Here is a 144,179-nt window from a genome sequence, read left to right on the forward strand (position 1 = left end):
CATCGTTTCCATCATCCATCAGATTGAGAGATTCAATCAAACATTCTTCCGCAAATCCACTTTAATCCATCATTTGATCAAGCTGAGAGTGATACACATCCAGCAGCTTGATTCCGCCATATCTATCCTTTTCTTTTCTTTTCTTTATTTATCTTAGTTTATTCTTCACAGCATTCGTATCTCATTCATCTTTCATTTGTTTCAGGTTTTACAATCGATTTCAGACCATATCGACCAACCGGTCATATCTTTGGTTGATTCGATTTGAACCTCCAAAAACCATTTGGGTGACCCAGCTTCCAGCCTACAACAGTCATATCCCGAAAAAATTAATTCGGGAATATCAGCAGCCTTTCCGCAACTGCTGTGCAACCCATCATTCCATCAGTTCTCCATTCGGAGTTCATATCCAATCCTTACCGGTAGAATGGTATTAGAGCCACTCTTCCGGTATTCTCTATTTCATCTCATCTTCCATTTCTTCATAAACACTTCTTCTTCTATCCATCTTGAATCCGAGTCTCTCATTACCATCCATTAATAAAGAAAAATGAGATCTACGAATTAAAAAAAAAAAGAATTTCAAGTTTGATTTATGGATTGGTGGTGGAAGAGAAAGCCTGCTGGCTGAGGAGAAATCCAGCCTTTGAGGTGGTTAGAACGGATTTCAAACCAAATCTCTTATCTTTCTCTCTTGATAAATTCTCTTGTGTTTGCTTGGAAATTGCGCATTGGGATTGCTTGATTTGTTCTCGTAGAATATTGAAAAGAGAATTTGAGTGACCACTTAAATTTGAGAGAAACACGTGTGTGGGTGAGATCATACACTTGAGAGAGTGAGAAATTTCTTTTGTCTACTAATCTTTTGTGTTTAAGAAATTTTCAGAAAAACCATGAGTAGTGAAGAAGAAAGAAGCCAACCGGGAAATTCTTTTGCTGATTTATCTAACTTGCAGATGAGAGCTTTGAATGATTCCATGACTAACCTTATGAATACAGGTCTAGAACAGATCCACCGGAGGCTTGATGAGATTCGAGCCGGCCAACGGCCGCGCGTTCGAACCGGAACAAGGAGTGATCGCTCAAGGAGGTCCAATCGGTCCGATGATGAGACTCAAGAGGGTGATGACAGATCCATCAACTGACCTAGGAGAGGTCAAAGAAACCGTGATCAAGGTGATGTTAATCCTTTTGCTAGAAGTGGATGAGCTGATGATAGCTTAGGAGGTTTGAAACTAAAACTTCCAACTTTTGATGGCAAAAATGATCCAGATGCTTTCCTTGAATGGGAAAGGAAAATTTAGCTTGTCTTTGATTGTTAAAAATTTTCTGATTTTAAGAAAGTGAGGTTGGCCGCAGCTGAATTTACTGGCTATGCTATTTATTGGTATGATCAAGTTATGACCCACAGGAGGAGAACATGATAACGTCTGATAGAAACATGGGACGAGCTTACCATGGTGTTGACGAGACGGTTCGTACCTGACCATTATCACCGAGATCTACACCAAAAGCTCAGACGCCTTCTCCAAGAAACCAAAACCATGGAGGACTATTACCAAGAGATGGAGATTTTGATGATCAAGGCGGACGTAGACAAGCCATTAGACGCTACTATGGCCAGAGTTCTTACAGGCCTTAACCAGGGCATTCAGGATCGAATGGAGCTTCAGGAGTATGGAACTGTTGAGCAGATGTTACACAAGGCCATTCTGATCGAACAGCAATTTAAAAGAAAAGGCTTCTCTAAGTCGGCCTTTGCTCCTAAACCGGCCTATGCTCCTAAACCAGCCTATGCTCCTTAGCCAAGCTACCAATACAAAGGTAAGTCCTCGTCCACAACAAACACTACTTTTAAAACTGATGTTCCTACTCGGGTTGACAAAGGAGAAACAGTCAAGACTCCTAGCCGTGCAAGAAACATCAGATGTTTTAAGTGTCAAGGTCTAGGACACGATGCCAACAAATGTCCAAACCAAAGGGTGATGATTCTCATGGCGAATGGGGAGGTTGAGTCCGAGGAAGAGCAAGAGGACAAGGAGGATCTTGGTCTGATCTTTGATAAGGAAGAGGAGTCATTTGATTACCCACATCACAGACTCCTACTTGTTGCTAGGAAGGCTTTCAACGATCCCATCTTCGATGAGACGGACGACAACACGGTCGATGACTTTAGTCCGACCTTTGATGAGGAGGACAGCCTCGACTACCCAGCTCGTGGTTCACTACTTGTCACCAGGATATCCTTGAGTGTTCAACCCAAAACCAATGAAAAAGAACAAAGGGAGAATCTCTTTCATTCTCGTTGCTTAGTTTCTGAAAAAGTTTGTTCTTTGATCATTCATGGTGGGAGTTGTACTAATGTTGCTAGTGATACTCTTGTCAAGAAACTTGGACTTGTTACCCGACCTCTCTCTCGTCCTTTCAGGTTGGAATGTTTAAGCGAGGCTGGTGAGCAGTACTTAAAGGAGCAAGTCACGGTCCCCCTTACCCTTGGCCGCTATGTGGACGAGATCGTTTGCAATGTCCTTCCCATGGATGCTTCCACATTCTTTTGGGGCAACCATGGTAGTTTGATAAGATATCCGTGCATGATAGTTTCACAAACCGACACTCCTTTGATCATACTGGAAAGAAGATCACGCTGGTACCTTTGAGACCTTTGGGAGGTTCATCAAGATCACATCTAACTTAAGAAGAACCGAGACCAAGAATCTAAACCGGACGAACCTGAGTCATCTCACCGAAACTCCAACTTCTTTATCAAGCAAAGTCAGGTCAAGAAATCTCTTTACTCTCAAAAGCCATTTCTTTTACTTGTGTACAAAGAATCTCTTAGGGCTTCTTCTTCTGACCTTGCACCGAAGATTCCGAGTTATTTGCTAGATGTTTTGCAGGATTTTTTGGATGTTTTTCCAGATGAGAATCCCAAGGGATTGCCACCAGTAAGAGGCATTAAACAGCAGATCGATTTCGTCCCGGGTGTGTCTCTACCGAACTGACCAGCATACCGCACCAATCCGGTGGAAACAAAGGAACTTCAAAGGCAGATTGGAGAACTTCCTGAGAAGGGCTACATCAGGGAGAGCCTTAGTCCTTGTGCCGTGCCCGTCCTCTTTGTGCCCCAAAAGGATGGCTCTTGGCGCATGTGAGTGGACTATCGTGTCATCAATAACATCACGGTAAAGTATATGCATCCAATCCCTAGGCTTGATAACATGCTAGATGAGTTGCATGGTTCCTTAGTTTATGAATGGAAAACGACATTCATAAACAAAGCTTGGATGAAAGAAGGTGATGAATGGAAAACGACATTTAAAACAAAGCTTGGATTGTATGAATGGCTTGTCATGCCATTTGGTCTTACTAATGCACCTAGGACTTTCATGCATTTGATGAATCATATTTTGAGATCTTTCATTGGTCATTTTGTTGTTTTCTACTTTGATGACATTCTTATCTACAACAAGAACTTATATGATCATAAGATTCAATTGAAATCTGTTCTTGAAGTTCTTAGGAAAGAAAGACTCTTCGCAAATCTTGGAAAATGCCCTTTTGGAACAGATCACGTGGTGTTCTTAGGTTGTTGTAGGTGCTGATGGACTTAGAGTGGACGAGGAGAAGATCAAAGCCGTCCGGGACTGGCCTAGTCCAACGAGCGTGTGCGAGGTGAGGAGCTTTCATGGCCTTGCGGGTTTTTATAGACGTTTCGTCCAAAACTTCAGTACCATCGAAGCCCCATTGACTGAAGTGATCAAGAAGAATGTCTGATTCAAATGGGAACAAGCTCAAGAAGAGGCATTTCAGATTCTTAAAGGGAAGTTGACTCAAGCTCCTTTACTTGTTCTTCCTAATTTCTCTAAGACTTTTGAGATCGAATGTGATGCCTCGGGTGTTGGTATTGGTGCTGTTTTGATGCAGGATAGGAAACCCATTGCTTACTTCAGTGGAAAGCTTAGTGGAGCCACGCTCAACTATCCCACTTACGACCAGGAGTTGTATGCTTTGGTGAGGGCTCTTCAAACGTGGCAGCACTATCTTTAGCCGAAGGAGCTTATTATTCACACGGATCACCAATCTTTGAAACACCTTAAGGGCCAACAGAAGTTGAACAAAAGACACGCACGTTGGGTCGAGTTCATTGAGACCTTTCCATATGTCATCAAGTACAAACAAGGTAAAGAAAACATGGTGGCTGATGCCTTGTCACGAAGGTATGTTCTTCTTTCAGCCCTTGAAACCAAATTGCTCGGCTTTGAATTCATCAAGGATTTGTATGCAACTGATCAGGACTTTAAAGATATTTTCAGAAAAAGTTCCAAAGTGGCTTACGAAAAGTATTATCAAACGTCTGGATTTCTATTCTTTGATAACCGTTTGTGTGTGCCCCAATATTCTTTGAGGGAGTTGTTTCTCAGGGAAGCTCATGGCGGAGGTCTTTTGAGACACTTTGGAGTTACGAAAACATACAAGGCAGTTTATGATCACTTCTACTGGCCGAGTTTGATGAAAGACGTAAAGAGGATCTGTGCCCGATGTGTGACTTGCAAGAAATCTAAGACTAAGGCATCAAATCACGGTTTGTACTCAGCTCTACCCATTCCCTATCATCCTTGGGTAGACATTTCTATGGATTTTGTCCTTGGGTTTCCTAGATCAAAGGCTGGACGAGATTCCATCTTTGTGGTTGTTGATAGATTTTCGAAAATTGCTCATTTTATTCCATGTCATAAGACTGATGATGTTGTGCAAGTTGCTGAATTACTCTTTAAAGAAGTTGTTAGGTTGCACGGAATGACTAAGACCATTGTTTCTGATCGTGATCCAAAGTTCCTTAGCTATTTCTGGAAAACTTTGTGGTCTAAGTTAGGAATGAGATCGATGTTCACTACAACTTGTCACCCACAGACCGATTGTAACACCCCCAAACCGTTCTAGGCATAGGTCAAACCACCGGCCAACAATCAAACAAGAACATGACCGACGGCCAGACCGTCTACCGAGGTTCGGGAGCGCTACATGACGGGTTAACGGGCAATTCAGCAAAAGTCACAAAAAGTGCAATTTCTAACTAGGCCACTCCGCCCACTAACACGTCCCATCAGACCAAAGCCTAAGGCTTCTCAACCCGTACCCCAATCTGACGTTGTGTTAGCTCGGACAAGCTAATATCAGAAACAACAAGGCATTTGCACAAAACATTCGGTTTATTTATCTTATATAATATCTGGTTTACAACACACAAAATATTATACAAGTAGTGGCATGCCAAGTGAGAAATAGTAAATACTTATAGTCTGAAAGCGTCTTAAGCAAAAAGATGCAAATCTACACCAGCCAGCCTAGCCTCCCGCGACCTCTACAAGCTCGCTACTGGTCACCTGAAACAACAACGAGTGAGGAGTGAGTAATCTAGCATTACTCAGTGAGTTACAATCCCCAACTAACAAATACAACCCCTCGCTATCCCACCCCAAACAAACTAAAGTGAGAGGTTCACCTAATAACACAATTCAATAACATAAGTAATATCAGAAATACGCAGCGGTAAACGATAGCAAGTTAACTAGCATTATGCTAATTACTAGCTCATCACCAAACTCAAACTCGACTTAAACCAGGGTTTAACAACCAAAAACACGATATAATATATATAATAAACTCGGGCCCTGGTGACTTTAGGTTCCTCCTTCACTATCGGCAATATCCTATCTTCCTACCACAAAGGCCAGAAGAAGGAAATTTCAACCGACCGCGGCCCACTGTCCTTCGGGTAACCGCGCGACAGCCCACAGTCTTTCGGGTCACTGCCACATTACACCGTCGTGTAATCACTCAGCCATAGGCCATGACCCCATCTATCTGAGTCTTCCCGATCCAGCGAATAAGGGGTTTTCTTGAGCCCGCCGGGTACGAGGTCTGAAGGAACACTAACTCACGGGTTACACAAATGTTGTCGGCCAATATATGATTAATACTAAACCCGGTAAAAATAACACAAGGTTCCTAGTATTAATATCTACACAATCAACACATTCCATCTCAAAATGCCTAGCATTGTGGGTTACACAAATGTTATATGGCCAATATATGACTAATACTAAACCCAGTAAAATAACATAAGGTTCCTAGTATTAATTGCAAATTAACACAATCAATCATATTCCAGAATCTAGCATAAAGACTAATTCCAGAATATCTAACTATCCACAACTTAGCGATATCATCTAAGCATTTCGCATTCGCTAACTAACCAATCAACCTAACCATTAGCATGCTACTACGGTTCTCAAGCAATAACAAGCATGCCATCAACTCAATCAACATAACCTCAATTATTAACTAGTCAAACCGTTACTCAGTCAGACCCGGCCTCCTGCCATGATCCAACTTCCAAGTAATGGGATCCTGCATGAAAACAACTCAGCAATCAATTGATTATAACTCACTGTTTTTGGTTGACCGTGGCCTTGACCTCAAAACCGACTTCTCCGATCTGAATCCTTTCTCGACCTTCTCGAGTAGACCCACGTCCAGACTGATCTTGAACTGGTCTCCACTATATCTGATGTCCCTGCACTTGAACAGAACCTTCTCCATGTGCTGACACAAAATCGGCAGAGTAACTGTTTTCGAAAACTGCCTAAATCGCTCGAAAACTATCGAAACTCGATCTTTCTTTCTTTGCTTTCTTTATTACCTTTTGAACTGATTTTCAAGTGTTCTGAATGTGCTCAAATGAGAGGGGGGTCGTGGGATATTTATAGGAAACAGCAACCAGTCAGGAACAAGCCGTGTGGCAGCCCGTGTGTCGCTTCGCATGGCTCTGGGCGCATGCGCGGCGGCACCTCGTGCTCCACATGGCTAGCTGCATGTCTCAGTCTCATGCAGGATGACACCACGCCCTCTACCTGTCTGGATGCATGGACTGGCTCCATGCAAGGAGACACCACGTCCTCCACATGTCTGGAGGAATGGCCTGGTTGCATGCATCGCAACACCTCGTGCTTGGCCGATCCACCTCGTGCTCCACATGTCCACTTGCATGTACAGGTTGCATGTACTGCAGCACCTCATGCTTCCCTTGACACACACAATGCCAGGAGCTTGCCACCACGTCCTGAACACACACTCATCAAGACACCTCGAGCTTCTCGGTCCATTCGACAGATTTCGGCCTTTCCGGTGAATTTTCGTCCCGCGATCAATACCAAATATTTTTCTACGCCAGTTCTGATACTCTGAATATTTTTAATAAACCCCACTTTGACTCTGATCTTAAGGGAAAATATTTTACGAGCTTCCGGCTTCTTCGAAAAATTCCGGTCTTCCTGTTGTGCTTCCAAAAGTTTCATGCTTCAAACGTCCTTTGGATCATTCTACTACATTGTCTAACCATTATCTAGTGGCATACTTGCCTCATGGTTCAGACAAGATCAATCTGATCGTCCGCGACTCGACCACTAAAAAGATACTCGACCATTCAAAATTTTTTTTAAGGGTTTCTACATCCCCCCCCCCCCCCCTTAACAGAATTCGTCCTCAAATTCTAAGGGTCTGAGGGGCCTCCTTCTTCCATCACAACATCCTCTCGGAAGAACTCTGGGTGATCGATTTTAAACCTCGCTTCATCCTCCCAAGTAACATGAATCATGTTTTGTCTTCCCCAGAACACTTGTACTTGAGAAATCTTACGGTTCTTCAGCTTCCGAATACACCGTTCTCGTAATCGGATTGATCCTTCCGGATTTATAAGGTTTGTCCTCAACTCCTCTAGTCTCTCGGGTTCAACAGCACTTGGATCCTGTATATGTTTCCGAAGCATGGAAACATGAAATACAGGATGTAGACGCATACCCTCTGGCAGATCCAAACGGTAAGCTACCTCACCAAATTTCCCGATGATCTTGTACGAACAAATGAACTTGACCGCAAGTTTCCCAACCTTAGCGAATCTGTCCTTCCCTTTTTGTGCAGTAACCTTCAAATAGACCAAATCTCCTATCTCGAAAGTTACCTCTCTTCTTGACTGGTCTGCGTACTTCTTCTGACGGTCCTGAACCTTCTTCATGTTTGTCTGAATCGTCTCCAGCTTAATCATGGTCTCCTGAACAATAGGTGACCCAAACATTCTCCTTTTGCCCACTTCCGTCCAACACATAGGTGTTTTGTATGGCCTTCCGTATAACACTTCATAAGGAGACATCCCTATGCTCGAATGATGACTGTTGTTATATGAGAACTCGACTAACGGTAGATGCTTCTCCCAATTTCCTGCCCAATCGAGAATACACATCCGCAACATGTCCTCGATGGTCCGAATGGTCCTCTCCGTTTGGCCATCTGTTTCTGGATGGAACGCCGTGCTACTGTACAGTTTTTTCCCCAAGGCTTTTTGTAGTGCTTCCCAAAATGATGCCGTGAACCTAGGGTCGTGATCTGAGACGATGTCTGAGGGTACTCCATGTAACTTCACGATTTGGTCGATGTACAGCTCGGCCAACACTTCAACTTTATCAGTGTCCCGCATAGGCAGCAAGTGTGTAACCTTGGTCAATCTATCCACAATCACCCATATCGAGTTGTTCGATCTACCAGGAGCAGCGGGTAATCCAGTGATGAAATCCATGGATATTGAGTCCCATTTCCATTGAGGTATCTGAAGACTCTGCAACAATCTTCCTGGAACTTGATGCTCGACCTTGACTTGTTGACAAGTTGCACACTGCGCGACCCATTGCGCTACCGATCTCTTCATGCCCGGCCAATGATAGTATCTTCTCACGTCTCGTAACATCTTCGAACTTCCAGGATGGATACTAAGTAAAGAATGATGTGCAATCCTTAGTATCTTATCTTTCAGCCCTTGTCCGTTAGGAACCGTGATCCTCCCATTAATTAGCAAGGTTCCATCCTCCGCCAAGTAGTATCCAACACTATTTGGCCCGCCTTGTCCTCTGAGTTCCTCAGCGATCTTCAGTAGCTTCTCATCCTTCAGTTGTTCTTCTCGAATTCTCTGAATCAAGCTGGCCTGGTTCACCGCTTGAAGTCCCAATGGCTCACTTGTTTGCCCTTCCAAAACGACCAACTTCACTTGTTTCAACTCTTGGTTCAACAGCTCCACTTCGTTCTCTGAATCTGCGTCCAACTTTCTTCGACTTAAGGCGTCCGCAACAACATTCGCTTTACCAGGATGGTAGGGAATCCTTATATCGTAGTCTGCCACAAATTCCATCCACCTACGCTGGTGCAGGTTGAGATCTGGCTGAGTGAAGAGGTATTTAAGACTTTGATGGTCCGTGTATACCTCCACTTCTTCTCCATACAAGTACGATCTCCAAATTCGCAAAGCGAACACCATGGCCGCTAACTCCAAGTCATGTGTACTGTAGTTATCGTCATGCTTGTCGTGAAGCATATGCAATGACTCACCCATCTTGCATATGAACAGAACCAAACCCAACTTGTGAAGCATCCGTGTAAACCGTGTAAGGTTTACCTTGCTCGGGCAAAGCTAACACAGGTGTGGTTGTGAGAGCTTCCTTCAACATCTTGAAAGCATTCTCGGTTTCTTCGACCCATAAGAAAGGAACTTCTTTATCGCTAAGTTTAGTTAAAGGCTTTGCAATATAGGAGAGTCTTTAACAAACTTCCGATAATAGACCGCAAGTGCGAGAAAACTCCTTACTTCCGTCACAGTGGTTGGTCGAGGCCATTCCCGTATGGCTTGGACCTTTTCTGGATCAGCAGCCACGCCCTCTCCTGATACTATGTGACCCAGAAATTCTATATCTCTTTTCTAAAATGAGCACTTGCTGAACTTGGCAAATAGCTTATGATTCCGTAACCTCTCCATAGCCAGTCTCAGATGCTCTTTGTGCTCCTCCTTACTTCTCGAGTACACCAGGGTGTCATCAATGAAAATGATCACGAACTTGTCGAGGTAGTCGTGAAACACTTCATTCATCAAACACATGAAAGCCGCAGGTGCGTTTGTGAGACCAAAGGGCATAACTATAAACCCGTACTGCCCATACCTCGTCCGAAACGCCGTCTTCATGATGTCTGACTTGGCAATAGGAATTTAGTGATACCCTGATGCCAAATTAATGTTCGAAAACCAACTAGCTCCCTTTAGTTGGTCTAAAAACTCGTCTATCCTCGGAAGAGGATACTTATCTTTTATCGTGATGTTGTTGATACCACGATAATCGATACACAACCTCATGCTTCTGTCCTCCTTCTTCACAAATTGCACAGGGGCTCCCCAAGGTGAAGAGCTCGATCGGATGAATCCCTTTTCCAAAAGATACTCCAATTGCTTTTTTAGCTCAACCAACTCCGCAGGTGCCATCCGATATGGTGCCTTAGCTATAGGTTTTGCTTCAGGCTCCAAAGTAATGGTAAAGGGACTACTCCGAGGTGGAGGTAATTCCTTTAGTGGTGCAAAGATATCCTCAAACTCTTGGACCACTTCTATGTCTTCGACCTTAACTTCATCATTAGTGGCTCCTCCACTAACCGATAAAGTTACCAAATACACTTCCCCATCTTGAAACAAATCTTGTACTCTCATTGCTCCTACCAAAGACACGGTCATACTAGGACTGATTCCATAGTATACCATCTCTGGTCGTTTACCTCTGCCAAACAACAACCTTCCCTTTCCACAGTCGATCTGAACTCTGTAGCTCGATAACCAATCCATTCCAAGGATTACTTTGTACCCTTTCAAAGGCACGACTAACAGATCTGCCACAAATTCTTTCTCTTGAATGACCAATGGAACATTCTTGATACACTGATCTGCTTGAAGGGTTCGGTCTGTGGGGATCAAGACGGCCACGTTTATCCTGTCAACCACAAAACAATCCCAAAACCGGGCAGCTACTTCAAGGGTCACAAAACTAAGTGTTACCCTCGAGTCGAACAATACATGTGTGGGTTTACCAGCAACATGTATGGTTCCTGCCACAGTAACTCAATCAACAATATCTCATTCACAAAAACTAATCAAAATTCACGCAACCATCAATCATCATCCAAAATTTCTAAACGCGCAACCTAGCGATCAAGCAATCTACACCTAACCAGCATAAAAACTAGATTCCAGCAACTAAATTTCATTCAGTAAAAAGAGGAGGTTAAGCACCCAATACCTGTGATGGGACCGCTTGACGGTCCTGCATTGTCTGGGTTTTCTACACCTAAGGCATAAACCCTACCTCCTAGGTTTTTCTTCTTTGGTGCTGGCTCAATTGCTGGACGGCTAGGAGGAGTTCAGATCGCGAGAGGGGTCGAAGGGATTGGCTTGTTTGGACATGACGATGCATAATGGCTCTTCCGTTGGGGTCAAAAACGGTTACGACAAAGTTAACGTCCAAATCCCCGAAGAAGAAAAACGTAGAAAACTTCTTCGACAAATACTTTTTCGAAATAGATTCTCCTTTACGAAAACCTTTGCGGAAGAAACGCGAATCATCGGACAAGAGCTCGAGAAGGATCGTTTCGCAGCGACCAAACACGTGCTCCGCTCGGTCCCTACGTAGCGACCGAGTTCGAGCCAAAGCACAGTCGCTACGTAGCGACCGAACGCCCATTTCGCGTAGCGACCGAGCTCGAACCAAAGTTCGGTCGCTACGTAGCGACCGAGCTCGAACCAAAGTTCGGTCGCTACGTAGCAACCGAGCTCGAACCAAAGTTCGGTCGCTAAGCTCTTCCGAAACGTCGATACGACATCAGTCCATGCATTCTCATCTACACTTCGATGCTATCTCCCGAATACCGTAGCGAACCCATCTCACATTCACCGCCATTTCTAAGTTATCAATCAAACTTTACCATAAAAACCGCGGAAAGTTCATTCTTTATCGAAAGAAGCCGTAATAAACGCTTCGAGTCGAAAGACGGCCCAAAGGGACCTAAGACATGACTCGAGGCCCAACTTACGATTTCTTAACCAACAGCCCGTAAACCGCATGTCGGTTTACGCTTGGTTCGCTAGGGAAGATAAATGTCAAGTTTCCGCAGATAAATACAAAATTTTAAAGATAATTACGAAGATCAGACAAAATGGAATATCTCCATTTTTATGCTATGGCGGCTTAAGGGCAGAAGAGGAAAAGCGTAAACCGACCTTGGAGCCAGTATATAAGGGGTCCTAGGCGAGAGGCATGGGAGAGAGATTTTTTGAGAGAAAACTTAGCACTTAGAGCAATTTGGCAACTTTCCGTTTTTTGTTATTTTGAGGTGCGACTCAATTAGGTTTAGCCGTCTTAGGGTTGCTAGAACTAGGAATCTCGCCGACAGCTCTCGAGCCCAGGCTTATACCTTGTTGTAAACGCTCATACGCAAATTCGGAATACGACTTCTCTTTGCTCTCTTCTTAAGATTTTTATACTTTATCGTTGTCATTATCGTGTTCTGATTTGCTTGGCGTGTGGTATTAGCAGATATCAGAATACGACTTCTCTTTGACCTTCGGGTCAAAACCCTAGCGAGAAGTCTCCCGTCGAAAGGGGAAACTCCGAAAGCCCTCCGCCTCCCGCGAAGGCTTCAGAGGACAGCGGAGTCGAGCAAGTCGACCTGGATCCTAGCGATGTCTCCAACAATACTGATGAGGACGCCGACAGACATCCAAGAAGGACCAGAAGCCGATTCACTCGGGAAAGCTCTCCGTTCGACAAACCAATGACAGAAGAGGAGGAAATCCTCTATTGGAACGAACAGGAAGAGCTGGCTGAAAAACAAACCAAGCTCACTCGCAGTAAACGCCGACAAGCGCGGAAACCTGCTGACGAGACGTCGGATATACGCGATCTTCGCGACTATTTCACCAAGACTGCGGCAGAAGTAAGTGTAACGACCGTGATCCAATGTGGGAAAGCCCATTTGTTTTTATTAATTAAAACCCAAAACCCTTCTTTTTATTTTGTCCAACATTGGAAGTTTAGAAAACCTACCTCCCTTCCCTTCTCTTTATTCTCTTCAAGTCAAAGTATTTCTTTGTGTGTGACGAGTTGTTGTTGAATTATTCGACGACCAGTCACTAGTGAATTTTCCGGTGGGATTTCCAGGTGAGCTTCCGGCGAGATTTTTGGGCGAGCTTTCGGCGGGATTTCTGGACGAGCTTCCGGCGGATTTTTCTAGTAATTTTGTCACCTCCTTACTTCTAGTTACAGAAATCTATTTTAGAAAGGTTGTTATTTTAGGAAAGTTTCTACTTTAGGAAAGTTTCTATTTTAGGAAAGTTTCCATTTTACGAAAGGTTCCATTTTAGGAAAAGTTCCATTTTAGGAAACTTTATTTTTGGAGAATCTGAGCCTAAGTCGTTGATTGTCGTGTTGTAGTTGACCTCAGTTGACCGCATCTTCCGTTGTTTATTCCGTTGTCGTGTTGTAGTTGACCTCAGTGGCTAAGGTGAGGGTCTATTCCGTAAATCCCGTACCAGTGTAGAATTCTCTCTATCATAGTTTAGATTTTGAATCATGATCCATCTGTTTGAATTGAGTCTGTTTGAGTCTTGATTGTTAGTTAGTTCATTCATTGTAAACTGGAACTTGGGGTCTAGAGGATTCAACCGTTGATTTGATTGTGTGATGTTAAGATATGTGATATATATATGTATGTATACATAGTTATGAGTAGGGACTATGTGAGTGGGCGGGGGTCCAGAGATGTCTGGACTAGCGACGCAGCTTTGGTGGCTGGGGGCTCAGAGACGTCTGGGCTAGCGACGCAGATTGTGTGGGGCGTGGGTGCAGAGACGTTTTCATTCGACGCAGCTTTGGAGGGCGGGGGTACAGAGACAGACTGTACTAGCGACGCAGCGTATGTATATATATATCCGTATGAGGAGATGCGGGGTGTATGGACTAGCTATATGCTATCATCGCATTCTTTGTGTTGTGTGATGCTTTATACATCTTGTTTGTTCATGTTAGAGCTAAACTTCCATAGTGGGAGTTCTATTTACTTAAGTCAGTGGTTTGCGTGTTTAGCATCCCATACCTCACGGAGTAACTCCCCTGTTGCTCACCCCTCTTTCTTCCCCTCATCCCTACCGTAAGTAACACGCCGTTCTCCATATAGGAGGTGACGGGTTTTATAGTAAGAGCCGTAAACTCTCAAATCCATCACGCTACGAGCGCGGCCCCCGAGATCGACAGACTGCTGGAAGGGGCTCGGAAGACCCCTTTCACCGCTCGCATCTCAGATACGAGGGTATCTGATCCAGGAAAAATCAAAGTACCGAAGTACGATGGTACGACCAATCCGAGAGCGCACCTTCAGGCTTTCCACATCACGATGGGAAGAGCGAGGCTGAAGGATGGCGAGAGAGACGCCGGCCACTGCCGCCTGTTCGTCGAGAATCTAGAAGGACCAGCCCTCGAATGGTTTGCGCGCCTTAAACGAAACTCTATCGGGAGTTTCCGACAGCTCGCATCGGAATTTCTCAAGCAATACTCTATGTTCATAGATAGAGAAACTTCCGATGTCGATCTCTGGAGTCTGTCCCAGATGGAAGAGGAACCCCTCCGCGAGTTCATCAGCCGGTTCAAGTTGGTGATGTCCAGGGTCAGCGGGATAAGCGACAAGGTGGCCGTCGACGCGCTCAGAAAGGCGCTCTGGTACAAGTCGAAATTCAGAAAATGGATATCCCTCGAAAAACCGCGGACGATCCAAGACGCCCTCCACAAGGCGACGGACTGCATCATGATCGAGTAAGAAACAAAAATCTTGTTGCGGAAGCATAAGTCGGCGAGATCGTCCTCGAAAGATGTAGACCCGAAAACAAGGAAGAAGAACCCTCGTAACAACAAGTATGTCCATCACGAGGGGGAAGAACTCCAAGGAGCGCATAATTACGCGATCGGCTCAGACCAGGGCCGAACCACGGGTAATACGTGGACTCGCAACCAAGGATATGATGAAAACACCTTCTGCGAGTTCCACCAATCCCGAGGACACTCCACGACTAACTGCAAGGTCTTGGGACCGAGGCTGGCCGCGAAGCTACTAGCTGGAGAACTCTCGGAAGTGACCAGCGTGAAAGATCTCATCCTCGAAACCGATCGCCCCGAAGCCGGAAATAAATCTTCCCGCGGAGATATCTCCCCAAAGAAACCAATCTGGAGATAAACGCGGCAGGAGGCCAGACGACAAAGGGAACGATAACAATCGTCGTAGAGTCAACATGATCATCGGAGGATCGCAATTCTGCAACGATACGGTCTCCACCATCAAGGCTTACCAGCGGAAGGCGGAGTCGAGCGCAAACTGGCCTGCGTGGTCTCCTACCAAAGATGATCAGAACTGCTCAATCACCTTCACAAAGGAGGAAGCCAGCGGGATTGATCAGCCTCACTGCGATCCGCTCGTCATAGACCTCGTCATACGAGATTTGGAAGCATGGTCAGTGTAATCTTCCGTGACACTCTCAATCGGATGAGCATCGAACTCGGAGAAGTAACTCCAACTCCGAAACCGCTCACAAACTTTTCTGGCGAAGTATCGATGACCCTCGGATCAATTCAGCTACCTGTCATGGCCAAGGAGGTCACAAAAATCGTAGAGTTCTTGGTAGTCGATCATCCTGCCATCTACAACGTGATCATGGGAACCCCGTGGCTCAACGCTATGCAAGCCATCCCATCGACGTACCACCTAGGCGTCAAATTCCCGACCCCAAACGGAGTCGCAGCTATCTGGGGATGTCAGAAACAGTCGCGACTGTGCTTCCTTGCAGAACACAAGTTTAGACAGATGACAACATCTGCAACGGCAAATCGCAAATGCACGAAGATCGATAAATCTTCGACCAACAACGTTTCGAGAAAAGACGATTTCACATCGTCTGCCGACGCAGACGCTTCGGGTGTCGAAACTCAACATGAGGCCGAAGCCGACACTACAATTCAAGAACACTGACCCTGCCACGATCATCTCGATCAAGGCGGTCAGCACGGCGACAACCGCCGAGTAAAAACACTCGCGGCATAAAACAGAACTACAAGATGGCTTGATCCTCGAAAGGGGTACGTAGGCAGCTCGTCGAAGGACGAGTTCAGCTATCCCCCTCTCCAAAAAGGGGGGGGGGGAGTGGGTGCTTATACTCGTATACTCCCACATAGGAAAATATGTGTTATTGTAATAGAATTCTATCAAGATTTCGAATTTTTTTTACGAAATATGCGTCGCTCTTTTAAAGACGAAATCGCAAAACAATCTCACTTCAGCAATATACGTATAATCTTCGAAATAACTGCGAGACGTCGCCAAGTTAAAAATCGAGATGATACAAACAAATTATCCGAACGCGACCACTACAAATCTCACACTCCGTTCGTTGATTGGCCCTGACGAACACATCAGCCGTCTTAAACAAACGCAACCTGATCACTTTTTTGATCTTCAAACGTCCAACACAAGGACGAAAACGCGCTACAAAAAAAATCCGAAATTTTGGTCTAGCACTTCCAGTTGGCTTAAAAATTGTATCTGGAAAGATGCTCGATTCGTACCATACAAGTCGTATAAGCGGAGAACCTATCGCGGACTTTAAATCGGTACGAATCAGGTAGAATCGCAACTGGAAAACCGATAGCCAGCTAGTCACCGCACAAACCTTAAAACCGAGAGTAAACCTAGGTCTTGCCCTAAACCCACCTCATTGGTCTCAAACATCTCTAAGACATGATATCTAAACGATACGAGATTCCTAAAACATGTCTCTTCGTTCATATCTCAACGTTCCCGAAAAATCGTAAATAATTTTTACGAAAACTCACGTCTCAAACGAACTAACAGAATGAACGTATCAACGAAGATAAATTTTCACTTCAAACCTACTCTAAACAAAGTAACCCTGTTGGGGTCGAAAACGGTTACAACGAAGTAAACGTCCAAATCCCCGAAGAAGAAAAACATAGGAAACTTCTTCGACAAATACTTTTTCGAAATAGATTCTTCTTTACGAAAACCTTTACGGAAGAGACTCGAATCATCCGACAAGAACTCGAGAAGGATCGCTACGTAGCGACCAAACGCCCATTACGCTCGGTCGCTACGTAGCGACCGAGCTCGAACCAAAGTTTGGTCGCTACGTAGCGACCGAGCTCTTCCGAAACGACGATACGACATCAGTCCATGCATTCTCGTCTACCCTTCGATGCTATCTCCCGAATACCGTAGCGAACCCATCTCACGTTCTCCGCCATTTCTAAGTTATCAATCAAACTTTACCGTAAAAACCGTGGAAAGTTCATTCTTTATCAAAAGAAGCTGTAATAAACGCTTCGAGTCGAAAGACGGCCCAAAGGGACCTAAGACACGACTCGAGGCCCAACTTACGATTTCTTAACTAACCACCCGTAAACCGCATGTCGGTTTACGGTTGGTTCGCAAGGGAAGATAAATGTCAAGTTTCCGCGGATAAATACGAAATTTTGAAGATAATTATGAAGATCGGAAAAAATGGAATATCTCCAATTTTATGCTATGGCGGCTTAAGGGCAGAAGAGGAAAGGCGCAAAACCGTCCTTGGAGCCATTATATAAGGGGCCCTAGGTGAGAGGCATATTTCTGTTTTTGTTATTCGAGCTGCGACTCAGCTAGGTTTTTGCCGTCTTAGGGTTTTAGAACTAGGAATCTCGCCGACAGCTCTCGTAGCCCAGGCTCTTACCTTGTTGTAACGCTCAAACGCGAATTCGGAATAAGATCTACTTTGCTCTCTTTTCGATTTCTTATACTTTATCGTTGTCATTATTGTGTTCTGATTGCTTGCCGTGGGGTATTAGCAGATATCCGGGACCTCTGGGAAATTAGGGTTTTCCTAGTTTCCTTATTTAAACGGAAATCGACAGTGCGAATTTTGGTTCCCACAGTTTGGCGCTAGAGGGAGGGGGGGGGGGTACGGATCAATCTAACCCGCAAAAACCACTCAACGATCAGGAACGATATGCAAGACTCAACGTGCGCGAACGTCATCTCATTCAAGGGGGAGCAATGGTCGATCGAGCCAAACCTCGAAACGATCTCCTTGTTATCGAACTGACGATCCGAGATATAGACGTCGCAAGGGTGCTAATCAACACCAGAAGTTCGGCCGACATCATCTTCAAAGATACTCTCGAGAAAATGGGCATCGATCAATTCGAAATCGTGAAATACCCTAGCCCACTGCTGGGACTTTCGGGAGAAACGACCATGGCCTACGGATCGATTAATCTCGCAGTCAAAGCCGGAACCGTAACAAGAGTCACAGAGTTTCTAGTTGTTGACCGTCCTGCATCTTACAACGTTATCATGGGAACGCCATGGTTGAACGCCATGCGTGCCATCCCATCCACGTACCATCTTTGCCTCAAGTTTCCAACCCCTAACGGAATCGAGGTAATATGGGGAAACCCAAGAGTATCACAGGTGTGTTACGCCGCAGAACAAAAACGAAAAAGACCAGACCTCGAGACCGTACCTAGAAAAACAGAGAAAAAGGTCTCCGACCAAGGTTCGCGAAGTCAAGATTCGGCTGAACTCTACTGGCAGTCTCGTAACATCGAGGCCCTAGAGGAAAAACGCGAACCAACTTGCGAGCCTGTGGTCACGGTCTGTCTCGACGAAGCATCTCTGGAATGATGCGTCGAATTCGGAGCCAATATCCGCGAGCCTTTGAGGACAGAGCTCGTAACCTGTCTAAAAAAGAACCTCAATACTTTCACATGGGCCGCAGAATATATGCCGGGGATTGACATTGACATAATGTGTCACGAGTTAAATATCGATCCAACTTTCAAGCCCGTCAAACAAAAAAGGCGGAAGCTAGGACCTGAACGAGCTTCCGCGGTCAACGACGAGGTCGAAAAATTGCTTAAAGTCGGGTCAATAACAGAAGTGAGGTATCCAGACTGGCTCGCCAACCCCGTAGTAGTCAAAAAGAAAAATGGAAAATGGCGAGTTTGCGTGGATTTTACCGACCTAAACAAGGCCTGTCCAAAAGATAGTTTCCCCCTGCCACACATCGATCGATTGGTAGAAGCAACGGCAGGAAACGAACTTCTGTCTTTCATGGACACCTTCTCAGGTTACAACCAGATTATGATGAACCCAGACGATCGCGAAAAAACAGCGTTCATTACCGATCGCGGAACCTATAGCTACAGGGTAATGCCCTTCGGCCTCAAAAACGCTGGCGCAACTTACCAACGACTCGTGAACCGTATGTTCTCTCAACAACTCGGTAAAACGATGGAAGTTTATATCGACGACATGCTCGTCAAATCCCTCCAATCAAAGGATCACGTATCACATCTCGAGGAATGTTTCGCCCAGTTAAATTCGAATAACATGAAGTTCAACCCGACAAAATGCAGATTCGCCGTGGGATCAGGGGAATTCCTCGGCTACCTAGTCACATTCCGTGGCATCGAGGCTAATCCATAACAAATCAACGCACTGATCGAGATGGCTTCGCCGAAGAATAATCGGGAAGTCCAGAGGTTGACCGGTAGAATCGCGGCACTTAACCGTTTTATTTCGCGATCGACAGACAAGTGCCTGCCTTTCTACGATGTCTTACGGGGAAATAAAAAACTCGAATGGGCGGAAGAATGGGGTATTTGGCTTCCCCCCCAGTTCTCGCAAAACCAGTGGAGGGGGAACCTTTGTTCTTGTACATCGCTGTATCAGCAACAGCTGTGAGCGGCGTGCTAATCAGGGAAGAACGCGGAGAACAGAAACCTATTTTCTATATCAGCAAAACCTTGCTGGATGCCGAATCTAGATACCCGCTGATGGAAAAATTAGCATGCGTGGTCGTAACATTGGCCCGAAAACTAAGACCATATTTCCAATCCCACACGATCGTCGTCCTCACGAGTTTTCCCCTACAAACGATCCTGCATAGCCCGAGTCAATCGGGCCGATTAGCCAAATGGACGGTAGAACTTAGCGAATAAGATATCGAGTACCGACCAAGAACAAGCGCAAAGTCACAAGTGCTTGCGGACTTCTTGGTCGAATTACCGACAGAGACCATAACCAACGAGGAACCAAATTCCACTTGGCTCCTTTGCGTCGATGGATCCTCGTCCAAGCAGGGATCAGGCATCAGAATTCGCCTCACATCTCCAACAAACGAGATCTTAGAGCAATCGTTTAGGCTGGAATTCCACGCCTCAAACAACGAAGCCGAATACGAAGCACTCGTCGCAGGACTGCGTTTGGCTCACGGCTTGAAGATACGAAACATCCACGCTTACTGCGATTCCCAGTTAGTGGCAAGTCAGTACAGCGGAGAGTATAAAGCCAGGGACGAACGGATGGATGCGTACCTTAAACTGGTCCGAAAACTAGCTCAAAAGTTTGACTGTTTTGCCCTCACGCGAATTCCCCCGTTCCGAAAACATCCAGGCCTTAGCATCAAGTTCTGATCTAGGACTCAAAAGGGTAATTCCGGTCGAGTTCATCGAACACCCGAGCATCGGACCGCCAATCGTTGTCAACCTCATAGAAGGTCAAGACGACGAAGAAGAAGAAGTTGCAATACAACCGCAATCGGAGCAATCTGATTACGGCTGTGATACCCTGTGGCTGCAGAAGATTCAAGACTACATTATCGACGGACGCCTGCCCAACGAGAAATGGGCAGCCCGGAAATTCCGAACACAGGCCGCGCGCTACGTAACAGTAGACGGGAAAATTTACAAATGGAGATTCTCCGGACCACTCATGACGTGCCTGGAAGGGGAAGAAGCAAAAAAAGTGATGGAAGAAGTACATTCCGGGTCTGTGGCAATCATTCCGGCGGAAGATCACTGGTAGTGAAAATCAAATGCCATGGATACTACTGGCCAACGATGATCGGAGATTGCGAGAAGTTCGCATGAAAATGCGAAAAATGCCAGAGGCATGCTCCAACCATCCGACAACCAGCCGAAGTCCTCTCCTCCATCACATCGCCCTATCCTTTAATGCGCTGGGCCATGGACATCGTCGGTCCCCTTCATAATTCAAAGCAAAAGCGTTTCCTTATAGTCCTCACCGATTTCTTTTCAAAATGGGTAGAGGCAGATTCGTACGCAAGTATAAAAGATGTCCAAGTCGAAAGTTTCGTATGGAAAAACATCACCTGCAGGCATGGAGTTCCTTACGAAATTGTAACCGATAATGGATCTCAATTTATCTCCACCTGGTTCGAGGCGTTCTGCGAAAAATGGAAGATACGGCTTAACAAATCGACGCCCAGATATCCGCAGTGTAACGGACAAGCTGAAACGATTAATAAAACCATTCTCGACGGACTGAAGAAACGCTTAGAGGCCAAAAAAGGCAGGTGGGCCGACGAACTCGAGGGAGTCCTCTGGTCCCACCGTACTACCCTGAGACGAGCAACAGGAGAAGCCCCTTTCGACCTGGTGTACGGAACGGAATGCATGATTCCCGCAGAAGTAGAGTTCCCCAGTGTTCGGATAAGATTGCTTCCCGAACGAGAGGAGCTCAACAACGCAATGCTCCTCAACGACCTCGATCTCATTGACGAGCGCCGGGATCGAGCGCTCATCCGGATCCAAAATTACCAACACGCAGCCGCGAAGTACTACAATTCCAAAACACCGCTGAACGAAACGCGGGAAAACTCGGAGAAAACTGGGAAGGACTCTATAAAATCGAAAAAATCGTCCGACCAGGCTCCTACGAAATTGCCAACATGCAAGGCATAAAAATTCCAAGGACCTGGAACGCGATGCATCTCAAAAAATACTATCACTGACCAACTCGCAATCACCGAACTACGAGACGGCTTGATCTCCATAAGGAGTACGTAGGCAGTTTGTCAAAAGGAAAATTCAGCTGTCCCCCCCTCATCAAAAAAAAGGGGGGGGGGGAGTTGATAAGTATACTCTCAAACTCGAAAACATCCGACCACGCCTTCGATGTTTCCGACATATTTCGACCAAGCAAAATCACCTTTGATCCGCAAAACATTTTCGAATTTCGAAAATAAATCGGCCGTTAGGAAGAAGGAGCCATTGGCATCGCGAGACGTCGCGAGAGATGCTTCAAGGATTACTTCTTCCGAACGACGAACACGGACACTCCGTAAAAAAATAATTAACATTTTCACATATATCTCGCGCAAAAACTCTAAACAACGGCATTCGCCGCCAAGTTCGATGCTGGTCACATCGAACTCTCGAACGTCCTAAACAGACATAGCCATCTTACAATGATGACTCTCGTACATCCGACACAAGGATAATAGCGCTATAAAAGAAACAAAAAATTTGGTTTAGCACTTCCGGTTGGCTTAATAATTGTCTCCGGAGAGATGCTCGATTCGTATCTAACAAGTCATATAAGCCGAGAACCTATCGCGTACTTTAAATCGGTGCGAATCAGGTTATAATCGCGACAGATAAATCGATAGCCGGCTAGTCACCGCACAAAATCTTAAACCGAAAGTAAACCTAGGTCTTGCCCTAAACCCAGCGCACTGGTCTCTAACATCTCAAGGCATGATATCCAAAAGATACGAGATCCCAAAACCATGCCTCTATGTTTATGTTCGACATCTTCAGATATCCCGCGAAGTCGATGCCTCTCGGAAAAACTCCCGAAACAGATCTCGAACAAAACATTTCACATCGAAAAAGGATATGAGACGACAACTCATCACCCTTCTTCCACACCATACGTAAGCTTATGAAAAACGCAACTCGACCATCTTGTCATAAAAGCCGCAGAGCGGCGGGGATTCAAAGCCACACAAGGCCAGTCCCGAAACACGAAATAAGGCCATTTAAGGCCGAAATATCAAAACATAAAAAAAAATCTCCCGCAAGAGATCTAACCAAAGTCATCCTCAGAGCTCATACTCCCTCTTCACCCGTCACTTCATCTAAACCTGGAGCCGCGTCACCCCCGAGTACCGGATCCTTCCCCCCAGGGCCTTCTGAACACATCGGAAGGAGGCACGCCGATTTCAGATCAGCTAGGATGAGATCGAAATCTCCATCCACGACTGCCAAATCTCCCTTGCAGCCGGACAGTCGGGCCTCTTCGGCCTCTAAGGTCGGAGGGGTCTCGCTTCGGAACAACTGAACGACGGCCATCCCGCCCTCGATCGTCGCCAAAGCTAAATCCCTGTTCCGAATGCACTCGAGAGAGCCCAGAAAGGCGGAGATCTTCGCCAAACGAGCTTGGAACTCAGAACTAAGAGCGTCTTGGCCTCCTGGATCCCGCGGCTCACTAATCCTGCATCATTCTCAATCTGACGCAGAAGACGACGGACCTCCGAAGATTTGGCCTTCCTGGCCTTCTTCTCCTTGAGCAACGAACTCGCCGTCTTCCCGAGGTCCCTCTCGAGCTCCCCTATCGCGATCTCAAGTTTCAACACTTTCACGGAGTGAGAACCCTTGACGGCCGTCAGCATGGCCTCGGTTTCGGACCATCTACCCTGAAGTTCCAACAACTCCCCAGCAAGACGACTGGTCTCGGAACTGCACTCGCTGATCATCCCATCGATCAACGCCACGAACTGTGAAACGAAAAGAAAGTTAGAGATTCTTTATCTTTTGGAAAAAATACAACGATCAAGAAAGTGAATGAGCGACAAACCTTTCCGCGAAGCCCCAACGCTATGCTCGAGCCTCTTTGCTGCGAAGATTTCCCGTCATCGCCCTTGGTAAACTTCCTCTTCCGGCCCTTAGGCTGAGTAACCGGAGCAACACTAGGAGCGTGCAGCGCTAGAACGATCTCCTTCCTGGCAGGAGGAGGCGGCATAGAGTCAGCGGCCCTCCCCTTATCTTCAACGAGAATCGGAGTCGTGGACGATCCAGCAGGTAAAGCCGAAGCATCCGGAAAAGCCAAGCCTGCGAGAGTTCCCGTATCTCGCGGAGTTGCGCCCTCGGTCCCATGACCCGGAGCAACGGCCAGTGCCGGAGAGGACGGTAACTCGGCACCAGCTCGCACCTTTTCTTACTCGGCTTGGCGACGAACTAATTTTTCTCGAAAGGAGAGATGATCAGCAACACAAGCCGGCGCTTCGATTAGAGAAATCGGAATCGGCGCCGGAGACGTAGCCTCGCCCATCTCCACATCAGAACTTCGCTTGTCACCATGGGAAGAAGATATGTTAAAAATAAGGGATTTGGAGCTAGAGAGTTTTGAAGGCTTGGAGAAGGAAAGGTGTGAAGCAAATGAATGACAAGAGCTCACTTCTTATAGAAATGGGGACTAAGAATTTTATATTTCTTAAATAAAAGTTTTCTCGAGAATTCTCTTCCGCGGGATTTGAAGTAAACTTCGTTCAATACGCCTAACTTCGCCAAAATCGTTAAACCGCCCGCAAGAGTCTCGACTCTAACGAGCTGGGGGGCTAACTGTTGGGGTCGAAAACGGTTACAACGAAGTTAACGTTCAAATCCCCGAAGAAGAAAAATGTAGGAAACTTCTTCGACAAATACTTTTTCGAAATAGATTCTTCTTTACGAAAACCTTTACGGAAGAGACTCGAATAATCGGACAAGAACTCGAGAAGGATAGCTACGTAGCGACCAAACTCCCATTACGCTCGGTCGCTGTAGCAACCGAGCTCGAACCAAAGTACGTAGCGACCGAGCTCTTCCGAAACGTCGATACGACATCAGTCCATGCATTCTCGTCTACCCTTCGATGCTATCTCCAGAATACCGTAGCGAACCCATCTCACGTTCTCCGCCATTTCTAAGTTATCAATCAAACTTTACCGTAAAAACCGCGAAAAGTTCATTCTTTATCAAAAGAAGCCGTAATAAACGCTTCGAGTCGAAAGACGGCCCAAAGGGACCTAAGACACGACTCGAGGCCCAACTTACGATTTCTTAACCAACCACCCGTAAACCGCATGTCGGTTTACGCTTGTTCCGCAAGGGAAGATAAATGTCAAGTTTTCGCGGATAAATACGAAATTTTGAGGATAATTACGAAGATCGAAAAAAATGGAATATCTTCATTTTTATGCTATGGCGTCTTAAGGGCAGAAGAGGAAAGGCGTAAACTGACCTTGGAGCCAGTATATAAGGGGCCCTAGGCGAAAGGCATATGGGAGACTTTTTTCTGAGAAAACTTAGCACTTAGAGCAATTAGGCATATTTCTGTTTTTGTTATTCGAGCTGCGACTCAACTAGGTTATTGCCGTCTTAGGGTTTTAAAACTAGGAATCTCGCCGACAGCTCTCGTAGCCCAGGCTCTTACCTTGTTGTAACGCTCAAACGCGAATTCGGAATAAGATCTACTTTTCTCTCTTTTCGATTTCTTATACTTTATCGTTGTCATTATTGTGTTCTGATTGCTTGGCGTGTGGTATTAGCAGATATCCGGGACCTCTGGGAAATTAGGGTTTTCCTAGTTTCCTTATTTAAACGGAAATCGACAGTGCGAATTTCGGTTCCCACAAACCCAAACAGACATCCATTATATAAACCGCATAGCGGTAGGGGTTCAAGGCCACCAACGGCCAGTCCCGATAAAAGAGGCCAAAAAAGGCCCGTACAAAGTTCGAAGGCCACACTCGGCCAGACATATATGAACAAAGGCCATACTCGGCCGTTAAATACTAGATAAAGGGAAAAACTCCTTCCCGTCAAAACGCTCACAGGTCAAAGCTAAAACTCCCGGACAAGGAAGCTCCGAATGCATCCGCGGGAAAGTTAACTTCCTCATCGTCACCGGCAAAATCAGTCGTAGTTTCTACGGTATCAGGGGAAACCGGGATGGGATCCCAGAATCCCTGGATCTTCCCGTCGATCGGAGGAATGGTCACCTCAGCGTGAGCATGATCCTTCATGCCACCCTTCATTAACTCCATCTCCCTCTCGAAAACAGAGCCGCGACACTCACGGAAGTCGCCCAGCGAGTTGAAAGCAACCTTAAGATTCCCGTACTCAGCCTGGAATTGAGAAGCGCTAATCTTCATCACCTCGAAATTTCCCTCTTGCCTTTCTGTTCCGCCCTGCGAACAGCCCTGGCATGATCACGAGCGAGTTGAGCGTCTCGCGCTAACATCTCGTCTCGCATGCGAGCAAGATCCTTTTCCGCCTTCTCTGCTTTAAAGCGATAGATCATGGCCTCTCTATGGCTCGCCTCAATGGCCGATCCAAGCAAGTTCAAACCCTGTAAAACCGATTGACACGTTATAAGCAAAAAATAATAATAACGATCGTTAGAATTCTTAAAATTTATACCCTGTTAATGATGCGAGATCCTTCCACAACAACTTTTGGCCTCCCTGACTCACTCGTTGCCTGAGGAGCATCAAAGCCCGACGGAAGACCAGCGAAGAAATCATCGAAGTCCGGAATAGGGACCTCGCTCGAACCACTTCCATCGCCAAAAGGAAAGTTCGGATCCAATCCTGGAAGCATGCAATCGTCCACCGAAAACTCCAGGTCACCGAGATCAATATCTTTCCCCTTCGAAGAATTTGGCCCCGTCACAATAGTGGGAGCGGCGTTGGGACCGGCGTTGGGACCTTGGTCTTCAGGTTCGGATTCACTCCTTGTTTCCCTGCCCAAAGCAGGACCAGGATGCACAAACATCAACGCCTTACGAACTCTCTTCGGCGTAAAAGAAGTCCAGAAAAAAGGACCATTCCTGAGCAGATCCCTCATCGCAATAATGTCCTCAGGAAATGGAGCAAGAGGGTTGATAAAGGGACGATCGTTCGGCAACCTTCGAAACAGTGGGATACAACTCTCCTCAACGGACGCTGCGTCTACACGAACGAAGAAGAAAAACTTCCTCCACGAGTTAAAGTTAGAAGTGAACCCCTTTACCACTGACATGAAGTTCCGAGGAACTAGCCTGTACGTGTCCGTGTCCCGGATGATCAGTAATCGAAGAAGCGCTTCAAAATGATCAACGGTGAGAGAGAGACCATGCTCGTAGCTCAGGACCAGGATCCCTATGAGGTGCTAGATGCTAAGAGGATTCATTTGGATTATCGCCACCCCGAAACGACCCAACACACGGACGATGATCTCGGGGATCGGGAACCACAAACGGCAACGTGCTACGAATGCCTCGTAACAAGTAAAGAAGCCCTCCGGGGGACTACGAAGTTAGGCGCACTCTCCTTGACGAGGAACCCTGAATTCCACCGCGTCCGAAATATGGTAGAACGACCGCATGACCTCGAGGAATTCACTAGTTCTCCTACTCGGCGCACCTGCCTCCACCGGGCGATGGTTCATGACCGGGAACGATTTTTCTTTGGGAGGCGTGATCGAACCGTAACACGCCACCCACCATGCCTCGTTCTCGGCTGGGTCTACCAAATGAGGAACGCATTCTATCTTCAGCACTCGAAGCTCTTCAGAAACATTCGCGGGCAAAGACCCTTTCTTCGAACTCCTCTTCTTACTCGACATCTCGTGTTTTTTTTTCTTTTTCTTTAAAATCAAGAAGGAAATGACAGAGAGAAAGAAAAAGAAGTTTTCAAGAAAAACCTCTCTATGAGAATGAGTAAGTGTGAAGATTATGAAGAAGTTACCTCCCTTCTTATAGGCATGAGAAATTACTATTTACTTGCGGATTTTTGGACACGAACTTCGCCCAAATACACCAATCTCGTTCAAACTCGCCATACCACGCATTGGGACCTCGCTAGAAATCCACGTTCCCAACGAGCTGGGGGACTAACTGTTGGGGTCAAAAATGGTTACGACGAAGTTAACGTCCAAATCCCCGAAGAAGAAAACGTAGAAAACTTCTTCGACGAATACTTTTTTGAAATAGATTCTTCTTTACGAAAAGCTTTGCGGAAGAAACGCGAATCATCGGACAAGAGCTCGAGAAGGATCGTTACGCAGCGACCAAACACGTGCTCCGCTTGGTCGCTACGTAGCGACCGAGTTTGAGCCAAAGCTCAGTCGCTACGTAGCGACCGAACGCCCATTCCGCTCGGTCGCTACGTAGCGACCGAGCACAAGCCGGAGCTCGGTCACCACGTAGCGACCGAGCTCGAGCCGGAGCTCGGTCGCTACGTAGCGACCGAGCTCTTCCGAAACGTCGATACGACATCAGTCTACCCTTCGATGCTATCTCCCGAATACCGTAGCGAACCCGTCTCACATTCCCCGCTATTTCTAAGTTATCAGTCAAACTTTACCGTAAATACCGCGGAAAGTTCATTCTTTATCGAAAGAAGCCGTAATAAACGCTTCGAGTCGAAAGACGGCCCAAAGGGACCTAAGACATGACTCAAGGCCCAACTTACGATTTCTTAACCAACAGCCCGTAAACCGCATGTCGGTTTACGCTTGGTTCGCAAGGGAAGATAAATGTCAAGTTTCCGCGGATAAATACAAAATTTTGAAGATAATTACGAAGATCGGACAAAATGGAATATCTCCATTTTTATGCTATGGCGGCTTAAGGGCAGAAGAGGAAAAGCGTAAACCGACCTTGGAGCCAGTATATAAGGGGTCCTAGGCGAGAGACATGGGAGAGAGATTTTTTGAGAGAAAACTTAGCACTTAGAGTAATTAGGCAACTTTTCGTTTTTTGTTATTTCGAGTTGTGTCTCAATTAGGTTTAGCCGTCTTAGGGTTGCTAGAACTAGGAGTCTCGCCGAATGCTCTCGAGCCCAGGCTTATACCTTGTTGTAAATGCTCATATGCAAATTCGGAAGACTTCTCTTTGCTCTCTTCTTACGATTATTATACTTTATCGTTGTCATTATCGTGTTCTGATTTGCTTAGGGTGTGGTATTAGCAGATATCCGGGACCTCTGGGAAATTAGGGTTTTCTTAGTTTCCTTATTTAAACGGAAATCGACAGTGCGAATTTCAGTTCCCACACCTTCCTTCAACAGAAGAAACAAGTACCATCTTCCATCCTCAGCGATGAATAACCCTGCTGGTTACTCTGCTGGTTATTGCGCTGATTTTTGGGACAAAACCTCGAAATACGTCCTGGCTGATCACATGTGTAACATACCCCAGTCTTACAACCATTGTTGGCTCGGCCTCCAAATCCTCGACGTTTTCCTTTGTGAGATCTTGGACCCTTGTTGAAATTTGGCCTTTCTACTTCGCTAAATTTGGTGAGTCCACCAGAATGTGATATAGTCTTCCTTTCAGCCTCCAATACAGTCTCAACATTAACAGCTTTTTCCACCAACTCCGATAAGCTGCTAAAGCTGCTTCCAGCTAAACGACTTCCAAGCTCCGGCTTCAATCCGTACATAAAGTTACGGATCATAGTTGCTTCATCTTTGCGCCCATCAAGGACATGTCATCTCAACCTTGTGAACTCCGACTCATTACTCCTTACCGCCCTATCTCCTTGAACAAGGTTCATAAACTGACGCTCCAATCGATGCTTCGCTTTTGGAGGAAAGTATTTCCTCTCAAACTCTCCCTTGAACGACGATTCCCATGATGTGATGGTATATCCACGCTGCCTCTCTATGCTGTCCCACCAGCCCGTTGCGTCTCCTTCCAGATAGTACACAGCGATCTTCTTCTGATACTCCTCCGGACACTCCATGGCTTCAAAATTCTTCTCCATCATAGTAATCCACTTGTCGGCTTCAATAGGATCGGATCCTCTTTTGAACTTATAGGTTCCAATGTTCTTCATGGTAGATAATAGCTTGGACACTTCAGGGGGTTGAGTACGCCTGCCTTGGTAACCAAGTGCCTCGGTCATCACGTCATGTAAAAGCTTCAGGGTGTTTTCCGCTCCTTAATCTTGTGGTCCTTCAGTGGCACAGTTCTGATCTGGCTTTCAGTTTGATTGAGCGGATTGATCATGTTGATGTCTCCGGTCCCAATTATGACTTAGGCCAATACTCGCCAAACTTTCTTCCCACATGAAAAGATCTTGTTCTCTGCAGAGCGGTCCTATCGTGTCCAAACATCTCACTGATGCCATTTACATCCTCCAGATCTGATCTATAACCCAATCCTCCGCCTATCCAATCCATACCCTCTCCCCATATCCGACCTCATCCATCATCACCTATCCCGCGATTAGCCATCTGCACACAATCAAAAGGGTAAGTCCTATTCCTATTAAACCTATTACGGGAAGCGGCTAGTTGCCTAAACATCTTTTTGCGACTCCTTTGACTCGATAAAATCGTTAAAAAGCACTTGTGTCACGCATGGACGAAACCATGCTCTGATACCACCTCTGTAACACCCCCAAACCGTTCTAGGCATAGGTCAAACCACCGGCCAACAATCAAACAAGAACATGACCGACGGCAAGACCATTTACCGACGTTCTAGAGCGCTACATGACGGGTTAACGGGAAATTCAGCCAAAGTCACAAAAAGTGCAATTTGTAACTAGCCCACTAACACGTCCCATCAGACCAAAGCCTAAGGCTTCTCAACCCATACCCCAATCTGACGTTGTGTTAGCTCGGACAAGCTAATATCAGAAACAACAATGCATTTGCACAAAACATTCGCTTTATTTATCTTATATAATATCTGGTTTACAACACACAAAATATTGTACAAGTAGTGGCATGCCAAGCGAGAAATAGTACATACTTATAGTCTGAAAGTGTCTTAAGCAAAAAGATGCAAATCTACACCAGCCAGCCTAGCCTCCCGCGACCTCCACAAGGTCGCTACTGGTCACCTGAAACAACAACGAGTGAGGAGTGAGTAATCTAGCATTACTCAGTGAGTTACAATCCCCAACTAACAAATACAACCCTTCGCTATCCCACCCAAAACAAACTAAAGCGAGAGGTTCACCTAATAACACAATTCAATAACATAAGCAATACCAGAAATACGCAGCGGTAAACGATAGCAAGTTAACTAGCATTATGATAATTGCTAGCTCATCACCAAACTCAAACTCGACTTAAACTAGGGTTTAATAACCCAAAACACGATATAATATATATAACAAACTCGGGCCCTGGTGATGTTAGGTTCCTCCTTCACTATCGGTAATATCCTATCTTCCTACCACAAAGGCCAGAAGAAGGAACTTTCAACCGACCGTGGCCCACTGTCCTTCGGGTCACTGCCACATTACACCGTCGTGTAATCACTCAGCCATAGGCGATGACCCCGTCTATCTGAGTCTTCCCGATCCAGCGAATAAGTGGTTTCCTTGAGCCCGTCGGGTACGAGGTCTGCAGGACCACTAACTCACCCCAATATGCCTAGCATTCTGGGTTACACAAATGTTGTCGGCCAATATATGATTAATACTAAACCCGTTAAATAACACAAGGTTCCTAGTATTAATTTCCACACAATCAACACATTCCATCTCAAAATGCCTAGCATTGTGGGTTACACAAATGCTATATGGCCAATATTTGACTAATACTAAACCCGGTAAAATAACACAAGGTTCCTAGTATTAATAGCAAATTAACACAATCAATCATATTCCAGAATCTAGCATAAAGACTAATTCCAGAATACCTAACAATCCACAACTTAGCGATATCATCTAAGCATTTCGCATTCACTAACTAACCAATCAACCTAACCATTAGCATGCTACTACGGTTCTCAAGCAGTAACAAGCATGCCATCAACTCAATCAACATAACCTCAATTATTAACTAGTCAAACCGTTACTCAGTTAGACCCGGCCTCCTGCCATGATCCAACTTCCAAGTAATGGGATCCTGCATGAAAACAACTCAGCAATCAATTGATTATAACTCACTGTTTTTGGTTGACTGTGGCCTTGACCCCAAAACTGACTTCTCCGATCCGAACCCTTTCTCGACCTTCTCGAGTAGACCCACCTCCAGACTCATCTTGAACTGGTCTCCACTATATTTGATCTCCCTTCACTTGAACAGAACCTTCTCCAGGTGCTGACACAAAATCGGCAGAGTAACTGTTCTCGAAAACTGCCTAAATCGCTCGAAAACTATCGAAACTCGATCTTTCTTTCTTTGCTTTCTTTCTCACCTTTTGAACTGACTTTCAAGTGTTCTGAATGTGTTCAAATTAGAGGGGGTCATGGGCTATTTATAGGAAACAACAACCAATCAGGAACAAGCCGTGTGGCAGCCCGTGTGTCACTTCGCATGGCTCCGGGCGCATGCGCGGCGGCACCTTGTGCTCCACATGGCTAGCTGCATGTCTCAGTCTCATGCAGTATGACACCACACCCTCTACCTGTCTGGATTCATGGCCTGGATCCATGCAAGGAGACACCACGTCCTCTACATGTATGGCCGTATGGCCTGGTTGCATCCATCGCAACACCTCGTGCTTGGCCGATCCACCTCGTGCTCCACATGTCTACTTGCATGTACAGGTTGCATGTACTTCAGCACCTCATGCTTCCCTTGACACACACAATGCCAGGAGCTTGCCACCACGTTCTGAACACACACTCATCAAGACACCTCGAGCTTCTCGGTCCATTCGACCGATTTCGTCCTTTCCGGTGAATTTTCGTCCCGCGATCAATCCCACATATTTTTCTACGCCAGTTCTGAATATTTTTAATAAACTCCACTTGGACTCTGATCTTAAGGGAAAATATTTCCCGAGCTTCCGGCTTCTTCAAAAAATTCCATAATACCAAAATTTAGGGGTTTTCGCCCAATTTCCGGTCTTCCTGTTGTGCTTCCAAAAGTTTCATGCTTCAAACGTCCTTTGGATCAATCTACTACATTTTATAACCATTGACTAGTGGCATACTTGCCTCATGGTTCAGACAAGATCAATCTGATCGTTCGCGACTCGACCACCAAAAAGATACTCGACCATTCTTTTTTTTTTTTTTAAGGGTTTCTACACCGATGGTTAAACTGAAGTGGTGAATCGAAATTTGTCCGCATTTCTTAGGCCATTGGTTAGAAAGAACCTTAGACTTTGGGAAGAATGCTTGCCTCATGTTGAGTTTGCTTATAACCATGTTATGCATTCTGCTACTAAGTTCTCACCATTTGAGGTTGTTTATGGTTTCAATCCCTTATCTCCACTTGATCTTTTGCCTTTGCCTATGAGTGAAAGAGTTAGTACATATGGCAAGAGGAAGGCGGCCACTATCAAGAAGCTACATGAGCAAGTTCGTGCCAATATTGAAGCCAAAACCGAGGGTTACATAAGATAAGCAAACAAAAAAAGAAACGAGGTTGTTTTCAAGGAGGGTGATCTTGTTTGGGTTCACTTAAGAAAGGAACGATTCCCAGAAGAAAGAATGTCCAAACTCATGCCTCGGGTTGATGGTCCATTTCAGATCCTTAGGAAGATCAATGACAATGCTTATCAGCTTGATTGGCAAGGTAAGTATGACATTTCCTCAAGCTTTAATGTTTATGATCTTCTCCTTTTCTTGTAGATGATCCGGATTTGTGGACAAATCCTTTTGAAGAGGGAGGGAATGATGTGCCTTAGTCCGTGGATCAGTCGGTGGAATCACACCAGCATGAAGATCAGGACGTCCCGAACATTTCAACCGAGGTTCACTTGTTCGACCGTGTTGGCCAGACTGACCGAGCCATGTACCAGATCGACCCGCGTGCGTCCGGAATGGAACTTCAGCTGGAACCATGACCAGGCGACCGAATTGACCGTACCGGAGCTCATTTTTCGCGATAAACTCGACAAGCTAAAACTGATGGTCAAGCCAGAATCACTTAGGACGAGCCAATTCCGATTCAGACCACAGCTTCTCTCTCTTGGCCCGTTTGGCTCATACCGCATGCACCGGCGACCGTTCTGATGATCTTGCTTCCTTGTTCGATCCAATGTTGGACTTCTCTTTTGGATATTTCTCAAAGGCAAGGATCCTTAAGCTTTCTGAAGACTTGGGCCATGCTGGAACACAACTTGTCTGATCAGAACGTCCTGCGGCCCTTACTGATTGTCTCGCGGCCCTTGCTGATCTTCCCGTGCACGTACTGATCCTTACCGCATTGGACACAGTCAATTCGGATGAACCTGGATAGTAGCCGAACAGTCATCTTGACTAGTCTTCTCCATTTTATGTGCCTTGACCAGATATAGTCAAATTTATCTTTCTTGTGTCTTGTTTTCCAACAATTCTCATTATTGTATTTGACTACAAAACTCTATAAGTATGTAACTTCTTCCTTATGAAATAACAATCGAATTTCTTATTCTTATTTGAGTTTATACTCTTTGTTCTTTAATTAGAACACTTCTCGTTTTCTTGGTGTGGTTAGCTCCAAGTTGACACCTCTTTCTCGTTGGACTTGTGCGTCATATCAAGCAACGGATCCAGTTTGCTCCTTTAATGGACCGGTGCGTCATATCCGGCAACAAAGTAGTTCGGGAATATCAGCAGCCCTTCCGCAACTGTTGTGCGACCCATCATTCCATCAGTTCTCCACTCGGAGTTTATATCCAATCCTTAACGGTAGAGTGATCCGTTCCTAGGGTCCTTCACCATCCATGTCAGAGATTTGTCCTTGGCAGGCGTCGAGGGAGGGACGAGCAAGGTCGGCGAAGCGCCTCTGTCCCCGCTAGCCGAAGGGACCACGCTTCCCGTCCGTGGGGCAGGGATGGTGGATGCGGATGGAGACTTTGACGCGGTCCTTGCGGGCCTAAATTCCGAGTGCGTTCTTCCATCTTGTTCTGGTGAGCCGGAGGGTCAGGATCCCATAGCCGAGGATGCCGGAGGAAGCGTGGCTCTGAACCCAAGAGAGGTGATTGGCGAAGGTGAGGCTCTGCGTGCGAAGGATGATTGAGTTTGCAGTCTCGAGTGAGACCTTTGTTTTTATGTTTTTGTACCGGCCAAGTGTGGCCGTGTTTTTATCTTGGGACTGGCCGCTTGTGGCTTTGAATCCCCGTGGCTTCTGCGACTTTTAAATTAAACTTTGTTTTTGTGTTTTTAGGACCTTATCGAGTATTTATATGGGTGGAGGGAAGTCTACGAGTTGTCATCTCGTAGGCTAACTCTGGGTGAACTGCTATATTCGTGATCTGTTTCGAGAGTTTTCCGTAGTGTGAAAACTTGCGAAATTTCTGAAGATGCACGAATATTAGCCAAGAGAAAATTTTTGGAATTTCGTATCAAGGTGTTTGATACTATGCCTAGAGATGTTAGAGACCAGTGTGCTGGGTTTGGGGTAAGATCTACGTCTAATCACGGCTTTAGGGGTGCGATGACTACTTCGACTTACGTTTCCCGAAAAGTCCCGCTTTAAAGTCCACAAAATGTTCTCGGCTTACGGGACTTGTATGGTAGGAATCGAGCATCTCTTAGAGAAAAAAATTTAAATCTCCCGAAAGTGCTGACCAAAATTTCAGATTTTTTATATAGCGCTATTACCCTTGTTTCGGGTGTACGAGAGCTATCTCTATGAGATGGCTTAGTCTGTTTAGGACGTTGAGAATTTGTTGTGATCAGCAACAAACTTATCGATATTACCGTTTTAGATTCTTCGCGAAGGATACATGTTAAGAAGGAGTGTGTGTTTTATAGTCATGGATGGACTGATTTAAAGCGAGTGTTCCCTTTCAGAAAGGTTTTGACGAAAAAGAATCCTTTGGGCGTTAGCGACGTCTCAATTTTCCGAAGGTCGAATTTTTATGTCGTTTTTTCAAGTGATGGAGTGTTCTGATGACATTCGGATTTTGGGATGTTTTCGGCTGCGTTAAAAAGAAGTTTCAAAAATATCGAGTCTGGGATCGGATTTTTCTTTTTGGGAGTATACGAGTATACGTATACGTACCTACTCCCCCCCCCCTTTTTAATGAGGGGGGACAGCTGATCTCGTCGTATGACGAATTGCCTACGTACCCTCTTCGGGGATCAAGCTGTCTCGTAGTTCGGTGCGAAATGTTGCTTAGTTGTAGCTATTCTTGAGGTTCATAGCATTCCAAGTTCTTAGAATTTTGACGTCATGGATATTTGCGATTTCGTACGCGCTTGGTCTGGCTACTTTTATGATTTTGTAAGGTCCTTCCCAGTTGGTTCCGAGTTTTCCTGCATTCCGCTTGGCGGTGTTTTGGAAAACTTTTCGTAAGCTAAGTCGCCTTCTTTGAATTTGCAGCTGCGTACGTTAGTGTTGTAGTACTTTGCAGCCGCCTATTGATAGTTTTGAATTCGTATAAGGGCCTGGTCCCATCGTTCGTTGATAAGATCGAGCTCATCCAGCAACATTAGATTGTTTGAATCTTCTCGTTCTGGGAGTAATCTTCTGCGTACTCCAGGAAATTCGACATCCGCTGGGATCATACATTCGCTTCCGTAAACGAGAGTGAACGGAGTTTCTCCAGTTTTGTGTCTCAGAGTTGTGCGATGTGACCATAAGACTCCTTCGAGTTCTTCGGCCCATCTACCCTTTTTGGCGTCCAACCGTTTCCTAAGCCCATCGAGGATGGTTTTGTCAATTGTTTCGGCTTGGCCGTTGCATTGTGGGTATCTAGGAGTCGATTTGGTCAGTCGTATCTTCCACTTTTCGCAGAAGGCCTCAAATCTGGTTGATATAAATTGGGATCCTTTGTCCGTTACGATTTCGTATGGGACACTGTGTCTGCAGACGATGTTTCTCCACATGAAGCTTTCGACTTGGGCGTCTTTGATGCTTGCGTAGGAGTCAGATTCGACCCATTTTGAGAAGAAATCCGTCAAAGCTAACAAGAACCGTTTTTGCTTTGACCTGTGCATGGGTCCGACTATGTCCATCGACCATCGCATGAAAGGATATGATGTCGAGATTGACGAGAGAACCTCTATCGGCTGATGGATAGTAGGAGCATGCCTCTGACATTTTTCGCATTTTCGCGCAAAGTTCTCGCAATCATTGATCATCGTTGGCCAATAGTGTTTGTGGCGTTTGATTTTGACTGCAAGGGATCTTCCGCCAGAATGGTTTCCGCATGATCCAGAGTGGACTTCTTCCATTATCCTTCGTGCTTTCTCTCCTTCTACGCAGGTTATGAGTGGCCCGGAAAATCTCCACTTGTAGAGTTCTCCGTCGAGCAACACGTATCGCACGGATGTGGTCTTAATCTTTCGGGCTGCCCATTTATCTGTTGGGAGTTTCCTGTCGGCGATGTACGCGAGGATTGTTTTTGTCCAAGGTTTGTTGAATCCATACTCGGACTGCTCTGGATCCTTCGTTGCATGGACATCGACTTCGTCGGGATCACCGTCGGGTGAATCGATTAAGTTTATAATGACAGGCGGCCCGATGCTAGGATGCTCTATGAACTCTACAGGAATTACCCTGCTCAGACCTGGATCTGAATTAGACGCCAAGGCGGTTAGGGCGTCGGCCAGTGCGTATTCGGCCCGAGGAATTCGGGTGAGAGCGAAATGATCGAAACTTTTAGCAAAGTTTTGAATAAGTTTTAAGTAGGCATCCATTCTCTCGTCCCTTTCTTCGTATTCCCCGATTTATTTGCTTTCCACAAGTTGGGAATCGCAATAAGAGTGAATGTTGCGTATCTTTAGGCCGTGAGCCAATCGTAAGCCTGTGATTAGGGCTTCGTACTCGACTTTATTGTTTGAGGCGTGGAATACTAGTCGGAATGATTGTTCCAGCACTTCCCCAATTGGCGACGTGAGTTTGATCCCGATTCCAGAGCCCTATTTGGATGAGGATCCATCGACGTGGAGGGTCCAGGTCGAATCGGGTTCATAGTTTGTCGTGTACCCTGTAGGGAGTTCTACTAAGAAATCGGCGAGTACTTTTGATTTTACGCAAGCTTTTGCTCGGCACTCGATGTCGTATTCGCTCAGCTCGATTGCCCATTTTGCTAACCTACCGGATTGATTGGGGCTATTCAGGATCGTCTGCAGTGGGAATGATGTGAGCACTACGACTGTATGGGACTAGAAATACGGCCTCAGCTTTCATGCTGACATTACGACCGCAAGCGCCAGTTTTTCAAGCATCGGATAACCTGTTTATGCGTCGAGCAAAGTTTTGCTTACGTAAAAGATGGGCCTTTTCTCGTTGTGTTCTTCTCGGATGAGGACGCCGCTTACAGCCGTGACTAATACTGCGATGTACAGGAACAGTGGTTCCCCTTCTACGGGGTTTGCAAGCACCGGGGGAGTGGCCAAGTAGTGTTTCAGCTTTTGGAAAGCTTTTTCGCACTCTTCGGTCCACTCGAATTGCTTATTCCCTTTCAAGGTGTCGGAGAAAGGCAAACACTTATTCGTTGACCGCGAGATAAAGCGGTTGAGCGCTGCGACTCCCCCGGTTAATATCTGTACCTCTCGCTTCGTTCTCGGTAATGCCATTTTGATTAGCGCGGTGATCTGTTTAGGGTTGGCCTCGATTCTTCGGATGGTAACGAGATACCCCAGGAATTCTCTCGACGTTACTGCAAACCGACACTTAGCGAGGTTAAGTTTCATATTGTGCATGTTTAGCCTTTCGAAGCATTCTTGGAGGTGAGTGATATCATCCTGCTCTTCGAGGGATTTCACGAGCATGTCATCAATGTACACCTCCATTTTTTTTCCGAGTTGTTCGGAGAACATACGGTTGACGAGTCGTTGATAAGTTGCGCCAGCATTCTTAAGCCCAAACGGCATAACCCTGTAGCAGTAAGTGTCACGGTCAGTAATGAATGCGGTTTTCTCTTGATCGTTAGGGTTCATCATGATTTGATTATACTCGGAGAATGTGTCCATGAAGGATAAGAGTTTGTTCCCTGCCGTTCCTTCGACTAATTAATTGATGTGCGGCAGTGGGAAGCTATCCTTTTGGACATGCCTTATTGAGATCGGTGAAATCGACGTACACTCACTACTTTCCGTTTTTCTTTTTCACAACGACCGGGTTAGCGAGCCAGTCGGGATACCTCACCTCTGTTTTGGATCCGACTTTGAGGAGTTTTTCGACCTCATTGTTCACCGCACATGCGCGTTTGGGGCCCAACTTTCGTCTCTTTTGTTTGACAGGTTTGAAAGTCGGGTCTACGTTCAGCTCGTGACATGTGACCTTGATGTCAATCCCCGGCATATCCTCTGCGGCCCATGCGAACGTGTGCAAGTTCTTTTTTAGATACTCACTTAGGTTCGCGCCGATTTCCACGCAGCAATCTGGGAATGTTTCGTCTAAGCATACCGAGATTATGGGCTTGCAGGTCCGCTCGCGTTTCGCTTCCAAAGCTTCAGCCACTCGTGAGTGGCAAAAGATTTCAGTTTTATCTTGTTGTAGGGCGTTGTCAACGACATACGATTTCTTTTTCTTTTGAGGCGGAAACTCGGCCAATGGGTTTTTTCGTTTCAATTCTGCAGGGAAGCAGACTCGTGAGATTCTCCGATCTCCCCAGTTGGTCTCGGTCCCGCGAGGGGTTGGGAATTTGAGACACATGTGGTATGTTGACGGGATTGCTTGCATGGAATTCAGCCATGGAGTTCCTACGATCGCGTTATACGATGTGGGTCGATCGATGACCCAAAACTCCACGATTTTCGTCATGCTGTCGGCCTTAACCAAGAGGTTGATTGTGCCGAGAGTCATGGTAGCTTCCCCCGAGAGTCCTACTATTGGATTTGGATCTTCCGCAATTTCGGATGGATTGATTTTCATTCTTTCGAGGGTGTTTTTGAAGATGATATCAGCCGAGCTTCCGGTGTCGACCAATATCCTTGCGACATCGATATTCTGGATTGTCAGCTCGACGATAAGGAGATCGTAGAGAGGTTTGATCGGATCGATCGTTGCTCTTTCCTTGAAGGAGATGACATTGCTACCCGTTTGATTAGGCATATCGTGCCTCAGTCGTTCGGTGATTTTTGAGTTCGAGAATCCGATCCCCCCTCCTTCCAGAGCCAATTTGTGGGAATCGAAATTCGCACTGTCGATTTTTCGTAAAATAACGAAAGTTAGGAAAACCTTAATTCTGCAGAGGTCCCGGATTATCTGTGAAATCACACGAAGAACAAAAGAGAAAAAGATAACAGAATATTGAAAGTAAGTTGCACAGTGGCGTATTTTTGATTGATAAAAGAACAAGGTTACAGTATTTCCGAGAGACAAGACGGACAGAGTTTCGCTAGCCAAGTTAATCGCAGAACAAGACTGAAAAGAATCTAAGGTAAAATCTAGCCGCCTAAAGTCTAAGTTTTCCTAAGCTAGCCGAGTTTCTCTCTAGGTCTCTCGTCTCCCCTTTGCTTCTGGCTTTAGCTCCCTTTATATATGCCTTCTAAGTCGGTTTCTGCTTCCCTTTTTGGCCCCTGGGTCGAGTTTATCGCTTCGCGGATATATTCCTTTTCTTTTCGATCTCCGTCTTTATCTTGGAAACTTGATATTTATCTTCCTATTTCGTGGCATTTATCTTCTTCTGCAAGTAAAGATAGACCGTCATAGCATCGTTGGGCTCGATTTCGTTACGAAGTCGTAAGTGGGCCCTTAGTCGTGTTCTAGGCCTCTTTGGGCCGTTTTCCGACTAAAGCGTTTTTACGATTTCTTCGAAAGAACGTTTCTTGATGCGACGTTGATTTGCCGAGAAAGTTCACACTTTTTCTATTGTTTGACGAGTGTGGTGTTAAGTTATCCGTCGTCGCTTATACGAGAGCTATGAACTTTATTCAAGAAAACGAGTCCTCATGGTTCTTATTGTAAAGCTCAATGGTAACTCCGATCGATACGAAACGAGGGATTGATCCGCCAAGGCTCGGTGAAAGGCATGAGGTCTAGTCTACGACAATAGGAGTTGGTCCAACTCGCCAAATGGATGAGTTGGACGGTGTGATCGGTCCAACTCGCCAAATGGATGACTTGGATGGCGTGATCGGTCCAACTCGCCCATTTGGCGAGTTGGAGTGCTCGTCCGATTCCGAGATCCATTTCTCTCGATTCTTTTCGCTTCGAGAACTTTTGTCGAGAGTATGTTGAGAAAGCCTTCGTACAGACAAGCAACTTTTAGACGTTGATTTCGAGGTAACCGTTTTTGACCCCAACAAATACCGGTCTAAAGAGGAACCGGGTCACGGTCGTTACAATAACCTTATGAGGTTATTGAACCCGGGCATCAATCAATAGCAGACATAAAACACTTGATGACACAAACAAACAAACGATAAAAGTATCAAACCAAGTTGGCTAGAGCATTATATCACAACAAGAAGAAGACACGAACAGATACTATTAACTAATGTTTACCGAAGCTCAAACAATCAAAATTTGTAAAAAAAGAAAATGTAACTTTTTCAGGGAAACAAAGTTTCTGCAATAATCAGAACAAAGCAAACAAATTGAAAAAGATTTAAAAGACGTAAAGAGTTTTCCAGATTTCGAACTAGACTATTTTATATATTTTTGATAAAAATTGTATTATGAATCATTTTATCTAGAGAGGCTTGTAAAGCTTCGAAGTTTAGCTACTAGTCCAGATTCCCACAAAGCATGCAATATCTCTTGACCCATCTGAAAGCGATGCATGGTTAATACAAGAGCATGAGCAACTCCCGCAATGATAAACAAACCGCCCAACTCATGAATAGTATATAGTGAATAGTGAAGCGGCTAGATACTCGTCATCAACATCAGCGTCGGAATGTGAACTCATTGAGTCCAGTTTTTGAAACCATCTTCTCTCCATGTTTTTCAATGTTCCTAATGACCTTAGTTTAACAGTTTTTGAAACCATTTAGGAACCAAAGCTGAACCTTTTTGGAACATCTAGAATTCAAAGATAAATTAGTAAAGAGTAAACCAATAAGGACAAAAAAGTAGAGTTTTGACAAGAGTCACATACAAATCCAAAGCCATTTGTAGTAGCATCTCTAGCTACCATTGCAAAAATATCCGGATACTGTACGAGGAGAATATTAAGATACGGTATTTCTTCGACAACATAACTTAGAGTCCCGTCCCGCAGAGATTGAGCATAGGCCTCAACCATATATATGGATTTGTGCTTTACATTTTTTATGATTGGAGGGCCGAAACCCGCATGGGGTATGGGGATCTAATTGTATGCAAGAAATGGTCGTGGTTGATGTCAAGTTGGCGTTGTAACTTGAAGTCAATATCAACACAACAGAAACCCAAATTATAACTAAAAATCTTGACGAGAATCGTTGTCAGCTTCTCTCCTGGCAAAAATGTGCCTTGTTAGAGTAAAAATAAAAAAGAAGAACATTAAAATAAACACACACACATATTGAATCCTAGATCCGGTAATCAGATTTAGCGATCTCAAGACAAACAGTGAGTGATATCTAAGGACTAAAAGGTTTCGTTTATTGAAGTGTTTAAGCTAGAAATGTCGAAAAGGAAAAGATACAAAAGAAATGAACTCATCGTCAAAATGACTAACTCGTCGTCCGTAACATTTTCTATGTGTTCTTTTCTCTCTTTTTCTCCGAGATTTTCTTGTGTTCTTCTTTCTTCTTCTTTCTCCTTTTTATACGCCTTCTTTCCTTTTATCACGTCCACTTCATCATTATGGCTTTCTGACATCAAACAGTACTTCGGTAGGGTTGTTTACAGCTACGTTCCTCGCCGTAATAGGATGTAATCACTCTTCTCTCCCAACACTCATTTGTGTGTGTCAGTCAGCTCTGACGAGCAGGTAACCAGACCGATCCTTGGCGGGTTTTTCTGGGCTCTCTTCCTTTTTTCTGTTTTAAATGGACCGAGTCGACTATTGGGCCTTGGTCAAGGCCCATATCCAACAATAGTCCACCCCCGAGTCCGTCGAGTTTTTGAGTTCAAGGGAGTGTAGTGAAGATTTGCGGGGATAGTTGACTCGGTGTCTGTGCTGGAACGCTTTTTGTGGCATGATTTGATTGGATATCCTCGTGTTTCGTGAAACAACGTCAGTGAAGCGTCGCGTCCTTTTGAATGATGATGCTTTCTACTGCTATAAATTCTCAGCGCTGGCTCTATAGACCAAGTAATTTTTTCTTTGTCTTGAGTTCTTCTTTTATTTGTTATCTCTCCCTTTGTTATCTTTTGGACATGAGTTTTGCGTCTTTAGTAATGAGAATCAAATCCAGTCTTTCACTGAGTCCATTGATGATAACATTTTGATCATACATCGAGAGATCCCTCGCCACGACGGGTCTGGTTTTCTTCGCCGGAGCGTTCAGACGACTCCGGTGTCTGAGCGAAGTTCTGGTAAGGCTTTAGTTTCTCATATTGTTGATGAAGACATTGTCGAACTTGACGATGAAGATGGTTACGATGATTACACAGAGAATCCTCCAGGAGGGGGTGACCGTTTGACCAGGCTTCCCTAGATTTTAATGGAATCGGCTCTTGAAGGGATTGCCAGGGTTTGTTGTTTTCCACCGGAACTGGTAATGCGTATTCCGACTGCCGATGAGAGGCCGTGGACTCCTCCTCCTGGATGGATATGTTTGTATGAATCATTCTTTACTCACTCCCGTCTTTGGTTTCTTTTCCCGCTCTTACTGACGTTGTATGCCGATGCTAGAGATATTGCTTTGATCTAGTTCACTCCGGCTGCTATGAGGTCGGTGTCGATATCGACCCTAGCTTCTTTGAGGAGTTGGCGAACATCAGCAAGAATCCGAGGACTTTTCATACTTTTTATATAAACATCAAGTCACAAACAAGGCGCACCAGTGGTTTCAACGTTATTTCTTTGTTTGGATCGACATTTCTTCTGTTGCCGACCCTGGTGCTGCTTTGAGGAGCACGTGGAATCCTTCGCCAAGTAAGTTTTTCGTTCTTTCCATATGTCGATTATGCGTTCCGCTGGAGGTATTGATTGCATGCTTTGGGGTTCTTTCAGATCGCCATCCTATCTTGTTACCTCCTCCGGGGAATGTTTCTGCTGGTGTGGAGAAGATATAGAGATTGGTCGTGCAGCAATGGTCTCAATAGAGATTCCCCGTATAACGGCTGGTGAGTATATCTTCGTGTTTTTTACAGTATTTATGGAATTTCCTGATTGCGGTTTTTTATGTTCGTCTTTTTAGTCGATTGGGGAGGTGGCGCTGATAGTCGCGGACGCTCGAGTCACCGGGCGGAATTTCAATACCCCCAATCGAATTCTCCTTCTCCGATGCCATCTCGGAGTGACGCGGCGTGCACTCCCTCAGATCGGGTCGGGGAGTTCATCGGGAGATCCCTTCGTACGCTGATCTTCCTGATAGTGTGGCGGTTGGTTCTTCTCATGGAGGAAACAGGGGCGTTGCCAAGTCCAGCCCCTCGAATTGTGATGTGGAGTCGGAAAGGGTGGTTGGTAGGTAAAGTGGTTTAAGCCCGACTACTCCCTTGGGAGGGGAGTCGGCTTGTGATGGTAATTCTCTTCCTCCAACTGTACCGTCGGTGGACCGACCTTCGTTTATGGCGGATGCTATTCATTCTTCATCGGGTCGGGGAGGTTATCGAGGTTCAGATTCTTTGAAACGTCATCTCGATGATGTTATCCCCGAGGAGGCTGCTGGTAAGAAGCCGCGAAAGGATCCATATGATCGGGTATTTCGTTACAATGGTGATACTCCTTTTGTCAACGACGAGCGTACCTGTGCCGAGTATTATTGCGGTGCGATGAATCCTTTTTTCGATATTATGCGGACGATCTGGTTCATGCTCAGGAATTCAAGGACATGGCTCGCGCTTATGCCCAAGTTTTCATTTTTTCTTCTACTATCTTTTTGCCTAGTTGAGTTTTTTTTTTGGGTGGTTGACTTATATTTCCCTCTTGATTAGTCGAAGGCCCACTTGGTTTGTCTCATCTATCTTTACGAGAAAGATTTGAATAAGGCCAGGGCCAAGTTGGAAACCATGTTTTCTGAGAAACAAACCAGGGATGATAAGATAAAGGAGCTCGAGGTGGTTGCTAAGGAGTTTGCTTCTGCTGTTGAGACTGCGACTGCCAGGGCAGAATCTCTTCAGGCCAATCTTTTCGCATCGATCAGTCGGGAGGCTATCTTGCGGGCTCAGGTAGGCGATCAGCAGAATAGCCTTGGTGCAAGGATTACTTATCTTGAGCGAAGTCGTGACGATTACGTGGCGCAGGAGGTGGCAAGGGCTGTTCGAGCGGCGATTGCGAAATATCGGGGGTGAGAGGGTGAAGGAGTACTTGGCTGATCAAAAGCGGGTCAAGAAGCTTGTTTTCATCGAGAACCAGATGACCGCGATCATTCAACAAAGAAAGACCTTGACCACGTTAACTAGTACGCTCACAAAAAAATGGATTGGTGGCTGCTTTTTATTTGTGTTAAAGATGAATTTCTCTAACTTATTATGTCTAACTTAGTTGGGGTATCTTTTTAGAATTTGTCTCGATATTTATTCCATATAGCCAATAGAAATTGAACCTTGTTGTAAAACTAGAGAATAGAATCTATGTTTTTGTATTATTCATAAACATAAGGAGCCATTTATATATAGGGAATTACACCGTCATAGAATAATGGAAATATTAAAGAAAGGAAATACAAATATGTAAAGAGTATAAATCATAATCTAATAAGGAAAAGGCAAGATGCCGATTCTCTCTCTCTCTCTCTCCTCACGGTCGACTCTCTCTCTCTCTCTAGCATTGGGCCGGTTATGTACCGGGCCGGTTATGGACATCTACAATATGATTTATAACACTCCCCCTTAGGTGCCATAACCATACAGAGATTGTAATACGCTTTAGATGTTGCCTCATTAAAACCTTACCAGGAAAACCCAGTGGGACAAAACCATGGTGAAGGAAAAAGAGTACAACACGTATTACTCCCCCTGTTCTGAACAACTCGCGGCTGGCCTCATGAACAGCCAAGATCTCCGAATGGTTTGAAGATGTGGCCGCGATCATCTGCTTCATGGAACGCCATGATATGGCCGTTCCACCATGTGTGAAAACATAACCTGTCTGTGATCGAGCATTGTGTGGATCCGAAAGATAACCTGCATCAGCAAAATCAACTAAACCTTCTTTGTTTTGGTTAGTATAGAATAAACCCAAGTCTTTCGTTCCTTGCAGGTAGCGAAGAACATGTTTAATCCCGTTCCAATGCCTTTGGGTTGGACAAGAGCATCTAGACAATACATTCACGGAAAAACATATATCTGGTCGTGTGACTAGCCAGATACATCAAAGCTCCTATGGCACTGAGATATGGCACTTCGGGACCAAGGACATCTTTATCGTCCATCTTAGGACGGAACGGATCATTGTCCAGGCCAAGGGAACGGATCAGTTTCCAGGCCGAGGGACCTCACGACCATGGGGCTAGATAATGGGTGAGACTCGGCCATGTTGAATCTCTTGAGTACTTTTCTGTATATGCCATTTGATGCACAAGGATTCCATCTCTTATGTACTCAAGCTGTAATCCCAAACAAAACATTGTTTTTTTTTTAAGATCTTTCATCTCAAATTCATTCTTAAGATATTCAACTGTTTGGGAAATCTCTCCAGAGGTTCCTAGCATATTTAAATCATCAACATACACTGCTATAATCACAAAGCCCTGGCTGAATTTCATTATAAAGATACAAGGGCAGATCGGATCATTCTTGTTTCCTTCTCTCTCTAGGTACTCACTTAACCTATATACCACATTCGGCCTGATTGTTTCAATCCATAAAGTGACTTATTCAACTTTATACAGTGTTGTTCTCGAGTACTCGATTTGTTTTTCAACTCTATACCCTCTGGTACTTTCATATAAATCTCATTATCCAGTGGCTCATATAAGTATGGAGTTACAACATCCATTAACCGCAAGTCTAATTTTTCTCTTATTGCCAGACTTATCAGGAATCTAAAAGTAGTAGCATCCACCACAGGGGAGTATATCTCCTCATAATCGATTCATGGTCTCTGTGAGAATCCTTGTGCAACAAGCCGTGCTTTATATCTCACGACCTTGCCATGTTCATTTCTTTTCCTCACAAAGACCCCCTTATAGCCGACTGGTTTAACATCATATGGTGTGGACTATTGGTCCAAAGACATCTCTCTTCTTTAGAGAGTTTAACTCCACGTTTATAGCTTCTTTCCATTTGATCCAATCTGATAGTTGAGTGCACTCATAAATAGACGTGGGTTCATGATCCTCATTCAAATCCATAAGTTCAAGTGATACCTTGTATGCAAATATATCATCAATGTCGAAATTCTTTTTGTTCCACTGTATCCCAGACAAGACATAGTTTATTGAGATCTCATTATTATCAGGACCTTCAGTACCTTGAATCTTGGCGTCCCAAGAATCGGTATTAGATACATCAGGGCCGGCCGCATCTAAGCATTCATGATCGGCCGCGATCGCTATTAGGGTTTTGGGATCGGTCGCAGCTAAGTCCCGGGATATAGGAACGGCCGCGGTCGTGTCTAGGGTTTTAACAACCTCGATTTCATTATCTGCACCTTTCTTAGTTTTCCGAGGGTTCTTATCTTTGGAACCTATTGATCTACCACGTTTTAAACGTTGTCTAGACTCTGTAGCAACTTGATTGTGTCCCTCTTGAACATCAATTCTTATTGGTGCATTAGCAGCTGGTATATATGACTTAGTCACTCTTTTCGGGTCAGCAAAGGAATCTGGCAATTGATTAGCTAGCTTTTGTAAATGTATAATCTTTTGGACTTCTAAATCACATTCATGAGTCTGAGGATCTTGCCAAGATAAGGATGTTTGATTCCATGTAATCTTTTTTTACCAGCTTATTGCTATCTCCCCCTAATGTTGGATGTTCGGATTCGTCAAAGTGACAATCCGCATACCTGGCCTTAAATAAATCACATGTAGTTGGCTCAAGGTATTTTATAATCGTGGGAGAATCATATCCAACATATATCCCCATCCTCCTTTGAGGTCACATATTTGTTCTCTGTGGTGGAGCAATTGGTACATAGACGGCACAGCCAAATGTCTTAAGATGGGATATGTCTGGCTCATGACCCGTAAGCAATTGTGATGGGGAATATTTATGTTCACTAGACGGTCTGATACGAATCAGTTCGTCCGCGTGCAAGACCGCGTGTCCCCAAGCTGTGGCCGGAAGCTTAGACCTCATAAGCAATGGTCTAGCTATTAGCTGAATTCGTTTTATGAATGATTCGGCCAAGCCGTTCTGTGTATGTATATGTGCCACGGAGTGTTCCACACTTACCCCCATGGACATACAGTAATCATTAAACGCTTGGGACGTGAACTCACCAGTATTGGTCTCTATCATTCCGACCTTAGCATAGTAAAAGGCCAGTAGAGAGCGCATGTATAGACTCTAGGACTTTCTTATAGCCTTGGCCGATCTTTATGATCTGAAGGAACTCTTTGTTTCCTTCGCCCTTAGTCTCAATATGAAAACCATTCATTCGAATGTCTTTAAAGCTCAATAGGCTTCTCTTAGAGCTGGGTGAATACAATGCATCAGATATCTCTAGGTGCGTACCCTTAGGCAACAATATGTTAGCCCGGCCGTAGCCCTCAATGAGACTGGCTATACCTGGAATGATACTTTAGAGACTTCATATAAAAACTTTCATTCATTAATAAAATAAGTTCAAAGCAATCAAAACGTAGAAAACATAAAGAAAAGAACACAAAACATAGATGTCGAATTCAACTTCATTCTTTTAAACAATCTAAAGTTTCATAATCCATAAGATCGTCTCGTTCATGATTGAAATCATCTTCACCATCTTGATAAGCATATGAGCTTCAGGATTCTTCCCTTTCAAACTCTCTTGGTAGAGGTCAACGAGATGTTTGGGAGTCCTACATGTCTTAGCCCAATGATTATCCATACCACATCTATGGCACACGGATTTGGTCGAGTTTTGTGGCTTGAAAGATATATTGTTGGGGTCGAAAACGGTTACGACGAAGTTAACGTCCAAATCCCCGCGGAAAGACAAGCAGAATACAAGTATGTCTTTCCGCAACAAATCATGATCGGTCAAGAAAACGTCGCAACGTATGTTCCCAAGATAAAGCTTTGTTCGAATTCTATTTAGATCAAACATAAGCCACCGGAAACATACCCAGACCAGCTACGGATAGGTCCGAGTATGACGATCAGAACACGGACGAACCAAGCTGGGTCATTACGCAACTACCGCACATGCACGCTGTCCGGTCGCTATGTAGCGACCGAGCTCGAGCCAAGCTCGGTCGCTCTCCGAGCGTTCGTCCCGCTCGGTCGCTACGTCGCGACCGAGCTCCAGCCAAGCTCGGTCGCTACGTTGTGACTGAGCATCTGTTCCGCTCGGTCGCTACGTAGCGACCGAGCGTTCGTCCCGCTCGTAGCGACCGAGCTCGAGCCAAAGCTCGGCCAAGCTCGGTCGCTCATAGCAACCGAGCGTCCGTTCCGTTCGGTCGCTACGTAGCGACCGAGCTCGACCAAAACGTTGATACGACATTAGTCCATGCATTCTCGTCTATCCTTCGATGCTATCTCCCGAAGACCATAGCGAACCCATTTCATGTTTCCCGCCATTATAAGTCATCGATCAAACTTTACTGTAAAAACCGCAGAAAATTCGTTCTTTATCGAAAGAAGCCGTAATAAACGCTTCGAGTCAGAAGACGGCCCAAAGGGACCTAAGACATGACTCGAGGGCCAACTTATGATTTCTTAACCTACAGCCCGTAAGCCGCATGACGGTTTACGCTTGGTTCGCAAGGAAAGATAAATGTTAAGTTTCCGCGGGTAAATACTAAATTTTGAAGATAATTACGAAGATAAGAAAAAATGAAATATCTCCAATTTTATGCTATGACGGCTTAAGGGAAGAAGAGAAAAAGGGTAAACTGACCTAGGAGCCAGTATATAAGGAGTCCTAAGCGAGAGGCATGGAGAGGGACTTTTTGACAGAAAACTTAGCACTTAGAGCAATTAGGAAACTTTCCGTTTTTGTTATTTTGAGCTGCGACTCAATTAGGTTTAGCCGTCTTAGGGTTTATAGAACTAGGAATCTCACCGATAGCTCTCGAGCCCAGGCTTATACCTTATTGTAAACGCTCAAACGCAAATTCGGAATAAGACTTCTCTTTGCTCTCTTTTTACGATTTCTGATACTTTATCGTTGTTATCTCCTGTTCTGATTGCTTGGCGTGTGGTATTAGCAGATATACGGGACCTCTGGGAAATTAGGGTTTTCCTAGTTTCCTAATTTAAACGGAAATCGACAGTGCGAATTTCGGTTCCCACAGTTTGGCGCTAGAAGGAGGGGGGGTACGGATCAATCTAACTCTCGACCACATCACGCTCAACCAGACATGTCAACTGACGACGCGGATAACGTGCAGACTCCTCTTAACGGAAGCAGTGGCACTGATCTGCACACTCCCGCAGCGGACGTATCCGCGGCCAACGCACCAGCCAACGCCGCAGCGCTCGAGGAGTTTAAAAAGATGTTTGCCACCTACGAAAAAAGGTCGGAAGAACAAGACAGGCTCGTGAGCACCTTGACCAAACAGGTTGAAACCTTAACGGCAAGGACCAGAGCAATCCGTCCCCGCGGAACCACTAAAGTCCGCAGGAGAAGACTCGACTTCGCTACCCCACTCGATAGGCATGGAGCCGCGCGGGAACAGCCTTCGGGTCGAAACCCTAGCGAAAAATCTCCCGTCGAAAGGGGGAACCCTGAAATTCCTCCACCTCCCGCGAAAGATTCGAAGGATAACGAAGTCGAGCACGTCGACCTGGATCCTAGTGATGTCTCCAACAATACCGATGAGGACATCGACAGACATCCAAGAAGGACAAGAAGCCGATCTGCTCGGGAAAGCTCTCCGTTCGACAAACCGATGACGGAAGAGGAGGAAGTCCTCTATTGGAACGAACAAGAACAGCTGGCTGAAAAGCAAACCGAGCTCACTCGCAGTAAACGCCGACAGGCTCGGTAATCTGCTGGTGAGACGTCGGATATCCGCGATCTTCGCGACTATATTACCAAGAATGCGGCAGAAGTAAGAGCCGTGAAATCCCAAATCCATCACGCTACCAGCGCTGCACCCGAGATCGACAGGCTGCTGGAAGGGGCTCGGAAGACCCCCTTCACCACTCGCATCTCAGTTATGAGGGTATCCGATCCGGGAAAAATCAAAGTACCGAAGTATGATGGTACGACCGATCCGAAGGCGCATCTTCAGGCTTTCCACATTACGATGGGAAGAGCGAGACTGAAGGACGACGAAAAAGACGCCGGCTACTGCCGCCTGTTCGTTGAGAATCTGGAAGGAGCAGCCCTCGAATGGTTCGCACGCCTTAAGCGAAACTCTATCGGGAGTTTCTGGCAGCTCGAATCGAAATTTCTCAAGCAATACTCCATGTTCATAGATAGAGAAACTTCCGATGTCGATCTCTGGAGTCTGTCCCAGAGGGAAGATGAACCCCTCCGCGAGTTCATCAGCCGATTCAAGCTGGTAATGTCCAGGGTCAGCGGGATTAGTGACAAGGTGGCCATTGAAGCGCTCAGAAAGACGCTCTGGTACAAGTCGAAATTCAGAAAATGGATAACCCTCGACAAACCACAGACGATCCAGGACGTCCCCCGCAAGGCGACAGACTACATCATAATCGAGGAAGAAACGAAAGTCTTATCGCAAAAACATAAGTCGGCAAGGCCATCCTCGAAAGATGTAGATCCAAAAACGAAGAAGAAGAAATCTCATAACGACAAGTATGTCCATCACGAGGGGGAAGACCTCCAAGGAGCGCACAATTACGCGATAAGTTTGGACCAGGGCCAAACCATGGGTAATACGTGGACTCGCAATCAAGGATATGACGAAAACACCTTCTGCGAGTTCCACCAGTCCCGAGGACACTCCACGACTAACTGCAAAGTCTTGGGAGCAAGGCTGGCCACGAAGCTACTAGCTGGAGAACTCTCGGAAGTGACCAGCGTGAAAGATCTCATCCTCGAGACCGATCGCCCCCCGAAGACAGACAGAAATCCGCCCGCGGAGAAATCTCCTCAAAGAAACCAATCCGGGGATAAACGCGGCAGAAGGCCGGACGACAAGGGGAACGATAACAATCGTCGCAGAGTCAACATGATCATTGGAGGATCGCAATTCCGCAACAATAGGGTTTCGGCCATCAAGGCTTACCAGCGGAAGTCGGAGTCGAGCGCAAACTGGCCTACATGGTCCCTTACCCGAGATGGTCAAAATTGCTCAATCACCTTCACGAAGGAGGAAGCTGGCGGGATCGACCAACCTCATTGCGATCCGCACGTCCTAGATCTCGTCATACGAGTTCTGGAATTCGGAAGAGTACTCGTTGACACGGGAAGCACGGTCAATGTAATCTTCCGCGACACTCTCAATCGGATGAGCATCGAACTCGGAGAAGTAACTCCAACACCGAAACCGCTCACGGGGTTTTCATGAGAAGTATCGATGACCCTCGGGTCAATCCAGCTGCCAGTCATGGCCAAGGAGATCATGAAAATCGTCGAATTCGCGGTGATCGATCATCCTGCCATCTACAACATGATCATGGAAACCCCATGGATCAACGCCATGCAAGCCGTTCCATCGACATACCACCTAGGTGTCAAATTCTCGACCCCAAACGGAGTCGTAACTATCTGGGGATGTCGGAAACAGTCGCGACTATGCTTCCTCGCGGAGCACAAGTTAGGGTAAATGACGACTTCGGCAACGGCAAATCGCAAGCGCACGAAGATAGATCAATCTTCGGCCAAAAACGCTTCAAGGAAAGACGATTTAACATCGTCTGCTGACGCAAACGCTTCGGACGTCGAAACTCAACACGAGTCCAAAGCCGACGCTACAACTCAACCGGAACATCCGGAAGAGAACGCTGACCCGGCCACGGTCATCACGATCAGGGCGGTTAGCACGGCGACAACCGCCGAGTAAAAACGCTCGCGGCATAAAACAGAACTACGAGATGGCTTGATCCTCGAAAGAGGTACGTAGGCAGCTCGTCGAAAGACGAGTTTAGCTATCCCCCTCTCTAAAAAGGGGGGGGGGGGAGTGGGTGTGTATACTCGTATACTCCCACATAGGAAAAGACGCGTTATTGTAATCGAATTTTTAGAGATTTAAAAACAAAAAAAAAATAATAATCTCTCTTTACAATACGCATTGCTCCTTTTTAATTAAAACGCTTACGCTTCAGTTAAACGCAAAAGTCTCAGGACACGCCTAGAAAATCTACGAACGTTATGACTCTTGTCAGCGGCCTCATCCTGCCCAAAATCGGAAAATAATCTTTCTTCAGCACCGAAAATATTTCGTATAGTCTTTAAAACAACCGCGAGACGTCGCCAAGTTAAAATTCGAGACGATGCGAACAAATTGTCCGACCATGACCACAAAAACCATACACCCCATTCGTCGATTGGCCCCGACAAACGCATCAGCCGTCTTAAAACAAACGCAACTTTATCACTCTTTTGATCTGTGAACGTCCAACACAAGGACGAAAACACGCTACAAAAAAAAAATCCGAAATTTTGGTCTGGCACTTCCAGTTGGCTTAAAAATTGTCTCTGGAAAGATGCTCGATTCATACCATACAAGTCATATAAGCCGAGAACCTATCGCGGACTTTAAATCGGTACGAATCAGGTAGAAATCGCAACAGGAAAATCGATAGCCGGCTAGTCACCGCACAAACCTTAAAACCGAGAGTAAACCTAGGTCTTTCCCTAAACCCATCGCATTGGTCTCAGACATCTCAAGACATGATATCTAAACGATACGAGATCCTAAACCATGTCTCTCCGTTCACATCTCAACGTTCCCGAAAGTTGTAAGAATAAGAAATTTTTACGAAAAGTCACGAACGAACCGACAGATTGAATGTCCCAACGGAATTAAATATGAGACTACAACTCAAATTTATTTCAAATTTACTCGAAACAATTCGAAATAAAACGCCCATCATATATAAAGACCGCATAAAGCGGTGGGAAATCAAAGCCACACTCGGCAGAAAAAGAAATAAAAGCCATACTCGACAATAAACGCAGGATAAATAAACGACCTCCTCCCTCCAGATTTTCACTCCACCTCTCAAGGTTCAAAGTAAATGTTCCCGGACAACGAAGCTCCAAACGCATCTGCGGAACGATCCACCTCCTCGCAATCACCGGAAAACTCGATCGTGGTCTCTACGGCATCAGGAGAAACCGGGATGGGATCCCAAAATCCCTGAATCCTCCCGTCGATCGGAGGAATGAGCGCCTCAGCGCGAGCATGATCCTTCATGCCACCCTTCATTAACTCCATCTCCTTCTCGAAAACGTAATCATCCGCCCGCGTCTTCCAAAAGCTCCCGACTGAACCGCGACACTCAGGGAAATCGCCTAGCGAGGTGAAAGCATCCTTGAGGTTCTTGTACTCGACCTGGAATTGAGAGGCACGAGTCTTCATCACCTCGACAATCTCCCTCTTGCCCTTCCGTTCCGCCTTACGAACAGCCCTCGCATGATCACGAGCAAGTTGCGCATCTCGCGCCAACATCTCGTCTCGCATGCGAGCAAGATCCTTTTCCGATTTCTCCACTTTAAAGCGATAGATCATAACTTCTCTATGGCTCGCCTCAATGGCCGATCAAAGCAAGTTCAAGCCCTGCAAAACCGATTAACACGTTATAAGCAAAAAAAAATATACTTGAAACGATCGTCAAAATCCTTGAAGCCTATACCCCGTTGATGATAGAGATCCTTCCGTGACGACTTTTGGCCTCCCCGACTCGTTCGTAGCCGGAGGAGCATCGAAGCCCGAGGGAAGACCAGCAAAGAAATCATCGAAGTCTGGAATAGGGACCTCGCTCGTACCGCTTCCATCGCTGAAAGCAAGTTCTGGATCCCATCCTGGAAGCATGAAATCGTCCACCGAAAACTCTATGTCACCAAGGTCAATGCCTTTCCCCTTCGAAGAATTCAGCCCCGTCGCAACCGTGGGAGCAGCGTCGGGACCTTGCTCGTCGGGATCGGAGTCACTCCCTGTTTCCCCGCCCAAAGCAGGACTTGGATGCACAAACCTCAACGCCTTTCAAACTCTCTTCGGCGTAAAAGAAGTCCAGAAAAAAGGACCGTTCCTGAGAAGATCCCTCACCGCGATAATATCCTCAGGGAACAGAGCAAGAGGATTAATGAAGGGACGATCGCTCGGCAACCTCCGGAACAATGGGATACAACTCTTTTCAACAGACGCAGCGTCTATACGAACGAAGAAGAAAAATTTCTTCCACGAGTTGAAGTTGGAAGTAAACCCTTTAACCACTGACATGAAGTTCCGAGGGACCAGCCTATACTTGTCCATATCCTTAACGATCTGTAACCTAAGAAGCGCTTCAAAGTGATCGACGGTAAGGGAGAGACCATGCTCGTAGCTCAGGATCAGGACTCCAATGAGGTGCTGGATGCCAAGGGGATTCAGTTGGCTTATCGCCACCTCGAAATGATCCAACACACGGACGATAATTTTGGGAATCGGGAACCACAAGCGACAGCGCACTACGAATTCTTCGTAACAAGTAAAGTAACCCTCCGGGGGACTGCTAGCGCGCTCTCCTTGACAAGGAACCCGGAACTCCACCGCATCCGAAATCTTGTAGAAATCTAGAGGAATTCACTAGTACTCCTACTTGGTGCACTTTCCTCGACCGGGCGACGGTTCATGACCGGGAATGACTTCTCTTTTGGAGGTGTGATCGATCCATAACATGCGACCCACCATGCCTCGTTCTTGGTCGGGTCTACCGAACGAGGAACGAATTCTACCTTTGGCGCAAGGAGCTCTTCAGGAACGTTCGCGGGCAAGGACCCTTTCTTCGAACTTCTTTTCTTACTCGACATTTCTTATTTTCTTTTTAAGAATCAAGAAGAAAAAGGTAGAGGAATTTTTTTTTTTTTTAAGAGACCTCTCTATGAGAATGAGTAAGTGTAAAGGTTGTGAAGAAGTTACCTCCCTTCTTATAGGCATGAGAAATTACTATTTACTTGCGGATTTTCGGACATGAAATTCGCCCAAATACACCAATCTCGTCCGAACTCGTCATACCACGCGCTAGAATCTCACTAGAAATCCACGATTCTAACGAGCTGGGGGCTAACTGTTGTGGTCGAAAACGGTTACGATGAAGTTAACGTCTAAATCCCCGCAGAATACAAGTATGTCTTTCCGCAACAAATCATGCTCGGTCAAGAAAACTTCGCAACGTATGTTCCCAAGATAAAGCTTCGTTCGAATTCTATTTAGATCAAACATAAGCCACTGGAAACATACCCAGACCAGCTACAAATAGGTCCGAGTATGACGATCAGAACACGGACGAACCAAGCTCGGTTATTACGCAACTACCGCACATGCACACAGAACGGTCGCTACGTAGCGACCGAGCTCGAGCCAAAGCTTGGTCGAGCTCGGTCGCTACGTTGCGACCGAGCGTTCGTCCCGCTCGGTCACTACGTAGCAACCGAGCGTCCGTCCCGCTCGGTCACTACGTAGCGACCGAGCTTCTACGTAGCGACCGAGCTCGAGCCAAGCTCGGTCGCTACGTAGCGACCGAGCGTCCGTTTCGCTCGGTCGCTAAGTAGCGACCGAGCTCGACCAAAACGTCAATGCGACATTAGTCCATGCATTCTTGTCTATCCTTCGATGCTATCTTCCGAAAACCGTAGCGAACCCATTTCATGTTTCCCGCCATTCTAAGTCATCGATCAAACTTTACGGTAAAAACCGTGGAAAGTTCATTCTTTATCGAAAGAAGCCGTAATAAACGCTTCGAGGCAGAAGACGGCCCAAAGGGACCTAAGACATGACTCGAGGCCCAACTTACGATTTCTTAACCAACAGCCCGTAAGCCGCATGACGTTTTACGCTTGGTTCGCAAGGAAAGATAAATGTCAAGTTTCCGCGGATAAATACGAAATTTTGAAGATAATTACGAAGATCGGAAAAAATGGAATATCTCCATTTTTATGCTATGACGGCTTAAGGGCAGAAGAGGAAAAGCGTAAACCGACCTAGGAGCCAGTATATAAGGAGTCCTAGGCGAGAGGCATGGAGATGGACTTTTTGACAGAAAACTTAGCACTTAGAGCAATTAGGCAACTTTCTGTTTTTGTTATTTCGAGCTGCGACTCAATTAGGTTTAGCCGTCTTAGGGTTTTTAGAACTAGGAATCTCGCTGACAGCTCTCGAGCCCAGGCTTATACCTTGTTGTAAACGCTCATACGCAAATTCGGAATAAGACTTCTCTTTGCTCTCTTTTTACGATTTCTTATACTTTATCGTTGTTATCTCGTGTTCTGATTGCTTGGTGTGTGGTATTAGCAGATATCCGGGACCTCTGGGAAATTAGGGTTTTCCTAGTTTCCTAATTTAAACGGAAATCGACAGTGCGAATTTCGGTTCCCACATATATGTCCACGGCCTCCATAGGAGCCACGGCCATATGAGTTGCCTTGGCCTCGACCAAACGAGTTTTGGTCTCGACCACCACGTCCATGCCATTTTCCACGACCACGGCCGTGTTGGCTATCACTCTGGACATGGTTCGACTCTTTCTTATCCTCTACGGCCGCATGTGCCTCAGGTAATGGGTTTGTTCCAGGAGGTCTCAATTCACTGTTTCTCATCAACAGTTCATTGTTCTGCTCAGCGAGCAAGAGACAAGAGATCAGATTAGCATAAGTTGTGAAGCCCTTCTCACGGTACTGTTGTTGTAACAACACATTGCTTGTGTGGAAGGTGGAAAAGGTTTTCTCAAGCATATTCTTATCCGTTATATCCTCACCACACAGTTTCAATTTAGAAACTATCTTAAACAGGGCCGAGTTATACTCGTCCATGGACTTGAAGTCCTGGATTCTGAGATTCCTCCAATCATACGTAGCCTTTGGTAATAACACCGTTCTCTGGTGATCATATCTCGTTTTAAACTCTGTCCAAAGGTCTAGAGGATTCTCAATAGTCAAATACTGATCTTTGAGACTCTCAATAAGATGATGGCGTATAATTAATATAGCTCCATACCTATCTTTCTCACTTGCATTATTGCCCTCGGTGATACATTCACCGAGTCCCTTGGATTTTAAGATGATCTTAGCATCAAGTGCCCATTGCAAGTAATTATCTCCAGAGATACTTAGGGCAACAAAATCCAAGTTATTGATTTTCGACATCTGAAATCATATGTTTCATAATTTAGATTTAAAAGTGTTCAAGCGAATGCAATCAATATGCTCAAGCAATCCATATTCTAGGTATGATGCAAATAGGTCATTCGTATATGATGCATACATGTTCAATCTTAGCATTCGTATTCTATATGCAATCAGTTCGTACTATTATGCATGCATGATGCAAACAAGCCGCACGGCTACAATCTTAGCAAACGGTTTTAATGCAATCAATACAATGGTCATTTGTTTTCAATCTTAGCAAACGGTTCTCTAAGAGTTCAATGTGTAATTGCAATCAAACAGTCGAGCAATGCAACAATTAGGGTTGATTCGAGAATGTATGAAAACTATCAATACTAGCCGGATCATTATCAAGACGAGAATGCATAAATCATTTAACCTAGCAAGCAAGTTCTATTTCAATTCAAGCATTCGGTTTTAATCAATCAAACAAGATAGTATTCGATTTTAATTTCAAGACATTAGGGTTTCGATCAAACAATCAATACGACTTCAATTTGAAAATCATTCAATCGGTTTTATCAATTCAAACAACCAAATTCAAGAATGAGATTATCAATCCTAGCAATCGATTTCTATGTGATCAAATTCAATACGGTTTTAATTAATCAAGGCTAACATACTATATCCAAACATACAATCATTGAAACAATCAATTTCGATTGAAAGCATTAGATTAGGGTTTCGATTTTAATTCATTCAATCAATCAATTTGATTTCAAATTAGGGTTTATAAAATCGAATGTGTTTTAGTATTAGGGTTTTAAATAAAATCGATTGCATGCATTCATGCAATAAGCATGTATGCGGCTAGGATCATGGATATTAGGGTTTCGATTTTGATCTTAGATAATTGAGGTTTTGAGATTCAAAACCATTAAGGTTTCAATTTTAATTGATCAAACAATCAATCTCGATTAGGGTTTGGGGTATCGAACTTATGATTATGAGCTTCGATTTACTCATTGGGGTTTTGATCTATTACCCTATGGTTTTGATTTCAACATTAGATCATACTATTAAGGTTTGTAGTTTTTATGGTTTCGATTCTTATCAAACAATCAAATTCGATTATGGGTTCTCTTTAAGGTTTCGAATTACCTTAACCTCAAGTAGGGTTGAATGGACCACCAAAGAGATGAACCGCGAGTTGGAACTGATCGGAACGTGAGCTAATGTTGTCGCGAGCTGTCTGATTGCTGAGATTGGGAACGCGAGCTGTCCAACATGCTGATCGGGTAGCAAGCTGTCCGCGAGCTGTCTGAGATCGTCTTGTTTGCGAGCTGAGGTTGAACAAGCCGAGATCGTCTGAGCTAGGATCAGGAACACCTTAGGCTGAAGCTGATCAGGAACAGATTGCAAGCAAGGATCGAGATGTAAGGTTTCGCGATCGGGATTAGGATGGTTCACCGGTAAGAATGTTCGCCGATTAGGGTTAGGGTTTTAGGCGGTTTGTTTTAGCTTAGGTATTTAGATTCTATCGTGCTGATAACGTGTTGTGAAACTAGAGAATAGAATCTATGTTTCTGTATTATTCATAAACATAAGGAGCCCTTTATATATAGGGAATTACACCGTCATAGTAATGGAAAGACTAAAGAAAGGAAATACAAATATGGAAATAGTACAAATCATAATCTAATAAGGAAAAGGCAAGATGCCGATTCTCTCTCTCTCTCCTCACGGTCGACTCTCTCTCTCTCTAGCATTGGGCCGGTTATGAACCGGGCCGGTTATGGACATCCAGAATATGATTTATAACAAACCTGATGCTAATATAATTGATTAAATAATTTTACTTTTCTTTTAAAAAACTTAAGCAACAATAATTTGAGAGTGGTTGCTTAGTTAGAAAATTTTAATATTTTCTTACGGATGCCTAAAATAACTTTTAACTTTCTTGCTTAACTAAACTAACTTAAACATCATATTTTCTGTATTAACATCTATCTATATTATTAAAACTGAAGTACACAATGAAATTGTTTGAAAACATTAATAGCACTACAAATGAAAATTGTTTGGAAAAATGAATAGCAATATAATTACATTAATTATTTTTTTTTCATATTTCACTCAGTTTAATAATTTCATTAATTATATTACCTTAACAATACATCATATCATTAATTATATTACCATAATAATAATAGTGTAGATTTTTATTTATTATATTTCAACATTAACTTTGTGCCAATTTTAAATCAAAAAAGTAAAATAATTGGGTTTTGCATATGGTTAAATGTTCGGTTTAGTTTGTTTTACTAAAATAATTTTTATGAATAAAATAATAACTCTAATCAAAGTAATAAAAATATATTAAATTTATTGTCACTTAATATTTCACTCCATATAATTATTTTACTAAATAAAAAATATATTTATATTCCCTTAATTTAGCCAAACACATAGAAATAGTCTTTTTTATTAGTTTTAAAATCAGTTGAACATGAACATTGGATATCCCCATTTAGGTATGAATTGTTTTTTTTGGGTATCATATTTTTTTTTTAAATTAGGTCCCGCTTGATTATTATAAATTTACTGTGTGGTTTTGAGTTGGTTCCTTCTGGGTCTGGATGAGTTCGGTTAATGTATAGGAACCTAAAAATATCTAAATAATAAATGTATCTGAAACGGGTTCGAATATTTGTACAAAATATAACAATATTAATCTATTCGGTCGTGGTCCTTTGAATACAATTAGTTATATTATGGCACATCTGAAATATATAAAACTAATTATTGAAAAACAAATATCAATTTATAAAAATGTAAGAACCAATATATGCACGGATGTGCGGATCAATCTCTAGTTGGCCTTAAGGTAGTTGTTTTCAAACTTTATAAATTTCAATAAATATATTTCAACTTTAAAAGATAACAAATATTGAAATCTTTAAATATTAAATAATTTTTATTTTTTTGTTAAAAATTTGGTTTCACTTGTTCGTCGGAAACCCAAACAATATAAATATTATCTCAACTGCAGAGTACTGTGCATGTTCTTTGTTGAGTCGTTAATAGACTTGGATTTATTTTGCAGAAGATTCTGTAAAAGATACCATTTTGGCAGATTTGTTTTAAAAAGAAAACTATCATATAGATGTAGAAACTTGGTAGGGTTGCGTTTTGACATTTTTGATTTAAATCTACCAAATTTCCACAACCCAAATATAAGTCTGTTAGGTAGATTTTTGAAATATGCTAAAAACGTGTAAATTTTCCACAGGTCAAAATGTGTGGTGCAAATCTTTTGAAGTCTGCCGCATTTTAAAAATATATTAGAATAGAAGAGAAAAGTGTTCCCGAAAAACTCATAAAGTTAATGTTCAAAAAAGAAAAAACTCATAATGTTTATATAGTAATTTTATCTATTTCTAATATTCCAAAGGTTGTGGTCGTATTTTTTTTTTTTTTAAATCAACTATTGACTCTATACTGACTCTATGAACCACTACGGAAGATCTTGATCCATGTGAACAACAAACGACGGTTGCTTCCTGACACTGCATGCTAGGCTATCAACTCTTGAATTTTGCGTCCTTGGTACATAGATAATCTCTGATCATGTGAAACCTTCTTTCAGGGTCTTAATATCTTCCAAATAATTTGCAAATGCTGGTCATTCTTCTGGTTCCAGAACAATCTTCACCAACTCAAAACAATCCGTTGAAAACGTAACCTGAAATTGGCGTAAGTTTTTCATTCATTCCATTGCCCAGAGTAGTGCTTCTATCTCTGCATGTAGAGGAGATAGACATGCCCAGATATTCCTTGCTCCCAACAGCCCATCAAAACCTTCTAAAGTACTCAGCCAACCTTGCCCGGAGAAAATCTTATTCTCCTTCCAGGAACCATCTGTAAAACACCACCTCCCCGGAATTGATGGGAGAGTCATAATCTCGACTTAGGATACTGTCCTATTTCCGTTCAATACCTGTGCATCAGCCCAAAGTATGAACTCTGTTTCTGCCAATTTGAGCGTGTCCCTTGGGTCTATGTCCAGATTTCTGAAAACATTATTGTTCCTTCCTTTCCAAATATACCAAAGTATCCACACAAATTGATGATCTTCCATTGGTGGGGAGACTCTCGAGAAGAGATGATCCATGTTTGTAAAGAGGGAGCTCGCCGGGAAGAGAGTTGGGTTTGATGGTATCTTAAAGAGAGTCCAAACCTGAAGTGCTGGAGGACATTCAAAAAACACATGGTTGATCGATTCCTCATCCGCTCCACGACGTGCACAACATATGTCTCCTTGTATTCCTCGCGCTTTCAGATTTTTCTTGACTGTTATACAGCCTATCACCAATTGCCATAGAAAATGTTTTAACTTTGGGGGGCACCGTATTTTCCAGCAGAACGCCTTCAAAGCATCAACTGTGGGTCCAAACATTAAAAGTGGTATTTCCTTGTCTGGATAAACTCGTTCTATCTGATACCCTGATTTAACCGTATACTTCCTATTGTTTGTGAAAAGCCATCAATCCATGTAAACCATCTGAGTTTTACTCAGTGGTATACTTTCTATAATTTTCACATCTTGGGGATCCATCAAAGCCCTGAGTACTTGCGAATTCCATGTTCACGAAGTAGAATCAATAAGAGAATCCACTTTTAGGTCTAGGTCAAGATTGTGTTGATTTTTATTTGCTGGTCTCGGGCGAGTGGTTGGGAGCCATAGATCGTTCCATACAGATATAGATGATCCTGATCCCATCCTCTTTATTTGTCCTTTGCTTACCAGAGATCTAGCAGAAACGATGCTTAGCCAGCCATATGACGGAGAATAAAAGAAAATCGGGGTGATGCATTCCTATAATACCATCCTTTGAACACTCGGAAAAATAAAGAATTTGGCTTCTCAATCAGACGCCACAACAGTTTACCAAGCATTGCTGTTTTGAAATCCATAACATCCTTAAAACCTAGTCCTCCATCCTCCTTACCAAGGCATACTTTATCTCATGATTTCCAGTGCATGCCTCTTGTCCTTCCCCCAGGACTCCACCAGAATTGTGCCACCGTGGTCGTCAGTTTTTTGGCGGTTGCCTTAGGTAGACGATAGCAAGATATCACATGGTTTGGTAATGCCGTAACCACGAATTTAATAATCACTTACTTTCCTCCCTTTATGAAAAACTTGAAGGTCCAACCATAAACTCTATTATTTGGTCGGTCCTGCACCAAGCTAAAAACTTGTATCTTGGATCCCCCCAGATTTTCTGGAAGACCTAAATAGGATCCCATGCCTCCAAGATTCTGGATGCCCAATATATCTCTTTACTCATGTATAGCTGATTCCTAAATTCTGTGCCCAAATTGAATCGAGGACTTATCGAAGTTTATAAGCTGACCTGATACAACCTCATATTCCTTTAAGATCCAAAGGATGGTTTGACATTCTTCTTTTTGAGCTTTACAGAAGAAAAGACTATCATCCACAAAAAGCAAATGAGATATCGATGGACATTATCTAGCCACCTTCATTCCCGTTAAGTGTTTCCCTCTTTTCGCATTTTTAATATTTGCAATTAAGGTCTCGGTACACATAATAAATAAATAAGGTGATAAAGGATCCCCTTGTTGTAAGCCCCTGTGTGGGACGATAAGACCCCGTGGTTGACCATTTAGTAGGACCCGATATTGAACCGATGATATACACTCCATTATTAATGTAATCCAATGAAGATCAAAACCCATCTTCTGTAATAGAGCCTTGATAAAATCTCATTCCACTCTATCATACGCTTTACTCATATCTGTTTCAATTGCCATATATTTTCCTTGGTGTTGGGGAAAAATATCCCGGTAAAATTTCCTCCAGCCTCCAGGCAGAACCCAGGCCCCCAGGTCCCCGCTAAAAGGAACACTGGGATCAATCCCAGGGACCGACCTCCCTTCCAAGAAATGGAAGACTTCCGACAAGGAGAACCTTCCATTTTTCCGAATATGGAAGAGTTTAACCTAAATCAAACCGACTTCAAGATGACTACATAAGAGCTCCTAAATCCCTAAAGCAAGGGATCGACTTCTCCAAAGCTTAGAGATTATAACTAGACGGCTAGAATTAGGGTTCTTTCCTAATACTTTGTAACCTCGCTTATTTTTGCTTGTTCTATCTAATAAAAGTCTCTTCAAGCGTATATCTTCATTATCTTGCTAAATCCCCACGAAACATACACAAACACTTCATAAAAAACCAGCTTATCCATCGTTCTATGGTACTCTAAAAGAATCTACGCAAAAATCCCCTAACAGTTTGGCGTTAGAAGGAGGGGAGTAATCAAACTACGTGACGATGACGGTGGACGAGCATAACGAGCCATCCGATGATGCCCAAAGAGTAGCTGAACTCCAGAAGCAAGTTGACGGCATGCAGAGCCTAATAACCGAGATGAATCAAACTCGAGAAGCAACCGGGGAAAACCCCAACCTCTCTTTAGAAGTCCAGAGTCTGAAGGAGAAACTTGACGAAGAATCCAAACAGCTGGAGCAAAGTGCCGAAAAGCTCAGCCAGTTGCAGTCGGAGAATACGGTCCTCCGGGATCAAAACCAAGCCCGCAACACGACAGGCAACATAAAGTGTCGTTTCAACACCCAGGTTCGACCTATGGGGAATCTAAACACTCCTAACTCCAGAGAAGGTGCGACCGATCCACCTCCTGCGTCAGGCGTAGCCGGGGCAACGCGTGAAGGGGCTGAGAATCCTCGAGTCCATAACCTGGAGGAGAGTGATTCCGAGCTAGAATATGATAAGGAGACACCTGAGAAGATATCAGCGACAGAGTCCTCCATGACTGCCTACCTCGAGCAGATGTTCTCCAAGAGATTCGATGCCATGCAATCCATGGTGGAACGCCTACCAGGAGTAGCCCCCCCAATCTGAAGGAATAACCTGGACTCCTATGCCGATACTCCCTTCGTGGAAGGAATCTCCTCGGTCGAGATGCCTAGGAATTTTTCCTTCCCCAACATAAAGATGTTCGACGGTACAGGCGACCCCGACGATCATATCGCTCAGTACAAGCAGCGGTTGCTCGCGATTGCACTTCCAAAAGTGTCCCGCGAAGCTACAATGTGTAAAGGTTTTGGCTCCACTCTTAACGGACCTGCCTAACAATGGTTCATCAACCTACCCACCAGGTCCATATCCTCTTTCGCGAGCCTCAGCGAAAAGTTTGTATGGAGCAATTCGCAAGTAGTAGGAGCCTGGAGAAGACTTCAGACGGTCTCTACGAGATTCTTCAGCATCGGGTAGAACCCCTGCGAGACTTCATAGCCCGCTTCAAGCAAGAGAAAGTGGCAGTTCCCGAGTGCAGCATCCCTACCGCGATCTCTGCCTTCAAAAGGGGCCTGCTTCCAGACGGGGGCCTCTACAAAGAATTAACCATGTATCCCTGCAAGACCATGGAAGACGTGTTATCCCGAGCCTAGGCGCAAATGAAGTGGGAAGAAGACGTCGCTAGCCGCACTAAAGCCCAGCCGAAGCAGGACCAAAAGTCAGCCCGATCAAATCAAGGAAATTGGGATGAAAGATCCTCCCAAAGAGCAACCAAGGACTCCGCGAATAGAAACCGGGGCAGGTTCCAGTACCGACCCCTGGAAAAGGAAGAAGGAATGTCGGTATCCACTTGGCCCGACATCTTGATATCTACACCAGAGCTAGTCAACGTCTTGAGGTAGATGGGCCAACAGGTCAAGTGGCCTCAAAAGATGAAGGCACCTGACTCGTTCCGGAACCCTGGCCTCTGGTGCGACTTCCATCGCGACCACAGTCACAAAACTGAAGACTGCGTCGCTCTAAGGATCGAGGTCAATGAACTACTCCAAAAGGGGCATCTCCGGGAATTCCTCTCAGAAAAATCCAAGAACCATCTAAATAAAGAGGTGTCGGTGAAATCCGCTGGAGCTATACCCGCCTCGCCACCTCGCCAGGACCGAGTGATCCATGTCATATCTGGAGGCTCAGAAATAAGTGGCGTGAGCCATGCAGCTGCCAAGAAAAGCACCCGCAACGCCAAGCACGGCCTGGAGACGACCAAACCAAAGAGAATGAGAGATAAGCTTCACAGCCAAGGAGCAGAAGAGGATCCTGGCTCCCCACCATGATGCTCTGGTTATCTCACTCACCGTAGCAAACTGCTTGGTGAAAGGAATACTAGTGGACAACGGTAGCTCCAGCAACATCATCTTCCAGACTGCGTACCAGGACCTAGGGCTGGAGGAGAGTGCCCTGATGCGCAAAATAACTCCACTCATTGGATTCAGCGGTGAAGTCAAGCAAACGGCCGGAGAGATCACTCTCCCAATATACGCTGAAGGGATCAACATGTCTACCAAGTTCCTGGCCGTCGACTGTCAATCAGCATACAACATGATCCTAGGACAACCCTGGATTCATGACATGGGAGCAGTCCCTTCAACCCTTCATCAAATGGTGAAGTTCCTCATACAACTCAAATTTCCCTAAGGAATGAATTACTCTCTCAAATAAGAGGTTCAGTTGCAGTACTTAGGGATCGAATCCACAAGGAGCTAGGGAACCTATTAAATCTAGTCAGGTTATTTATTCTAGGTGTTTGTTGTTTTATGGTTTAAAAGTAAATAGCAATCCTAATTGAGCAAGTCTATTGCTCGACTAACAAGATGATTGGGGGTGTAACGTTATTGGAAGATATTAGATGCAGGGTTTCTATTCAGGTGTTAGAGATTATAATCCTATAGATGCCTAACAGTTGCATGCATGATATATTAGAGCTCAACTCCTTAATCACAGTGATCAGCGATGGCAATGTTTCACTGGTTAACTAACTAGATCTTGGATCTCAACTGTCGTCTTTTGATCACAAGAAAGTGTCGATCGATGATCCTATATCGATATCGATCGATACACCTTTCGCAATATCGATCGATTGTCAGAAGATAATATCGATCGATAGCTTCTAGCTAAGCCCTATGCGCGGGTTGATAATGCTCACTAGTCTCCTAGATCAGCGGTTATCTCTCTCTAGCAGTCTTAGCATGACAGATTAGATTCAGGACATGATGATCATGGATGCTTGACACATGCAAATTCCTAGGTTCATGTTCTAGTTAGCAAGGCTAAAACAAGCATTAAGAACAATCAATCAATGAATATCACAACTCAGAAAATCTATAGTTGGAGCTAATACCTCTAACCTATTTGAACCCTGAATCTAACAAGTAAACTACTCAGACATAGCTAAGCAATTCATGACACAAAATATAGATAAAAACTGCATAGAATAGAATAGATGAATCAGTGGAGTTCCAATCACAAATCTCTCTATGATTTTCTCTCCTAAAACTCTCTCCCTCTCTTGCTGAAAGTAAGAATACAATGGTGGCTAAAAGCTCTTTGCCTCCTCACACTTAGGCAAGTATATAACTATTAGGTTAAAAACTCGTCAAAGGTAATCATGTAATTTGGTGAAGCCTTGAGTTTAAAGTCGGCTGGAACCAAGTCGCGCATCTCACGTCTCGACATCAATCGATGGTACATGATGTACATCGATCGATCATATTTTTCAATCATCGAGGTTTCTCTTCTGTATCGATCGATTGCACTGGATGTGCATCGAATGATTGCTTCTTCTTTGTATCGACCTCTAATGGTCAGCTCGGATGAAATCTCTTTTAAGCTCCTAAATGCTCCATAATCATCACTTTACTCGAAGATACTGATGAACCTGAAAACATACCAAATAGGATAGAATATATAATATATAGATAGTAAAACACTTATATACCATGGATGAAAATGGATCAAATCCATGGTATATCAGGAAATCTCTCTGAAAGAGGTTTGAAAACAGCAGGGACTCACAGATTTAAAACATAGAAATCATCACCTCTACAATTTCGCGAACCACATATAAAAGTCCTAATAACAAAAGCACATTATGCAATATCGTAGCTTAGCAACCAAATTCAACTAGTCTACAACTCTGTAAATCCTGTCTGACATTCCCCTGTACTAACCTCATTTCTTAGCATAAATATAAAAGTGCATGCTTTACCTTGGGAGTGTCGATCACAGGATGCAAGGATTTTCAGACAAGTATCTGGAACTGCAGGTAAAAGTTAGTTTCTAATTTCTCTCTTGAGTCAAAGTCTGCTTCCATTGCAGGATCAGTGACCAAGATTGGACAGACTTCCATTAATCAAGACTTAATGGTGGTTGCCACTAAGCCATGTTCACTTCTGTTTGACCTATATCCAAGAATTCTTTGTGAAGCGAGCCTTCAAGATTGCCGCCTCCAAGTCCCGTTCGAATTTTTTTATTTTGATCTTTATGAATCAAGCCTTAATGGTTTTAGCCACCAAGTCCTGTTCAGACTTCTCCAAACTAGATCCTAAGTCCTAATTAAGTAATAAATTTCAGACTTTTTTTTTTTTTTTTTTGATAAAAACTAACTACTCTAGGGTCGAAAATAGAGAGAGGAAATGTGATAAATGAATCTACACAAGGCGTTACCTTCCAGACTTGTCTAAAGAATCTGATCCTATGTATACCAAGCCCCAAGACAAGCGATTATGTCAGGTTTAGTGTTGGAGGTCATCTTTGGTTCCTTCAAACAATCAAGGCAAGTGTGCATAGTTGACAGGTTGATCCACTTTAGCATCTTTAGTACTATCTGCAATCAGTAAATCTAGAATGGTGCTAAAGAGTGGTTAGACATTCAAGTATAAATCAATAATAAGATCATAGTCCCTTTCACATAGCTAAGCATAACTTTATTAAAATCCTTTTATAAGAATTAGAATAAATAATATCAGTAAACCTCCCCCCAGACTTAAATTACACTGTCCTAGTGTAACACAGTCGGAGTTATAGTGGAAATAAATCATAAGTACTCAATGTAACAAGTTAGGAAGATAAACCTGTCCGGAGTGGGAATCGATCGATGTGCATCGATATGCATCGATCGTCGTATGTGATTGTAGGTCGATTGAAGTCGACGTCTCGTCCACGGTCGATATGTTGGTAATCATCCTACTTGGGTCTTGCAATAAATCTGAAAGAATGAAAACGAAAGTAAATACTAGTAATTAAGAAAACCAATTAAATTTACCGAATATTGGGTTGCCTCCCACTCAGCGCTTTGTTATAGTCATTTAGCTTGACTGTGGAGGTATGTGGCTAATTGGTGGAAAGACAGCTACTTTTTGGGAAACAAGCATCCACCTCATCTCTGCACATTCTGGACTAAGCTGCAATGAAACTTCTTGTGGCCTCATCATTTCTGGTCCATCTCTCATCCATCTTCTGTATTGCATTTGAGATGTTATGTAGCCTTTCTAGGATGTTTTCAATGCTGAACTGATGCCATCCTATCTTGTCGTAGGCGTATGCTGATAGCTCGTTCAGTTCCTCATGCATTGACTCCATTTTGTTTTGTATCAGCTGCTCGTCGTCTGGTGTAGACGTGGTATCAATCGATGCGACCAAGTGTTTATCGGTCGATGCTGGTGCCTTACTATCGATCGACTTGGAGCGTTTTCTGGTGATCGACGCTGATATCTGGTGTTGAGAAGCGAGCTGCCTCTGAATGGCTTTGACTTCCTTCTGTAACCACTCTGTTTGGCTATCCAGTCCACTGAGTCTGACGTTGAATGGAAAGTAGATGTCATCACACTACTTCTCAAGTCGTTCCTCCATGGTGTCTAGAGCTGTGTAAAGCTTTGATGTGATCTGATCAACTTCTGCTGTTGTGTAGGGAAGATGTTCTGTAGGTTTCTTGCCGTCGAGGGATGCCCTATGGAACCTATCGATCGATGTTGAACCTTCTTCCTAAAAATCATGTTGATCATTAAGCTTGCCAATGTCCCTATGGACATTCATCATCTATGTAGACAAGGTGTCCAAGAGGGAAATTGGCAAGCTTAATGATCAACATGATTTTCAGGAAGAAGGTTCAACATCGATCGATAGGTTCCGTAGGTTTGCCAATGTCCCTCTGATAGGTGAGGTGAAACGGTCGTGCATATCCTTGTAGGTTTGTAACCTATCTTCCATGGCTGTGAACTTGCTGTCGATCGATGTGATGGTGCAGATATCGATCGATGTGGTTGGTTGTGGATCCTTCTTGCGAATGGTATCCAAATCTTGCTGTAGCAGATCAATTCTCGTGCTTAACCAGTCCGCGTTGTTTTTGAGAGGGTTGTATACGTCGTTAATCCCCGTGTTGATGTATACGATCTCTCATTCATGCTTCTTCTTTGCCAAACTTTCCGGTTCTGCAGGAATCTGGGATGTTTGTGGCTTGACGTCGATCGATGTTGCTTTGTTGGCGTCGATCGATGGTGATGTCGTAGCTTCTTTCTCAAGGTTGTGCTGCATTCTCTCAATCTCTGTCCTCATCTCTGCCATACTTCTGAAAATCTCATTGTAACCTCCAAAGGCTGATAAGTGTCATCTACCAATGTCTTGAGTTCATCTCCTAGCTTTTCCTGAGCTCCACAGATACCAGTCACCATCTCATTAATCTCATCCTTGGTGTAGATCACTGGTGCCAGTTTTGTAGGTGTGAAAGAAATGGCATGTTCTGGAAGACATAAGTGACTCTCTTCAAATAGGTATGCTCTCTCCAGAATTTTTCTGATGTTGTCCTTGGTAACAGGGATCATCTCACCAGCTATGCTCCTTGCATATCCAGACTCATCTCTGTAGACACCATATTCGTCCTTCTGTTCCCATCTGAACTTTCTGGCTCCATAGATGTCATAAGCGCGATGTCCAATTCGTAACGTCTGTCGATCGATGGTGAAGGTGCCTTGTCGAGCGACATTGGTGTTACCTAGTCGAACGATGTAGGAGCAACCTTGTCGATCGATGCTTGGCCAACTGGTCGGCACGATTGGTGTGAATCAATTTCTGTTGTGTCGGCCCTTGGATATTCGTCTGGAACAGCTGGAATGTTGTCTGGAATGCCGCGCTGCTGAATAAAAAAGTTGTCTGGTCCATTGGCCACCTGAAGAATGTCTGCTATGTCCTCTCTAGATACTTGTAGAAGCCTTCCATCCATAGCTCTTGCATAGCCATCTGGGTCCCTGAAAATACCAAATTCATCAGGAGTTAGAAAACCGTAATCAATACTCATATTCTTCTTAGTCAATAAAGAAAGTTTAGGTTTAGAATGAGAATCGATCGTTGTTGATACTGGGGTATCGATCGATGGTAGACGTTTGTCTGCTGAATTAGGATTTTTGGATCGAATGCTCTTCCTTGATGTTCCTTCTGATTGGTTAGTGAGAGCATTCATCTTTTTTTTTGCTTCTGTGTCGTGATAAGTTATCTGGGGTGGAAAACTCCTTATATAGGTGTTGGTAAACCTACTTGGGATTGAAATATTCCCTTTCTGCTTTTTTAAGGCAGCGGCTTTAATATCGATCGATGTACCAGGTGTGGTATCGATCGATGCATAAGATCGTTTTGCTGGATGAGGGTGGGTATCGACCGATGCTGAGTAGACTCTGTCGATCAATGGTGGAGACGTGTTGTTGAAAGCATGGCTTGAATATCTATCATCCTGCATAGCAATCTCTATAGCTCTTTCCTTCCAGTAATCCTCATCATACTCCTCAGTAGGATCCTCATTAGATGAAGGAATTACAGTCTCTACTGCAAAACTTTCATGGAATCCACTGTCTGCCCAACTGCCTATGGAATAGTCATCACGTCCTCTTTTGTTGGGTTGTTGAAAGGAAAAGTTTGGATAACACTGACCTGGTAACGTGAAGTGGTCAACCGGATGCTTCCCGTCGAGCGACGTGGGATAGTGTTCATCGGTCGTCGGTGACACATTGGAATCGATCGATGACGCAATGTGAGTGTCGATCGACTCTGAGTACTCTATTTCGTACTCTGCTCCACAAAAGCATGCTGCAATGTAGCCAAGATCATTTCCAAGCTCCACGAGGTTGACCTGTTGTCTCACAACTCGAACTGGGTCATAGTGGACGTCTGGATCTATCAGTGTTAGACACAATCTGTTGGTGTTCATGTCACATACAGCTCCTACTGTAGCAAGGAAAGCTCTTCCAAGCAGAAGTGAAGAGTTCCAGTTAAGCTTGATGTCCAGGACATGAAAATCTACTGGGACAAGGGCATTACCAATATGTACCTCAAGGTCTCTTATGATGCCTCCTGAGCTTCTTTATGAAAGGTCCACGAAAGTGAAAGATTCTGATGAGGGTTCTATTTTCAGACCCAGCTGGTCTGCCATAACCTTAGATAGTATGCTGACTGATGCTCATGTGTCACAAAGTGCATAGGGAAATTCAATACCCTTCACCACACATGGTATTGCAAACTTCCCACGATCACTCTTCTTCTTCAATGTGATCCTTAGTTTCATCCTTTCCATGACATGATGAAACATTCTCCTAATGTCCTCCTTAGTCTCCTTAGTCTCTCTGAAGAACATCCACAACCGGTGTGTGAAATAAACTTCATCAAAAGGTTTCTCCACTTGGATTCTGAGGACTCTCTTAGTGAAACCATCCATCTCCTTCTCATTAGCTTCCCTCTTAAGGTTCTTAGGAATCTTCTCCTTCCTTTTCCTTAACCTTCTTCCTTCAGTTGCCTCATCAACTTGCAAAGGCTCTGGTGTAGTGTCTGAAGGGTTGGTTGTAGGTTCTGGTGGGTTTGCTAAAGGTTTAGGTGGTGGTCTGAGTGCGTTGATTCGGTCATTATCAATAGATGGTAACCGCACTCGGTAGGTGAGAGGTGCCCGTCGATCGATGGGTGGTGAGGGGGGTCGATCGATATTGGTCTCTCTCTGTCGGTCGACTGCTGGCTCATGCGGTCGATCTATTTTGACGTAGAAAGGGGAGGGTGGGTGAGGATGTTTTTCTGCGAATTCCTCATGAGTCATGATTCGAACTGCACTACACTCCGCAGTCGATTTAGCAAATGACGCTGATTAATGTTTAGAGTAATCTGTCGATCGATCTTCGTCATGGTCTGTCTAGCGATGTGTATCCATTGACGTCGGTCGACACCAATGTGATCCGCCGAAACTCATGGAGCCTTCAACTTCGAAGTCTCCTTCTCCAAGCTTCTCATGCTTCACCACTTGCCAGAAATCATCATCTATGATGGCATTTACGTGGTGTTTTGCTTTCCCAACTGCTGCCTCTCTAGCCAAGGCTTCTTGCCTCTTCACGGTGTCTCCAATCTGAACCACTTGCATTTCAAGCTTCCTAACCTGAGTCCCTAAGGTCTCAATTCTTGTGTTCAGACTGTTGTAGGCGGAATCTATCTTCCCATTGAAATCCACAGTGAGTTGTTGTTGTCCTTCCAGAACTCTGTCAAGCATCGCTTCAATCTTGCTTTCCTGAGTCTGTGGTGGTGGATTCTAGTAGAATGAGTTTCCATAGCCTCTGCTGTTGTTGCTGAAAGGTTTCTGGAACTGTGAACTCTGGTTACTCCTCTGACCATTTCCAAAGAAGTGTCTGTTTCCACCCTGGTTTCCAGACCTCTGAAATCCAGTACCTCCAATGTAGTTCACATCTTCTTCTCCTTCCATGTCTACAACTTCTTCTCCTTCAACTGAGCAGACCTGCTTCCTAAGAAGCTCATGAACCACATCTAACTTTGCTCTAGCTTCGTCCATCTGCTCCTTCCCTAGGGATGCAACAGACTTCTTCCTCTCAAAGTCAGTGTTCTTGGTGCTGCTGCTGTTTTCTAGATTTTCTATCAGTCTCACAGCCTCCACCGGATTCCTGGTGTTGAAGTTTCCCTCGATAGCTGTATCAAGAGCCATCTGATACCTCAAGGCGATACCTCTGAAGAAAGTGCTCAGTAGTTGCACTTCGTTGAATCCGTGGTGTGGACAGTCTCGCTGGAAGAACTTGAATCTGATCCACGCATCTTTGAAAGACTCTCCAGTCTCATGCGCGAATGTAGCGATTTTTCTCCTCAAGTCTTCAGCGCGTGCCTCATCGAAGAAGTTTCGCAAGAAAGCATTCTTGATGTCGGCCCAGGATGTTAGAGATCCTGTGGGTAGCTGCTTAAGCCAGTGCATCGCTTCTCCAGTCAGAGAATACTTGAAGAGCTTGCACAATAAGTAGTCCTCGGGGACTCCATCCAAACGAATAGCAGAGATAAGATCCTCGAACCTCTCCAGATGGTCCATAGGATGCTCGTGCGGTAACCCAGAGTAGGGTATCTGCGACACGAGTGTGTAGTACTGAGTCTTCAGCTCAAAATTCTGCTTCTGAATCTCTGGAAGTCAAATAGCTGATATGTTGGCGTAGTACTCAACTGGACGATTGTAGTCAGCCAGTGCCCTTGGTCGAGCAGCCTCTTCTACAGGTTGGGAAGCTCCTGTAGCATCAGTATCAGGGATTACATTCCCCTGAGCGTCTAGTTTTTGACTTGTTGCATTACGCAGATGACCATCCTGGTCATACAGGTTTCCATTCTCGTCCTGCCTGAGAATAACAATCGCAACCATGTTTCGCGACTGATGATCGATCGAAGTACGCGGTGTAGTATCGATCGATGTCGAACGATGTAGATCGGTCGACGATGAAGGTCAGATGTCGGTCAACGGTTGGGTGCGAGAATCAGTCGACATGAAAGCTGCTACGTCGAGCGATGTGGAACGTTGGTCTTTGCGGATCGTGCGTTCCAAATGAGCAGGATCTTCTGAGAATAGCAGGTGTTTGTCCTTGTTGCTTCTGGTACTGCTGGGCATGCACCTGAAAAGACAAGAAAAATTTTTGTGTCAGAATGGGGGTAGAGAAAAGAATAAGAATCAATAACACTAAATCTAATGGCGATCAAAGCTCCCCAGCAACGGCGCCAAATTTGATACCACTCAAATTACCCTAAGGAGTGAATTACTCTCTCAAATAAGAGGTTCAGTTGCAGTACTTAGGGATCGAATCCACAAGGAGCTAGGGAAACTATTAAATCTAGTCAGGTTATTAATTCTAGGTGTTTGTTGTTTTATGGTTTAAAAGTAAATAGCAATCCTAATTGAGCAAGTCTATTGCTCGACTAACAAGATGATTGGGGGTGTAACTTTATTGGAATATATTAGATGCAGGGTTTCTATTCAGGTGTTAGAGATTATAATCCTATAGATGCCTAACAGTTGCATGCATGATATATTAGAGTTCAACTCCTTAATCACAGTGATCAGCGATGGAAATATTTCACTGGTTAACTAATTAGATCTTGGATCTCAACTGTCGTCTTTTGATCACAAGAAAGTGTCGATCGATGATCCTATATTGATACACCTTTCGCAATATCGATTGATTGTCAGAAGACAATATCGATCGATAGCTTCTAGCTAAGCCCTAGGTGCGGGTTGATAATGCTCACTAGTCTCCTAGATTAGCGGTTCGCTCTCTCTAGCAGTCCTAGCATGACAGATTAGATTCAGGACAGAATGATCAAGGATGCTTGACACATGCAAATTCCTAGGTACATGTTCTAGTTAGCAAGGCTAAAACAAGCATTAAGAACAATCAATCAATGAATATCACAACTCAGCAAATCTATAGTTGGAGCTAATCCCTCTAACCTATTTGAACCCTGAATGTAACAAGTAAACTACTCAGACATAGCAAAGCAATTCATGACACAAAATATAGATAAAAACTGCATAGAATAGAATAGATGAATCAATGGAGTTCCAATCACAAATCTCTCTATGATTTTCTCTCCTAAAACTCTCTCTCTCTCTTGCTAAAAGTAAGAATACAATGGTGGCTAAAATCACTTTGTCTCCTCACACTTAGGCAAGTATATAACTATTAGATTAAAAACTCGTCTGGGATAATCTGGTAATTTGGTGAAGCCTTGAGTTTAAAGTCGGCTGGAACTAAGTCGCGCATCTCGCGTCTCGACATCGATCGATGGTACATGATGTACATCGATCGATCATAATTTTCAATCGTCGAGGCTACTCTTCTGTATCAATCGACGGCACTGGATGTGCATCGAACGATTGCTTCTTCTTCGTATCGACCTCTAATGGTCAGCTCGGATGAAATCTCTTTTAAGCTCCTAAATGCTCCATAATCATCATTTTACTCCAAGATACTGCTGAACTTGAAAACATACCTAATAGGATAGAATATATAATATATAGAAAATGGGTCAAATCCATGGTATATCGGTTCCCTACGCCCTGGGGCATCAAAATAATCAAGGGAGATCAGGAGAACTCTCGATCCTGCTACCAGACCACCTTAAAGGGAAAACCAAGGTCTTATAGCAATTACAGAAGAGACCTCAGGTCCCGCGAACTCAGGGACCAGAGGTCAAGAAGACAAGCGAATGGCGGTCGGTTCAGAGGACGCAGACCCCGAATCATGTGAAGGACCCCCTGAGGACCGATATCGACCGCTTCACATGGTCTCACTCGAGGTCCTCCAAAGCGGTACCTGCTCAGAAGACATGGATCTCACAAGATCCCCGTCCTCCACCCCGCATAGATAATCCCACCAAGGATCTCATCAGCTATCAACCGATGATCTCGCAAATGAAAAAGTGGGGGCATGAGCACCATGAGGAGACCTCCTCTGAAATCATACCGGACGGATCTGGGGCAGAGGGTACCCCGCCAACGCAAAATGGTGATACCTAGCCAAGCCAAAGTTCTTCAAATCTGGTCGCTCTAGTGGATGAATGCGACTACACATCTCATGGCCGTGCTGAGAACCTTCATCACCAGGAAACACTGGCCGCAGATCCCCAATAACAAGAAAATCTACAGAAGCTGGGGGACGAGACAAATTTCGGTCATGGTCCCGACCACGGAGTGCCGCCAGGGACCGCAGCAAGAAAGAGGAATCCTCCATCAGGGGCACTCATCCAAAACAGCGAAACAGAGCCTACGGGCTACATAACAAAGGTAAAACATGGCCTAACCACCGGGGTACCTCGCAAGCTGATGGTTTGTACGGTCTCCGGACCATGATTTTTATTACTTATTTATTATTTAAGCATTATGTTTTCCTACTCCTATGTACGCTGAAACGTCTCTGGACAAAAGCTTATGTAATAAAATAGTTCCGACTATAAAAGAGTAGTAGGAATACCATAATACTTAAAGGGGCAAACGAGCTGGATCAGGTCCAAGCGACCTCCGATCCTGGCCAACCCTCAATGAAAAGAGGTACGACCACAGAAAAACAAAACGGGTATGAGACATAAGGTAGGAGTGGGTCTGCGCAAGCCCGAGTATACCGTCAATACTACCTAAAACCCCTGTATAGCATCAGGCATATCGGAGTCCCAAACTAAATAAATACCCCAACATTAAAAGTACTTGTATTAAAACGCTACATGCTAAATAATACATGGGACACAAGGTATAATTGCAAAAGTACTGTGATAGCAGGGAGCAAAAGTGCAAAAGTCCGGGAGCACCCTATAATATCTTGCTTCTCCAGATGTGGAAAGCCGCAAAGTCTGGCACTTGGGTTTTCACCCATACCAGCACCCTCTAAGTATGATAGTGGCTTCCTGCAGAAGCAGCGTGCAGCACGGGAACTCGATAGTGGCCAGCTTCCGAGCGGCAGAATACGAAATCCCAACAGGTACCGGTAGTGGCCTCGCCTAAGATGGCAGAATACGGTCCCTTAAAACTAATATTCCGGGTTCTGATAAAGAACCACGGGCTCAAAAAGGCCTCAGGGTCCCGAACCCACGAGTTCCTTAAAAAACAACCTCCGGGTCCTGAACTCATCAGTTCCCCAAACGATCCTAGGGTCCAAAAAAAAGAGGCCCAAGGGTCCGAGACATAGAGGACCAGCCAAGAGTCTCAAGGTCCGAAGGTTCCAGGGAATCTCAGCACCCAAAGTCCACGAGCTCTTAGACGACCTCAAGATCTCAAGCCCAAGCGGCCTAGGTTCTATAAGGGATTTCGAGAAATTCATCTCAGGATACTCATGCAGTCAGTCCCAAGGGCAATGCGATATCCTAGCTAAGACCACCTCGAAGAAATCAGCACCAAGAGCAGTTAAAAGAACCTCGAGTGATATGGTCACGAAGATCAGAGCAAATCACGAAACCTATGGACCTAAAGGACTCCAAGTTCAAAGGACCCCGTGAGGAAGGATAGAGAGAGATGCAAACCCGAAAAGCATTCTTAAAAAGCCACAGCAGGGCCATTGTTCAAACACAACAAAATAAAAAAGGCACAAGGGCCTAATTCGAAGTCTTAAACCCTCACCGAGGGCAGTTACAAAATAAACTCCTTCATGGGGTCAAGAGTTCAGTGGATAGAGATTGAAATCAGTTGGCAGGAGGGTCATCAGCAGCGTGCTCTGGCGTCTTCTCCGCCTCCACGTCGCCAGGGACCTGCAGTACACCCTCAAAGGAAGGAGTGGGGAGCCCTAGAAGCTCGGCCTCAGTGATCTTAACCATTTTGTACTGCTCCAGGAATCCCAACTGTCGGTCTGGCGATTGAGCCACTCCCGCATCAGCTCTCATCGAGCCGCGACCTTGGCACCATTCACCGCCATCGCCTTCTCTGCTTCAAAGATCTCTGCAGTATCCTTCAGATCGTTCAACTCCTCCTCCCTGTTCTTCAGCTGACCCCTCAGAGAGATATTCTCTGTTGCTGCCAGTTCTCCTGCTGCCACTTCTCCTGCTGCCTCCTGGTTCCTCACCTTGAGCCTGAAAGCCTTAATCTCCTTATCCTTGGCTAGAACAACACCCATTTCCTTGCGCAGCTGGGAGACCAGAGCATCCATCTCGGGTTTCGTGGAAGCCGCACCTACCATCCTCTCCCCGAGATGGAACAATTGAGACGCCACCTGCCCATCAGATCTAATCAATAACCAGAACCAACAGATCAAAAAGTCACATGGAGCATTACCTGAAGCAAGTCACCCTGGAGTTATTGAATGGCCACGGAGGAATCCTCTTCTGATGCCAGCACGGGAGTCGAAGAAAATACCTTTGTGTTAAGGTTGGTAAGCACTGTGGCCCAGTCATAAGAGGCAGAAGGAGAAGAGCCCGACGCCTTGCATTTCTTCTTAGAAGAGGAAGGAGCAGTAGCGGTAACCGCCAGACGTTTGCTGCTCCTGAGAAACTGAACCACGTCGTCCTCGACAGAGGCAGCTCGCTTGGGAGTGGATTTCCTCGTAGACATCACCTCAAAAGCCTTCTTGAACTCCGCTAACGCCTCGTCACCTTTGGATCCTAACATCTCACCTAAAATACAAAAGTGAATCCAGTCAATGACTATAAGGGAAAAATGAAAGAGAGTGAAAGACTTACCCCAGATGCTGCAACGCTTTAATGCCGCCTTGCTTACGAGAAAAAGAATATGGCATCACTCGATAGGAAGCCTCAACACCTGCTCTATGGTCTCCTTCCCGGAAGAATACTCCACACGAGGTAAATCTGCATCAAGAAAACAAGAGACTATCAATACATTCTTCGCCTAAAAGACCTTCGTGTCTCCTACAACTAGCCTACCCTCTAGTTGCCATATAGGTGAAAATCCTGGAAGTCGCATGAAGGCAAACTTCGCCGTCCAGTTTCCAGCAAAAGCTGGAAGACGCTTCCTCTGTTTCTTAGGAACCTCCCTAACATGAGGCTCCTTGCCCGAGGACGAAGATAGTACCTCCATTCTGCGCCGCTTAAAGGAGAAACAGAATAAGAACACAAAACCTCAGCCACCCCGATTACGAGCCCTTGGAGATCGCCCAAATTCTGCAGGGCTATCAAAGTTCTCCAAGCCGGAGGATTCAATTGACCTGGGGAAATCTCCAAGGTTTCTGATATTTTGGCCACTAAAGAAGGGACTCGATCCCTGAAACCTGACTCGAAGTAACCTTCGTATACAGGAACTTCATCCACACCAAAATCTGAGACTCTATCATCTGGACCTGGCACTCGGATGACGACATCAGCAGGGAGATTATATTTCACCCTCCAGTCTGAGACCTCCTCAACCCCTATTACCAAAGGAGGGCCTATCGGAGGGTACCGGTTTCCGTCCACGACGGGCGAAACATTCCTTGCAACGATAGCTTTAGGATCTTCCACCTCAGCAGTCAAATCCAGAGAAGAATCAGAAGAATCCATGCACTCTAACGGAGCAACCACGTCCTTCACCTTGCTAGATCTAACTCTACTACCTATGGAAGAAGAATCTGGGAAGAGACCCGACTCAGCCCTCATCTCAGAAACAAAAGGGTTGGAAGGAAGGGCCTAAAAGCAAGCGTAAAAGGAGAAGGAAAATGTTACCTGTGGAATGAAGACTCGAACTGAAATGTGGAGATCGCGAGAAATCTTCGCAGCAAGAGAAAAGGAAATTGAAAAGGTCAGGCGGCAAAAACGGGGAGATAGAATCGAAAACCCTAAAGATGTCTTACACGCGTCGAAAAGAGAATCCATGCGGGAAAGCGAATCTCGAGGTATTGGGGGGGGGGGGTCCTTTCCTCTTCCTACCAAATCTCAGGAACTCAAGAAACTAATGGAACCCTGAGGACCACCCTACCAGCATTACTTCTCCAGCTCAATGGGGTCCAGTGCATATCGAAGTCTCCGGTTCTCTCCAACGAGACTCTCTCCAGTCTCATCATCTCCAGAAAATTCAAGAAACTACTATCAATTTCCGGCTAAATAAAGAGGAACCGATCCTCACCTGGGTTCACAATGAGCTTCGGCTTGAGTGGAACCCAGGACAGCAAGACCGATGGAGCGGAGTCCTGCTTAAGGGGAGCCTACTGAGAATGAGCAACCCCAGTTGACTTGAGTGCAAAGGTTATTCCCCGACTTCGATGACGAAATCAAGAAATAAGGGGTAAACTGTTGGGGAAAAATACTCCGGTATCATTTCCTCCAGCCTCCAGGCAGGACTGAGGCCCCCAGGTCCCCGCTAAAAGGAACCCTGGGATCGATCCCAGGGACCGACCTCCTTTCCAAGAAATGGAAGACTTCCGACAAGGAGAACATTCTATTTTTCCGAATATGGAAGAGTTTAACCTAAATCAAACCAACTTCAAGATGACTATATAAGAGCTCCTAAATCCCTAAAGCAAGGGATCGACTTCTCCAAGGCTTAGATTTTAGAACTAGACGGCTAGAATTAGGTTTCTTACCTAATACTTTGTAACCTCGCTTATTCTTGCTTGTTCTATCTAATAAAAGTCTCTTCAAGCCTATATCTTCATTATCTTGCTAAATCCCCACGAAACATACACAAACGCTTCATAAAAAAACAGCTTATCCATCGTTTCATGGTACTCTTAGAGAGCCTACGCAAAAATCTCCTAACACTTGGCATGCCTTATTAGTCCTTAATCCATGAAACATTTCTTGAGATATAAGAATATTATCAGAGATCAACCTTCCTGGCACAAATGCCGACTGGGTTTCTGATATGAGGGAAGGTAAGCATATCTTCAACAGCTGACACAGAACCTTCGAGATAATTTTATACCCAACATTACACCGGCTAATTGGCCTCAGTTCTGTCATTCTTGTAGGCCTCTCCGTCTTTGGGATCATACAAATATTAGTAATATTTAACCTCGGATCCAGTATTCCAGTAACCAAAAAATTATTCACCATGTCCACCAAATCCGTCTTAATAATATGCCAGGAGTGTTGAAAGAAAAGAGTTGTCATGCTGTCCGGTCCTGGTGCCTTCTATGGGTCCATCATAAACAAGGCTTCTCTAACCTCGTTCTCCGTCGCTACTCTCAGCAGTCGTTGATTCATTTGAGGAGTGATACCCGGTGTTACTTATGTGAGGAAGTCATCAAACTCCGTTAGAGAAGTGGTATTAAAAAGCTCTTCGAAATAATCTACTGCCACTTTTTCCACACCAATATCCTCCGTAATCCAATTCCCGAAAGAATCATGTAAACCCACAATCCTATTAAGGACCCGTCGTTGCTTGGTCAAAGCATGGTAGAATTTTGAATTGAGATCCCCAGATGAGTACCACGTATTCCTATTTTTCTGGTGCCAATACACCTCTTAATCTTTATATGCATCTTGCAACTTCCTCAAAACCTCTAAAATATCCCCCTGAGACCTAGAATTATCTGTTTGTACCTCATCAAGAGCTTTCTGTAACTCATTATTTTTTTCGCAGGGACCACCCCCTTCCTCCGGGAAAAGGAAAACTTCTGATAATGAGAACCTTCCATATTTCCGAATATGGAAGAGTTTAACCTACTCCAACCGACTAAGGCCGGCCTAAAACAACTATATAAGGGGAGCCTAAACCCTAGAGCAAGGGATCAACACTTCGAAACTTAGAGATTAGAGCTAGGCGGCTAGAACTAGGGTTCTTACTCAAAACTGTTGTAGTTCCAGCTCTTTGATCTAATAGAATGTCTCTTTCTACCTTATTACTTGCAAATCAATACAAATACCAGTCTTGTCCATCGTTCAGTAGTACTCACAAAGATGTAATTTTTCGACCAGCCACATCTATAAAGTCCCAGGTCCTGGCACACTTTGTGGCCGAATTCTCCCCTACCTTGCTCCCAGCTCTGGCGAGAAACAAAGGAAGAGGAGGAATGGGTCCTACATGTTGATGGATCCAGCAACACCAGAGGAGCCGGGGTAGGAATAGTTCTTACCTCACCGATAGGTAACACGGCCTCAAGGGCCGTGAGGTGCAATTGCAAAGCAACCAACAACAAAGGCGAGTACGAGGCCTTAATCGCAGGGCTAACACTCTCCCATCAAATGGGGGCAGAAAACATCCAGGTCTTCGGTTACTCCCAGCTGATAATCAACCAAGTGAAGGGAGAATACCAAGGAAAGGACGATAGTATGATCCAGTATCTGGCGGTCGCCCAGCGACTCTTCAAGAAATTTAAGAGTTGCAAGCTCACTCAAATCCCTAGGGAGCAGAACTCGCAAGCCGATGCCCTGGCTAATCTGGGGTCCGCCCTCGATACTAATAGCCAGATGAGCATCCCATTGCTCGTGCTTCAATGGCCAGCCACCCTGGAGGACCCCAATCCGAAACAGTCTCCGCTATCGAAGAGTGTGAAACCTGGATGACCCCCTTAGTCCGGTACCTAGAGAATGACATTCTCCCAGAAGATCGCAAGGAGTCCAGAAAAATCAAGAAGCAAGCCGCAAGATATTGTATCTCCCAGGAGAAGCTATACCGGAGATCCTTCTCAAGCCCATATTTGAGATGTGTTACACCTCGAGAAGTCGCTAGAATCCTTGTAGAACCACATGAAGGAGATTATGGATCCCACTCTAGCGGCAGGAGCCTGTTGCTCAGGGCCAGAAGATCAGGCTACTATTGGCCCACGATGGGCGCGGACGCCAACCAGCAAGCCAAACACTGCGACCAGTGTCAGAGGCACGCTCCAGTTTCTAAACTCCCTCCGGAAAACCTCAAGTGCATAAGCTCACCGTGGCCCTTCAGAAAGTGGGGCATGGACATAGTGGGGAAATTCCCTATGGCGCCGGGGCATAAGATCTTCCTTCTGGTAGTCACTGACTAATTCTCCAAATCGGTCAAACAGAAGCTTTCTGCCAGATAATGGACCTACAGATCCACAAATTCCTGTGGACCAACGTAATCACTCACTTCGGGGTCCCGCATGACATCGTCACCGACAATGGACTCCAGTTCACGAACCACAACTTCAAGAAATTCTGTAAGGAGTGGGGCATAAAGCTTACCTTCGCCACACCCCGACACCCTCAGTCTAACGTATAAGAGGAATCCACGAACAATACCGTGGTCAACATGCTTAAAAAGCGACTGGAGGGTACCCATGGTAAGTGGGCGGAAGAACTGCACGGAGTCCTCTCAAGAAGAGAACGATGAACTGATGACGGTGAGCCTCGACCTACTCAACGAAAAGAGAGAGGCCGCTTGGCTAAGAAACTGGTCCTACCAACAAGACGTCGCCAGGACATGCAACAAGAAAGTCAGAACCAGGACCTTCCAGCAAGGGGATTGGGTTCTACGACGAGCAGAAAAAACGACAGGGAAACTCATCCCCGGGTGGGAAGGACCCTATAAGGTAATTGAGGTGCGGAGAGAAGGAGCCTACAGGCTGCAAGATAGCAAAGGTAAAATACAACCCAACTGCTGAAACGCCCTACACGTCAAAGCCTATCATTTTTATTACGGTCTCTGGACAATGATTTCTATTATCTTACTATATACTATTTAAGCATTCTTATTTCCTACTCCTATGTATGCTAAACATCTGCAAACAAAGCTTATAATAAAACAGTTCCGACTATAAGGGCAGTAGGAAAATCACAATACTTAAAGGGGCATACGAGCTGGATAAGGTTTCCAGAGACCTCAGATCCTAGCCAACCCTCATCAAAAAGTGGCACGTCCACAGTGGCATGTCCACAAAAAATCAAAATGGGTATGAGACATAAAGCAGGAATGGGTATGCGCAAGCCTGAGTATGCTGTCAAAACTACCTAAAACTCCTGTGCATCCTAAGGCACATCGGGGTCCCTAGAGTACCACTGTGAAAAGTACATTTATTAAAACGCTACGTGCTACACAATAAAAGGAACACATCATATAATTATTGCAAAATTACTGTGAAATACAGGGAGCAATTAAATTCCTGCTTCTCTAGACGTGGAAAGCAGCGAAGCCTGGCACTTGGGTCATAACACCCCACACCAGCACCCTCTAAGCATGTCAGTGACTTCCTGCAGAAGTAGAATACATCATAGGAACTCGATAGTGGCCAGCTTCCAAGCGGCAGAATGCGAAATCCGAACAGGTACTGGTAGTAGTCTTACCTAGGGAGGCGGAGTACGGTTCTTGCGAAAACAAATATTTCGGGTTCTCAAGGGAACTCCAGGCCCATATACACGCCCGCGATCTAAAGAGAAAATCCACGATTCCCCGTACGATCTCGGGTCCTGTGTATAAAATCTAAGGAAGAACCTCAGGGTTCCCAGATAGCCTTCGGGTTCTCAGCAAAGATCTCAGAATCTGAGGAAGAACCTCCGGATTCCTACCTGGCCTCAGTGTTCCAAACACGATTCCATAAAGAAGATAGAACCTCTGTGCAGCCTAAGGCGCGTCGCGGTCATTAAATCTTTAAGAACCTTTGGGTTCCCATGTGACCTTAGGGTCCAATCACAACCTCAGGGGTCCAATCACGATCTCAAGGACCCCTGGGTTCCATGTACGGCCTCCGGATCTAAAGGAGAACTTGCGGGTTCCCCTACGACCTCCGGGTCCCAAATATGACCTCACGATCTAAAGGAAAATCTCCGAGTTCCCAGACGACCTCCGGGTCCTTACGTGACCTCCGGGTTACGAAAAAAATCTCTAGACTCCAAGAGTCATAATTCTAAAAATAACTGAAACCTCCATATTCAGAGCCCGTCTCTCGGATCCTAGGTGTAACCTCCGGGTTCCTAAGCTACCTTCTGGTCCCTGTGTAATCTCCAGGTCTGGGGCAACCCCAACATCCATAGATGACCTCCAAAATTTCGTGAAGCATCCCAAGAAAAGCGGTTCACTCCCAGGATCCAGTTATCTAACCTACGAAGAGGATAAGGACCGAACATATACTACGTGTTTCACCCCAACCGAGAAACATGCGGAGAAGATCCTCTTAAAAATTCGAAGTACTACCATCAGAGCATACAAAGCAATAGGAAAGAGTGCATAAAAAGAGAGTTATGAAGAGCCGATTATTCCAAAAACCAAAGGGGGCTGAAAAGAGCCATTATTCAAAACAAGAAGATTCAACAAAAGCCAAAGTTTCAGAAACAAAAATCATTCAGAAAGAAGGATCCTCCGAGAATCGCGACCCCACAACGGATCTCGAGGTGGCAACCCGGGAGAAACTCCCCAACTGCTGGTCGATCCTCCCGAACAGGAACAGATGCCGACGATACTCTTCTTCAGGATCCCAATGTTCCACTAGCTTCTCCAGCCATTCCTTCATGAGCTTCCATCTGACCAATGCCTTCACTTGCCGAATCAACAGATCCCGCCGAGGTATCATGTTCTGCACCTGACTACGGAGAAAGAACACCTCGCCAATTAACCTCCGGTGAGCATCCACCAGTGGGTCGTGATTAGGTACGGCTTCAGCAACTGTTGACGAGGTGGAAGATAAGCCATTAACTAATGAAGGAGCCCTTACCAATCTTCGCGGTGGGGAATAAAGAGGACGCCTCTTTCGAGTTTTAGCCTTATGTGCTCATCATAGATGGCTGACACCGAGAGCCTAACCATGTTCCCTAGAAAAAGCAAAGTAGGAAATAAGAAAATGGAGTCCTATCGGGTGAAAACTAAGAGGGGAAGGCTTACCCCAAACGCGGCTATGATGCAAGGCCTCATTGCTCACCAGAAAAATTACCCATCGAAATAGCCGAGGAACTCCCATTATAAGCTTCGCTACCGCTTCTGCAGCAAAGGAAACCAGACGGGACACGTCTGATTGCAAGAACCAAGCGTCAATAAAAAACGAAACCCAAAAGAAATGGTAAAACTGAAGGATCGAACAAACAAAAGAACTTACCGACAGTACGGCAGGACGTGGGATAGCCATCAGGTTCCTAGATCTTCACAAATACATATCGATTGCTCTAGCCATCCCCGAAAAGATAGTTGCCCCTAATACACTCGAAGGTTCCTCGACTAAAGGAGTACCATCGCGGGATCGGCGATGATAGAACCCTACTTTGTTCACCAGAGGGGCAAAGTAGTACGAGTATAGAATCTCGTGTACCTCAACGGAAACTCCACGAAGTTCCCCAAGTACTTGGATAGACATTAAAGTCCTCAAAGTAAGGGGAGTAAGTTGAGAAGGACAAAAACCAAAGAAAGAGGATACTTCGCCTATAAGGGAAGGGATAACACCCCGGAAGCCTGCTTCCAGATATGCTTCATAGATAGCTATCTCACTTGCTCCTCTATCTGGAGCACACTCAAACTCAGACGGGCTCCTCATCCCCACTGAAGGATGATTCGCATACTTCCTCCGCATATTAGCAAGATCTCCTTCTTGGATCTCGGAGCGGGGACCATCATCAAAGAAATAAGAACGGTGTCGTCTCACGGGTGCCATCGGGACCGCCTCTGGAACATCCCCCAAGAAGGGATGGGAGATAAGAAAGGATCGGTGAAAAGACGATGTGGCCTTGGACGGCCAACCACGAGTGAGGACGAAAACGCAAGCAGTTCGGGAATCATCTTTATCAACCGGAAGTCAGCGTTGGAATTGGGTTGAGGCCGATTAGAGGATATCGCTAGCCCTTATATACATCAAGATCACCCATCCGCGCAGAGCCAAAAAAAGGAAATATGGATGTTTTCAAATATTTCAGAGAATCCCTGGCATAAACGACAAGCATTAAAAAAAAGGAAACTTGATCCTTGCGAAATAAATGGGAAATCCTCCCTAAAAAAGGAATATTCACAAAAAGATACATACCTCCCAAAAGAAGAGTTGAGTATCCGTCGAAGCATCCAAGACTTTCAACATAACTCGCGCCAACTTCCGGACATGCTTCTATGCGTCATGCTCAAGTACTCAGGCCTCCTCTTCGGGTATCACCAAAGCTCCAGGCTCTGCCATCTCCAAGACACCGTCAAAAGCCCCGACCTTCTCCATCTTCAACAAGACATCAGCGGTTCAAGAAAGATAGCGCCAGACCCCGGTCTGTTATCAAGGAACCGGTCCTCCCCCTGGTTCAGAATGGGCTCCGGCCTGAGCGGAACCCGGGATAGCAATATTTCTGGAGCGATGTCCTGCCTAGGGAAAGCCTGCTAAGAATGAGCAACATCAGTTGACTTGAGTGCACAGGTTATTCCCCGAGTTCAATGACGAAATCGAGCAATAAGGGGCAAGCTATTGGGGAAAAATACTCAAGTATAGAATTCCTCCAGACCAAAGGCAGGACACCGGCCTCTGGGTCCCCGCTAGGAGATGCCCCGGGTCCCCATTAGGAAGTACTCTGGGTCCGGTCCCAGGGACCACCCACTTCCTCTGGGAAAAGGAAAATTTTCGATAAGGAAAACCTTCTATATTTCCGAATATGAAGAGTTTAACCTACTCCAACCGACCAAAACCAACCTAAAACAACTACATAAGGGAAGCCTAAACCCTAGAGCAAGGGATCGACACTTTGAGACTTAGAGATTAGAGCTAGGCAGCTAGAACTAGGGTTCTTACTCAAAACTGTTGTAGTTCCAGCTCTTTGATCTAATAAAACGTCTCTTTCTACTTTATTACTTGCAAATCAATACGAATACCAGCCTTGTCCATCGTTCCGTAGTACTTGATAGACCATGGATTTTACCCACTTTTAGCCATGATCTATAAGTGTTTTAATAACTAATTCTTACTATATAGAGTCTATTTAGAGTTTTTACAGGTTCAGGGATGATTTGGAGAAAAATGGTGATTTTGGTGTCTTTTGGAGCTTTCTGAGTGCATAACTGCACATGTGCGTCAGATGTCTAGCTATGGATGGAGACCTTCCCACTGATATATCGAGCCCATATTTTTACACACGATATAGCTTTGAGTTAGCTTTCCAATGCCACCGGCTTTTGGTCAGACTGCCTCGCGAGAGGAAGGTGTCGAGGAGATGAAGGACTGTCGATCGATATCACAGCATTGGTGTCGATCGATAGTGATGCCAAAATATGGGCTGAGCATATTTTATGACCGCTGAAGCCCAGAAGCAACCCCAAATTACCAGAATACCCTTGGATGACCTTTAACCCAAATGAGGAACTCCTTCATAGTCCTCCTGGAACTCCATTGTCTTTGGTTTTTATATCTATTGCAATTTTATATCTATTTATCTACGATTTTCTGTGACAACTTCATGCCTGAATAGATCCATCTGTTAGGTGTAGGGTTCAGATAGGATGATGGATTAGCCCCAAATATAGATTGCTAAGTTGTTAGGATGTCCATCAATTGAATTGCACTTGTGTTCTAGAGTCGTGAACTAGAACCATGATGTTAGGATGAATAGGTGCACGCGAGAGCATGGTTTATCTCCTGAATAATTCATATTGTGCTAGGATTCCTAGAGAAAGACGAGAGTTGATCTAGGAACCTAGTGAACATAGTTCGAACCTGCTCGGTAAAGCTCGCTGGAAGGATCGTCGATCGACAACTCGGAAGTTGTATCGAGCGACGGTCTTAAAGGTGTATCGATCGACATTCCAATCGAATCGTCGATCGACACTTTCTACAGATCAACATGCGAGAGTTGAGATCTTAGATCCAGTGATAAATAATCTAGACATGCGAGAACTGGTAGATTATTGTTATTGTTTGAGTTCTTGTGCATCCAACAAACATCTTATGATCTATATCATTATAATCCTAATTTCCTGAATATAAACCCTAGATCTAGCAAACCATCCTTCCATCAAACAACTCCATGCCAAGCTCAACAATTGTCTTGTTCAACTGGTTTACTGCTTTATAAACTATTAGCCTAGCTTAATCATAAACTGTTTAGATCTAATTGGTTCTCTAGCTCCCTGTGAATTCGATCCCTAAGTACTACAACTCGACCTCTTATTTGAGAGAGTATAAATCACTCCTTAGGGTAATTTGAGTGATATCAAATTTGGCACCGTTGCCGGGGAGCTTTGATCGCCATTAGATCTTGTCTAGTTAGATTTAGTCTAGGTTTTACTACTGTTCAAAAAACTAATAATTTTTTTTTTCTGTTTCAGGTACATACATCTTGGTACCAGGACCAACAATGAAGACAAGATTTATGGGTTATTCAAAGAAGAAGCCTGCTGATTCACGCACGATCCATAAGTCTACGAGGGAAGAATCGATCGACACCCTCCAAGCAGCATCGATTGACAACGTGAACCAAGCATCGAACGACACTATCCAACTTGTGTCGGACAACACTGTTCACCACGGTACTGTTCACCATGGTACTGTTCACTACAGTGTTGTTCATCACGGTACTGTTCATCACGGTACTGTTCATCTCGACACTATTCATCTTGACACTATTCATCTCAGGTTGATCGACACTGTTCATCTCTAGTCGATCAACACTGTTCATCTCCCGTCGATCAGTACTGTTCATCCCGCGTCGATCGACACTGTTCATCCCGACACTATTCATCATGATACTCTTCATTCGGGCACTGTTCATCCTAATATTGTTCATCCGGTGAAAAACAACACCAGTTGCGGGGAGACAGAGAAGATCGAAGTGCTAATACTTGAAGTTGACGAGAATGGGATGTTAAGAGACGAAGAAGGTCGCACTCGCAACAACACAGAACAGTTGATTAATGCTCAGCGTGCTGTGATCCCTGTGATTGTTGTTGCTCAGATGAATGATTTTGACCTGAGCCGAGAGTGGTATGATTGGGTAGGTCAAGACCCCTTCCAGGGTCTTCCTCACCAAGATCCCAGAAACCACATCGAAGAGCTTTAGGATCTAGTGTCAAGGAGTGAGCAGAATGAAGTGTCTGAATACCAGATGCTCTACAAGATCTTCCCCTATTCTATCTCTAGGGATGCATTCAGCTGGTTCAGTCAACTACAGCCAGGATCTCTAACCAGCTGGGAAGACATTGAAAGAGCCTTCCTTTACAAATTTCTTGATGATGCTGAAGCAACTCGAGAAAAAGAGAAGAATGATAAGTGGGACAGGCTTGTTGAAAGTTGGCAGATAAAGAGGGAAGATCAGATCTCGATACAGTTGCTTAGCTATATTATGGTAAAGGGTGATAAACAACATGTATCTGGAGAGCTGAGCAGAGTAGAAGAAGCCGACTTTAGTGACACGACCTCAGCATCGATCGACACCAGCACCGCAACATCGATCGACAGTACGACCTCAATGTCGACCAACGGTACGACCTCAACATCGATCGATGGTACCACCTCAAAATCGATCGCCCACACAATCCCAGCATCGATCGAAGGAGACTCCTGGTTTCGATCGACACCACTCGAAATTCCCGAAAGATCGAGTTGTCCTCAGGACATTGCAGACTCGACCCATAAGAGCGTTGATATATCAAGTTGTGATCCAACCTCAGATGGAGACAAAGAAATCACCATAGAAGATTTCGTGGAGCTAGAAGAGTTCTTGGAGTTGGAGGATGGAGAAAAGCTTGAAGACTTGGATTCGAGTAGGGAAGTCACTATGGAAGACTTCTTGGACCTGGAGGAATGGCTTGAAGATATGGATCAGAATTCGAAGAAGAAGCTTGATGACGATCAGCACACTTCGAGAGGAGGTCTGAAAACTTCAAAGGCCAGCATCGATCGACACCAACCTGCTGAGATCGATCGACAAAAACCCCTTATCATCGATCTACACCCACCTGACATCGATCGACACAGCCAACCAATTATCGATCGACAGCACCCACCTAATATCGATCGATGCCCATTGCTGGACGATCCGCCAGGTTGCATAGTTGAGCTGGAACAAGTTGAGGAAAGGATACTCCTTTTGTCAACGACGAGCGTGCCTGTGCCGAGTATTATTTCTGTGCGAGGAATCCTTTTACCAATATTCCCGATGCGGACGATCTGGTTCATGCTCAGGAATTCAAGGACATGGCTCGCGCTGATGCCCAAGTTTTCCTTTTTTCTTCTACTTTCTTTTTGCCTAGTTGAGTTTTTTTTTTGGTGGTTGACTTCTTTTCCCTTCTTGATTAGTCGTAGGCCCACTGGGTTCGTCTCATATATCTTTAAAAGAAAGATTTGAATAAGGCCAGGGCCAAGTTGGAAACCATGTTTTCTGAGAAGGAAAACCAGGATGATAAGATAAAGGAGCTCGAGGTGGTTGCTAAGGAGTTGGCTTCTGCTATTGAGACTGCGACTGCCAGGACAGATTCTCTTAAGGCCGATCTTTTTGCATCGATTAGTCGGGAGGCTATCTTGCGGGCTCAGGTAGGCGATCCGCAGGATAGCATTGGTGCAAGGATTGCTTATCTTGTATCTTGACCGAAGTCGTGACGATTACGCAGCGTAGGAGGTGGCAAGGGCTGTTCGAGCGGAGATTGTGAAATATCGGGGGTGTCTTGAGAGGGTGAAGGAGTACTTGGCTGATCAAAAGCGGGTCAAGAATCTTGTTTTCATGGAGAACCAGATGACCGCGATGATTTTGTGCCTTCAAGCTTGTATCAGAGAGGGTATCCAATTCCTTGGGAGAAGTTGGCGCGTCACAAGACAGCTCTTTGGGAGTATACTGACCTTTTGGATAATACCGATGTTGCGGCATTGGATGAAGATGACCTCGTGCTTTCTTCACTTCCTTCTTCTTCTCAGGATTAAGACTTTTTTATGTTTGTTTGTATGGCTACCTCCGGGAGCTTTTATCCCTTGTTTTTTTTTTTTTTGGAGCGTTGGTGTTCCCATGTTTTAAGACTTGTGTTCTCTTTCTGGCGATCGTTGGTGGCCAGTCTTTTGTTCGAATGATAGCGTCGTTTTTGGGCCAGTTGTTAGGAATGATGTTGTCTTTCTCGCTTTCTCATTTTGTTTTTTTTTTTGTTTTTAGTCATAGTCATGGTGCAAGATACACTCGGCTTTTAGATGTTATTGAGGTTGAGGTTCGGCTAGGTTTATCTCGTTGTCTCATTTTGATCGGAATTGAAAGTATCCGTGCAAGATGTTCTCGGCTTATTCAATGGATACCAAACCTCCGATGATGCGGGGCTGTGCCCAGCTTTTATCTCCCTATTTTGATGTTTTTAAGTTTGAATTTCTAGAGCGTGGATTATTTTGCCACTGCATCCATGGGGAACACATTTTTAATCGAACACGATGTTGTGTTTTTTCTGCTTTGTTCGAAAGCATTGGGAAATACTTCTGCTTTGTTCGAAAGTGTTTTGGAGGATTGTTTTTGTTTTTGAGTTATAGTTGGACTCGTTACACGCATTGCCTACATACCGCGGAGGGATCAAGCCATTCGTAGTTCTCTTTCTCTTTTTTTGGCGCTTGAGTAGTATTGCCGCTTCAGGTTTGCCGAATTCCAGGATCTTGGGATCGGCGTTCCGTCCATCTCCATGAGTATGTATACTTCGGGTTTAACTATTTTGGAGATTAAGTACTGTCCTTCCGAGGTTGCTCCTAGTTTTCATGCCTTTCATTCTTATTTTTTTTTAAGTCTTTTCGGAAGACAAGGTCTTTTTCGTCAAATCGCCTTTCTTTTACTCTCATGTTGTAATACCAGGCTGTTTGCTGCTGGTAGTAGTTCTGTATGCGGATCAGTGACTGATCTCTCTTCTTCAACTGGGACGTTGTGGTCGTCGAGCCGCTCATTGTTCAGTGACGTACGGTTGCTACTGCGGCTTCTGCTGGGGCCATTGCCTCTACCCTGTGGCAAAGCGAGAATGGAGTTCGTCCTGTGGACCTTCTTGCTTTCTTTTGGTGGGACCATAACACCCCGTCGAGCTCGTCGGCCCATAGTCCCTTTTTTTAGTACCATTTTTTTTCTCTCTTTCTACGGGGTTTTCTTGTGTCCTTCTTTCTTCTTCCTTCCCCTTTTTATAGGTTTTTATTCCTTTCATTCCGTCAACTTCATCATTATGGCTTCCTGACTTCAAACAGTGCTTCGGTAGATTTGTTAACAGCTACCTTCGGCGCCGCAATAGGATGTAATCATTCTTCTCTTTTGACACTCGGTTGCGTGTGTCAGTCCGCTCTCACGAACATGTAACCCGACCGACCCTTGGCGGGTTTTTCTGGGACTTTTTTGACTGTCTTCCTTATTTTTGTTTTTAATGGACCGTTTCGACTATCACGCCATAGTCAAGGCCCATATCCAACAACACACATATATATATGTGGATTTGTTTAGTGTGTAAAATATTCTATATGCATTTACTTAATGTGTAACATATACTTACTGTGAGCAAACACGATGGTAGAGAATCCAAACCATAGCATCGTACCAAGTTGTCGTCTCCAAGAGCCCTGGAACTCCGAATTAACGGGCCGTTCAACCAACCAGACAACTATTCCAGTTAAAATGAAGAAAGCACCACTTGCTAGCCACAAGGATCTTTCAAGAGGATCAAAGAAAGTCCACATGCCTTGTTTTTTCTTCTTTACTAACGTCAGGGCTCCAATACCAATATCTGTGAAAGGCATAGTAAAATCAACATACAAAGATCTGTTGGAAGTGATGGTTATATCACCAACAGCTGCATCGTATTTGTGTTTCTGTAAAAATAGAAAACAAATGCAAAACAGACACAAACACAAAAACTTAATTAGAAACATATATACACCATTTTAACTATATATATCTATATTTTGCATTATATTCAAACCTGAGTAGAGAGTAGATACGCAAGATTGTCATAGCTTCAATTATAAGGTATAAATTCTAGCTCGTACTTAAAAGGAGAAATGCAAGTTCTGAAAACCTCTACGCAGAACCCACTAACGGTAAGAAAACCTGTTTCAGGATCAGGACGCACCGACACTAGATTTGGGACCCTATTTGATGCGCTAACCAAAACCCTAAGCAATTTCTTTTCACCTTTCTCTGCCAAGACACGGTTTCTTGTGATTTTATTTTTCCCAGATCCTCCAGGCCAAGTGATGTATCTTCTTTTGCTAAAACTACCAGAACTCCATAATCCTATCCTTCTCTCTTTAGATCCTACAATATTCACGAGTTCAAATGTCTCTGATAGAAACCTGTTTTCAATGATTTGGAAGTCACCACTCAAACCCTTGAACCATCTACTATGTGCGATTGTTTTTAGAAGGTCTGATGCATACGATGAGGCAGAATCATCATGTTTCTTCAAGTTTAATCCACCATTACGGGTTGCTCTACGTCTCACAGGGCCGGCTCAGTAGTGTCATGGGCCCTGGGACAAAAAAAAAATTTTAATTTTCAAACTATTATTTTTCATTAAAAAATCTGATAGATATATGTTTTTTTTTTAAATACCAGAAGTATTTTTAAAAATAAATCTATGGAAATAAAAAAATATTTTCATATAAAAAAAATTGGGCCCCTTTTCTTACTTTTAATATAAAAATACATGTATTTTTTTAAAAAATCGGGCCCTTATCTATTAAGAAATAGGAGGACAACAGATTGGGCCCGGGGCGGTCGCACCGCTCGCCCCCCTATATAAGCCGGCCCTGCGTCTCAGACGGCTTATCTTCTCTACTACAGTTGCTAGAATGCAAGCAATATCGTGCGCCCGTACACTGACGCCAATGCTGCTAAAACGCTTTATGTAAGTATCATCATCACTCAAAAGTTGTTTCACTCTTGAAGTAAAATTCTCAACTTCTTTGGATATTGGAGTATAGGATCTAAAACCAATAACCCCTTCCATCGATCTGATTGCACCACCCTCCGAGTAACGAAAATGAGTCATGGATCTCGTGGTGAGGATCCAAGCATACCCTTCTTCCATCATTCCTATCTTCTCCGCCCATTGGAAGAGACGGGAAAAGAGCATCTCAGAAATATGCACCACAAAAACTGTTGATCCTGTGTCTTTGACCTCCCTTAGCTGGTTCATTATATGCTTTTCTCCCAACGATTGTGAAAAAGAAGCAAAACGAGCTATATGGATTTCTTTGTCCTGAAAACTCTCCGTCAATACTTGCAATCCCTCTATCCACTCATACGCATCCTCGTATAAAACCACAAACGACTTCCAACTGGACTCATGTATTAGACTCGCAATCCCTTTTGCCTCTGATGTCGTATCATGAGTCAGTTGAATAAAGTTGTGACGGCCCGATCCCCCGGCGTCCGACCGGGGTTATCGAAAGAGCGTTATGGACACGTGTCTACTCATTTAGACAACCATACGTGTCCCGTTACTGGTCCCAAGAGTCGACGGACGCATAACCTTCTTTGAAATACCATCACACCCACATCCATATACTTCTACTTACAGTCATGCGCACAGGGAAATGGAAAGGGAGGGATGAGCAACAAGTTACTCAGTGAAGTGACTCTAGACCAGCCTGCCCGCATGACATTCTATACTACTCTATGCTGGAACTAGGGCTGACTAGCCACTACAATCAGTTGATGCATCTTAACATTTCATATCATCATCATTTATTTCCACACATTCAATTCTATACATTTCTAACAACCTAGCGATCAATCAGTACAATGATCTCACTCATTGTCACACACGTCAAACCATAGACTTAACCGACTCGACATACAAGACCGACTCAATCTTATGACACCTTCAACATCCAGATACCCGACCATGAACTAAGGACTCTACAATGCACGTTTTTATATCCCGCCTCTCGCAGCTGGCTCATCTTTTCTCTTTTCTCCGTGGGTAGCTCTCGCTAGACTTCTACCCCATATTCTTTTGGATTCCACCACAGCTCCTATAGGTGCCTCCATATTCTTGTGGATTCCACCACAGCTCCTATGGATGCCTAGCGTAGAACTACTACCCCACATACTCCCTCTAGACTTTATATGATTTCCCAACCCATGCTTAACCTTAACGTTATTCACTTATACATTCACTTATCCTTTCACATCCTTATTCACTTTCACTTATCCATTCTCATTCTCATTCACTTCCCTTTACACTTAGATTCGTACTTGAACTCATTCACTAGACGCCACCCGTTATCGGTGTCACACACAATACACATCACACTCAGGTTTCACTTACAGTATCAATAACAATCAGTAGTCATCTATCATCTTAGCATTCACTTCTTTCTAGCATCCTAGCTTTAATCACAAACCACTCATGGGACTACACATCCAAACATACAAGTATCGATTACCAATCAATCATCACCACAACAACACAGGACAGTTCATTAAGTCCCATTTAAAAGTATGAGGGTTCTTATGCATCATGATCCATTCATCTATCAACCTAGTAATAACCATATTCTATCATCCAAACTCCCAAACAGGGTCTAATCAAACCTAACTCCAACATAAAGGAGTATACAGTACATGGGAACAAGATGGGTTCAAGACACTCCACCTTAGCCTAGATCTAGATCTGGAACAAGAGACAAAGGGGATGAGATCTGAACAGATCTGGAACAAGTAAACACGAGAGAGATGAGATCTGGTCACCACCACACAGCCACCACCATCACCACACTCGGACGATCACCCCACCACCACTTGGACGACCACCACCACCACCACCGGCGGCTCGACTTGCTCTCGGGGGACTCGCGGCGAGGAGAGAGGAAGAGATCCAACGGAAAGAGAAAGGAGAGGGAGAGAGAGAGAGAGAGGCGTGAGAGAAGAAGAGAGAAAAGGAAAAGAGAAGCTTGACGTCTAGGGTTTTCCTAGTCTCTCTAAATCTCTGCAGAGCTTCGCACCAGTTTCAGAATGAGAGAAAAATTAAGAGGAGGCAGCTTCATTTATAGAAAAAGGAGGGAACCCTAGGTCATTTAGCCTAAAGGGCTGCAGTCTTAACGGGCTCTCCTTAAGAAATTTTTGGGTTAGGAACCTGGCCGTTACAAAAGTGATCGTTTTTGTTGAAAGACAGAATTTGGTACGAGAGTAGATATCACTACACGTTTAACGGAATCGGCGCTTGAAGGGATTGCCAGGGTTTGTCGTTTCCCACCGGAACTGGTAATGCATATTACGACTGCCGATGAGAGGCCGTGGACTCCCCCTCCTGGGTGGATGTGTTTGTATGAAGCATTCTTTACTCACTCCTGCCATTGGTTTCCTTTCCCGCTCTTACTAACGTCGTATGCCGATGCTAGAGTTATTGCTTTGACCCAGTTCACTCCGGCTGCTATGAGGTCGGTGTCGATATCGACCTTCGTTTCTTTGAGAAGTTGGCGAACATCAGCAAGAATCCGGGGACTTTTCATACTTTTTATATAAACACCAAGTCACAAACAAGGCGCACGAGTGGTTTCAACGTTATTTCTTTGTTTTGGTCGACTCTTCTTCTGTTGCCGACCCTGGCGCTGCTTTGAGGAGCGTGTGGAATCCTTCGCCAAGTGAGTTTTTCGTTCTTTCCGTACGTCGATTACGCGTTCCGCGTAAGTTTTTGCTTGCATGCTTTGGGGTTCTTTCATATCGCCATCCTATCTTGTTACCTCCTCCGGGGAATTTTTCCGCTGGTGTGGAGAAGATATAGAGATTGGGCGTGCAGCAATGGTCTCAATTTGATCAGGATCGAATCTTCCGTACTGTTCCCCATGTAACGGCTGGTGAGTATATCTTCCTGCTTTTTGAGTATTTGTGGAATTTCCTGATTGCGGTTCTTTATGTTCGTCTTTTTAGTCGCTTGGGGAGGTGGCGCTGATAGTCGCGGACGCTCGAGTCACCGGGCGGGATATCAATACCCCCCCCCCCATCGGATTCTCCTACACGACGCCATCTCGGAGTGACGCGGCGTGCACTCCTTGAGTTTTGGTCGGGGAGTTCATCGGAGATCCCTTCGTACGCTGATCTTCCTGATAGTGTCGCGGTTTGTTCTTCTCATGGAGGAAACAGGGGCGTGGCCAAGTACGGCCCCTCGAATCGTGATGTGGAGCCGGAAAGGGTGGTTGGTAGGTTAAGTGTTTTAAGCCCGACTGCTCCCTTGGGAGGGCAGTCTGTTTATGATTGTAATTCTCTTCCTACAACTGTACCGTCGGTAGACCGACCTTCGTTTATGGCGGATGCTATTCATTCTTCATCGGGTCGGGGAGGTCATCGAGGTTCAGTTTCTTTGAAACGTCATCTCGATGATGTTTTTCCCGAGGAGGCTGCTGATAAGAAGACGCGAAAGGATCCATATGCTCGGGTATTTCGTTACAATGGTGATACTCCTTTTGTCAACGACGAGAGTGCCTGTGCCGAGTATTATTGCTGTGCGAGGAATCCTTTTACCAATATTACCGATGTGGACGATCTGGTTCATGCTCAGGAATTCAAGGACATGGCTCGCGCTGTTGCCCAAGTTTTCCTTTTTTTTCTACTTTCTTTTTGCCTAGTTGAGTTTTTTTTTGGGTGCTTGACTTCTTTTCTCCTCTTGATTAGTCGTAGGCCCACTCCGTTTGCCTCATCTATCTTTAAGAGAAAGATTTGAAGAAGGCCAGGGCCAAGTTGGAAACCATGTTTTCAGAGAAGGAAAACCAGGATGATAAGATAAAGGAGCTCGAGGTGGTTGCTAAGGAGTTGGCTTCTGCTATTGAGTCTGCGACTGCCAGGACAGATTCTCTTAAGGCCGATCTTTTTGCATCGATCAGTCGGGAGGCTATCTTGCGGGCTCAGGTAGGCGATCAGCAGGATAGCATTGGTCCAAGGATTGCTTATCTTGAGCGAAGTAGTGACGATTACGCAGCGCAGGAGGTGGCAAGGGCTGTTCGAGCGGAGATTGTGAAATATCGGGGGTGTCTTGAGAGGGTGAAGGAGTACTTGGCTGATCAAAAGTGGGTCAAGAAGCTTGTTTTCATGGAGAACCAGATGACCGCGATCATTTCGTGCCTTCAAGCTTGTATCAGAGAGGGTATCCAATCCCTCGGGAGAAGTTGGCGCGTCACAAGACAGCTCTTTGGGAGTATACTGACCTTTTGGATAATACCGATGTTGCTGCATTGGATGAAGATGACCTCGTGCTTTCTTCACTTCCTTCTTCTTCTCAGGATTAAGACTTTTTATGTTTGTTTGTATGGCTACCTCCGGGAGCTTTTATCCCTTGTTTATTTTTTTTTGGAGCGTTGGTGTTCTCATGTTTTAGGACTTGTGTTCTCTTTCTGGCGTTCGTTGGTTGTCGTCTTTTGTTCGAATGATAGCGTCGTTTTTGGACCAGTTGTTAGGAATGATGTTGTCTTTCTCGCTTTCTCGTTTTGTTTTGTTTTTTGTTTTTAGTCATAGTCATGGTGCAAGATACACTCGGCTTTTAGATATTATTGAGGTTGAGGTTCGGCTAGGTTTATCTCGTTGTCTCGTTTTGATCGGAATTGAAAGTATCCGTGCGAGATGTACTCGGCTTATTCAATGGATACCAAACCTCCGATAATGCGGGACTGTGCCCAGATTTTATCTATTTTGATGTTTTTAAGTTCAAAGTTCAAGAGCGTGGATTATTTTTCCACTGCATCCGTAGGGAACACATTCTTAATCGAACACGATGTTGTGTTTTTTCTGCTTTGTTCGAAAGCATTGGGAAATACTTCTGCTTTGTTCGAAAGCGTTTTGGAGGATTGTTTTTTTTTTTTGAGTTATAGTTGGACTCGTTACACGCGCTGCCTACATACCCCGGAGGGATCAAGCCATTCGTAGTTCTCTTTCTATCTTTTTTGGCGCTTGAGTAGTATTGCCGCTTCAGGTTTGCCGAATTCCAGGATCTTGGGATCGGCGTTCCATCCATCTCCATGAGTGTGTATACTGCAGGTTTAACTATTTTGTAGATTAAGTACAGTCCTTCCCAGGTTGCTCCTAGTTTTCATGTCTTCCATTATTATTTTTTTTAAAGTCTTTTCGGAGGACAAGGTCTTTTTCGTCAAATCGCCTTTCTTTTACTCTCATGTTGTAATACCAGGCAGTTTGCTGCTGGTAGTAGTTCTGTATGCGGATCAGTGACTGATCTCACTATTCTTCAACAGGGACGTTGTGGTCGTCGAGCCGCTTATTGTTGAGTGACGCACGGTTGCTACTGCAGCTTCTGCTGGGGCCATTGCCTCTACCCTGTGTCAAAGGGAGAATGGAGTTCGTCCTGTGGACCTTCTTGCTTTCGTTTGGTGGGACCATAACACCCCGTCGAGCTCGTCGGCCCATAGTCCCTTTTTATTAGTACCGTTTTTTCTCTCTCTTTCTACGGGGTTTTCTTGTGTCCTTCTTTCTTCTTCCTTCCCCTTTTTATAGGGTTTTGTTCCTTTCATCCCGTCAACTTCATCATTATGGCTTCCTGACTTCAAATAGTGCTTCGGTAGAGTTGTTGACAGCTACGTTCGGCGCCGCAATAGGATGTAATCATTTTTCTCTTCTGACACTCGGTTGCGTGTGTCAGTCCGCTCTGTAGGATTATAATCTTGATTGCCTGAAAAGAAACCCTAAGTCTAGCAAACCATCCTTCCACCAAAACCCCAATCAAATCAATCGAGCAATTTTCTTGCTCACAAAACTTGCAACTTTACATTTAATCATTTAATCAAACTAGCTTAATCAATCTGATTAGATTTATTTGGTTCCCTTGCTCCCTGTGAATTCGATCCCTAAGTACTAAACTCGGCCTCTTATTTAAGAGAGTATAAATCACTCCTTAGGGTAATTTGAGTGATACCATTATTCTTTTTGACTACGACCACGTTGGCTAGCCATTCCGGGTAATGTACCTCGCGAATGAACCCCATGTCGAGCAGGCTTTTGACTTGATCGTTGACGATTGCGTCCCTTTCGGGGGAAAATTTTCTCCTCTTTTGTTTGACGGGTTGATGTAGGGGATCCACCTGCAGCTTGTGCATGATGATCTCCGGATCAATCCCGGGCATATGGGCATGGGACCAAGCGAAGCAGTCAGAATTAGACCTGAGGAAGTCTATTAAACTCCTCCTTAATCTTTCGGTCAGCTTGGAGCTGACCTTGAGATGTCGGGTCTGGTTCCCTTCGATCAATGGCACGTCGTACATTTCTTCGACCTCCGGTTCCTCGGTGTGATGATCCATAAGTTTTCTCTATAATTGCTATAAGACCTTGGTCTTTCCCTTCAAAGTAGTCTGGTAGCAGGAACGAGAATACTCTTGACCATCTAGTGAAGAGTCGAAGGGATGGCTCCCATGCCGTGAATCCAGGGCCGTCCCAGGATCATGTTGTAGGATGAATCGCATTCAATGACAAGGAACTTGGTTGACATGTTGATCCCTTCAGCGTATACCGGGGAGGGTCGCCTCTTCGGCGGTATGCTTGACTTCTCCGCTGAACCCTATGAGTGGGGTTATCCTCCGAGTTAGAGCGCTTTCGTCCAGCCCCAGATCCTTGTATGCTGCCTGGAAGATGATGTTGCTGGAGCTTCCATTATCTACCAGTATCCTTTACACCAGGAAATTTGCTACAATGAGCGATATGACCAGGGCGTCGTGATGTGGGGTGAGAACCTTTTCATGCTCCTTGGCCGTGAAGCTTATTTCGTCAGTACCCAGGAGTAGGCGTTTCGGCTTGGCTGCCTCTAGGTCGTGCTTGGCGTTCCAAGTGCTCTTCATCGTGGCTGCATGGCTTATACCACTGATTTCCGAACCGCACTCGGTCCTGTCGAGGTGGTGAGACGGGAGCAACTTCAGTGGGCTTTCCCGTTGTCTCCTTGCTTAGATGGCTCTTGGCCTTTTCGGAAAGGAACTCCCTCAGGTGTCCTTTTTTAAGCAATTTGTTGACCTCAATCATTAGTGTGACGCAGTCCTCCGTTTTGTGAGCGTGGTCTCGGTGGAAGTCGCACCAAAGACTAGAGTTCCGGAAATAATCGGGCGCATTCATCTTCTGAGGCCACTTGACCTGTTGGCCCATCTGCCTCTGAACATTGATCAGCTCCGGCCTTGAGACCGAGAGGTGAGAGATGTCTGGCCACGTGGACACTATCATCCCTTCTGCCTTCTCGATCGGTCATTTCGAATATCTGCCCTGGTTTCGGTTCCCGGATTCCCTGGCTGGTCTTTGAGAAGGTTTCTCGTCTCGCTCGGTTTGGTCTGGCCTAACCGGCTTAAGGTCTTGCTTTAGCTTCGCCGTAGCGCGACTGGCGACATCTTCCTCCCATTTTACCTCTGCCGAGGCTTTGGACAGGACGTCTTCCATGGTCTTTCACTAATATTTGGTCAGCTCGTTATAGAAGTCCCCGTCGGGGAGCAAACCTCTCTTGAAGGCAGAGATGGCAGTGGGGATACTGCATTCGGGAATGGCCACCTTCTCTTGATTGAAGCGGGCTATGTAGCCTCGCAGGGGTTCTGCCCGATGCCGAAGGATTTCGTAGAGACCATCAGAGGTTTTCTCCAGGTCCCTATTGTAGGTGAATTGTTCTACGAACTTGCCGCTGAGAATAGCGAAGGAGGCAATGGACCTGGAGGGTGGGTTGATGTACCATTGCAGAGCGGGTCCGGTCAGGGTTGAGCCGAACCCTTTGCACATGGTAGCTTCACGCGACTACTTTGGGAGTGCTACAGCGAGCATCCTTTGTCTGTATTGAGCGACATGATCGTCTGGGTCCCTGGTGCCGTCATACGCCTTTTTGCTAGGGAAGGAGAACTTCCTGGGCATCTCGATCAAGGTGGTCTCATCCATGAAAGGAGTGTCAGTATAAGAGTTGGTGGTGCCCTTCCGGATGGGGGGAACTACCCCTGGGAGCTTCTCTACCATGGACTGCATGGCGTCGAGCTTCTTGGAGAACATCTGCTCCAGGTAAGCAATTATGGGAGACTCCATTTTTGCTGCTCCCTCGGGTGATTCCTTATCGGGTTCCGGCTCAGATTCGCTATCTTCCCCATCGTAGGTCTGAGCACCCTTAGCCTTTTTGCGCGTTGATGCGTCCCCTTGCGATGTCGTAGGCGGGGGAAAGTCATGCCTATTCCAGAGTTAGGTGTCTCCAGAGTTGGCAGGGTCGGATCTGGGCCCGGAATCGACGTTTTTTTGTTACTTGTCGTGTTGAGGGCTTGGTTCTCGTGTCGGAGGTTTAGAGTCTCTGATTCGAGCTGGCTGAGATTTTTGGCGCTTTGCTCCAGTTGCTTGGAGTGTTCGTCGAACTTCTCCTTCAAGCTCTGGACTTCTGAGGAGAGCTCGGGATTCTCCGTAACTACTACTCGAGCTCTGTTTGGCTTTGTTACTTGGCTTTGTATACCGTCGAGTTGCCTTTGGAGATCTGCTTCCCTTGGAGTAGCTTCAGGTAGCTCGTTCTGCTCATTCACCGCCATTATCATGCAGTTTAGATTACTCTCCTTCTAGCGCCAAACTATTAGGGGATTTTTGTGTAGGATCTTTGTGAGTACTACGGAACGATGAACAAGGCTGGTATTCGTATTGATTTCCAAGTAATAAGGTATAAAGAGACGTTTTATTAGATCAAAGAGCTGGAACTACAGCAGTTTTGAGTAAGAACCCTAGTTCTAGCCGCCTAGCTCTAATCTCTAAGTTTCGAAGTGTCGATCCCTTGCTCTAGGGTTTAGGCTCCCCTTTTATAGTTGTTTTAGGTCGGCCTTAGTCGGTTGGAGTAGGTCAAACTCTTCCATATTCAGAAATATGAAAGGTTCTCCTTATCGGAAGTTTTCCTTTTCACGGAGGAAGGGGGTGGTCCCTGGGACCGGATCCGAAATACTTCCTAACAGGGACCCGGGGCATCTCTTAGCGGGGACCCAGAGGCCGGTGTCCTGCCTAGGGTCTGGAAGAATTCTATACCTGAGTATTTTTTCCAACATCGGTTGTCGGTGGTGGCTGCCGGTCTGCAGAGATGGGAGGCGGCAGCGGGGTTCTGCTCGGGGAAGGTTTCGCTTGTTGTCTCTCTTGGGAGTTAGACCTTAGGGAGCAGACCTTTTTATCAGGGATGAGAATGGTTAGGTCTAGGGTTTCTTTTTCTTGGGCCTCCAGCATCTGAGTTTCATTTTGGGCCGGACCCGGGATGTTACATTAGATATGTGTTTTTGATAGATCTAGTTTAACTATTTTCTTTATAAGAAAAATAATCATATTTTTTTTCTTACAAGTAGTAACCATACTATACAGATAATTAAAGAATTTATATATGATTTAATGGTGTGAAACTATGTTAGATGAAATTCATGTGACCACACTTGAAAGTCAGAACTCGTTAGTCCATAGAGTCATCTTACACGTATATTATATATAGTCACAATTTTTATAAATCAAAGTGGAAGGCCGAAGGTACGTATACAACATAAATGGAGAATCTGATTTCTGTTATCATTGTTACTCTTCTTTTTCCAACGACAATATGCGAAGTAGCTGATTCAAATGATAACGTTTTCGAAGAGGTTAGTGTTGGATTGGTGGTGGACTTGGGTTCTCTAGAAGGAAAGATTATCAAAACTTCTTTTACCTTAGCACTCGCTGATTTCTATCGCAAAAACAATGGTTATCGAACTAGAGTCTCTGTGGTACATAGAGACTCCCGGGGAGACTGTGAGAACCCGCCCCGTGGGAACTACCTGCCCCGTGGACCCCAGGCTCACAGCATTGCAGCACAACGACCCCAACCCCTTCATTATGAGTTCTCTCTAACTCCATAATTAGGTTGCTGGTGAGCCTCGAATCCAGGACCTCACCCTTTAACAACATTCCCACTGGACAAGCTGTCACCAATTGATCTTGAAAGGACCCGACCCATTTTTTTGTAACATCAGTACGAGTCTGGCTCGACTTCCTCGATCAGACTTGGGCTTTTTTCATATTTTTCCTTACTTAGAATTATTTTAGAGTGTTAGTTCTTTTTCAGACAGTCAAGTAAAGCATAATACAATTTGAATAGATAATCTGAGGTTCCAGTTAACAAGTCAGTTCGCTATAGGCTATTACATGTTAATCTCGTCCTATATCTACCCAAACCCACCATCCTTCCTTCCTGCCTTTGTCTCGCGTTCAAGCTATGTCTTTACCCTTTCGGGTCTGGTCCTGATATGCATCCAAACAAGGAGGCATAAGCAAACATTATGCTTAGTGAGAGCGGTCATTCCGTCCCACTCAACCAAGTAAAGCAATCGAGTCAATCAGTCAATAAACAGACATGCTTATCATCAGTCAGTTACTTAGCCGACCCAATCGTTCCAAGCCAAAGCGCCATCAGATTCAGTCAAGCCCTAGCTGGCCAATACGGCTCTAGGCGCATGATCTGATCCAGATGCGTCGATGGAAGGAACCGACTGTTCGGACCAAGCCAGAACTTAGCAGATAATTCGAATTAGACAAGCAATCAGTACATAGAACATTCCTATCAATCAGACTACGATTCAGTACGATAGGCCACGGTCACGCACTCACCTTTGTCTTAGAGTCGGTTTGTTCTGTTTGATTCGGTCTCTTCTGACACCTCTTGAGCGGTTTCCGTCGGATCTTCGAATGTTCAGACAGTCGGATTCACCTCACAGACGATCGTTCTTGACTCGGACTTGATCAATCCAGCCAAATATCAAAAGCTCTCTCTTAATCGGACTTTTCTCTCTCTGATTTTCTCTCTGGTTCTTTCTTCCCTTTTCCGTACAGAAAATGGCGAAATAAGACGAAGGAAACGATTAAAATGGGCAGTTGGGCGGTTTAGGCCCGAGAAACTGCAAAGTTAACCGTTTCCGGTTATTCTACTCGCGGCACTTAATCCGTAACCGCCACCCCGCGCTCCAAGGCGTTCCAGCGCGAGTTTTTCCCCTTTTTGGACTTTAACTGTTCCCGCCAGTTTTACTTAGGCGAAAATCGAGCTAGAGCTGACTGATCCAGTCAACAACTCTAACCGCCTTGTCCGAATCAGACTGATACTATTGAATCAGCTCATCTCAGCTTAGCCGACAGTCTTAACCGCCTTGTCTGATTTCAGACAATCGCTGTCTAGCCGACCAGTTCAACCATCTTGTCCGAATACAACAACACTTGTCCGGATCCGACCATCACTGTCCGAAAATTCCGCTTTGCCTGGATTTTCATCGAGTTGTCCGAACATCCTGAGTTTCAACAAACCGAACGGCTTGTCCAATAACCCGAGCATAAGACCGACTGATGGAGCTTTGTCTGGCTCAAAAACAGATCCGTTCCTAGCTTTAATCGGGTACATGGTTCCGCTCTAGTCGCTACTAATCAGGCGCCGATCCAAGTTCTCCCATCCACCCACGGAAAGTCCTTCGAACTCTGATCAGCTCTTTCTAGCATCATCTAATCCATTCAGTACGTTCTCACAGTCCGGCCAGTCAGTCCTCAGATCATCCTAACATCGATCTTCGGAACGCGGTCGCTACAAGTTCTCCCCCACTTGGCTCAGACTCGTCCTCGAGTCTTTCTTCCTGAACTTTCCTTAAGTTTGTCGAACCACTTTGGAAACTCAGCTTTCATTCTCGCCTCTGGCTCCCAAGTTGTTTCTTCTTGTCCATCGCAGTCCCAAACGACTTGGATCATTTTGATATTCTTTATGCCTTCAGGTTTGGTTTTCCTATCAATGATCCGGACTGGTCGTCCTCCACAGTAAGGTTCTCTCTCAAGTCAGATGGTGGTTCAGGAACCACATTCTCTTGATTCCTTATGCATTTTCCCAGCAAGGATACATGGAACACGTTATGGAACTGAGCCATCGATGAGGGCAGTTCTAGTTTGTAGGCGACCTTTCCAATCCTTTCCAGGATCATGTACAGCCCCATGTATCTTGGACTTAGCTTAGCATTCTTTGAGGATTGGTCCTTTCCTTTGTAAGTGACAGTTTTGAGATATACCATGTCTCCTACTTCGAACTCAAGGTCTTTTCTACGTCTGTATGCATAACTCTTATGTCTGTCCTGAGACTCTTTCATCTTCAGTTTCAAGACTCGGATGCTTTATGTTGTCTCTTCCACAAAATCTCGGCCAAATATGCTACGCTCCCCCACTTGGGTCCAGCATAACGGTGTCGTACACGGACGTCCGTACAATGCCTCGTAAGGCGACATTCCAATGCTTGCATGATAGCTGTTGTTGTAAGAAAACTCAACCAGATGCAAGTACTGATCCCATTTATCTCCCCAATCCAGAACACAAGATCGCAGTAAGTCTTCAAGTGTTCGGATTGTCCTTTCTGATTGTCCATCCGTTTGCGGATGATATGCTGTACTCATATGGACCTTGGTCCCCATCGACTTCTGCTTAGCTCTCCATAAGGCCGAATAAAACTTGGAGTCTCGGTCTGACACTATGCTTACCGGAACTCCATGAAGTCTGATAATTTGTTCCACGTATAACTTGGCTAGCACCGCTTCATTGTCTGTTTTGTTGATAGCCAAGAAGTGTGCAGACTTGGTCAATCTGTCCACGATCACCTAGATAGCGTCCTTGCCGTTCCTCATTGGCAAGCCAGTCACGAAGTCCATCGTGATCTTATCCCAAGGCCATTCTGGGATGGGTAAACTCTGAAGTAGTCCACTCGGGACTTGATTTTCTGCCTTCACCATTTGGCAGATTGGGCACCCAGCTACCCATATTGCAACATCACGCTTCATTCCAACCCAATGATAGTATCTCTTCAAGTCTCGGTACATCTTATTGGCTCCAGGATGTATCGAGAACTTTGACTGATGTGCCTCCTTTAGGATCTCATCCCGCAACCCTTTGTCGTTAGGAACACAAACTCGGCCATTAACCAGAATCGTCCCATTGTTTGAAGTCTGATACTCCGTCTTCTCGTTCTTTGAAGCTTTGATCAGATCATCATCCTTTTCCTGTGCAAGTCGAACTCGGGACAACAAGTCCGCCTGATCCGCTGCACCAAGACCCAACTGTTCCAATTCGTCAGTCAAGGCAGCTAGTCGTAAGGTTCCAACCATGTGAGTTAGTTCCTCCATGTCTTTCTCTGAAGCCAAAGCTACTCTCTTCCGGCTCAAGGCATCCGCGACCAGATTTTCCTTTCCCGGATGGTAGACAATATCCAAGTCGTAATCCGCAACCAGTTCCATCCAACGCCTCTGTCTAAGGTTCAGCTCTGGTTGAGTAAAGATATACTTCAAGCTCTTATGGTCCTTGAAGACTTGGACCTTAGCACCTTAGAGATAAGACCGCCATATCTTCAGCGCAAACACGACAACAGCCATCTCTAAGTCGTGTGTTGGATAGTTCCCTTCGTGTTTCCTTAGCTGTCTAGACACATACGCGATCACTTTGCCTTTCTGCATCAATACGCACCCAAGTCCAACTTTGGATGCATCTGTGTACACCACGTATGGCTCGTTGTCCATTGCAAGAGTCAATACTGGAGTAGTCGTTAACATCATCTTGAGTTTGCTGAAACTCACATTACAGCCTTCTGTCCACACGAATTGAACATCTTTCCCGGTCAACTTTGTCAACGGTTGAGCCATGCTGGAAAATCCCTTAACAAACCGTCGGTAGTATCCAGCCAGTCCGAGAAAGCTCATGATCTCTGTTGCGTTCCTTGGTCTGGGCCAGTCCGCAATGGCCTTGATCTTCTCTTGGTCCACGGACACTCACTTGTCCGAGACAACATGACCCAAGAAACCAATTTCTCTTTGCCAAAAGCTACATTTGCTGAGCTTGGCGAACAACTTATGTTCCCGCAGCTTATCCAAAACCATTCTCAGATGGTCCTTGTGCTCTTCCTGATTCTTTGAGTAGATCAAGATGTCGTCTATGAAGACTATAACGAATTCATCCAGGTAATCTCTGAAAACGTTATTCATCATCTTCATAAAGGCTGCAGGGGCGTTGGTCAATCAGAAGGGAATGACCACAAACTCATAGTGGCCGTATCTTGATCTGAAGGCTGTCTTACGGACATCCTCTTCAGCAATCAGAATCTGATGGTATCCCGAAGCTAAATCAATCTTGGAGAAACAAGTAGCACCTCGGAGTTGGTCCAATAACTCGTCTATCCTTGGAAGAGGGTACTTGTTCTTCACTGTGACTCTGTTAATTCCCCTGTAGTCTATGCATAGCCTAAAGCTACCATCGTTCTTCTTCACGAACAGAACCGGTGCGCCCCAAGGTGAACTGCTTGGGCGCACAAACCCTTTCTCCATCAGTTCATCAAACTGTTTCTTAAGTTCTGCCATTTCAGCCGGAGCCATCCGGTACGGAGCTTTCGAGATTGGCTTTGTGCCCGGCTCAAGCTCAATCGTGAAAGGATCAGAACGGTCCGGTGGTAATCATGTCAAGGATTCGAACACGTCATCATACTCCTTTACAATCGGAATCCCTTCCAACTCAGCATCAGGTCCGACTTCCACAGTTGTGATTGCAGCCAGATAAGCCTCACATCCTTTTCCCAGCATTCTTTCTGCTTGAAGTGCTGAAATGATCAGACTCCCATTGGTCGGTCTGACCCCTTGATAGACAAGCTTTCCATTGCCGATTTCAAACTGAACTCGGCCACGATGACAATCAAGATGTGCCTTGAATTTACTCAGCCAATCCATTCCACTGGGCAAACGACCAAGTCGGCTGGCATGTTCACTCCTCCGATCATCACATAGACGTTTCTGATTTTTCCCTGAAGTGTACATGATCTGACCACCAGCCGCCCGAACCAGTCTTACTTCTTCTGGTTCTTTCTGGAATTCCCCAATTCGATTCATCTCGGGTTGCACAAAGCAGTGAGATGCACCAGAATCAAACAGAACATGGGTTGCCACTCCACCCATGACTAACGTCCCTACATATTCACCCGAAACACTAAGGACCTACTCTACAAGCAAGCAATTTCACACAGAAATTCTTAAGGCAAAGGTGAGAGATAGGATGACTCACCAGTGATCGGACAAGACGTGCTTGGGTCCATTAACTCATCACCGATTGTGTACACCCGCGGCATGATGGCCTGCCTCTTTGCCGCCGGCTGAGGCCCATCACACGGATGCTTCCCAGCAGATTGCGCGTCCTTCGGACACTGATTCTTGTAGTGCCCCGTTTCGCCACAGTTGTAGCACACACGTTCCCCAACACCCTTGTTCTGGCTCTTCGGCCTTAGATATTCCTCAGGGCAATCACGCACCTTGTGATCCATACTTCCGCAATGGTGACAAGCTCCCGTAGCAGCACGGCAGACACCAGAGTGCATCTTCCCGCAAGTCGAACACGCACTGTGACATGTTGCATTCGGCTTGCTGGAAGAGCCAGCCTTCACCGGCTTTTGATTCTTTCCCGCATGCTTACCAGGATGGACATGCACCACTGTGCCAAACACCTTGGCTTCCTCACTGATTCCAGCTTCCTGTTCTGTGGCCTTTTCCACCAATTCGGCCACAGTAGTTGCGGATCTTACAACGAGTTTGGAGATCAACCCTGAGTCCGCGCATGAATTTGCAGACCAAGGAAATTTCCCACTCAGCCTCACGCCCAGCATACTTCTTGAGGCTGTTGAATTCCGCTTCATACTCCCTAACAGTCATAGATCCATGTTCCAGACTGAGAGAAGCTCCTCGAGCTGATCAAATGCTTCCGGCGGAAAATACTTCCCACGGAATTCGGTCTTAAAGTTGGCCCACGTGCAATGTTAAACACCAATCCGAGCCGCTACACCTCGCCACCAGAGGTGCGCATCACCGTCCAAGTAGTGGACAGCAATGTCCTTCTTGTAAGCAAGAGGACAACGGATCGACTTAAAGTTTCGCCCTATCCTGTCAATCCATTGATCTGCTTCCTTTGGTTTGGAACCACCCGAAAAGAACTTTGTTCCCAGTTTCTGCATGTGGTCCATAACCTTGAGGTAAGACAGATTCCTAACAACGTGTGCCTCTTCTCCATCAGGCGCCACGTTCTCCACTTCCTCCGCAACAGGTGGAGCCACTGGAGGTGCCGCCGCAGCAGGTAATCTTGCCAAGACCTGCGCCAAAATAGCCAAAACGGCTTCCAATCCAACCGGAGCAGCAGCAGCTCCAGCAGCAGCACCAGCCGCTGCAGCATTGTTCAAATTCGCTGCATTCTGAGCAGCATTGTTCAAATTCGCTGCATTCTGAGCAGCATTCCGAGCCTCTTCTGTACCCGCTTAATTCCTGGCCACGTTGCTCGCAGACCCCTCAGCGGTCTCATTCACAGTCCTTCTTGTGTTACGGTTACTTTTTGCCATCTGCAACAAGATCACAGGCAAGTTAGTCAAAACTAACTTGGGATCAGGACTCGGAACACAAAATTTACCGCGAGACGTCAGGCTTGGAAGGATGGTTTGCCCCAATAACCCACTATACTTAGATTGTCCTAGAACTCGACTCCGCTCTGATACCACTTGAAAGGACCCGACCCATTTTTTCGTAACATCAGTACGAGTCTGGCTCGACTTCCTCGATCAGACTTGGGCCGTTTTCATATTTTTCCTTACTTAGAAGTATTTCAGAGTGTTAGTTCTTTTTCAGACAGTCAAGTAAAACATAATACGATTTAAATAGATAATCTGAGGTTCGAGTTTAACAAGTATGTTCGCTATAGGCTATTACATGTTAATCTTGTCCTATATCTACCCAAACCCACCATCCTTCCTTCCTGCTTTGTCTCGCGTTCAAGCTATGTCTTTACCCTTTCGGGTCTGCTCCTAATCTGCATCCAAACAAGGAGGCATAAGCAAACAGTATGCTTAGTGAGAGCGGTCATTCCGTCCCACTCAGCCAAGTAAAGCAATCAAGTCAATCAGTCAATAAACGGACATGCTTATCATCAGTCAGTTACTTAACCGACCCAATCGTTCCAAGCCAAAGCGCCATCAGATTCAGTCAAGTCCTAGCAGGCCAATACGACTCTAGGCGCATGATCTGATCCAGATACGTCGATGGAAAGAACCGACTGTTCGGACCAAGCCAGAACTTAGCAGATAATTCGAATTAGACAAGCAATAAGTACATAGAACATTCCTTAGAGTCGGTTTGTTCTGTTTGATTCGGTCTCTTCTGACACCTCTTGAGCGGTTTCCATCGGATCTTCGAACGTTCAGACAGTCGGATTCACCGCACATACGATCGTTCTTGACTCGGACTTGATCAATCCAGCCAAATATCGAAAGCTCTCTCTTAATCGGACTTTTCTCTCTCTGAGTTTCTCTCTGGTTCTTTCTTCCCTTTTCCGTACAGAAAATGGCGAAATAAGATGAAGGAGACGATTAAAATGGGCAGTTGGGCGGTTTAGGCCCGAGAAACTGCAAAGTTAACCATTTCCGCTTATTCTACTCGCGGCTCTTAATCCGTAACCGCCACCCCGCGCTCCAAGGCGTTCTAGCGCGAGTTTTTCCCCTTTTCGGACTTTAACTGTTCCCGCCAGTTTTAGTTAGGCGAAAATCGAGCTAGAGCTGACTGATCCAGTCAACAACTCTAACTGCCTTGTCCGAATCAGACTGATACTACTGAATCAGCTCATCTCAGCTTAGCCGACAGTCTTAACCGCCTTGTCTGATTTCAGACAATCACTGTCTAGCCGACCAGTTCAACCGTTTTGTCCGAATCCAACAACACTTTTCCGGATCTGACCATCAGTGTCCGAAAATTCCGCTTTGCCTGGATTTTCATCGAGTTGTCCGAACATCCTGAGTTTCAACAAACCAAACGGCCTATCCAATAACCCGAGCGTAAGACCGACTGATGGAGCTTTGTCTGGTTCAAAAACAGATCCGTTCCTAGCTTTAATCGGGTACATGGTTCCGCTCTAGTCGCTACTAATTAGGCGCCGATCCAAGTTCTTCCATCCATCCACGGAAAGTCCTTCGAACTCTGATCAGCTCTTTCTAGCATCATCCAATCCATTCAGTACGTTTTCACAGTCCGGCCAATCAGTCCTCAGATCATCCTAACATCGATCTTCGGAACATGGTCGCTACAGAGACCCTCTGGTTGCCTTTGCTGTTGGTGAGTTTCATTTTTTTTTTTTTTTGACAAAAGTTTCATTTTTTTTTATTAAAGGATTTAGGTGAGTTTCATTTTGTTGGCTACGTTTTTCATTTATTTATCCACGATAAACTGATTTTTGCTTATGAGCTAGACCTTTGTGTTTTCTTTTTATCCAAATAATATACTGAGAAATTTTACTACAACAACCTTTAGAATATTAGAAATAGATAAAATTACTATATAAACATTATGAGTTTTTTCTGTTTTGAACATTAACTTTATGAGTTTTTCCGGAACACTTTTCTCTACTATTCTAATATATTTTTAAAATGCGGCAGAGTTCAAAAGACTTGCACCACACATTTTCCTGTGGAAAATTTACACGTTTTTATGATATTTCAAAAATCTACCTAACACTTATATTTGGGTTGTGGAAATTTGGTAGATTTAAATCAAAAATGTCAAAACGCGACCCTACCAAGTTTCTACATCAATAGGATAGTTTTCTTTTTAAAAAATCTGCCAAAATGGTAACTTTTACAGAATCTTCTGCAAAATAAATCAAAGTCTATTAACGACTGCTTTTCAAGTCAACAAAGAACATGCACAGTACTCTGCAGTATGCCAACTTGTTTCAAACTAAATATAAATCTGCTTTTTTTACCAAAAAAAAAATCTGCTTGATAAGCTTTTAAATTCACCAAGACTGCATAACTTATCGTAATATATATATGTATTCAATGCTATGAAAAAAAAAATATATATATATATACTATATATATATATGTATATATATATATATCTATATGTGTGTTTTCAAGTCTGCTAAAAACATGAAGAATTCTTTCCCGATCTCTGCAAACTAACTGTAATCAGATAAACTTTAAAGTTTGGTAATGTTGGGGTCAAAAACGGTTACGACGAAGTTAACGCCCAAATTTCCGAAGAAGAAAAACATAGAAAATTCTTCGACAAATATATTTTCGAAATAGATTCTTCTTTACGAAAAACCTTTGCGGAAGAAACACGAATCATCGGACAAGAGCTCGAGAAGGATCGTTACGCAGCGACCAAACGCGTGCTCCGCTCGGTCGCTACGTAACGACCAAGTTCGAGCCAAAGCTCAGTCACTACATGACAACCAAACGCCCATTCTGCTCGGTCGCTACGTAGCGACCGAGCTCTACCGAAACGTCGATACGACATCAGTCCATGCATCCTCGTCTACCCTTCGATGCTATCTCCCGAATACCGTAGCGAACCCATCTCACGTTCCCCGCCATTTCTAAGTTATCAATCAAACTTTACCGTCTTAGGGTTGCTAAAACTAGGAATCTCGCCGACAGCTCTCGAGCCCAGGCTTATACCTTGTTGTAAACGCTCAAACGCAGATTCGGAATAAGACTTCTATTTGCTCTCTTCTTACGATTTTTATACTTTATCGTTGTCATTATCGTGTTCTGATTTGCTTGGCGTGTGGTATTAGCAGATATCCGGGACCTCTGGAAAATTAGGGTTTTCCTAGTTTCCTTATTTAAACGGAAATCGACAGTGCGAATTTCGGTTCCCACAGTTTGGCGCTAGAAGGAGGGGGGGGTACGGATCAATCTAACCCCAAAAAACCACTCAACGATCATGAACGATATGCAAGACTCAACATGCACGAACGTCATCTCGTTCAAGGGGGGAGCAACGGTCGATCGAACCAAACCTCGAAACGATCTCCTTGTTATCGAACTGACGATCCGAGATATCGACGTCGAAAGGGTGCTAATCGACACCGGAAGTTCGGCCGATATCATCTTTGTTGGGGTCAAAAACGGTTACGACAAATTTAACATTCAAAACGTCCGAGGAAGAAAATAAGAATTTCTCCGAAGAGTACTTTTCGAAATAGATTCTTCCTTACGAAAAAGCTTTACGGAAGAAAGAATCGAGATGTCCGACGAAAGCTCGAAACAGGTCGTTACGCAGCGACCGAACGTCCATCCCGCTCGGTCGCTATGTAGCGACCGAGCGATCGTCCCGCACGGTCGCTAGCGACCGAGCTCGAGCCAAAGCTCGGTCGCTACGTAGCGACCGAGCGATCATCCCGCTCGATCGCTACGTAGCGACCGAGCTCAAGCCAAGGCTCGGTCGTTACGTAGCGACCAAGCGCTCGTCCCGCTCGGTCGCTACGTAGTGACCGAGCTCAAGCCAAGGCTCGGTCGCTACGTAGAGACCGAGCGCTCGTCCCGCTCGGACGCTACGTAGCAACCGGGCTCGAGCCGAAGTTCAGTCGCTGTGTAGCGATCGAACCCTTCCGAACATCGATACGACATCAATCCATGCATTATCGTCAAACCTTCGAATGCTATCTCCTGAAGACCGTAGCAAGCTCAGTCCATGTTTTCCGCTATTCAAATCCATCAATCAAGCTTCGCGGATTAGAAACCGCGGAAAGTTCGTTCTTTATCGAAAAGAATTCGTAGTAAACGTGTCGAGTCGGAAGACGGCCCAAAGGGATCTAAAACACGACTCGAGGCCCACCCTATGATTTCTTAACCAAAAGCCCGTAAACCGCAGCACGGTTTACGCTTGGTCCACAAGGAAGGATAAATGTCAAGTTTCCGCGGATAAATACGGAAGTTGTGAAGATAATTGGAAGATCGGGAAAAATGGAATATCTCCATTTTTATGCTATGACGGCTTAAGGGCAGAAGAGTAAAAGCGTAAACCGACCTTGGAGCTAGTATATAAGGAGTCCCAGGCGAGGAGCATGGGGAGAGGATCTTTTCAGAGCAAACTTAGCACTTAGAGCAATTTAAGCAATTTTTCGTTTTTGTTATTTCGAGCTGCGACTCAATTAGGTTTAGCCGTCTTAGGGTTGCTAGAACTAGGAATCTCGCCGACAGCTCTCGAGCCCAGGCTTATACCTTGTTGTAAACGCTCATACGCAGATTCGGAATAAGATCTGCTTTGCTCTCTTTTTCGATTTCTTATTCTTATCGTTGTTATTCTCGTGTTCTGATTGCTTGACGTGTGGTAATTAGCAGATATCCGGGTCCTCTGGGAAATTAGGGTTTTCCTAGTTTCCTTATTTAAACGGAAATCGACAGTGCGAATTTCGGTTCCCACAGTTTGGCGCTAGAAGGAGGGGACAGTACAGATCAATCTAACCCGCAAAAACCACTCAACGATCAGAAAAAATATGCAAGACTCGACGTGCGCGAACGTCATCTCATTCAAGGGGGGAGCAACGGTCGATCGGGCCAAACTTCGAAACGACCTCCTTGTCATCGAGTTGACGATTCGAGATATCGACGTCGCTAGGGTGCTTATCGACACCGGTAGTTCGGCCGATAACATCTTCAAAGAAACGCTCAAAAAAATGGGGATCAATAAATCCGAAGTCACAAAATACCCAAGCCCACTGCTGGGACTTTCGGGGGAAATAACCATGGCCTACGGATCGATTAATCTCGCTGTCAAAGCCGGAACCGTGACGAACGTCACAGAGTTTCTAGTCGTTGACCATCCCGCATCTTACAACGTTATCATGGGGACGCCATGGCTAAACGCCATGCGCGCAATCCCATCAACGTACCATCTTTGCCTCAAGTTCCCGACCCCTAACGGAGTCGAGGTAATATGGGGAAATCCGAGAGTCTCACAGGTTTGCTTCGCCGCGGAACTGAAACGAAAAAGACCAATCCTCGAGTTCACTCCTAGAAAAGTGGAGAAAAAGACCTCCAGCAAAGATACACGAGGTCAAGATTCAGCGGAACTCTTCTGGCAATCTCGAGCCAACATGCGAACCCGTGGTGACGATCTGTCTCGACGAAGCCTTCCCGGAACGCTGCGTCGAGATTGGAGCCAATCTCCGCGAGCCCTTAAGCACAGAACTCATAGCCTGTCTTAAAAAGAACCTCAATACATTCGCATGGGCTGCAGAAGATATGCCGGGGATCGACATTAACATAACATGTCACGAGTTGAATATCGACCCAACATTCAAACCCATCAAGCAGAAAAGGCGGAAGCTAGGACCCGAACGTGCTGCCGCAGTAAACGATGAGATCGAAAAATTGCTTAAAGTTGGGTCGATAACAGAAGTAAGATACCCAGACTGGCTCGCCAACCCTGTAGTAGTCAAAAAGAAAAACGGGAAGTGGTGAGTTTGTGTGGATTTTACCGACCAAAACAAAGCATGTCCAAAGGATAGCTTCCCTCTACCACATATCGATCGATTGGTAGAGGCAACAGCGGGTAACGAACTTTTATCCTTCATGGATGCCTTCTCAGGTTATAATCAAATTAGGATGAATCCCGACGATCGCGAGAAGACCGCGTTCATTACCGATCGCGGAACTTATTGCTATAAGGTAATGCCCTTCGGCCTCAAAAACGCCAGTGCAACTTACCAACGACTCGTAAACCGAATGTTCTCCAAACAACTCGGAAAAACGATGGAGGTTTATATCGACGACATGCTCGTCAAATCCCTCAAAGTAAAAGATCACGTGTCACATGTCGAAGAGTGTTTTGCGCAATTAAATTCCCATAACATGAAGCTCAACCCGACAAAATGTAGATTCGCCGTGGCATCAGGGGAATTCCTCGGCTACTTGGTCACATACCGCGTTATCAAAGCGAATCCAAAACAGATCAACGCACTAATCGAGATGGCTTCACCAAAGAATAAGCGGGAAGTCCAAAGACTGACCGGCAGAATCGCAGCGCTCAACCGATTTATTTCATGATCAACAGATAAGTGCCTGCCCTTCTACGACGTCCTGCGAGGAAATAAAAAATTCGAATGGTCGGAGGAGTGCGAAAACGCCTTCCAACAGTTGAAGCGCTATTTAGCTACCCCTCCAGTCCTCGCAAAACCCGTGGAAGGGAAACCTTTATTCTTGTACATCGCTGTGTCGGCAACGGCCGTAAGCGGAGTCCTGATCAGGGAAGAACGCGGGGAGCAGAAACCTATTTTCCACATAAGCAAAACCTTGCTGGATGCCGAATCTAGGTATCCGTTGATGGAAATATTGGCATGCGCGGTCGTAACATCGGCCCGAAAACTAAGACCATATTTCCAATCCCACACGATAGTCATCCTCACGACTTTTCCCTTACGGACAATTTTGCATAGCCCAAGTCAATCAGGCCGATTGGCTAAGTGGGCGGTTGAGTTGAGCGAGTATGACATCGAATACCGACCGAGGACAAGCGCAAAATCACAAGTGCTCGCAGACTTCCTGGTCGAACTTCCAACGGGAACAATAACCAATGACGAACCAAATTCCACCTGGCTCCTCCACGTCGACGGATCCTCATCCAAGCAAGGATCGGGTATCGGAATCCGTTTCACCTCTCCGACGGGCGAGATCTTGGAACAATCGTTCAGGCTGGAATTCCATGCCTCGAACAACGAGGCCGAATACGAGGCATTAATCGCAGGGCTACGTTTGGCTCACGGATTCAAAATACGTAATCTCCACGCTTACTTCGACTCCCAGTTAGTGGCCAGTCAATTCAGCGGAGAGTATGAAGCCAGAGACGAAAGGATGGACGCGTACCTCAAATTGGTCCAAGGTCTAGCTCAAGACTTCGACTCTTTTGCCCTTACGCGGATCCCCCGTTCCGAGAATGTCCAGGCGGACGCCCTCGCGGCCCTAGCATCAAGTTTCGATCCAGGACTCAAAAGGGTAATTCCGGTCGAGTTCATCAAACATCCGAGCATCGGACCACCAATCGTCGTCAATCTCATAGAAGGCCAAGACGACGAAGAAGAAATTATCATACCACCACCATCAGAGCAATCTGATTACGGCTGTGCTACCCCATGGCTTCAGACGATTCGAGACTACATCGTCGACGGGTCGACGGGCAACTACCCGCCGAAAAATGGGCAGCTCGCAAGATCCGAACACAGGCCGCACGCTACGTAACAGTGGACGGCGAAATCTACAAATGGAGATTCTCCGAACCACTCATGAAGTGCCTGGAAGGAGAAAAGGCGAGAAAAGTAATGGAGGAAATACATTCCGGCTTCTACTGCAACCATTCCGGCGGGAGATCACTAGCCGTGAAAATCAAACGCCATGGATACTATTGGCCGACTATGATCGGAGATTGCGAAAAATTCGCACGAAAATGCGAAAAATGCCAAAGGCATGCACCAACCATCCGACAACCAGCCGAAGTTCTTTCCTCCATCACATCGCCCTACCCCTTTATGCGCTGGGCCATGGATATTGTCGGACTCTGCATAATTCAAAGCAAAAGCGTTTCCTTCTAGTCCTTACCGATTCTTTCTCAAAATGGGTAGAGGCGGACTTGTACGCAAGTATAAAGGACATCCAAGTCGAGAATTTCGTATGGAAAAACATCATCTGTAGGCATGGAGTTCCTTACGAGATCGTAACCGATAACGGGTCTCAGTTCATCTCCACCAGATTCGAAGCATTCTGCGAAAAATGGAAGATACGACTCAACAAGTCAACTCCCAGATATCCGCAGTGCAACGGACAGGATGAAACAATCAACAAGACCATTCTCGACGGACTGAAGAAACGCTTAGAGGCCAAAAAAGGCAGATGGGCCGAAGAACTCGAGGGAGTCCTCTGGTCTCACCGTACCACCCCAAGGCGAGCAACGGGAGAAACTCCCTCCGCTCTGGTATACGGCGTGGAATGCATGATTCCCGCGGAAGTTGAATTTCCCGGTGTTCGAAGAAGGTTATTACCCGAGCGAGAGGAACTCAACGATGCTATGCTCTTGGATGATCTTAACCTCAATAACGAGCGCCGGGATCGAGCGCTTATCCGAATTCAAAACTACCAGCACGCCGCTGCAAAATACTATAATTCCAACGTACGAAATCATAGGTTCAATCAGGGGGATCTGGTCCTTCGCAAAGTTTTCCAAAACACCGCTGAACGAAACACGGGAAAACTCGGAGCAAACTGGGAAAGTCCCTATAAAATCGAAAAAGTCGTCCGACCAGGTTCTTATGAAATAGCCAACATGCAGGGCATAAAAATTCCTAAAACCTGGAACGCGATGCATCTCAAAAAATACTATCACTAAACGAACCAACCCGCAATCACTGAACTACGAGATGGCTTGATCTCCGCAAGGAGTACGTAGGCAGTTTGCCGAAAGGCAAATTCAGCTGTCCCCCCTCATTAAAAAGGGGGGAGTGGGTACGTATACTCGTATACTCCCCAAAATCGAAAAAACTTCTTACCACGCTCTTGGTGTTTTCGACTTATCAAAACCTCCTCACCTGTAAAATCAGTGCGAGGTCTTCGGATATTAGTCAACCGTTTAGGAGAAGCAACCTTTGGCATCGCGAGACGTCGCAAAAGATGCCTCAAAGTTTATTTCTTTCGAACGAACGAAACTTCCGTCACAAAAGAAACATATATATGCACACACTAGCACCTATTTTGCGCAAAAAATTCGAAACAACGGCACACGCCACCAAGTCCGATGCTGATCACATCGAACTCACAAAACGTCCTAAACAGACATAGCCATCTCACGAAGATGACTCTCTTACATCCGACACAAGGATAATAGCGCTATAAAAGAAATCCGAAATTTTGGTCTAGCACTTCCGGTCTCCGGAGAGATGCTCGATTCGTATCAAACAAGTCGTATAAGCCGAGAACCTATCGCGGACTTTACATCGATACGAATCAGGAAGAAATCGCGACAGGAAAAACGATAGCCGGTTAGTCACCGCACAATCCTTAAACCGAGAGTAAACCTAGGTCTTGCCCTAAACCCAGCGCACTGGTCTCTAACATCTCGAAGGCATGATATCGAAAGATAAGAGATTCTTAAACCATGCCTCTATGTTTATGTTCGACATCTTCAGCACCCCCGCAGAGTTCACATCTCGCGGAAGAACTCTCGAAACAGGTCTCGAATGAAACATTTCACAATCGAAGAAGGATATGAGACGACAACTCATCACCTTCCTCCCCACTATTCGCAAACTCATAAAAAGCGCTATCCGATTATCTTACCATAAAAAGAAAGCCGCAGAGCGGCAGGGATTCAAAGCCACACACGGCCAGTCCCGAAATACAAATAAGGCCATTCAAGGCCGAAACATAAAAACATAAAAAAATCTCTCGCAAGAGATCTAACCCAAGTCATCCTCAGAACTTACGCCCCCTCTTCACCCGCTGCCTCGTCAGAGCCTTGAGCCGCGCCACCTCCGTTTTCTCCGACCATCGGGTCTTTCCCCTATGGGTCTTCTGAACACGTCGGAAGGAAGCACGCGGATTTCAGGTCGGCCAGGACGAGACCGAAATCTCCATTCTCGGCCGCCATATCTCCCTTGCAGCCGGACCGTCGGGCCTCTTCGGCCTCCAAGGTCGGGGGAGTCTCACTTTGGAACGACCGAACCACGGCCATCCCGCCCTCAATCGTCGCCAAAGCTAGATCCCTGCTCCGGATACACTCGAGGGAACCCAGGGAAGCTGAAATCTTCGCCAAGCGAGCTTGAAACTCCGCGTGAAGGGCATCCGTAGCCTCTTGGATCCCACGGCGCGCTAGTCCCGCGTCACTCTCGATCTGACGCTGGAGTCGACGCACCTCCGAGGATTTGGCCTTCCTGGCCTTCTTTTCCTTAAGTAAGGAACTCACCGCCTTCCCAAGGTCCCTCTCAAGCTCTCCTATCGCAACCTCGAGCTTCGACACTTTCGCAGAGTGAGAGTCCTTGACAGCCGTCAACATGGCCTCGGTTTCCGACCATCTGCCCTGAAGCTCCACCAACTCCCCGGAAAGGCGACTGGTCTCAGAACCACATTCGCCGATCATCCCATCGATCAACGATATGAACTGCGAACGGTGAAAATTCTTAAGACTAAGTCCGAAAAAAGAATGCACAAAAGACGATCGAGAATTCAAACAAGAGATAAACCTTTCTGCGAAGTCCTGATGCTAGGTTCGATCCGCCTCGCTGCGAATTCTCCCCGTCACCACTCTTGGCAAGTTTCCTCTTCCGACTCTTAGGCTGAGTAGCCAGGACAGCGCTAGGAGCACGCATTGCCAGAACGACGTCTTTTCTGGCTGGAGGAGGAGGCATAGAGTCAGCGGCCTTCTCCTTGTCCTCGACGAGGATCGGAGTCGTGGAAGATCCTGCAGGTAGGGCTTGCGGGAGAAGAACCATGACTTCGGTCCCATGACACGAGGCAACAACCTGCGCAGAAGAAGACGGAAACTCAGAGCGAGCTTGAGCTAGTTCTTTCTCGGCTTGACGATGAACTAGTTCCTCTCGGAAAGAAAGATGAACGGCAACACAAGCCGGCGCTCCTCGCCCATCTCGACGTCGGAATCCTTCTTATCACCTTGGGAGGAAGACATGTTGAAAGGAAAGTTATGAAACTAGAGAGTTTTTTAATTTTTGAATGAGTTTGAAGGAATGAAGAAGGGAAGGTGTGAAGAAAATGAATGACAAGAGCTCACTACTTATAGAAGTATGGATTCAGAATATCGTCTCGACAACTTTTTTCCGCGGAGTTTAAAATGTGAATTTCGTCCAATACACTTAACCTTGTCAAAGTCATCTATCCGCCCGCTAGAGTCACAACTCTAACGGGCTGGGGGGCTAACTGTTGGGGTCAAAAACGGTTACGACAAATTTAACATTCAAAACGTCCGAGGAAGAAAATAAGAATTTCTCCGAAGAGTACTTTTCGAAATAGATTCTTCCTTACGAAAAATCTTTACGGAAGAAAGAATCGAGATGTCCGACGAAAGCTCGAAACAGGTCGTTACGCAGCGACCGAACGTCTGTCCAGCTCGGTCGCTACGTAGCGACCGAGCGATCTTAGCGACCGAGCGCTCGTCCTGCTCGGTCGCGACGTAGCGACCGAGCTCGAGCCAAAGCTCGGTCGCTACGTAGCGACCGAGCGATCTTCCCGCTGGGTCGCTACGTAGCGACCGAGCGCTCATCCCGCTTGGTCGCTACGTAGCGAGCTCGAGCCAAAGCTCGGTCGCTACGTAGCGAGCTCGAGCCAAAGCTCGGTCGCTACGTAGCGAGCTCGAGCCAAAGCTCGGTCGCTACGTAGCGAGCTCGAGCCAAAGCTCGGTCGCTACGTAGCGACCGAGTGATCGTCCAGCAGAGACCGAGCTCGAGCCAAAGCTTGGTCGCTACGTAGCGACCGAGTGATCATCCCGCTCGGTCGCTACGTAGCGACCGAGCTCAAGCCAAGGCTCGGTCGCTACGTAGCGACCGAGCGATCGTCCCGCTCGGTCGCTACGTAGCAACCAAGCTCAAGCCAAGGCTCGGTCGCTACGTAGCGACCCAGCGCTCGTCCCGCTCGGTCGCTACGTAGTGACCGAGCTCAAGCCAAGTCTCGGTCGCTACGTAGCGACCGAGCGCTCGTCCCGCTCGGTCGCTACGTAGCAACCGGGCTCGAGCCGAAGTTCAGTCGCTGTGTAGCGATCGAACCCTTCCGAACATCGATACGACATCAATCCATGCATTCTCGTCAAACCTTCGAATGCTATCTCCCGAAGACCGTAGCAAGCTAAGTCCATGTTTTCCGCTATTCAAATCCATCAATCAAACTTCGCGGATTAGAAACCGCGGAAAGTTCGTTCTTTATCGAAAAGAATTCGTAGTAAACGTGTCGAGTCGGAAGACGGCCCAAAGGGATCTAAAACACGACTCGAGGCCCATCCTACGATTTCTTAACCAAAAGCCCGTTAACCGCAGCACGTTTACGCTTGGTCCACAAGGAAGGATAAATGTCAAGTTTCCGCGGATAAATACAGAAGTTTTGAAGATAATTGGAAGATCGGGAAAAATGGAATATCTCCATTTTTATGCTATGACGGCTTAAGGGCAGAAGAGTAAAAGCGTAAACCGACCTTGGAGCTAGTATATAAGGAGTCCCAGGCGAGGAGCATGGGGAGAGGATCTTTTCAGAGCAAACTTAGCACTTAGAGCAATTTAGGCAATTTTCCGTTTTTGTTATTTCGAGCTGCGACTCAATTAGGTTTAGCCATCTTAGGGTTGCTAGAACTAGGAATCTCGCCGACAGCTCTCGAGCCCAGGCTTATACCTTGTTGTAAACGCTCATACGCAGATTCGGAATAAGATCTACTTTGCACTGTTTTTCGATTTCTTATTCTTATCGTTGTTATTCTCGTGTTCTGATTGCTTGACGTGTGGTAATTAGCAGATATCCGGGTCCTCTGGGAAATTAGGGTTTTCCTAGTTTCCTTATTTAAACGGAAATCGATAGTGCGAATTTCGGTTCCCACAATCTTCAAAGATACTCTCGAGAAAATGGGCATCGATCAATTCGAAATCGTGAAATACCCTAGCCCACTACTGGGACTTTTGGGAGAAACGACCATGGACTACGGATCGATTAATCTCGCAGTCAAAGCCGGAACCGTGACAAGAGTCACAGAGTTTCTAGTTGTTGACTGTCCTGCATCTTACAACGTTATTATGGGAACACCATGGTTGAACGTCATGCGTGCCATCCCATCCACGTACCATCTTTGCCTCAAGTTTCCAACCCCTAACGGAATCGAGGTAATATGGGAAAACCCAAGAGTATCACAGGTGTGTTAAGCCGCAGAACAAAAACGAAAAAGACCAGACCTCGAGACCGTTCCTAGAAAAACGGAGAAAAAGGTCTCCAACCAAGGTTCGCGAAGTCAAGATTCGGCTGAACTCTACTGGCAGTCTCGTAACATCGCGGCCCTAGAGGAAAAACGCGAACCAACTTGCGAGCCTGTGGTCACGGTCTGTCTCGACGAAGCATCTCCGGAACGATGCGTCGAAATCAGAGCCAATCTCCGCGAGCCTTTGAGGACAGAGCTCGTAACCTGTCTAAAAAAGAACCTCAATACTTTCGCATCTGCCGCAGAAGATATGCCGGGGATTGACGTTGAAATAATGTGTCACGAATTGAATATCGATCCGACTTTCAAGCCCGTCAAACAAAAAAGGCGGAAGCTAAGACCTGAACGAGCTTCCTCGGTCAACGACGAGGTCGAAAAATTGCTTAAAGTCGGGTCAATAACAGAAGTGAGGTATCCAGACTGGCTCGCCAACCCCGTAGTAGTCAAAATAAAAAAACGAAAAATGGCTAGTTTGCGTGGATTTTACCGACTTAAACAAGGCCTGTCCAAAAGATAGTTTCCCCCTGCCACAGATCGATCGATTGGTAGAAGCAACGGCAGGAAATGAACTTCTGTCTTTCATGGACGCCTTCTCAGGTTACAACCAGATTATGATGAACCCAGACGATCACGAAAAAAACTGCGTTCATTACCGATCGCAGAATCTAATGCTACAGGGTAATGCCCTTCGGCCTCAAAAACGCTGGCGCAACTTACCAACGACTCGTGAACCGTATGTTCTCTCAATAACTCGGTAAAACGATGGAAGTTTATATCGACGACATGCTCGTCAAATCCCTCCAAGCAAAGGATCACATATCACATCTCGAGGAATGTTTCGCCCAGTTAAATTCGCATAACATGAAGCTCAACCCGACAAAATGCAGATTCGCCGTGGCATCAGGGGAATTCCTCGGTTACCTAGTCACATTCCGTGGCATCGAGGCCAATCCAAAACAGATCAACGCACTGATCGAGATGGCTTCGCCGAAGAATAAGCGGGAAGTCCAGAGGTTGACCGGTAGAGTCGCGGCACTTAACTGTTTTATTTCGCGATCGACAGACAAGTGCCTGCCTTTCTACGATGTCGTACGGGGAAATAAAAATTCGAATGGTCAGAAGAATGCGAAAACGCTTTCCAACAGCTGAAGCGATATTTGGATTCCCCCCAGTCCTCGCAAAACCAGTGGAGGGGGAACCTTTGTTCTTGTACATCGCTGTATCAGCAACAGCTGTGAGCGGCTTGCTAATCAGGGAAGAACGCGGCGAACAGAAACCCATTTTCTATATCAGCAAAACCTTGCTGGATGCCGAATCTAGATACCCGCTGATGGAAAAATTAGCATGAGCGGTCGTAAAATCGGCCAGAAAACTAAGACCATATTTCCAATCCCACACGATCGTCGTCCTCATGACTTTTCCCCTACGAACGATCCTGCATAAACGATCCTGCATAGCCCGAGTCAATCGGGCCGATTAGCCAAATGGGCGGTAGAACTTAGCGAATACGATATCTAGTACCGACCAAGAACAAGCGCAAAGTCACAAGTGCTTGCGGACTTCTTGGTTGAATTACCAACAGAGACCATAACCAACGAGGAACCAAATTCCACTTGGCTCCTTCACGTCGACGGATCCTCGTCCAAGCAGGGATCAGGCATCGGAATTCGCCTGACATCTCCAATGAACGAGATCTTAGAGCAATCGTTTAGGATGGAATTCCACGCCTCAAACAACGAAGCCAAATACGAACCACTCGTCGCAGGACTGCGTTTGGCTCACGGCTTGAAGATACGAAACATCCACGCTTACTGCGATTCCTAGTTAGTGGCAAGTCAGTACAGCGGAGAGTATGAAGCCAGGGACGAACGGATGGATGCGTACCTTAAACTGGTCCGAAAACTAGCTCAAGAGTTTGACTGTTTTGCCCTCACGCGAATTCCCCGTTCCGAAAACGTCCAGGCAGATGCTCTCGCGGCCTTAGCGTCAAGTTCTGATCCAGGACTCAAAAGGGTAATTCCGGTCGAGTTCATCGAACACCCGAGCATCGGACCGCCAATCATCGTCAACCTCATAGAAGGTCAAGATGACGAAGAAGAAGAAGTTGCAATACGACCGCAATCGGAACAATCTAATTACGGCTGCGATACCCCGTGGCTACAGAAGATTCAAGACTACATTATCGATGGACACCTGCTCACCGAGAAATGGGCAGCCCGCAAAATCCGAACACATGCCGCGCGCTACGTAACAGTAGACGGAAAAATTTACAAATGGAGATTCTCCGGACCACTCATGACGTGCCTGGAAGGGGAAGAAGCGAAAAATTTGATGGAAGAAGTACATTCGGGGTCCTGTGGCAATCATTCCGGCGGAAGATCACTGGCAGTGAAAATCAAACGCCATGGATACTACTGGCCAACGATGATCGGAGATTGCGAGAAGTTCGCACGAAAGTGCGAAAAATGCTAGAGGCATGCTCCAACCAACCGACAACCAGCCGAAGTCCTCTCCTCCATCACATCGCCCTATCCGTTTATGCGCTGGGCCATGAACATCGTCGGCCCCCTCCATAATTCAAAGCAAAAGCGTTTCATTTTAGTCCTCACCAATTTCTTTTCAAAATAGGTAGAGGCAGATTCGTACGCAAGTATAAAAGATGTCCAAGTCGAAAGTTTCGTATGGAAAAACATCATCTGCAGGCATGGAGTTCCTTACGAAATCGTAACCGATAACGGATCTCAGTTTATCTCCACCCGGTTCGAAGCGTTCTGCGAAAAATGGAAGATACGGCTTAACAAATCGACGCCCAAGTATCCGCAGTGTAACGGACAAGCTGAAACGATTAATAAAACCATTCTCGACGGACTGAAGAAACGCTTAGAGGCCAAAAAAGGCAGGTGGGCCGACGAACTCGAGGGAGTCCTCTGGTCCCACCGTACCACTCCGAGGTGAGCAACAGGAGAAACCCCTTTCGCTCTTGTGTACGGAACGGAATGCATGATTCCCGCAGAAGTAGAGTTCCCCGGTGTTCGGAGAAGATTGCTTCCCAAGCGAGAGGAGCTTAACAACGCAATGCTCCTCGACGACCTTGATCTCATTGACGAGCGCCGGGATCGAGTGCTCATCCGGATCCAAAATTACCAACACGCAGCCGCGAAGTACTACAATTCCAACGTACGGAATCGCAGATTAAATCAGGGAGATCTAGGTAAACCTAGGTCTTGCCCTAAACCCAGCGCACTGGTCTCTAACATCTCAAAGGCATGATATCTAAAAGATACGAGATCCCAAAACCATGCCTCCATGTTTATGTTCGACATCTTCAGATATCCCCCGAAGTCGATATCTCGCGGAAAAACTTTCAAAACAGATCTCGAACAAAACATTTCACATCGAAAAAGGATATGAGACGACAACTCATCACCCTTCTTCCACTCCATACGTAAAGCTTATGAAAAATTCAACTCGACCATCTTGTCATAAAAGCCGCAGAGCGACGGGGATTCAAGGCCACACACGGCCAGTCCCGAAACACGAAATAAGGCCATTTAAGGCCGAAACATCAAACATAAAAAAAAAAATCTCCCACAAGAGATCTAACCAAAGTCATCCTCAGAGCTCACGCTCCCTCTTCACCCATCGCTTCATCTAAACCTGGAGCTACTTCACCCCCGAGTACCGGATCCTTCCCCTCAGGGCCTTCTGAACACGTCGGAAGGAGCCACGCGGATTTCAGGTCAGCTAGGATGAGATTGAAATCTCCATCCACAACTGCCAGATCTCCATTGCAGCCGGACAGTCGGGCCTCTTCGGCCTCTAAGGTCGGAGGAGTCTCACTTTGTAACGACTGAACCACGGCCATCCCGCCCTTGATCGTTGCCAAGGCTAAATCCTTGTTCCGAATGCACTCGAGAGAGCCCAGAAAGGCGGAGATCTTCGCCAAGCGAGATTTGAACTCAGAACTAAGAGCGTCCTTGGCCTCTTGAATCCCGCGTCTCACTAATCCTGCATCGCTCTCAATCTGACGCTGAAGACAACAAACCTCCGAAGATTTGGCCTTCCTGGCTTTCTTCTCCTTGAGCAGTGAACTCGCCGTCTTCCCGAGGTCCCTTTCGAGCACCCCTATCGCGATCTCAAGTTTCGACACTTTCACGGAGTGAGAACCCTTGACAGCCGTCAGCATGGCCTCGGTTTCGGACCATCTACCCTGAAATTCCAACAACTCCCCGGCAAGACGACTGGTCTCAGAACCGCACCCGATGATCATCCCGTCGATCAACGACACGAACTGCGAAACGAGAAGAAAGTTAAAGATTCTTTGTCTTTTAAAAAAAATACAACGATCAAGAAAGTGAGTGAGCGACAAAACCTTTCCGCGAAGCCCCGACGCTATGCACGAGCCTCCTTGCTGCGAAGATTCCCCGTCACCGCCCTTGGTAAACTTCCTCTTCTGGCCCTTAGGCTGAGTAACCGGAACAACACTAGGAGCGTGCAGCGCTAGAACGATCTCCTTCCTGGCCGGAGGAGGCGGCATAGAGTCAGCGGCCCTCTCCTTATCTTCGACGAGAATCGGAGTCGTGGACGATCCAGCAGGTAAAGCCGAAGCATCCGGAACAGCCGAGCCTGCGAGAGTTCCCGTATCTCGCGGAGTTGCGCCCTCAGTCCCATGATCCGGAGCAACGGCCAGTGCAGAAGAGGACGGTAACTCGGCGCCAGCTCGAACCTTTTCTTTCTTGGCTTGGCGACGAACTAATTTCTCTCGAAAGGAGAGATGATCGGCGACGCAAGCCGGTGCTTCGACCGGAGAAGTCGGAATCGGCGCCGGAGATGTAGCCTCGCCCATCTCCACATCGGAACTTTGCTTGTCACCATGGGAAGAAGACATGTTAAAAAAAAAGAGAGAGATTTGGAGCTAGAGAGTTTTTGAAGGTTTGAAGAAGGAAAGGTGTGAAGCAAATGAATGACAAGGGCTCACTACTTATAGAAATGGGGACTCAGAATTTTATATTTTTTAAATAAAAGTTTTCTCGAGAATTCTCTTCCGCGGAATTTGAAGTAAACTTCGTTCGAAACGCCTAACTTCGCCAAAATCGTTAAACCGCCCGCAAGAGTCTCGACTCTAACGAGCTGGGGGGCTAACTGTTGGGGTCAAAAACGGTTACGACGAAGTTAACGTCCAAATTCCCGAAGAAGAAAAACATAGAAAAATTCTTCGACAAATATATTTTTGAAATATATTCTTCTTTACGAAAAACCTTTGCGGAAGAAACACGAATCATCGGACAAGAGCTCGAGAAGGATCGTTACGCAGCGACCAAACGCGTTCTCCGCTCGGTCGCTACGTAGCGACCAAGTTCGAGCCAAAGCTCAGTGATTACATGACAACCAAACGCCCATTCCGCTCGGTGGCTACGTAGCGACCGAGCTCGAACGTAGCGACCGAGCTCTACCGTAACGTCGGTACAACATCAGTCCATGCATCCTCGTCTACCCTTCGATGCTATCTCCCGAATACCGTAGCGAACCCATCTCATGTTCCCCGCCATTTCTAAGTTATCAATCAAACTTTACCGTAAAAACCGCGGAAAGTTCATTCTTTATCGAAAGAAGCCGTAATAAACGCTTCGAGTCGAAAGACGGCCCAAAGGGACCTAGGACACGACTTGAGGCCCAAATTACGATTTCTTAACCAACAGCCCGTAAATCGCATGTCGGTTTACGCTTGGTCCGCAAGGGAAGATAAATGTCAAGTTTCCGCGGATAAATACGAAATTTTGAAGATAATTACGAAGATCGGAAAAAGTGGAATATCTCCATTTTATGCTATGGCGGCTTAAGGGCAGAAGAGGAAAGGCGTAAACCGACCTTGGAGTCAGTATATAAGGGGTCATAGGCGAGAGGCATGGAAGAGAACTTTTTCAGAGCAAACTTAGCACTTAGGGCAATTAGGCAACTTTCCGTTTTTGTTATTTCGAGCTGCGACTCAATTAGGTTTAGCCGTCTCAGGGTTGCTAGAACTAGGAATCTCGCCGACAGCTCTCGAGCCCATGTTTATACCTTGTTGTAAACGGTCAAACGCAGATTCGGTATAAGACTTCTATTTGCTCTCTTCTTACGATTTTTATACTTTATCGTTGTCATTATCGTGTTCTGATTTGCTTGGCGTGTGGTATTAGCAGATATCCGGGACCTCTGGGAAATTAGGGTTTTCCTAGTTTCCTTATTTAAATGGAAATCGACAGTGCGAATTTCGGCTCCCACAGGTTATTCAAGGTTAAAATGACAAAATAAAAGATGACATGATAAAATTATGTAATATTTACCAACTAGCAGTTGGTCTATTGGTAAAAGAGTGTTTAGCTTACATTCCACCACTTGGGTTCAATTGTCGTTGGGAGAATATTTATATTGTTTGGGTTACCGACAAAGAAGTGAAACCACATTTTTAACAAAAAATAAAAATTATGTAATGCTTAAATCTTTTAATACTTGTTATCTTTTTAAGTTTAAATATATTTATTGAAATTTATAAATTATGAAAACAACTACTTTAAGGTCAACTAAATATTAACCCGCACGTCCGCGCAGATATTGGTTCTTACTTTTTTATACATTGATATTTGTTTTTCAATAATTAATATTATATATTTCAGATGTGTCATAATAAAACTAATTGTATTCAAAGTACCTCAACCGAATCGAGTAATATGGTCATATTTTCTACAAATATCTGAACCCGTTTCAGATACATTTATTATTTAGATATTTTTAGGTTCCTATACATTATAACTGAACTCATCCATACCTAGAAGGAACCAACTCAAAACCCACACATAAATTTATAATATTCAAGTGGGGCCTAATTTAAAAAAAAAATACGATACCCAAGAGAAACAATTCATACCTAAATGGATATCCAATGTTCATGCCTAACTAATTTTAAAACTAATAAAAAGGACTCTTTCTATATGTTTGGCTAAATTAAGGGAAATGTAAATATTTTTTATTTAGTAAAATAATTATATGGAGTGAAATATTAAGTGACAATAAATTTAATATATTTTTATTATTTTGATTTAAGTTATTATTTTATTCACAAAAATACGTCTTTGAATTATGTTTTTGTCTACGTAATTTTTCACCGATTGAAACTAAAATAAATTTGTTTTTAGTAAAAAAATTTAAACCGAACGTTTAATCATATGCAAAACCCAATTATTTTACCTTTTTGATATTATAATTGGCACAAAGTTAATAATGAAAATTAATAAATAAAAATCTACACTATTATTATTATGGTAATATAATTAATGAAATTATTAAACTGAGTAAAATATGGAAAAACAATTAATGTAATTATATTAATAAAATTACTGAAATGACACTATACTTTATTTTTTATACTGCTATTCTTTTTCCAAGTCATTCTCATTTATAGTGCTATTTATGTTTCCAAACAATTTCAATGTGTACTTCAGTTTTAATAATATAGATAGATGTTAATACAGAAAATATGATGTTTAAGTTAGTTTAGTTAAGTAATAAAGTTAAAAGTTATTTTAGGCATCCGTAATAAAATATTAAAATTTTCTAACTAAGCAACCATTCTCAAATTATTGCTGCTTAAGTTTTTTAAAAGAAAATTAAAATTATTAAATCTATTATATTAGCATCAGGTTCAATTTCTATTGACTATAGAATAAATATCGGGACAAATTCTAAAAAAATACACCAAAACTAAGTTAGACATATTAAGTTAGAGAAATTCATCTTTAATACAAAAAAAAAGCAGCCACCAATCCATTTTTTTGTAGTATTTGGAGCGTACTAGTTAACGTGGTCAAGGTCTTTCTTTGTTGAATGATCGCGGTCATCTGGTTCTCGATGAAAACAAGCTTCTTGGCCCGCTTTTATCAGCCAAGTACTCCTTCACCCTCTCAAGACACCCCCAATATTTCGCAATCGCCGCTCGAACAGCCCTTGCCACCTCCTGCGCCGCGTAATCGATTACGACTTCGCTCAAGATAAGAAATCCTTGCACCAAGGCTATCCTGCTGATCGCCTACCTGAGCCCGCAAGATAGCCTCCCGACTGATCGATGCGAAAAGATCGGCCTGAAGAGATTCTGCCCTGGCAGTCGCAGTCTCAACAGCAGAAGCCAACTCGTTAGCAACCACCTCGAGCTCCTTTATCTTATCATCCCGGGTTTCCTTCTCAGAAAACATGGTTTCCAACTTGGCCATGGCCTTATTCAAATCTTTCTCGTAAAGATAGATGAGACGAACCAAATGGGCCTTCAACTAATCAAGAGGGGGAAAGAAGCCAAGCACCCAAAAAAAACTCAACTAGGCAAAAAGACAGTAGAAGAAAAAAAAGGAAAACTTGAGCATCAGCGCGAGCCATGTCCTTGAATTCCTGAGCATGAACCAGATCGTCCGCATCAAGAATATCGGAAAAAGGATTCCTCGCACAGCAATAATACTCGGCACAGGCAAGCCGTCGTTGACAAAAGGAGTATCACCATTGTAACGAAATACCCGAGCATATGGATCCTTTCATGGCTTCTTACCAGCAGACTTCTCGGGAATAACATCATCGAGATGACGTTTCAAAGAATCTGAACCTCGATAACCTCCCTGACCCGATGAAGAATGAATAGAATCCGCCATAAACGAAGGTCGGTCCACCGATGGTACAGTCGGAGGAAGAGAATTACCATCACAAACCGACTCCCCTCCCAAGGGAGCAGTCGGGCTTAAACCACTTGACCTACCAACCACCCTTTCCGACTCCACATCGCGATTCGAGGGGCTGGACTTGGCCACGCCCCTGTTTCCTACATGAGAAGAACCAACCGCCAGACTATCAGGAAGATCAGCGTACGAAGGGATCTCCCGATCAACTCCTCGACCCATTATGAAGGAGTGCACGCCGCATCACTCCGAGCTGGCGTCGGAGAAGGAGAATCCAATGGGGGGCATTGAACTCCCGCCCGGTGACTCAAGCGTCCGTGACTATCAGCGCCACCTCCCCAATCGGCTAAAAAGACGAGCATAAAGAACCGCAATCAGGAAATTCCATAAATACTGAAAAAAGAAGGAAGATATACTCACCAGCCGTTATACGGGGAATCTCTATTGAGACCATTGCTGCACGCCCAATCTCAATATCTTCTTTGCACCAGCAGGAAAATTCCCCGGAGGAGGTAACAAGATAGGATGGCGATCTGAAAGAACCCCAATGGATTCCACACGCTCCTCAAAGCAGCGCCAGGGTCGGTACCAGATGGCTCTTAATGCTTCCAGCAATGGGAACTTCAATACCAGGAATCCACAGGAGGCTGGGAAAGTTATTCAGAACTTAGCATCTAGCAGCAGCACTGATACCACTCAAATTACCCTAAGGAGTCATTTATTCTCTCTCAAATAAGAGATCGAGTTGTAGTACTTAGGGATCGAATTCACAAGGAGCTAGAGAACCTAGGAAATCTAATATGATTTGTTAAGCAAGATGGTTTTAGAGTTTTTAAATATAAATTTGCAGTTTTATATTGAACAAGTATTTGTTCAATAGCTGGTTTGAGGTTTTGATACTTAAAAAGGAAATAGTTAGACTTAGGGTTTTTATATAATCCTACAGATGCCTAATGAGTTGCATGCATGATAATGTAAAGCTCAACTACTTAGTCAACAAATCCATCAGTGTTCGCAATGTTTGGACTTGTCTATTAACTCGATCTATTGATCTCAACTGTCGTATTTTGAACAATAGAAAGTGTCGATCGATAATCCTATAGGGATATCGATCGATACACCTTTTGCTCCGTCGATCGATTATTCAAGTGTGATATTGATCGATGCGCTCTAGTCAAGCTTTATACACGGGTTGAATAATAGCTTACTAAGCTCACTAGATCAGCTCTCGCCTTGCTCATAGCAAGAAACATAGTTCTATTTGAATGTTTTCAGGATGAGAATAAAGCTCTCGCTTTTATCAATCAATCCAACGGCAGGTTCTAGGTAGCTAATCTAGACACATGCATTAATGAACAATCCTAAAAATGATTATCACAACTCAACAATCTATAGTTGGGGCTAATCCCTCCTAACCTATTTAAACCCTAAAATCTAGCATTGCGAACTACTCAAACATGGCTAAGCAATTCATAACATCAGTTAAGTATAAAAACTTCATTAGAATAGTAAATAGATATTAATGGAGTTCCAATCACAAATTATAACTTTGGATCTTCTCTCCAATCTATCAAAATCCTAAAAACCTTTCCTGTGAAAATAATAAAACTAGAAAATCACACTTTGCCTCTAACATGGCGGTAAAGCTTATATAATTAGGTTAAAACTCGTCAGGGGTAATCTTGTAAATTGGTGAAGACTTCGGCTTCAAGCTGGTTGGGACCAAACGGGCTTTCTGCGCGCTTAGCTGTCGATCGATACACAGATGTGAGTATCAATCGATTATTCCTCTCCAATATCGACCGATGGTCGAGCTCGATGGTCATCTCGGGTGCTTGCCCCAAATATTTCCAAAATGCTCCAAAATCATCACTTATCTCCAAAACACTCCTGATCTTATAAGTATAATAAATATACTCTATAATATAATAATTATTAATAAAAACACCTACAAACTATGGATGAAAATGGGTCAAATCCATAGTATATCAAGCACCAAGAACACTGACTTTGAAAGGAAGAGGTCTGCCACCATCCTTGGGAATGATCAGATGGATGAAGTGAAGGCAAAGCTGGACAGTGTTCACAAGCTTCTTAGGAAGCATGTCTGTTTGGTTGAGGATGCAAAGGCTGTAGACACGGAGGGTAGAGCAGAGGAAGAAGAAGAGGTGAACTTCATTGGTGGAATTAGATTCCAAGGATCTAGAAACCAGGGTGGAAACAGAAACTCCTATGGAAATAGGGGTAATTTCAACCATAGTTCACAGCACCAGAAACCCTACAGCAACAACTACAACAACAACAGGGTTATGGAAATTCCTATTACCAGAAGCCACCACCGCCTAATCAAGAGAGCAAGATTAAAGAGATGTTTGATAGGGTTCTTGAGGGACAGCAGCGCATGACAGTGGACTTCAATGGGAAGATTGATTCTTTCTACACCAACTTGAATACAAAGTTTGAGACTTTGAGCACTCATGTGAAGAAGCTGGAGATGCAGGTTGTTCAGACAAGAGAAGCTATTAAGAGACAGGAAACCTTAACAAGAGGGTAGGAGATGATGTGATGAAGCACCACGTGAATGCCATCATTGGGGATGATTTCTGGCAAGTGGTGAAGCAAGAGAATCTGCAAGAAGGAGATTGGGAAGTAGAAAGTTCGATGTCTTTCGGCGGATCGCACTGGTGTCGATCGACGTCAGACTTCGAACATCGATCAACGGATGACAATCCAAATCGATCGACAGACTCTCCAGAGCATCGATCGACAGACTCTCCAGAGCATCGATCGACGACACCTACAGAGTCAACCACATCTTGCAATGCTGTGAGGATTCTGACTCACGAGGAGTTTGCAGCAAGACACCCACATCTGCCCAGCCCTGTATACGTCAAAATCGATCGACATTCAGATCATCCCGTCGATCGATAGCATGAGACCGCCATCGATCGACAACCTCCAGCGCCCATCGATCAATGAGCACCTCTAACATACCGAGTGCAGATGCCGAAGATAGATGTTGCACGTCTAAATGTACTTAGGCCCAAACCCAAACCTTCAGATAACCCACCAGAGACAATCAGGATACCTTCAGATTATGCAGCAGATCCTATGGAAGTAGGTAGGGTTCCTATGGGAAGAACCCTGAGGAAAAGAAAGGAAAAAGTGGCGAAACATCTGAAGAGGGGAGCTAATGAAAAGGAAAAGGAAAGTTTCCACAAGAGAGTTTTCAGGATTCCTTTATAAAAGCCATTCGAGGAGGCTTATTTTACCAACAAATTGTGGATGTTCTTCAGATAAACAAGGGAAACTGAAGAAGACATTAGGAGAATGTTCTATGAAGCTAGAGAAAAGATGAGGAAGAGGATTACACTAAAGAAGAAGAGTGATCCTGGGCAATTTGCAATACCATGTACGGTGAAGGGTATTGAGTTCCCACATGCTTTGTATGACACAGGAGCATCAGTCAGCATCCTACCTAGGGTTATGGCAGATCATCTGGGTCTGCAGGTGGAGCCTTCCAAGGAATTATTCACTTTCGTGGATTGTTCTCAGAGAAGCTCAGGAGGGATTGTGACAGACCTAGAGGTGCAGATTGGTAATGCCCTAGTTCCAGTTGATTTCCATGTCTTGGATATCAAGCTAAACTGGAACTCTTCTCTATTACTTGGGAGAGCTTTCTTGGAAACAGTAGGAGAAGTATGCAACTTGCAAACAACCCAGTTGTGCCTGACGCCCATAGACCCTCATGTCCACTACAACCCTATTCCAGTCAAGAAGCCATAGACATCCCCCATAAGAATCAATGATCCAAGAATCATTGCAGCATGCCACTATGGAGCTAAGTACGAGACAGAATATTCGGCGTCCATCGAAACTCACACAGCAACATCGATCGACAGTGCCCACCAGAAATCGACCGACATACCAGGAGAAGAATCGGTTGACAGTTGTCCAGAAGATTGGCAGAACAACTACTACAACCCTACTGTGGCAGCATACACCAGACACAACATGCATACAGAGGAGTATGATGAAGATTATAAGGAGGAACGAGCTGGAGAGTACAAAGAATTCTTGATGTGGAAGACAAACTTCTACATCATTCCTCTTGGTAGAGGAGTGCACCATCGATCGACAGAACAGTCTCGACATCGATCGACACTCAACCTCATCAGAGAAACCGAAAACGAGCATCGACCAACATTGCCTACTACCCATCGATCGACACTGGAGTCGACCATGTGCGAGAAGGAGACTACTCGATTTGCAGTTGGGCAGATGATCACCATCACGAAAGCTATGCAGTAGAAACGGAAATTCATGAGCGCGAAGCAGATGAATCTCATGAAGGTTTCACATATGAGGAACTTCTCAACATGCAAAAACGTGATGAAGCAGATAAATAGCAAGCAGCAGATAAATAGCAAGCAGCAGCTACGGGGGAAGGAACACGTTTCAGCCATTCTACCGACAGAGCCAACCACCCGTCGATCGATGAAAATTTTCCATCATCGATCGACATCTGGCCAAAACAAAAATCCACTGTAAGCGAAAACCCTAATTTTGATAACCAGTATCTCACACCAGACGAATTTGGCATTTTCAAGGCAAGAGCAATAGATAGACATGCACTGTAAGTATCCAAAGAGGACATTGCAGACATTCTTCAGAAGGCTAATGGAGCAGATAATCTCTTCATGCTACAACGCACAGTTCCAGCAACTCAGAAGGTTACAAAAGAAGTATATGACACATCTGGTGGCATAGACAATTGCTTCAAGAAGAAGTATAGACATCCTACTCGACCGTCGACCGATGTTAGCATCCCACCATCGATCGACAGACGTCCAGAATTCGGCAGAAGAGCTTTTGACCTTTTTGGAACCAGAAAATTCTATTGGGAAGAGAAGGATGAGTATGGAGTCTACAGAGATGATCAGGGATGTGCAAGAGATATGGATGGACACATCATCAATGTGTCCAAGGAGGATATCAGAAAGCTAATGGAAAGAGATGAGTACAACTACATATGTCTTCCAGAACATGCTAACTCATTCACACAGACCAAGCTGGTACCAGAGATCTACACCAAGGATGAGATCAATGAGATGTCTTATGGAGTCTGTGGAGCCCAAGAAAAGAATGAAGGTGATTTCCAGATGAAGCTTGATGGTGTTTACTATCCACTGAATGATAACATCAGCTGGTTGACCACATGCATGGAGGAGAAGAGGCAAGACATAGCCAAGATTCAGCGTGCGGCCAACAAACATCAATCACCATCGATCGACAGACACCACTCATAATCGATCGACAAATCGTACACAACATCGATCGACGACAACCCAAAGAGGAATAATCGATCGACAATATTTGGAGTAAGCACCCGAGATGACCATCGAGCTCGACCATCGGTCGATATTGAAGAGGAATAATCGATCGATGTTCACATCTTGACATCGATCGACAGAGAAGCGCGCAAAAAGCCCGTTTGGTCACAGCCGAATTGATATCTATTTACTATTCTAATGCAATTTTCATACCTATTTGATGTTATGAATTACTTGGCCATGTCTGAGTAGTTCCCTTGTTATATTTTAGGGTTTAAATAGGTTATGAGGGATTAGCCCCAACTATAGATTGCTAAGTTGTGATATTAATCATTAGGATTGTCATTAATTCATGATTCTAGATTAGCTTCCTAGAACTTGCCCTAGGATTGTTAGATATAAGCGATAGCTTTAATCTCATCCTGAAACCATTCTAATTGAGCTAAGATTCTTGTTAGAGTACGGGGGGAGCTAATTTAGTGAGCTTAGTGAGTACATTCAACCCGCGCATTAACACTTGACCAATAGCGTCGATCGATATTCAAATAGAATAATCGGTCGATGTTTCGAATAGTGCATCGATCGTTATTCATATAGAATCATCGATCGACACTGGTCAATAGACGAACCTAGAAAGCGAGAGCCTAGTGGTTCGTTAATAAGTTTTGAGATCTACAATACCATGCATGCAACTTGTTAGGCATCTATAGGATTATAATTCCAAATTTCATGAATAAAAACCCTAAGTCTAGCTATTTCCTTTTAAGCCCCAAAACCTCAACCAATCAATCGAGCAATTACTTGCTCATACAATTGCAACTTTACATTTAAATCATTAAACAACCTTACTTAACAAATTCAATTAGATTTATTAGATTCCCTAGCTCCTTGTGGATTCGATCCCTAAGTAATACAATTGAACCTGGAGGTTGCTTTTGTAACCCGGAGGTTACGTAAGAGCCCGGAGGTCTTCTGGGAACCCGAAGGTTTTTCTAAATTCTGAGATCACGTTTGGGACCCGGAGGTTGTAGGGGAACCTGGAAGTTCTCCTTTCGATCCTGATATCATATTTGGAACCCATAGGCTATATGGGAACCCGTAGATTCTTCCTTAGACCTGAGATCAGATTTGGAACACCGAGGCCAAATGGGAACCCGAAGGTTCTTGGAATCGTAATTGGATCCTGTGGTCATGTGGGAACCTAGGGATTTTCCCTTAGATCCTGAGATCATATCGGGGCCCTGAGGTTATATTGGACCTTGAGATCATGTGGGAACCCAGAGGTTTTCCGTTTGGATCCCAAGATCGTGTTGGAGACCGGAGGTTCTAGATCATGGGGTTGTTTTTGGAACCCGGAGGTTACTCTTTAGATCCTGAGATCGTATTTGGAACCCTGAGGCCATATAGGAACCCGAAGGTTCTTCATTAGACCCTGAGATCATGCTTGGAACCCGAAGGCTATAAGAGAACCCGAAGTTTCTTCCTTAGATTTTATACATAGAACCCGAGATCGTATGGGGAATCGTAGGTTTCTGTTGGGAAAAATATCCCGGTATCATTTCCTCCAGCCTCCAGGCAGGACCCAGACCCTCGGGTCCTCGATAAGGGAACGCTCCAGGTCCCCGCTTGAAGGAACCCCGAGTTCGGTCCCTGGAACCGAGCTCCCTTCCAAGAACTGGAAAACTTTCGATAAGGAGAACCTTCCATATTTCCGAATTTGGAAGAGTTTAGCTTAATGGAACCGACTCCTAGACGACTATATAAGAGCTACTAAAACCCTAAAGTAAGGCATCGATTTCTCCAAGGCTTAGAGACTAGAATTAGACGGCTAGAATTAGGGTTCTTACCCAATACCTTGTAACCTCGCTCTTTCTTGCTTGTTCTATCTAATAGAAGTCTCTTCCAGTCTATCTCTCTATTATCTTCTCTAAATTCTCACGAAATACATACGAAGACCCCTGGTTTACTAGCTTGTCCATCGTTTCGTAGTACTCACGAAGAGCCTACACAAAAATCCCCTAACAGTTTGGCGCTAGAAGGAGGGGAGTAATCTAACTACGTGATGATGGCGGTGGATGAGCACGGCGAACCAACTGAACCTGCTCAAACAACAGCTGAGCTTCAAAAGCAAATAGACAGCTTGAAAGGCCAAATCACCGACATTCACCGAGCTCGGGAGACTACCGGAGAGAACCCCGACCTCTCTTCAGAAGTTCAAAATCTGAAGGAGAAACTTGAAGAACACTCCAAACAGCTGGAGCAAAGCGCCGACAAGCTAAGCCAGCTTCAGTCGGAGAACACTGTCCTCCGGGACCAGAATCAATCCCTCAACGCGACAGGCAACAAGAAGCGTTGTTTCAATAACCGAATTCGGCCCATGGAAAACCTGAACACTCCCAACTCCGGAGAACGTACAATCGATACACCTCCTACGTCGGGAGTAGCTGGGGCAACTCGGGAAGGGACCGAGAATCCTCAAATCCACTACCTGGAAGAGAGCGATTCCGAGCCGGAACCCTAGAAGGAAGCACCCGAGAAGGCTGGGGCGACAGAGTCCTCCATAACCGCCTACCTGGAGCAGATTTTCTCTAAGAGATTCGACGCCATGCAGTCCATGGTAAAACGCCTACCGGGAGTAGCTCCCCCAATCCGGAGGAGCAACCTAGATTCCTACACCGATACCCCCTTCGTGGGGGTACTGGCGACCCCGACGATCACATTGCGCAGTACAAGCAAAGGATGTTGGTTGCACTCCCTAAGGAGTCCCGCGAAGCCACGATGTGCAAAGGGTTTGGTTCCACTCTGATCAGACCTACCTTGCAATGGTACATCAATATCTCTACCAGGTCCATATCTTCCTTCGCAGGCCTGAGCGACAAATTCGTGGAGCAATTCGCAAGCAGTAGGAGCCTGGAGAAGACTTCAGATGGTCTCTACGAGATCCTCCAGCATCGAGTGGAACCCCTGCGAGACTACATAGCCCGCTTCAACCAGGAGAAAGTGGCAGTCCCCGAATGCAGCATCCCTACCGTGATCTCTGCCTTCAAAAGAGGTCTATTTCCAGATGGGGGGCTATACAAAGAGTTGACCATGTACCCTTGCAAGACCATGGAAGATGTGTTGTCCCGAGCCTGGGCGAAGGTGAAGTGGGAGGAAGATGTGGCTAGCCGTGCCAAGGCTCAGCCAAAGCAGGACCAAAAGTCAGCCCGATCAGATCAAGGAGACCGAGAGGAAAGATCCTCCTAGAAAGGATCCAAAGACTTTGGTAGTAGGAGCAGGGGCAGGTTCCAGTACGGGCCTCAAGAGAAGGAAGAAGGGATGTCGGTATCTACCTGGCCCGATATCTCCCATCTCTCAATATCAACACCAGAGCTAGTCAACGCACTGAGACAGATGGGCCAACAGGTTAAGTGGCCCCTAAATATGAAAGCACCTGACTCGTTCCGGAACCCGAAACTTTGGTGCGACTTCCATCGCGATCATGGCCACAAAACCGAAGACTGCATCGCCCTGAGGATCGAGGTCACCGAACTAATCCAAAAGGGGAATTCCTCTAAGAGAAAGCCAAGGCCCACCTCAGCAAAGAGACAGCAGGGAAATCCAAAGGAGCTGCACCAACCTCACCACCTCGCCAAGATCGGGTGATCCATGTCATATCCGGAGGTTCAGAAGTAAGCGGAGTGAGCCACGCAGCCGCAAAGAAAAGCACCCGTAACGCTAAGAATGGTCTGGAAACGACCCAACCGAAGCGCCTACTTCTAGGCACCGACGAGATAAGCTTCACAGCTAAGGAACAAGAGAAGATCCTAGCCCCCCACCATGATGCTCTAGTTATCTCTCTCACCGTAGCAAACTGCTTGGTGAAAAGAATACTAGTAGACAACGGCAGATCTAGCAACATTATCTTCCAGACGGCATACCAAGATCTAGGGCTGGAGGAGAGCACCCTGATGCGCAAGGTAACACCATTCATCGGGTTCAGCGGCGAGGTCAAGCAAACCGCCGGAGAAGCTATCCTCCCAGTATACACTGATGGGGTCAACATGTCTACCAAATTCCTGGTCGTAGATTGACAATCGGCATATAACATGATCTTGGGAAAACCATGGATTCACGCCATGGGAGGAGTCTCTTCAACACTTCACCAGATGGTGAAGTTCCCTACACCCTGGGGCATCAGAACAATTAGGGGAGACCAGGAGAACTCTCGATCCTACTACCAGACCACCATTAAGGGGAAGACCAAGGTCTTATAACAATTACAGAGAAGAACTCGGACCCCGCGATCAGAGGTCAATGATACGGGTAATTGGGGATCGTTCCGGAGAAGGCGGATCCTGAGTCATTCCAAGAACCCGAGGGATCCCCAGAGAATCTATGTCGACCGCTCCGCAAGGTCTCCTCCGAAGTCCTTCAAAGTTGCATCTGCTCACAAGACCTGGTCCTCGCAGGACCTTCGTCCCCTGCCTAACATAGACAAAATCACCAAGAACTTTATCAGATATCAGCCCGTGGTCTCGCGGATAAACAATAGGGCACAAGTACTTCAAGGAGACCTCCAAAGAGGGTACATTGGACGGATCTGGAGCAAAAGGCGCCTCGTAAACGCAGGATGGAGATACTTAGCCAGGCAGGAAGCCTCTGAACCTGGTCGCTCCGGTGGATGAATGTGACTACACGTTTCATGGAAGTGCTGAAAACCTTCATCAACAAGAGACAGTGGTCCCCGAATACTAAGGTCCGGGCATGAAAAGAGTTTCGACCGCGGTCCCTAGACCCAGGAAAAAGGCAGAACCCTGCAGAAGAAGGAGGAACCCTCCAGCATGGACGCTCATCCCAAAAGCAAGTCAAACCCTACGGTTCACTTAGCAACAAGAGGTAAAACATGGCCTAACCACCGGGGTACCTCGCAAGCTGATATCTTGTACGGTCTCCGGACGATGATTTCTATTAATTATTTTTTATTTAAGCATTATGTTTTCCTACTCCTATGTACGCTGAATCGTCTTCGGACAAAGCTTATATAATAAAATAGTTCC

General features: G+C 45.2%; 2 protein-coding genes, 1 non-coding gene and 1 pseudogene across 3 annotated transcripts; 1 reads left to right on the top strand and 3 right to left on the bottom strand.

Annotated features, from left to right (window-relative positions):
- Positions 1-10,087: 10,087 nt before the first annotated feature.
- LOC106373583 lies at positions 10,088-29,694 on the bottom strand. The gene is made up of 5 exons (XM_048743826.1): positions 29,317-29,694; positions 28,869-29,214; positions 23,620-23,873; positions 23,416-23,539; positions 10,088-10,971 (listed from the first exon to the last, which is right to left on the bottom strand). The coding sequence occupies exons 1-5, from the start codon at positions 29,692-29,694 to the stop codon at positions 10,088-10,090; spliced, it is 1,986 nt and encodes a 661-aa protein (XP_048599783.1).
- A 9,028-nt stretch (positions 29,695-38,722) lies between these two features.
- LOC106373584 lies at positions 38,723-39,691 on the bottom strand. Its single transcript, XM_013813740.1, has one exon. It carries the CDS (start codon positions 39,689-39,691, stop codon positions 38,723-38,725), a length of 969 nt encoding a protein of 322 aa, XP_013669194.1.
- A 1,578-nt stretch (positions 39,692-41,269) lies between these two features.
- Positions 41,270-95,758, bottom strand: LOC106441591 (annotated as a pseudogene).
- Positions 73,899-74,006, top strand: LOC125581157. The gene has a single exon (XR_007318868.1). It is a non-coding gene; the product is annotated as a small nucleolar RNA R71 (small nucleolar RNA).
- Positions 95,759-144,179: the final 48,421 nt, after the last annotated feature.

Source organism: Brassica napus, chromosome C1 (assembly GCF_020379485.1).
Source record: "Brassica napus cultivar Da-Ae chromosome C1, Da-Ae, whole genome shotgun sequence".
Taxonomy (NCBI): domain Eukaryota; kingdom Viridiplantae; phylum Streptophyta; class Magnoliopsida; order Brassicales; family Brassicaceae; genus Brassica; species Brassica napus.

Excerpts from the sequence above, each read along its gene's own strand:
- LOC106373583 (XM_048743826.1), bottom strand. The coding sequence starts at position 29,694 with ATGACCGAGGCACTTGGTTACCAAGGCAGGCGTACTCAACCCCCTGAA. Across the intron at positions 23,874-28,868 it reads ATCGCTGAGGATGGAAGATG|GCTTGGCTTTTCCGGATGCT; the intron begins GTACTTGTTTCT and ends GAACTCTCGCAG. Across the intron at positions 10,972-23,415 it reads CATGCTGACGGCCGTCAAGG|GAACCATACATGTTGCTGGT; the intron begins GTTCTCACTCCG and ends TTACTGTGGCAG.
- LOC106373584 (XM_013813740.1), bottom strand. The coding sequence starts at position 39,691 with ATGCCTAATCAAACGGGTAGCAATGTCATCTCCTTCAAGGAAAGAGCA.